Genomic DNA, 132952 nt, shown 5'->3' with positions numbered 1-132952 from the left:
AAAGACAGTAGCCATATTAAACCCCGAGTTCCTAAAGAGCAGTCTGTGGGGTTACCTATATTGTACCCCAATCGTGTGCCAGGAAAATGCTGATTCCTGGCCGCCCCTCGAGCCTTCCCAGTAGGAAACACCGGGAGAGCATGTCAATCTCCATTTCTCAAAACGCAGTAGGCCTGTACTCCCAGGATTTACTTGGTACCTGGAAGTTTGCACCTTCTGGCCACCTTCATCCATTTCACCCCTCCCCCCAGCGCTGTACTTTAATGGGTAACAAAAGACAGGCAGGGAGGGGCTGTAAAGCCCAAAGCCTCCATCTCTGCCCACACTCCCTCCCTGGACTTGAGGCCCGGTGGGAGCCTGCACAGCCATGGGCTCTGCAGGAATGCCAAGGCCAATGTGGGCGCCCGTACCCTTGGCAGTGGAGTGGGGCGTGTAGTTTATGAGCTGCCTGCACAATGCCTGCTGACTGCATATCAGCAATCGCGCACTCTTCTAAAAATAAAGTGGCTTGCTGAAGATGGAAAAATTATCTTAAGAAAAAATTTAAAAAAAAAAAAAGTTAGTGTCCTGTGCGCCCTGCCTTACCCAGGAGATCCCCTGGAGCCCCCTTTCCGTGCCTCCCTGGCCTGTCGCCGCCGAGCGACTTCCTTGCAGTTTCGGCCAAAGTTTACTCTGAGGTATTCAGGGCATCAGGGCGCTCCCCTCCGGGAGTGACCACCAGAGGTCCTCCGAGACCACCAGAGGTCCTCGAAGTTTGGGGTGACAAGGGCGCGACTCTCCGTGCTGCATGGGGTTCAGGCTGCAGAGGGGCTCCAGACGCGCGGGTGCTGAGCAGAACGCGAGGGCACAGCTGGTCCGCTGGGGTGCACACATGCGGTGAAATGGTGACCGGTTTTTATTTTATTTCTTTTATTAAAGATATTTTATTTATTTATTTGACAGAGATCACAAGTAGGCAGAGAGGCAGGCAGAGAGAGAGAGAGAGAGAGGAAGCAGGTTCCCTGCAGAGCAGAGAGCCCAATGCCGGACTCGATCCCCGTACCCTGAGGTCATGACCTGAGCCGTGGGCGGAGGCTTAACCCACTGAACCACCCAAGCGCCCCTTTATTTTATTTCTTATACAAATTGCAAGGTCAAGCGTTTCCCGCAGGACACCTGCATAAATCCATCCGTGCACACCCGAGTGTAGCGGAGGTAAACTTGCCCAACAGTTTTCTTTTGCCATAGCTACCAGAGAGCGAAGAAGGTGCCGGAGGGTCGTTTGGCCTTCGGGTTCAAAACTGCGCTTTCTCCAATCTGCCGGCTGGAAAGGTGGTTTGGGAAGTGCTGCACTGGGAACCCCGGGGGCTGGCTCCCTTCTCAATGCTAAGAGGGTTCCTCACATCTGAATGGCCAGGGCTACTGGCTAGAGATGCCCCACGGTTCCGGTGCCCCGGATGCAGCAGCGCTCCACCGCCCATGCGCACTGAGCCTGAAAGACCCGCGGATCCCCTTACCCAAGAATCCAACACTGCCACTGGATGCAATCAGCAAGAGGTTCTTTATTGTTACGCAGACGCCTGCGGGTGGTCAGCAGCTCCTGCTAGCTGAGCACACCTGGCTGGGGTGGTGCAGGATTTTTATAGACAGGTACAAACAAGTTTTGGGTGGGGCGCAACTGATTGGTTGACAGTTAAACTTTTGAAAAAGGCATACGTGGAGTTTGCTGATTGGCTCTAAGGACCCGCGCGCGCGAAGAGAGAGGCGGGAAGGGGGAACAAGCTGATTGGTTCTGAGGGCCCGCGCGTGGGAAGAGAGAGGCGGGAAAGGGGAACAAGAAGGGGGAAGGTAGGAATGCCATCATGGCGTCTCTATTATTTCTATAAGCCAAGCGGTTACAGAAGGGCAAAAGAGCGATTAATAAGCAATTAATAACCTAATTAATAACCTGGTCTATACCTAAAAGCCAGCGGTTTACAGAAAAGCAAACAAGCGGTTAGTTATCCTATCTATCTTCTAGGGGAGGGGTCTTTCATTCCCCCCTTTTTCTTTATCATGGATAGGGGGAGGGGTCTTTCAAGCCCACCCAGCTCAGCGTGGCAGCACACCGACTCTGGGAGCAGCGAGCTTCCCTGCAGCGCCAGGGTGGGTCGTCTCTGTGCCATCCTTTCCTTCCTTTTCCCCTCCCCCCACCGCTACCCACCCCTCTACCTTTCCCCCTCTTCCTGCCAAGGGCCAGGCTGATGTATGCTTCCCAGGGCGCCTGGGTGGCTCAGTTGATTAAGCATCTGCCTTCTGCTCAGTTCATGATCTCAGGGTCCTGGGATGGAGTCCCCCACCCAGAGTCCTGGGATGTAGTCCCCCTGTGGGGCTCCCTGCTCAGTGGGGATCCTGCTTCTCTCTCTCTCTCTCTCTCTCTGTCTCTGTCTCTGCAGCTCCTGCCGCTTGTGCTTTCTCTCATAAAATAAAATAAAATAAAATAAAATACAATCAAGTCAAATCAAATCAAATCAATTTAAGCTTCCCAGACAAGTTGTAAAGCGCACCATTTGCCAACATTGTGGTCAGTGACAGACAATATCAAACTTTTAAAGTTTTAGCAAATCTGACAGGTGAGGAGTAGGTTTTTCTTGTTATTTGCATTTCCTTGTCTCTCTATGGATTAACCATCTTAATGTTGCTGACAGCCAGCATTGAAGGCGGCTCCTATTCCATGTTCTGCTGTTGGGGCACCCTGGTTGTCCCTCCCCATTGCAGGAGGGTTTATCTGTGTGACCCTTAGCAGCACCAGGCAGAAGGGATGATGTATCTCTTCCAAGTAGAAGTAACAGAAGATTGCACTCTCCTGCCCACTTGTGCAGTCTTCCTCGGTCTCTTCCATCCTTGCTCTGGGGAGGCCAGCTATATGGGAGCAGACATAGTGGTGGTGGTGGGGGGGGAATTGTGGCCAGAACTGCCAGTGTCGCAGAGCGGCCCTGGAAGTGGATCCTGGAAGTGGACCCACACCCAGAGCCAGAACCCCATCACACCCATATCTGGGAGGCACAGACTCATTTAACCCATGCTTGCTCTTCATAGCCCCTTGTTATACACATGGCAACAGACAGCCAATAGGGCTTATTTGCTGGCTTATTTTTAGTAGGTTTTTACACACCTTGGATGTTAATAATTTATTGTATAAAATGAGAATATTTTCACAAATAATATTCTGCATCACTTGATGTTTTAACAATATGACATCTTTTGGGACATCTGGGAGGCTCCGTCGGTTAAGCTGCTGCCTTCGGCTCAGGTCATGATCCCAGTCAGGGTCCTGGGATTGAGTTCTGCATCCAGTTTCTTGCTCAGCGGGGATCCTGCTTCTCCCCTCTGCCTTCGGCTCCCCCTGCTTGTACTTTCTCTCCTTCTGACAAATAAAAAAATAAAATCTTAAAAAAAAACACAAAAACTTTATGGCACCTTTTGTCAAGTACAACGTTTAGAATCTAGGAAATGTGAAGCCGATTGGGGGTAAAGATTTCCAATTGAAGTAGGGAGAGAATGCTGTTAGCACTGAAGATCCCTGGAGGTGTGACAACTGACAGCTCTGAGACAAATTCCCCTGGTTTCAAGGAGTGTTTGCAACAAGTGCACATTAGCAGCTAGTCTGCCAGCCACACAGTGTGAGCTTCTGTGCACCGTCGACCTTCTTTGCAGCACAGTTTGCTCACTTGTCCACTGATGGTACCAAATAAGGTTCCTACAGGAATGAAACATCAGATCGATGTGCTCTACAGTGCAATACATAAACAGATGCACAGTGGTCTAGATTACAGCATGGTACCTCACACACAGTGTATGCATGACTGTGTGGGTATCACACCCCAGTTTAGAATGCTGTCTGCCATATGCACAGGACCACTGCCTACACAAAGCAGGTGTTGTGATGCATACTGTGATCATTTCCCGGGCTTCAGCATCCCTGTTGATAGAATGGAAGTGTTGAGCCTTCGTGATGCATGCCGGACAGGATGGCTGTGAGTGTGTGGTGTTAAATGTACATTAGGTCTTTGTCCTGTCTCCTGACATAGAATTTCTAGAGCCCTTGGAATTTATGGAGTGAGGTGGGTTAGAGGAGCATCTCTTGTTATTCTCAACAAGCCCCTTTTAAACACGCCTGAGTTTAAGCTAATGAGGTGAGTCTAGGAGGGGCCCCTGCATTGTCTTGGGGTGGGGGCTGGTTGGTAGACCAACCCATCATGTGATTTGGGCATTGGAAGCTTTAGCCCCATCCTCAGACCCCCTGGGAGGGGAGAGGACTGGAGATTGAGTTCCATCACCCATGCCCAATGATTGACTCATTCACGCATGTGTAATACCATCAAGTGAGGGGGTTTGGAGAACTTTCAGAAGGGCCAAGGCGGAGCCCTGGCAGGAGGATGTGGTGTCCAAAGAGGGTATGGAAGCTCTGTCCCTGCCCTAAATTAGTCTGTGTGCAGCTTCCATTGGGCCTTTACTGAGTTATATTCTTTATAACAAACTAGTAAAGTGCTTTTCTGAGTTTTGTGAGCCATTCTAGAAAGGCTTTCAACTCGAGGTGGGGAGTGGACGCGGAAACCCTTGAATGTAGGAGATGTCACGAGACATCCCAGTGACAATCTAATGAGATTGGCATCTGCGATGGGGGCTGTCTTGTGGGATGGAGCCCTGAGTCCATGAGATTTGACGCAGACTCCAGGTACTGTCAGAATTGAATTATAGGCCTCCAACCTGAGGTCCAGAGAACTGGGGAATTGGTGAATGAAAGTGAGGGGTTAAATTGGGTGTTGTTAGCAAGGACACACAGTCTTCCATGATGGTCTTGAAATTACTGAGAAAGAAGAAACTGAGTCTTTTTATCTTGTTTAAATCCTCTGTCTTGATTTATGCCAAGCCCTCTTTTTAGTTTTTATGTTTCTCCCTGTTTTTATTTTATTTATTTATATTAAAGATGTTATTTCTTTATTCGAAAGAGAGAGTGAAAGTGAATGAGTACAAGCGGGCAGTGGGGGCAGGCAGCAGCCAGAAGAAGAAGCAGACCCCCTGCTAATCCAGGGGCCCAACTCTGAGTTGAGCTCCATTCCAGGACTCTGGGATCATGACCTGAGCCAAAGGCGGATGCTTAACAGACTGAGTCACCCAGACACCCGTCATTTTTTATTTTTTTGAAAGTTTACCTCTTTCTTTATCTTTTAGTAATCTCTCCACATAACAGGGGGCTCAGATGCACCATCCTGAGATCCAGAGTTGCCTGTCTTTGCGAGGGAGCCAGCCAGAAGTCCCAAACTTGAGTCCTTTTAAACAAACATGTCAGTCAATGGATGCTGACCCTGTAGGTGTATTTGCAGCCCTTGTTGTCTCCTGGAAGACACAGAGACAGTAGCAGTCGTGTGTGACATGGAATGCAGACATGCCCTAATAGCTGGGAATAAAGGAAAGCTGAGAAATGGGGAGACAAGACCGTCTGAGCTGCTGAGTTGGCAGCCTTTTCCACGCCTCGCTTCCTCTGGGTCATTCCAGAAGAGTGGGCAGCCAAGGGTTAACCATGTGAGGTAGCCAGTGTGAGTGTGTTTTTGGTGGAGGTGAAAGCTCCAAGGCTCCGGAACGGGGATGGGGGTGGGGGTGGGTGACGGGGTCAGTGGGGCGGGGGTGGACCATGATTCCACCAGGCTGTCGGAGACATAGGCATGTTCAAATTGGTGATCTTGGGGCTGCCATAAACACCACAGTGTGCCCCTGAGCCTGTGACATGCTGCCCGTGAGGCCGTCCCCACGGTGAGCCTGGGAACGCTGCCGGGGAGGCCATCATCCATGTCTGTCTGTCTGCAAAGGAAGGCTGTCATGAGACCGTGTCAGCATCTCCTGGGTTGTGCAGTGTGGGGCCTTCTGCTGGGAATGGAGCTCAGCGTACGGAACTGCTTAGCCACAGTGTGGGTCAGACTCTTCTCTGGGAGGTGCCCCACCCTTACTCTCCGGTAGGAGTATTTGGGTGTGGGATGAGGGCCACAAGGATGACATATGGGAACATCAGTGCAGCTACTCTGCAAGCTCACAGGTGAAATCCTCAAGCCAGGCCTTGTCCTGCATCTGCTTCCCACGCGTCCACATGGGTGCCCAGAGCGTGTGCTGGGCAGTGCAGTGAGTGTTTCCAGTTGTCCTGGGGGCTGAGGAGCATCACCAGCGTTTAGTGAGGGGGAAGACAGGTTCTTCCTCAAGAGCTACATCGTAAAATCCCAGTATTGTCTGCTCCTAGCGCCTTGCACCCCTCATTGTGAACATGGGGTGGTGCAGGAAGAAGATACCAGGGTGGCGGTGTGTATGAATTTGCTGCATCGCCGTAACATAAACATAGAAATTTGTGTTTTCACCATTGTGGAGGCTGAAGTCTGAGATCACAGTGTGGGCAGGCCTAGCTTCTCCTGAGGCTTCACTCCTTGGCTTGTTGATGACCATTTTGGGCTCACATAGCTGTCCCTCTATGTGTGTGGGTGTCCTAGTCTCTTCATACGAGGACATCAATTGTATTGGATCAGGGCCAACTCAAATGACCTCAATTTAATTGTAATTACCTCTCCAAAGACCCTATGTCCAAGCGACCTCTCTGACACTGTTGGTGGAAATGAAAGCTGGTACAACCTCTCTGGAAATGGTATGATGTTCTTCAAAAAGTTAAAAATACTGCTACCCTAGGAACCAGCAATTGTATTACTGGGTGTTCACCCCAAAGATACAGATGTAGTGAGAAGAAGGAGCACCTGTACTCCAATGTTCATAGCAGCAATGACCACAATAGCCAAACTGTGGAAGGAGCCAAAATGCCCTTCAACAGATGAATGGCTAAAGAAGATGTGGTTCATATATATAATGGAATATTACTTAGCCATCAGAAAGGATAAATACCCATCATTTGCATCCACATGGATGGAACTGGAGGAGCTTATGCTGAGTATAGTAAGTCAAGCAGAGAAAGACAGTTATCATATGGTTTCAGTCATATGTGGAACATAAGGAATAGTATGGAGGACCACAGGGGAATGGATGGAAAACTGAATGGGAAGAAATCAGAGAGGGAGACAAATGATGAGAGACTCTGGACTCCAAGAACTAAACTGAGGGTTACAGAGGAGAAGGGGGTAGGGAGGGTAACCCAGTGATGGGTATTAAGGAGGGCAGGAGTTGTGATGAGCACTGTGTGTTACATGCAAATAATGAATCATTGAACACTACATAAAAAACTAATGATGCACTGTACTTTTTTAAAACAGATTTTATGTATTTGACAGAGAGATCATAAGAAGGCAGAGAGGCAGGTAGAGAGAGAGGGGGAAGCAGGCTCCCCTCTGAGCAGAGAGGCTGAAGTGGGGCTTGATCCCAGCACCCTGAGATCATGACCTGAGCCAAAGGCAGAGGCTTAACCCACTGGGCCACCCAGGAGCCCCTGATGCACTGTATTGTGGCTAGTTGAGCCTAATAAAAAAATACGATAATCCCCCCCAAAACAACCACAACAAAAAAACAAAGATCCTGTGTCCAAATATGGTCACATGTGGAGGTCCTGGGGATTAGGACTTCAACATAGGAATTTGGGAGGACGACCAGTGGATCTGAAACAGAGGAGATGGTATGAAAGCGTTGTATGTTCAAACAGCTGGGAGACATCACAGAGCCTCTCTAGACTATTTTCCGTTCCACTGTTGAAGGCAGGAAATCCCAGAGAGCTGAGAGAACCTGTGCTGTGGCTGAATGAAGCCCCATATGGTGTGTGAGTGAGTTTCGGTTGATCAGAGCACAAACACATGGGTATGGACAGTGCTGTCCTATCCCAGTGCAGTGGGCCCTATTGATTCTTGGAGCTGCTAAGGCATCTCAGAGTAAGCTGTTCATGGTTGGTGATCCCTTGAACTTCCAGGGACATGAGCATTTTCACTGACACACATGGGCGTGTGGAGTCTCGGAGGCATCACAGCAGATTTGTGGATGGCGGGGATGTTTGGGATGTGGAGGTGGGGTGTGCTGCCTGTCCTCCTGCAGATGTTGGGCAGCAACTTGGCTGGGGAGGGATGCTGATTGGCTTGGCCTTTGCAAGGCTGACTGGGAGCTGACTGGGAGCTGATTGGGAGCACCACTTGGAGAATGAGGGATCCCTTCCTGCAGAGACAAAGTAATATCGGATACTGCCCTCTGGCCTCGAGGTGTGCCCACCCTCCCCTCGCCCATAGGGCCCTGCACAGGGCAGGAGGACATGTGTGCAGAGCAGGAGTCTGAGCACTCCTGGCTGGTGAAGCACCTCTGGGCACTGGAGAGGCAGAGACTGATGCACTGGAACTAAGGACATCAACATCCAGCAGGAAAGCCAGACACAAACAAATGCAATGTGGGGTCCCAGCCACCATGTGCACAAATTGAGTGTCTGCAGGGGACGGAGATGTTCTCATCCCACCGACATGCCAGCTCAGGTTTCTAAAATGTTTTAATGTCCAGAGGGATTAATCTTTCCTCTTCATTCTTTCTTTGCAGCATTTTCTCTTTGCTCATAAAATCCTGTGTGTCCCCATCTCTCATGCACAGGACCTATTGACTATTGACCCTGGAGATTGACTTGGCAAAAGCAGTGGTTTTAGGGTCCTGAGTCCTGCTAGCCAAGGGGGGCTCACGTTTTCTCTAATCCCCTTCTATATTCCGTGTCTCTTCATATAGTATTGGCACATTTCTTTCTTCGTTTTTTCTTAACTTTATATTTAAAAAAATAACATGCTCATTTTAGACAAGTTGGAAAGTATAGAAAAATAGAACAGAACAGGAAAAAAAATCATTATTAAAAATGTCTTCCCAAAAGTTCATTTTTATTATAGTATTTGTAAACATTCCTCTAATGTCTTGTACAGCTTTTCAAATATTTGAGTTTATACTAGTTAATATAAATGCTTTCCTTTATGGTACAAAATAAGCATTCCCCTGTACACTTGGTCAATCTGAGTTTTATAGGCATTTTATTACTTAGATGTGCCATAAGTTTTAACCATTCACATTTTATTGGAATTTTAAGGTGTGTCCAGTTTTTTCACCATCATAAATAAAGCTGAAATGAACATACACATGAAGATACAAAATGCTTGCACATTTCTTTCTTTTTAAAGTTTTTAATTTATTTTAATCAATTTTTATTTTAATGAATTTCATCTCATTTATTTTTATTAATTTATTTTTAAAAATATTTTATTTATTTATTTGATAGAGAGTGAGCATGAGCAGGGTGAGGGGCAGAGGGAGAAACAGACTTCCCACTGAGCAGGGAGCCCAATGTAGGGTTTGATCCTGGGACTCAAGGATCATGAACTTAGCTGAAGACTGTCCCTCAACAGACTGAGCCACCCAGGTGCCCTCATTTATTTATTTTAGAGAGATAGAAAGAGAACATGTGCAAGCGGAGGTGGGGAGGGGCAGAGAGCGAGGGAGAACCTCAAGCAGACTCTCCGCTGAATGCAGAGATCGATGGGGGCTTGATCTCACCATCCATGAGATCACGACCTGAGCTGAAACCAAGAGTTGAGGCTTAACCGACTGAGCCACACAGGCGCCCCTTATGCACATCTTAAATACAGTTCACCTATTTGGTATTTATTCTTTTGTTTGCAGTTATAGATATACCTTTTACCTTTTTAACTTTGATTTGCTTATATACATGAAATGTACTGATTTCTGCAGGTTTGTGTTCAGCTGTAAATTCTAACTTTCCTGCTTCTTAAAAATTTCTGGGTTAATTCTCTAGAAAGAAAATTAGAGTTCCTCAGGAAACAATCACCTGGTCTGGAAAGAATGACAACTCGATATTTCTGTTTAGTTTTTACAGTGCCCATTTTTCTCTTACCTGACTGCAGGTCACCACCTCTGGACCAGGGTTAAAAATAATCTTGGGTAGACGTGTCCTGTTCCCACATGTAATTAGGATACTCCTTACTTTTTTCCATTCTGCATGAGGTTGACATTTGGGGGCATATTTGTTTTCTAGGACCGCCATAAGAAAGTGCTGCAAACTACATGACTTAACAGAAATTTATCGTCTATTCATTCTGAAGGCCAGACATCTGAAATAATGGTGTTGACAAGACCACATACTTGGACACCCAGGACAGAGCCCTTCTTTGCTTCTTCTAGATTCCAGTGTTTGCCAGCAACCCTTGGTGCCCCTTGGCCTGCAATTGTGTTCCTCTGCTGTCTGTCTGCATTCTCCCATAGCTATCCATGTGCCTGGGTCCTTCATCTAAGGACTAAGGGTCTACCCTATTCAAGCACAACCTCATGTTAACAAACTACTGCTGCAACTAACCAATTTCCAAACAAGGTCACCTTCTGTGAGTTAGGACGCCAACCTATCAATCCCATCCATAGCTAAGTGGTGGTAGATAACACTTATCATCATGGCATGTACTTGGTACTATGACTGTTACTTTAAGGAGTATTTATTTATTTATTCTTTATTCTTTTTTTTTTTAAAGATTTTATTTACTTATTGGACAGAGAGACACACAGTAAGAGAGAGAGAGTGGGAGAGGCCGAAGCAGGCTCCCTGCTGAGCAGAGAGCCCAATGCTGGGCTGAATCCCAGGACCCTGGGATCATGACCTGAGCTGAAAGCAGACACTTAACAACTGAGCTACCCAGGCACCCCAAAAAGTATTTAAAAATCAAAAATAGGTCAATAAAACAAATCAATAAAGATGTTGAATTTTATTAATGTATCATTAGCTTTCATGGAGATGACCATGTGATTGTTTTTGTGCTTTTTTGTCCTATTAATATTAATGAATGACATTAACCAGTTCCTTTCTTTTCCAGTGTTACCTAGGTGTCGTTGACACATGCACTATTTAAATTTAGGGTGGACAGCACAATGACTTCTATATCATGAGATGACTGTCAAGAACATCATCACATATAGATACAAAAGAGAAAACAGAATGTGTTTTTCCTTGGTGATGAAAACTTACACAAATTATTCTCTTAGTAACTCCAACCATATCATAGAGCTGTGTTAACTCTGGTCATCATGAGGGACGTCCCATCACTGGTACTTATTTATTGAATAGCGGGGAACCTGGAAGTTTGTACTTTGTCCCACCTTCATCCAGTTCTCCTACACCCCAGTCCTTGCCTCTGGTAACCACAAATCAGATCTCCTTCTGCATGATTTTTTTAATTGCACATATAAATGAGATTGTACAGTCCTAATTTTTTCTTTTTCTTTTTTTTTTTTTTAAAGATTTATTTATTTATTTGACAGAGATTACAAGTAGGCAGAGAGGCAGGCAGAGAGAGAGAGAGGAGGAAGCAGACTCTCTGCTCAGCAGACTCTCTGCTCAGCAGGGAGCCCGATGCGGGACTCGATCATGACCTGAGCCGAAGGCAGCGGCTTAACCCACTGAGCCACCCAGGCGCCCAGTCCTAATTTTTTCTATCTGACTTATTTCACTCAGCATAATCCCCTCAAGGTCCATCCACACTATTGCAAATGGCAGGATTTCCCTTTCTTAAAATGTCTGAATATATCACATTTTCTTTACCCACTCATGTATTGATGGACATTTAGGTTGTTTCCATGTCCTGACTACGGGGAATAATGCTGTGATGAACATGGGGGTGCAGACATCTTCAGCATGAATTTCATTTCCTTTTGATATATACCCAGAAGTGGAATTGCTAGCTCATGTGACAGCTCTATTTTAAATTTTTTGAGGAACTTCCCTTTTGTTTTCCCTCATGGGTGTACTAATTTACAATTCCACCAACACTCCACAAGATTAACCAATTTCTTAACACCGGAAAGTCTCTCTCTACTCACCCTGCCTTTTTTTTTTTTTTTTTTTTTTTTTGTCTTTTGTTGTGCTACCATATCCAGGGGTTTGCTGATGCTCAGAAACTTTGTGTTTGTACTCCTCATATCTGGATTAAAACTGGAAGAAAAGAGCAACTTCCTTGAGTCCTGGAGCAGAGAGCTCCAGCGGGAGTTGGAGCAAGGCAGAGGAGAAGGGCCTGAGAGGTAGGGAGAGGAGGAGGGAGACAGGCAGCACTCAGATTTGCAGCTCTCCCTCTTCATTCTGTGGGTCCCAGGACGGAGGCTGTCCTCCCTGCAACAACCTTTATGGGCTCCCTACTAATGGACTGAAGACAACATATCCTCAACTGCCTGGTTGGCCCTAGCTGCATGAGCCTAAACCACTAACCACTGTTAAATTAAAAAGAAAGACAGCAGGAGTGTTTTCCACCCTTGGAGTGCATCAGGATGTAGAGTTTCCATAGGGAAGAACTTTCAGTGCCCAAAGAGCAGCTCTTGTGTGCAGAGCCAAGCAGTGGGGAATGTGCTGGCACCAACAATTTGTGTCTACCACCCACAGCAATGCTGGAGCCCATCTTCTGCAATTCTCCTTTGGGTTCCGTGAAGAGAAAACCGGATATCTTTTTGAGGTGATTCATGCAACTTCTCTTTTCAGTCCAGTCATCCCGAACATATTCTCCAGAGTTTTCTATAAAGCTCTAACAATAATTTTGATTTTTAAAAAATAAATAAATAAAGAGATGACATGATAATGCATAGTAGAATCAGAGGATGTCAAGGCAGAAGAGAGAGGTTTGGGAGACACTCCAGATGTCTACCTATAGTCCTTAAAATGCAGTAGGGGAAACCTCCTGACCCTTGGCAGCCTTTCAGGGGGTCTGCGAGGTTCAAACTATTTTCATAATAGTATTCAGACATTTCTTTTTCACCCTCACAAGGGTGCAGTGGAATTTCAGTAGGCTCCACGACGTATGGTATTGCAACAGCCAGTATGCAGAAGCAGATGTGAGAATTCAGTTTTCCACTCAACCAGAGAAGTTCAGGAGATGTGCCAAAGGTAAAAGAAGGTCACTCCTCTCATGAGACATTTGTTTGTCAGGGGAAACAGTTATTTTTAAGAAAACTTAAGGTCACATGTTTTTATTATTATTTTAAAACAAATTAACAATTACAATTAGATTAACAATTACAATTGTCAATACAATTAGATTAACAATTACAATTGTTAAATTAACAATTACAATGAACAATTAGCATTTTCCTTCCTTTTGATTTATGACACCATAAGTATTGATAGATGGGATGCTCCCCCGGAAAGCCCTCTGGGATTCTCATTTTGGGGAGGGTAAAGGGTCCTTGAGGCCAAACATGTGGAGAACTGGGGCTTCAGCCTTTTTAACACAGAGCACACAAAGGTCTCCAACCTTGCCTGAGTCTGGGTTAAAGGGAGAGCATTAGATGGGATGGTTTCTAATGTCTCTTCACTTCTGTACAGTTGCAGGCTTGCACGAGCCTTTCTTGTGACTGGATGTCGATGAGGCGGGGGGGGGGGGTGCAGGAGGTGAGGAAGGCGCTGGTGCACGGAGGGGAGGGCCTGCTGGGATTGGGGCTCTGCACTGCCCGGCTCAGGGGTTCAGTGGGTACAGAGCAGGGATTTGATTTGAACAGGACTCCAGATCTGCAAGCACAGAGGAGCCCAGGAAGGGGCACGCGGGGGGGTGGATCACAGCCTGGACAGGGTGTGGAGAGGGTGTGCAGGAGTTCACTAGCTGTGCAGGTGTTCAGGAGGGTGCATGGAGCCTTTGGTCCATGTTCCCAGCAAAGGATGCACTGGCTGCTGCAGTCTCCTTGAAGGGAGCTCGGGGAAGGGGGTCGCTGGAGGGCTGCCTGGACAAGGAGTCACATCCTGTCCCATCTGGAAAAAGGGGCGCTCTCCGGGAGCTGCGTGGGAGACTTCTAGGATTCAGATTTCATGACTGGAGGCTTTTGCAAACAAAGGACGTTTTTCTCTCGCAAAAGTCCACGATAATCCCTGTATGCCAGACATACTCCCTCGCCTGGCCTCTCCCACCCCTGCAAGCAGCGACATTCACGTTCATTCAAAGGACATCTTCCACAGGCATCCCGTCCTCTCTCTGTGCCAGCTGTTCCCAGGCCTCCTGTGCTCTTTCCTCCCTGAGGAACCTTCTCCTTTTCCAGGCCTATGCATGCTCCTCCGTCCTTGCTTTGCTTGGGGGTGAGGGTGGGAGAGCACCTCTGACAGCCATGAGCAGTAGAGGGCAGCAGAAAGCAGCAGGTGAAGCTGGGGAGCATTCCCACCTGCCTGGAGCTCAGAAGGCAGGTGCTGGGACTGCAGGGGCCAGGCCAGGCCTGCTGAGATTCCCCAGCTAAGTAAGATGCAGCTGCGCTCAGGTCCTAGAAAGGAGAAGTGTCCCGGAGGCGGGCAGGACAAGTATTGCGAAAGCACAGTCAGGCCACTTCCATTTTTTTTTTCTTCCCCTACTTTTTTTTTTTTTTTTTTTTTGATTTGAGAATCCCAGCTCATTAAAAAAAGGGGAAGAAGGAGGAGAAGAAATGACAAAGCAGAGTTTCAAAACGGGTGTGTTTTCACTGGTTACCTGGAATGAACCTGCATTTACATGTATTCAAGGTCCCGTGCAATGATATTTTATTTCTAGGTGCCCAAAAAGACAGTGAGGGGGCTCTCTGGCAGGGTGCAGAATTTCAGGTCCTGTTTCTGAACACAGTAATCTCACTAGGGGACTCTAGCTGAGCTGGGGCGTTTTGTACAATTAGGAGCTTGAGCAACGGCTGTTCTTAAGGAATAAGAGATCATTCTGACACTTGTTATAGTGGAATGACTTCACAGGACTATTGTAACAGAGGTCTTGCAGGAGGGGAGAGAGATCCCTCTCAACATGAAATACAGTAGAGACAGCTGAGACGTAGAGACAGGCCAGGACAACAGGGAGGAGGTCTGTTGCTGAAGATTCTCCAGAAACCCAGCTAACATCATTCTTACTAAAGGCCAAGGGGCGGTGGGGGTGGGGGGGCTGCTGAGCCTTTCAGGGTGGGGGTGAGAAACCTGATGGGATCTGAGGGGGTGTAGGTGGGAGGACCTAGCAGAATTCTCCCTGAAGCTAGCGTGACTGTCAGAAGGCAGGATGAAGGCCAAAGGAACCTAAGTGAATTCTGGGCAAGGTGAGACTTCTGTCACTGGACAACATTACCTGAAACGCTGATTTTTTTTTTTTTAATCTCCTACTATACTTAGAAATACCTTCAGTAATATTGTGCTTTGAACGTGAGACTTGTAGAAATATGAAAAAAAAATTAGAATGTTGTACTGCAGGGACTATTAATGTAGGAAAGACATTAGGGTTTGAAGCCCATGGCCGAGAAAGAATTCTTGAGACATCTTTGGTGCAAAAAGGTGATTTTATTAAAGCATGGTGACAGGACCCATGGGCAGAAAGAGTTGCACTGGGGTCAGGAGGCGTGGCCCATTTTATTCTTTCCTACTTGGGAGGGGGTTAGGGAGAACGTGAGTCTCTAAAGAATTTTGGAAGTAAAGTTTCCAGGACCTTGAGAAGGCTAGCTGTTGTTGGGAAAATGTCACTTACAAGAGAAAAGCTTACAGATTTATTTAATTCTTATTTTATATGACATAGGAACCTTCATGAGGGAATAAAGTTGTGAAGAAGCAGTTAAGTCTGAACATTTTTATCATAGTTTCACGAAGAGTGGAAAGTCATGGAAAGACGTAATAGGACCATAAAAAGATATAAGATAAACTGCTTGTTATTTTAACAAGAAAAATGGGTTTATTCAGGAAGAGCAGAGGATTGAGGGTTTTATGACCTGCTTCAGGGAAGGTCAGAAAGGCCTTATTGCACCTGCCATTTCTTAATTCCTTCATCCTAAAATATTCCATTAAGGCAAGGCACCATATTTGGGGGCAGAGTGCCCTGAGCTCCATCAGAGGATCTTTACTGCTCTATCCAGCATGTAAGGGAGGCAAGAAAGAAACCCAGGTGATGAGGGAGCAGGAGGCTGGCTGAGAACAGAGCAGGGGCTGGCACCTTGCACCCCCTCTCTCCCACTCCCCTTGGTAATATGTGTGACATTTCACAGGCACCCCTGACTGCCCTAAAAGAAGAGCAAATGGTTATCTTGCAGAGATCACAGTCCTGCAAGGCAGGAGTCTCTCTTGGTTTACAAATGTCCTTGAGATTTACAACAAAGAAGTTGCCTTATCAATAGCCCAATTTCCAAAGACACATAACTCAGTTCCTCAAGCCCTAACGTCACCCTCCCCTCCATAAAAAACCAAAGGAGATGGAGGTAGAAGGAAAAGTAAATAAAGTTAAATTTCTTTTAAGACCTAAATCTCACTAACAAGGACGTTTGATAGCAGGAATGTAACATTCCACCAGGAGACTCCCAATTGTCTTTATGTTAGTGCCTCATTAGAGGGAAAGTGGCCTTGGCTTGATAGTAACCAGGCCTTCCATATCCTGACAGTCTTCTTTATCCCAATAGCCCTTCTGAACAACCCTTTGTCCTCACCTACCCAACTCCTGCGTATATAACCAACCACCCCTCACAACCCGGGGCAGCCGCATCTCTGCCTGCCCACGGGCCCTGTCCCCGTGCTCTAATAAATCACCTTTTGCACCAACGACGTCTCAAGAATTCTTTCTTTAGTCGTCGGCTCCGAACCTCCTCACCCCACCGAACCTGACTTAGGTTCTGGGACTTCATCACAGGGACCTCAGCATCCTATAGTCATGCTATCCCAAGACAGTCCACCTTCTTCTTTAGAACTTTCAGGTACTTCCTATGTCTTTTTATTGTGTTGTATCCAGGATTCTTCAGTTATGCAAAGGAGGACCTGGAATCGTATTACTTCATTTTCGTGGAGCCACAAGACTCTACCTCAGGTTTTAAAATAACCTGTTTATTAAAATATAAACCACTTCATTCTTTTTAGCAGCTCTGGAGCATTCCATAGTCTGGGTGTATCACATTTTATTTAAACTGTAGGAGAGCATTTATTGAAAATAATATCTGTAAACCCCATTGGGATTTCCATCACTCACATTCCTTTAGGAAAACCAACCCAAAGCAATCTACACATTCAATGCAATCCCTATCAAAATATCACCATCTTTCACAGAATTAAAATAATCCTAAAAACAATCTTGGGGAAAAAAAAAAATGCAAGCTGGAGGCAGCACAATTCCGGACTTCAAGCTGTATTAAAACACTTGTAGCGAGAAAACAAAACAAAACAAAACAAACAACAACAACAACAAAAAACTTGTAGTGATAAACACAGTATGGTACTGGCACAAAACCAGACACATAGATCCATGGAACAGAACAGAAAACCCAGAAAAAGACCCTCAACTCTGTGGTCAACTAATCTTCAACAAATCAGGAAAGAATATCCAATGGAAAAAAGACAGTTTTCTCAATAAAAGGTGCTGGGAAAATTGGACAGCTATGTATAGAAAAATGAAACTTGATCATTCTCTTACACCCAAAGATAAAATCTAAAGGGATGAAAAACTTCAATGTGAGACAGGAATCCATCAAAATCCTAGAGGACAACATACACAGCAACCTCTTCAACATTGGCTACAGTAACTTCTTTCAAGACATGTTTCCGAAGGTAAGGAAAACAAAAGCAAAAATGAACTTTTGGGACTTCATCAAGATCAAAAGCTTCTGCACAGCAAAAGAAACCGTCAACAAAACCAAGAAGCAACCCACAGGGGGCGCCTGGATGGCTCAGTGGTTTAAGCCTCTGCCTTCGGCTCGGGTCATGATCTCAGGGTCGTGGGATCAAGCCCCACATTGGGCTCTCTGCTCAGCAGGGAGCCTGCTTCCCCCTCTCTCTCTGCCTGCCTCTCTGCCTACTTGTGATCTCTCTCTGTCTATCAAATAAATAAATAAAAATCTTAAAAAAAAAAAAAAGAAGCAACCCACAGAATGGGAAAATATATTTGCAAATGACATATCCAAAATCTATAAAGAATTTCTCAAACTCAACACCCAAAAAATGGATAATCAACTCAAAAATGGGCAGAAGACATGAGCAGACATTTCTCCAAAGACATAAGAATTGTTAACAGACACATTAAAAATGTTCAACATCATTAGCCATCAGGGAAATACAAATAAAAACCACATTGAGATACCACCTTATACCAGTTAGAATGGTAAAAATTAATTTCAAAATATAAAAGGAAGCTCAGCTCCCCATCATTTTACGGTGTCTTCTCCTTTTGTTACAGATAGGCTTAAATTTGTTCTCTAGCAGGGTTGTTTGTTTGTTTGTTTTCCTCCTTTTCCAAAAAGTAGGCATGGCAATGGTATTTTTGAGGTTCTTATCTGTTTGAAAATGCTTTTCTTGAGTATTTGCTTCAATGAATTAGCTGCATCCACAATTCTCTTTTTCTTTAATTTAATTTTATTTGACCCTGAGGTTGAGTCACATGTTCCACCAACTGAAGTAGCTAGACCTCCTTGACTAATTTTTATAGATAAAATTTATTTATTGCTTTTGTGCTTTAACCTCTGTACCAGTTTTAAAGAGTTTAATCTTCTACTTTTATTATGTTTTTATTTGCCTGTGAATTTTTTCCCTTTATTAAATTTCATATACCTGATTTAGACTTTTTCTTTCCAAAGAATTCCCTTTAACATTTCTTGTAAGGCTGATTTAATGGTGATATGAATTCATTTAATTTTTGTTTGTCCTGAAAATTTTTGTTTCTTTTTCTTTTTTTTAAATTTGATTTTATTTTTTCAGTGTTCCAAGATTCATTGTTTATGCACCACATTCAGTGATCCATGCAATACGTGCCCTCCTTAATACCAACCACCAGGCTCTCCCAAACCCCTTCCCCTCTCCCCTCCAAAACCCTCAGTTTGTTTCTCAGAGTCCACAGCCTCTCTTGGGTACTTCTCACCTTCCGATTTCCACCCCCTTCACTTATCCTTTGCTTCTCCTAATGTCCTCCATGTTATTCCTTATGTTCCACAAGTGAAACCATATGATAATTGACTTTCTCTGCTTGGCTTATTTCATTCAGCATAATCTCCTCCTGTCTCATCCATTCAATGCAAAAGTTGGTATTCATCCTTTCTGGTGGCTGAATAATAGTCTATGGTATATACGGACCACATCTTCTTTATCTGTTCATCTGTTGAAGGGCATCTCAGCTCTTTGCACAGTTTGTCTATTGTGGACACTGCTGCTATGAACATTGGAGTGCATGTGCCCCTTCTTTTTTATTAATATAATGTAGTGTTTATTTCAGGGGTACATGTCTGTGAATCATCAGTCTTACACAATTCACAGCACTCACCATAGCACATACACTCCACAATGTCCATCACACAGCTAACCCATCCATCCCAACCCCCCTCCCCTCCAGCAACCCCTCAGTTTGTTTCCTGAGATTAAGAGTCCCTTATGGTTTGTCTCCCTCTCTGGTTTTGTCTTGTTTTATTTTCCCTCTTTTTCTCTATGATCCTCTCTCTTGTTTCTCAGATTCCTCCTATCAATGAGATCATATAATTGTCTTTCTCTGATTGACTTATTTTGCTTAGTGTAATACCCTCTAGTTCCATCCATGTCGTTGCAAATGGCAAGATTTCATTTCTTTGATGGCTGCATAATATTCCACTGCATGCACACGTGTGTATACCACACCTTTTTTTAAAAAAAAATTAATTATTTAATTGACTGAGAGAAACACAGGTAGAGAGGGAATACAAGTAGGGGAGAGGAAGAGGGAGAAGAAGGCTTCCTGCTGAGTCTGATATGGGGCTTGATCCCAGGACTCTGAACTGAAGAGCCAAAGGCAGATGCTTAATGATTGAGCCACCCAGGTGCCCCCCACAACTTTATCCATTCATCTGTTGACAAATATCTAGGGTCTTTCCATAGTTTAAGCCAAACTTTGCTTTAAGATTTCAATTAAATGATGCTGAGACTTTGATCAAGTCAGGGTAGCTTGGTTGGTATGCTTTACAGATGCTTTTATCAGTTCACTTTTGGCCATAGGAGTATTTCTCAGTCTCTGAAAGGCATGCCCAAATGTTGTACATCCCAAGTCATTTTTCCTTGAGATGCATTGTGCTTTTTAGCTGGTAGATTCAAGCATGCCTTCATTTTAGGAAAGCTTTATTTAAGTCTTTGATTTTCTTTTTCTTTTTTTCCTATTGCATTTGCTCTTGTCTTCAGGGATAAGCTTTATGTATATGTTGAATCCCCTTTTTCTTTACATCCTCACCAATACCATGTCTTGTTGATTTTATCCATTCTGATTGGTATGAGGTGGTATCTCATTGTGGTTTCACTTTGAATTTCCCTGATGATGAGTGATGTTGCATCTTTTCATGTTTCTGTTGGTTATCTGGATGTCTTTTAGAGAAAATGTTTATTCAGGTCCTCTGTCCCTTTTTATTCAGCTTATTTTAATTTTATTTACTTTTGGTTTTGAGTTTTACAACTTCTTTATATATTTAAATATTAGCCCCTTGGCAGATATACCATTTGCAAATACCTTCCCCATTAAGTACGTTGCCTTTTTTAATTTTGTGCAAAAGCTTTTCAATGACCATGTTCCTTTCTAGAGGGCCTAGGTGAAGAATTGTTTCCCTGTCTTTTCCAGCTTCCAGAGTCCCTCTCACATGGAATCACTATAAACTCTTCCCTCCCTCCCTTCCTCTTTTAAGGACCCTGTAATGACATTAAGCCCACCTGGACATCCCAGGGTCCTCTCCCTAACTTAAGGTCAATGATGACCATGCTTCATGCCCTCTGCTGCCTTAACTGCCCTGGGCCATACACTGTAACATGCTCATGGCTTATGAGAATCAGCGTGTGGACACAGGGTGAGAGCATTACTATGCCTACCGAATATCCACCCTATTGGAGTGTTCTTCACTATCTTCTATTGGCCAGATGCCTTTCCTCCTTCTGCTCCCCCCATCCCCAATTATGTTTACACAGTTTTCATGATGGTTTCCTTAAAAAAAAAAATCACATTTCTTTGAAATAATGGAGTTTTTCCTGGAGTAGCTGGAAATATTCCCGAGCATTTCGTGGCTATAATTTAGGGGTCTTTGAACATGGGTAGGAGAAAGTTGAATCTCAATTTTCTCTCACAAATGCAGGCAGTACAGCCCAGTAGCATCCATAAGTCATTTGCATTTGGTACCGTAGAAACTGGAGCCTTTCTCTGGTTGGTGTGAGTAATAGGAAGTGTCCTTGACTCGCGTCGTGCTTGAATGACAGAGGTTTTGGGTGACTTTATTGGAATTCTCAGTGACCAGTGTCAGCCTGTGTTAGGTTTTTACTGTCTTATACTTTCTCTCCACACTGGTGACCAGTACCTGCTATTGAAAATACATGTCCCTGCTTCATCGCCAAAGCCTGTGGAGCATAGGATCCAAGTATGTTTGGTGGTTTGCCTGTTCACCTAGACTTCTAGATTCCAAGGAGGGTAGGTCTGGAGTGACTCCTTCCCACCCATGCATGTCCCCCCCACCCAAAACCCTAGATTCCCTTTATTTCCCTGCAGATGTGCTCCCTCCCTGTGTCCTTCTGTTGCCAGCCCAGGCTCCATGGATCTAGGAGCCTCTCCTGCTTGTTGACGTTATCAAGTGGAGGTTCTTTCTCAGTCTCTCTTTCTTGTTGTCTTCAGTTGACTTCAGAGACGACACAGGGTTGAGGGCTTCCCCTCTGCCTTCTTTAACAGCTTGTCAGCTATTTGCATTATTATCTTTTTATATTTACTGAAGTCCCTTAGAACAAAGAGGTAGCACAGAACAGTGTGATGTAGGTATATCTTCCCACCCAGAGTCACCTCTCTTAGGGGGTGACCTGAGAGGCAAAATATGTGTGGTATCTATTTTCCTGTCTTTTCTCTATTCTTATATTCAAATGTTTTGTGTTCAATCCATCTTCAATTTATATAGGCATATCTTATAAAGTGAAGTATAATTGCTTACTTTTAGCTTTATGAATGTAAAAAAGTAGCATTTATACTAAAGCTCTTGTTTATTTTCTTCTGGGCTAAATGTTCACATTATCGTGCAATGATTGCCACTGTCCATCTCAAACTGGACCTTGTACCCCTCAACAACTCCCTCTGTCCTTCTCCTTAGTCCCTGTCAACCAGGATTGTTGTGGAGAACTAATAGGAAGAGGAGGCAACAAGCCATGGTTGGAACCCCCTGACCAGGGTCTCCAATGCTAATGTTCTTTGTAAAGAGTAATTCTACAGAAAGGCTTAATGACACAGGCAAAAAAATGGAAATGAACAACCTTGTAGAAATATGAGGCACAGGATTTTGAATGGAGGGCTTGCCTTTTGTAAAGTAAGAACTGAGAACTATTTGTCATGATCACCAGCCAAATATTCTTCAATCCATATCCCCGGTGTAGAGGTCTAAGAATTGGGGGTTCATACACCCATGGAAACCCACCTTTTCTGGGGAGGTGGTGGTTTCAGAGATGGAACACAGTGACAGCATTGGATGCCTTGACCAGGCTTCTTCCTACAAGAACTCATGGACTCAGTAATGAAAAATGACAGCTTTATTTCCCAATCCTGCCTTTGTATTTACACAGCACTGCCCCTGCCTGAACATCTCCTTTTCACCATGTGACTTGCTTTGGTTACCTGCATTTACAATGGAGTCTTTTTCAAGGAAAGCCTAGATACCTTGGGACCCCATGTCTCCTGTCCCTTCCCTTGTCCCTGGTAAAGGGAGGGTGTCCAGCTCTGGGGCTGCTCTCTGTCTTTGCTAGACCTCTTGGAGGTCTCCCTGCACTCACCTGGCTCCCCATCTTTCTCCCAGCTGCATCTGGCACCATGTCCTCATTGATCTCGGGTGCTCTGGGATTTCTGGTTGTTCCAGAATGCATGCTCCCTCCTTGAGTCTGGTCCATGGAGGGTTTTGTGCATACATCATGGCCTGGCACCTCACACACCATTTCTATATATATATATATATATATATATATTAAAGATTTTATTTATTTATTTGTCAGAAAGAGAGAGAGAGAGAGAAAGCACACAAGTAGATGGAGAGGCAGGTAGAGAGAGGGAGGGAAGCAGGCTCCCTGCCGAGCAGAGAGCCCGATGCGGGACTCGATCCCAGGACCCTGGGATCATTACCTGAGCTGAAGGCAGCGGCTTAACCCACTGAGCCACCCAAGCATCCCCCATTTCCTTTTTTTTGAAGAGGGACTTCTCTGAGAGGTGTGTGCTCTTTCTGAGCTACATTTGGGATAGTGAAGATTTTTTTTTTTAAATTTATTTTCAGATCCCCTCCACCTACTAGGAGCTTCTGTCAAACTCATCCTGGGAATTGCACCTCAGTTGTGTGGTTGGGCTCTGGGTCCTTACTCAGGGACTGTATTAGAGCTCTCCAGAGAAACAGCATCTGTAGGATGTGTACATTTATTTATGTATATATATGAATGTTGGTGTCACCCCCTGAAACTCATATGTTGAAACCTAATCCCCAATGAGATGACATTTGGAGGTGGGGCCTTTGGGACATCTTAGGTGACTAGAGTGTAGTTAGAGCTCTTGTGTAGGATATCAAGGAGAGCCCTCCCTCCTTCTTCATTGTGAGGACACAGAAGAGAGATGACCTAGAAGCTAGAAAGCTGACCCTCATTAGACACTGTATCTGCTTGTTCCTTTGTCTTGGACTACATGACTTCCAGAACTGTGTTAAATAAATGCTTATTTTTTTAGCCACCCATTTTATGGTCTGACATTTTTGTCATAGTATTCTGAATAGATGCAATATATATGTATATATTGCACATATATCTTATTTATATATTGATCTATATTTCCCTACAAATCATCTATCAATAAACCATCAGTCAATCAATCTATCTGTCATCTGTCAATCAATCTACCTATTTATCTATGGGTATTTTAAAGAATTATCTCATATGATTGTGGAAGCTGTCAAGTCCCAAACTGGCAGGGCAGGCTGGAGACCTAGGAAGAAATGACATTGAAGTTTTGAATCTGAAGGCAGCTTACAGGCAGAACTCCTTCTTCTTTGGAATATCACAGTCTTCTTTCTTAAGACTTTCAACTGGTTACACAACTTGATCTCATCTAAAAAAGTACTCTCACAGCAGCATCCAGACCAAATATCTGGGTACCATGGACTGGCTAACTTGACACATTAAATTACCCAGTGTAGGGACTCTTCCATTCTCCAATTCAGCCTCATGTTAAAATTTTCACCATAAGAGACTCTTAATCTCATGAAACAAACTGAGGGTTGCTGGGGGGTCCAGGGGGGTAGGGATGGGGTGGGTGGGTTATCAACATTGGGGAGGGTATGTGCTATGGTGAGTGCTGTGAAATGTGTAAGCCTAATGATTCACAGACCTGTACCCCTGCAGCAAGTAACACATTATATGTTAATAAAAAAATTTCATGTTCTTTGAAATTGTCCTTACATCACCTCATAGTCTTCCCTGTGCTGTAGTATGAGATGAAATTTGTTTCCTGAATTCATGAATGCTTATGCTACTAGGAGCTCAACAAAACTTTTCTCTCTCAAAAAGCCTGTATTTGCAGGGTCCACAGTCTGTCACAACTCATCTCCATCTCTCATTTCTCCCCCTTAAGGAGGGCATGTGTTGTGACCAGAGCTGGGTGTTTTATGTAACGAATGAATCATTGAATGCTACATCAGAAACTAATGATGTATTATACAGTGGCTAATTGAAAACACACACACACGCGCACACACACACACACAGCCTGTATTTGACCACAGAAGTTCTTTGTTCAAAGTCGTCATTCTAACTTGAAATTCAGAGCTGGCTGAGAACTTCTTATTTTTGACCATGTTGCCTCAGGGAAAATTATGGTGAGCAATTAGTAAAGGGATGCTAGTGGCCTATAGCAGGAGAATTCTTGAGAAATATTTCATAGTCCTAGGGCACAGACACCCATCTATCAGACAGTCACATTGTCAACAATATTACATCTGTACCACTAATTCTTAGCTCAAAGTCAGTTCCAGGGAAGTGGAAACTCAAAGAGAATAGTCAAATCTCAAAAATGGCATCTACTCCATATGTTGCCTTTGGATATAAGGAACAAAAAGAAATGCAAAATTGGCTTAAATATTGAGGCATATTATTGTTGGGTTTGTTGCATCAGTGGACATGTTCTGTGCATTCCTGGCTCTGCCATCCTTCTTGTTTTGTGCTCTCTCATAGCCACAAAATGGTCTCAGCTATTTCAGGCAGCATTTCATGCCAGATGTAAGCTCCTTTATTAATAAAGGAGCAAACATTATAAAAATTCTTTCATAGGAGCACAGACCTTTTCACCCCTGTGAAGTTCTGGTCTTCATAGGACTTACTCAATAGTTGACTCCCTAAAGAATCATTAGGAGAAGAAGATCCAATGATTACCTTGCGTAAATTGGAATACACTCCTGGAGTTGGAGGAAAGAGTTCACTTTTCTTGAGTCTTGTGGGGGAAAGGATGGACAATTCTGCAAAACTGGAGTCTTATTACCAAGGAAGAAGACAGACAATGGATGCTGGTCTGACCACCTAAAGGATTTGCTCCACTTCTGTGGAATTCTACCTTCATTTTAGAGTATAGTACATACTTAGACTTTTGTAGTTCAGGCTTTGACATGAAATAGAAAGCAGGAAAAAAAGGATTAGTACCTGCTGGGGCAGAGAAAAAAAGACCATGATTAGATAGTGGGCTTGTATACTGATGAAGGCTGGAAGAGAAGGGCAGTCCAGTTGTCCCTACCATCCTATATTGAGGTGACCAAAATTCCACCAACTTGATACATGGGTTAGGTAACATTATCTCTTTGTTTTTCTTTTTATATTACAAAATTATAAGGGCACCTGGGTGGCTTAGTTGGTTAAACATTTGCCTTCAGTTCAGGTCATGATCTCAGGGTCTTGGGATTGAACCCCATGTAGTCTCCCTCTGTGCTCTCTATCTCCCAAATAAATAAATGAATAAATAAATAAAATATTTAAAAAATAAGTTACAAAGCTATATATGCTTGTTGGAAAAAACAATTAATAAAGAAATGTACAAAATAATAGCATTTTTCTACTTTCTTTGAAGATTATTTATTTACTTGAGAGAGAAAGTTAGAGAGCATGAGCAGAGGGAAGAGGGGCAGAGGAAAAGGGGCAGAAGCCCTGAGGCAAAGCATGACTTAATCCCAGAATCCTGGGATCATGACCCGAGCTGAAGGCAGACACTTAATCAGCTGAGCCACCAAGGCACCCCACATTCCTTATTATTGTAGAAAATAAATATCCTCAGGAGCTTTCACTTCATATTTGCAGTTTCAAACATAGTTCTTCCAGATTTGTCTACATGTGTACTAGAAAATGCATATAAATATAAAAAAAAAAGAAAATAAGTAATATCATGCATACCTTCAACAAATTGCTTAGTGTCTCATAAAATATTCTGCAGGAGATTTTTTTATTTTTAATTTTTATTTTTTAAATAAACGGTATGTGCTTTGGTGAGTGCTGATTCACAGACCTGTACCCCTGGGGATAAAAATACATGTTTATAAAAAATTAAAAATAAAAAAAAAAAAGCACATACCCTTCCCAATGTCCACAACCCCACCCCCCTTCTCCCAACCCCCCTCCCCCCAGCAACCCTCAGTTTGTTTTGTGAGATTAAGAGTCACTAATGGTTTGTCTCCCTCCCAATCCCATCTTGTTTCATTGATTCTTCTCCTACCCCCTTAAGACCCCATGTTGCATCACCACTTCCTCATATCAGGGAGATCATATGATAGTTGTTTTTCTCCGCTTGACTTATTTCGGTAAGCATGATACGCTCTACTTCCATCCACATTGTTGCAATGGCAAGATTTCATTTCTTTTGATGGCTCCAGAGTATTTCATTGTGTATATATACCACATCTTCTTTATCCATTCATCTGTTGATGGACATCTAAGTTTTTTCCATAGTTTGGCTATTGTGGACATTGCTTCTATAAACATTTGGGTGCAGGTGCCCCTTTGGATCACTACATTTGTATCTTTAGGGTAAATACCCAGTAGTGCAGTTGCTGGATCATAGGGCAGTTCTATTTTCAACATTTTGAGGAACCTCCATGCTGTTTTCCAGAATGGTTGCACCAGCTTGCATTCCCACCCACAGTGTAGGAGGGTTCCCCTTTCTCCGCATCCTCGCCAGCATCTGTCATTTCCTGACTTGTTGATTTTAGCCATTCTGACTGGTGTGAGGTGATATCTCATTGTGGTTTTGATTTGTATTTCCCTGATGCCGAGTGATATGGAGCACTTTTTCATGTGTCTGTTCGCCATCTGGATGTCTTCTTTGCAGAAATGTCTGTTCATGTCCTCTGCTCATTTCTTGATTGGATTATTTGTTCTTTGGGTGTTGAGTTTGCTAAGTTCTTTATAGATTTTGGACACAGTCCAAACATCGTTTGCAAACATCTTCTCTCATTCTGTCAGTTGTCTTTTGATTTTGTTAACTGTTTCCTTTGCTGTGCAAAAGCTTTTGATCTCCATGAAATCCCAATAGTTCATTTTTGTCCTTGCTTCCTTTGCCTTTGGCGATGTTCCTAGGAAGATGTTGCTGCGGCTGAGGTCGAAGAGGTTGCTGCCCGTGTTCTCCTCAAGGATTTGGATGGATTCCTTTCGCACATTGAGGTCCTTCATCCATTTTGAGTCTATTTTTGTGTATGGTGTAAGGAAATGGTCCAATTTCATTTTTCTGCATGTGGCTGTCCAATTTTCCCAGCACCATTTATTGAAGAGACTGTCTTTTTTCCATTGGACATTCTTTCCTGCTTTGTCGAAGATTAGTTGGCCATAGAGTTGAGGTTCTATTTCTGGGCTCTCTATTCTGTTCCATTGGTCTATGTGTCTGTTTTTGTGCCAGTACCATACTGTCTTGATGAAGACAGCTTTGTAATAGAGCTTGATGTCCAGAATTGTGATGCCACCATCTTTGGCTTTCTTTTTCAATATCCCTTTGGCTATTCGAGGTCTTTTCTGGTTCCATATAAATTTTAGAATTATTTGTTCCATTTCTTTGAAAAAGATGGATGGTACTTTGCTAGGAATTGCATTAAATGTGTAGATTGCTTTAGGGAGCATAGACATTTTCACAATGTTTATTCTTCCAATCCAGGAGCATGGAAAGTTTTTCCATTTCTTTGTGTCTTCCTCAATTTCTTTAATGAGTACTTTATAGTTTTCTGAGTATAGATTCCTTGCCTCTTTGTTTAGGTTTATTCCTAGGTATTGTATGGTTTGGGGTGCATTTGTAAATGGGATTGACTCCTTAATTTCTCTTTCTTCTGTCTTGTTGTTGGTGTAGAGAAATGCAACTGATTTCTGTGCATTGATTTTATATCCTGACACTTTACTGAATTCCTGTACAAGTTCTAGCAGTTTTGGAGTGGAGTCTTTGGGGTTTTCCACATATAGTATCATATCATCTGCGAAGAGTGATAATTTGACTTCTTCTTTGCCGATTTGGATGCCTTTAATTTCCTTTTGTTGTCTGATTGCTGAGGCTAGGACTTCTAGTACTATGTTGAATAGCAGTGGTGATAATGGACATCCCTGCCGTGTTCCTGACCTTAGCGGAAAAGCTTTCGGTTTTTCTCCATTGAGAATGATATTTGCAGTGGGTTTTTCATAGATGGCTTTGATGATATTGAGGTATGTGCCCTCTATCCCTACACTTTAAAGAGTTTTGATCAGGAAGGGATTCTGCACTTTGTCAAATGCTTTTTCAGCATCTATTGAGAGTATCATATGGTTCTTGTGTTTTCTTTTATTGATGTATTGTATCACATTGACTGATTTGCGGATGTTGAACCAACCTTGCAGCCCTGGAATAAATCCCACTTGGTCGTGGTGAATAATCCTTTTAATTTACTGTTGAATCCTGTTGGCTAGTATTTTGGTGAGAATTTTCACATCTGTGTTCATCAAGGATATTGGTCTATAGCTCTCTTTTTTTGATGGGATCCTTGTATGGTTTTGGGATCAAGGTGATGCTGGCCTCATAAAATGAGTTTGGAAGTTTTCCTTCCATATCTATTTTTTGGAACAGTTTCAGGAGAATAGGCATTAGTTCTTCTTTAAATGTTTGGTAGAATTCCCCCGGGAAGCCGTCTGGCCCTGGGCTTTTGTTTGTTTGGAGATTTTTAATGACTGTTTCAATCTCCTTACTGGGTATGGGTCTGTTCAGGCTTTCTATTTCTTCCTGGTTCAGTTGTGGTAGTTTATATGTTTCTAGGAATTCATCCATTTCTTCCAGATTGTCAAATTTGTTGGTGTAGAGTTGCTCATAGTATGTTCTTATAATAGTTTGTATTTCTTTGGTGTTAGTTGTGATCTCTCCTCTTTCATTCATGATTTTATTTATTTGGGTCCTTTCTCTTTTCTTTTTGATAAGTCTGGCCAGTGGTTTATCAATTTTATTAATTTTTTTCAAAGAACCAGCTCCTAGTTTCGTTGATTTGTTCTATTGTTTTTTTGGTTTCTATTTTATTGATTTCTGCTCTGATCTTTATGATTTCTCTTCTCCTGCTGGTCTTAGGGTTTCTTTGTTGTTCTTTCTCCCGCTCCTTTAGGTGTAGCGTTAGGTTGTTTACCTGAGACCTTTCTTGTTTCTTGAGAAATGCTTGTACCACTATATATTTTCCTCTCAGGACTGCCTTTGCTGTGTCCCACAGATTTTGAACCGTTGTGCTTTCATTATCATTTGTTTCCATGAGTTTTTTCAATTCTTTAATTTCCTGGTTGACCCATTCATTCTTTAGAAGGATGCTGTTTAGTCTCCATGTATTTGGGTTCTTTCCAAACTTCCTCTTGCGATTGAGTTCTAGCTTCAGAGCATTGTGGTCTGAAAATATGCAGGGAATTATCCCAATCTTTTGATACCGGTTGAGTCCTGACTTAGGACCGAGGATGTGATCTATCTGGAGAATGTTCCATGTGCTCAAGAGAAGAATGTGTATTCCGTTGCTTTGGGATAAAGGGTTCTGAATATATCTGTGATGTCCATCTGGTCCAGTGTGTCATTTAAGGCCTTTATTTCCTTGTTGATCTTTTGCTTGGATGATCTGTCCATTTCAGTGAGGGGAGTGTTAAAGTCCCCTACTATTATTGTATTATTGTTGATGTGTGTCTTTGATTTTGTTATTAATTGGTTTATATAGTTGGCTGATCCCACGTTGGGGGCATAGGTATTTAAAATTGTTAGATCTTCTTGTTGGACAGACCCTTTGAGTAAAATATAGTGTCCTTCCTCATCTCTTATTATAGTCCTTGGCTCTAAATCTAATTGATCTGATATAAGGATTGCCACTCCTTTCTTCTGATGTCCATTAGCATGGTAAATTCTTTTCCACCCCCTCACTTTAAATCTGGAGGTGTCTTCAGGCTTAAAATGAGTTTCTTGTAGGCAACATATAGATGGGTTTTGTTTTTTTATCCATTCTGATACCCTGTGCCTTTTGATTGGGGCATTTAGCCCATTAACATTCAGGGTAACTATTGAGAGATATGAATTTAGTCCCATTGTATTGCCTGTAAGGTGACTGTTACTGTATATTGTCTCTATTCCTTACTGGTCTACCACTTGTAGGCTCTCTCTTTGCTTAGAGGACCCCTTTCAGTATTCCCTGTAGATCTGGTTTGGTGTTTGCAAATTCTTTCAGTTTTTGTTTGTCCTGGAAGCTTTTAATCTCTCCTTCTATTTTCAATGATAGCCTAGCTGGATATAGTCTTCTTGGCTGCATGTTTTTCTCGTTTAGTGCTCTGAAAATATCATGCCAGCTCTTTCTGGCCTGCCAGGTCTCTGTGGATAAGTCAGCTGCCAATCTAATATTTTTACCATTGTATGTTACAGACTTCTTTTCCCGGGCTGCTTTCAGGATTTTCTCTTTGTTACTAAGACTTGTAAATTTTACTATTAGGTGACGGGGTGTGGGCCTATTCTTATTGATTTTGTGGGGCATTCTCTGCACCTCCTGAATTTTGATGCTTGTTCCCTTTGCCATATTGGGGAAATTCTCCCCAATAATTCTCTCCAGTATACCTTCTGCTCCCCTCTCTCTTTCTTCTTTTTCTGGAATCCCAATTATTCTAATGTTGTTTCATCTTATGGTGTCACTTATCTCTCAAATTCTCCCCTTGTGGATCAGTAGCTGTTTGTCCCTCTTTTGCTCAGCTTCTTTATTCTCTGTCATTTGGTCTTCTATATTGCTAATTCTTTCTTCTGCCTCATTTATCCTAGCAGTGAGAGCCTCCATTTTTGATTGCACCTCATTAATAGCTTTTTTGATTTCAACTTGGTTAGATTTTAGTTTTTTTATTTCTCCAGAAAGGGCTTTTATATCTCCCGAGAGGGTTTCTCTAATACCTTCTATGCCTTTTTTGAGACCAGCTAGAACCTTGAGAATTGTCATTCTGAACTCTAGATCTGACATATTACCAATGTCTGTATTTATTATGTCCCTAGACTTCAGTACTGCCTCTTGTTCTTTTTTTTTTTTTTTTTTTTTTTTTGTGGTGAATTTTTCCACTTTGTCATTTTGTCCAGATAAGAGTATATGAAGGAGCAAGTAAAATACTAAAAGGGTGGCAACAACCCCAGTAAAATATGCTTTAAGCCAATCAGAAGAGATCCCAAATTGTGAGGGGGGAGAAAGGGGATAAAAAGAGGTTCTGAAAGAAAGAAAGAGGAAAAATAAAAAGAAAGAAAAGAATTAAAAAAAGATAATGAGTAAAGAAAAGTATAAAAAAGAAATATATATATATATATATATATATTAGATAAACTAGTTAAAAACGTTAAAAAAGAAAAGGGTAAAAGTTAAAAAAATTTTAGCAGAAGAAGAGAAAAAAAATGAAAAAGAAGAAAAATTTAAATTAACTGCAAGACTAAAGAATCATGGGAAGAAAGCCATGAGTTTCCTGCTTTGCTTTCTCCTCCTCTGGAATTCTGCTGCTCTCTTTGGTATTGAAACTGCACTCCTTGGTAGGTAAACTTGGTCTGTCTGGATTTCTTGTTGATCTTCTTGGGGAGGGGCCTGTTGTAGTGATTCTCAAGTGTCTTTGCCCCAGGCGGAATTGTACCGCCCTTACCAGTGGCCAGGTTGAGTAATCTGCTCGGGTTTGCTTTCAGGAGCTTTTGTTCCCTGAGCACTTTCCTTAGAGCTCCAGAGGATGGGAATACAAATGGCGGCCTCCTGGTCCCCAGCCTGGAGGAGCCAAAAGCCCGGGGCCCCACTCCTCAGTGAGCCTTCAGAGAACAGTGCCCAGTAACTCCCGTCTGCCTGACCTCCGGCAGTGCTCCAAGCTCACCGAGCCTGTGACCGGTTCCAGGTAACCCCAAGCTCTGTCTCTGTAGCCAGCTTCCCTGTTCTAATACCTGTAAGCTCTGCAACACTCAGACACCCCTGATCCTTCTGTGACCCTGCGGGACCTGAGGCCACGCTGACCCCGTGTGGGCTTCACCCCGGTTTAGCCTCTGGAGTGATGTCCCTCAGAGGAACAGACTTTTAAAAGTACTGATTTTGTGCTCCGTTGCTCCGCCGCTTGTCGGGAGCCAGCCCCTCCCCCCGGGTCTATCTTCCCGTCGCTTTGGATTCACTTCTCCGCCAGTCCTACCTTTCAGAAAGTGGTTGTTTTTCTGTTTCTAGAATTGCTGTTCTTCTTCTCTTCGATCTGCTGATGGATTTGTAGGTGTTTGCAATCTTTAGATAAGCTATCTAGCTGATCTCCTGCTAGCTGAAGTATTCTCAACCTGCTACTTCTCTGCCATCTTGACTCCCCTCTCTGGAATCAGTAATTAAAAACCTCCCAAGAAACAAAACCCCAGGACCAGATGGATTCACAGGGGAATTCTACCAAGCATTCAAAGAAAAATTAATACCTATTCTCAAATTATTCCAAAAAATAGAAAAGGAAAGACAACTTTCAAATGCATTCTATGAGACCAGCATTTCCCTGAGATATAAAACAAAAACTCTACTAATAAAACAGAAGTACAAGCTAATATCCCTGATGAACATGGATGCAAAAATTTCTAATAAAACACTAGAAAATTGAATCCAATGGTACATTAAAAGAATCATTCACCATGATACAGTGGAATTTATTTCTGGGCTGCAACGATGATTTCTTATCACAAATCAATCAATGTGATACACCAAAGCAATAAGAGAAAGGATAAGGACTATAACATCTATTCATGATTAAAACCCTCAATAAAGTAAGTTGAGAGGGAATGTACCTCAACATAGTAAAAGCCACATATGAAAAACCCACAGCTAACATCATCTTCAATGGAGAAAAACTGAGAGCTTCTCCCCTGAGGTTAGGAACATAACAGGGATGCCCATTCCCACTGTTGTTCAACATAGTCCTAGAAGTCCTAGCTTCAGCAATCAGACAAGAAAAAGAAATAAAAGACATCCAAATTGGCAAAGAAGTCAAACTCTCACTCTTCAAATATGACATGATATTCTATGTAGAAAACATGGAAGACTCCAGCAAAACACAGTAGGAACTGATACACAAATTCATAAAGTCACAGAATAAAAAAATTAGTGTAAAAGAATGTTGCATTTCTACACACCAATAATGAAGTAAAAGAACAAGAAACCTAGGAATCGATCCCATTTCCATTTATACCAAAAGCAATAACATATCTTGGAATAAACCTGACCAAAGAGGTAAAATATCTGTAGTCCAAAAACTATGAAACGATTATGAAAAAAATTGAAGGTAAAACAAAGAAATGGGAAAATACTCAATGCTTATGGATCAGAAGAACAAAAATTGTTAAAATGTCTATACTACCAAAAGCAAGCTACACATTCAATCTACACATACCGATAGCAATCCCTATTGACATACCACCAATTTTTGGTCAGAGCTAGAAAAAACAATCCTAAAATTAATATGGAACCAAAAAAGACCCCCAATAGGGTGCCTGGGTAGCTCAGTGGGTTAAGCTGCTGCCTTCGGCTCAGGTCATGATCTCAGGGTCCTGGGATCGAGGCCCGCATCAGGCTCTCTGCTCAGTAGGGAGCCTGCTTCCCTCTCTCTCTCTCTCTGCCTGCCTCTCTGTCTACTTGTGATCTCTCTGTCAAATAAATAAATAAAATCTTAAAAAAAAAAAGACCCCCAATAGCCAAAGTAATCTTGAAAAAGAAAAGCACAGCTGGAGGTATCACAAATGCCAGACTTCAAGCTATATTACAAAGCTGTGATCAACAAGACATCATGGTATTGGCACAAAAACAGACACATAGATCAATGGAACAGAATAGATATCCCAGAAACAAACCCTCATCTCTATAGTCAAATAAACTTCAACAAATCAGGAAAGAATATCCAATGGAAAAAAAGACAGTCTCTTCAATAAATGATGCTGGGAAAGCTGGACAGTCACACGCAGAAGAATGAAACTGGATTATTCTCTTACACCATACACAAAAATAGACTAAAAACAGATGAAAGACCAAAATGTGAGACAGAAATCCATCAAAATCCTAGAGGAGAACACAGGCGGCAATCTCTTAGACCTCAGGTGCAGCAACTTCTTACTAGATATATCTCCACAAAACAAAAATGAACTATTGAGACTTCGTCAATATAAAAACTTTCACACAGGGGAATAAATAGTCCACAAAACTAAAAGGCAACCTATGGAATGCAAGAAAATATTTGCAAATGACATGACAGATAAAGGGGATGTATCCAAAACCTATAGAGAGCTTATCAAACTGAATACCCAAACCACAAATAATCTAATTAAAGCATAGGCAGAAACATGAATAGGCATTTCTCCAAAGAAGACATACAGATGGCCAATAAACTCATGAAAACATGCTCAACATCACTCAGCAACAGAGAAATACAGATCAAAACCCCAATGTGATACCACCTCACACCAGTCCGAATGGCTAAAATTAACAACTCAGGAAACAATAGATGTTGCAAGGATGTAGGGAAAGGGGAATCCTCTTACACTGTTGCTGGGAATGCAAACTGGTGCAGCTATTCTAGAGAACAGTATTGCAGTTCCTCAGAAAGTTAAAAATAGAGTTACCCAATGACCCAGCAATTGCACTACTAGGTATTTATCCAAAGGATACAGAAGTACTGATTCAAAGGGGCACCTGAACCCCAATGTTTACAGCAGCAATATCCACAGTAGTCAAACTATGGAAAGAGCCCAGAAGTCCATGGACAGATGAACAGATAAAGATGTGGTTCAGGGGGTAACTGGGTGGCTCAGTCTTTTAAGTATCAGCCTTTGGCTCAGGTCATGATCCTGGGGTCCTAGGATATATAACCTTGCATCAGGCTCCCCTCCCATTCGGGAACGTGCTTCTCTCTCTCCACCTTGATTATCCTCTTTCTCACTATCTCTCTGTCTCTCAAATAGATAAACAAAATCTTAAAAAAAAAAAAGAAAAAAAAAGATGTGGTTCATATACATAATGGAACATTACTTGGCTATCAAAAGGAATGACATTTTGTCATTTGCAATGATCTGGATGGAACTAGAGAGTATTATGTTAAGTGAAATAAGTCAGAGAAAGACAAATACCATATGACTTCACTCGTATGTTGAACTGTAGAATCACTATATTGTACACCTGAATATTTCACTATACGTTAGCTAACTAAAATTTAAATAAAACCTTAAAACTAGGGGTGCCTGGGTGGCTCAGTGGGTTGAGCCACTGCCTTCAGCTCAGGTCATGATCCCAGGGTCCTGGGATCAAGTCCCGCATCGGGCTCTCTGCTCAGCAGGGAGCCTGCTTCCTCCTCTCTCTCTGCCTGCCTCTCTGCCTACTTGTGATCTCTCTCTGTCAAATAAATAAATAAAATCTTAAAAAAAAAAAATAAAAAAATAAAACCTTAAAACTAAAAAAAAAAAAAAAAAACTTTAGAAAAGTGGGGAAAAATGAAGTTGAATCACTGGAGGGCTAACAGACAGAAAGTAACAGCCACCCTGTAGACTGAGAGAATTTCTCTTCCAGGAAGCCAGTGAGTGTACTTCTTGCAACCCATATGGGAGAAATAAAACTGTGTCCCCTGCCCACCCAGAGGGGATAATTGATGTGGCATGGTGTTCCCAGGGTAGGTGGAGGGAGCAGGGATCAGGGAGGAGGGTAAGGATTTGGGGTGTTCTGCTCTGTTACTATTGCTTTGGGTTTTCCAAAATGATCCTGACTTTCAATATTTGGGTCTTTGTCCCCAGGTCTGGTGTGTGAATTTTTGGATCAGAAAAATCTGTGTGATTTCCTGGCTCTGCTCCCATCTGCTGAACAAGGGCTTGTCCTGGTCTTGAGGACTACGATGTAGGGAGGGCAAAGTATATCTGTGCTGGCCATATTGCTTTTCCCCTCACATTTGGTAGGCTGCTGTCCCTGTGGCTTACATTGGTCATTGGTTTCTCAGAGTGGGTTTACTTTTGTTTTCTTTTAGCTTCCTGTAGTTCGTTCAGTGAGAAAGAATTTGTGGCCACTTTGGGTTCTCCTTACAGTGTGAGCTTCGAGTGTTAAATAGGTTCTCCACTCTGTTTTTCAAGGAGGTATGAATACAAATGAAGAAGAAAGTATGTTTTACTTTTGTGGCTGATCATCCTTGCTTATTATTCATGTTGACTTTTCTATTCCCACATTTGAAAGGGGAAAGGGCATGGACCAGCCAATAGGGATAGAAGGAAATGAGGTTAAGCATTGTGAAGGCTGGAGATCATGTCTTTTCTTCCTCAGATTCCCAATGACTAATGTCCCTAAGTAATTGCAATTAGTCAAACTGCACCAATTTTCAAATGATTTCTTTAATTTCACAAGTTCCCTACAAACCTGTTACAGTGGCTTAAACAAGTACAACACAACTGTTTCTGGCAAGGGGGCAGAGGGACTGGAGTCCTCATGCATGGTTGGTGGTGGAACCACTTTGGAAGATAGTTTGACAGTTCTTAGCATTTAAACACAGTCTTCTCATACAATCCAGCCATTCCACTCCTAGATATCTACACAAGGGGAATGAAAGCATACACACAAATCTGCATGTGAGTGTTTATAGTGGCTTTATTAACATTTGCCGAAAATGAGACACAACCCACATGTGCTTGTGTGGAAAATAGACAAACACACTGTGGTTTGTGCACACCATGGAATCCATCTTAGCAGCAAAGGAGGATGGAGATGCAGCAGCAGGAATGAGGTTCATGGGCATCACAAGGAATGGAAGGACCTGGCCACAAAAGGCTACATGCCATTGGATTCTGTGTCTGTGACACTCTGGAAACTAGGTCCCCATGGATGCCTGGGTCTGTGGGTGGAAGAGGGAGGAGTAGAGGTTGGGGGATGTTGGAAGTGGTTTTTGTTGTTTGTTTTTGTTTTTGTTTTGTTTTTGTTTTTTGCTTTCATCTATAAAAGGCAATTATTCTGAGAATCTAAAATCTGAACAAAGAATGTTGAATTTTTTAGAAAAAAGCCTACTCAGGATTTTGTTGTTTCTTCCTAATACATTAACAAATGTAATAATAAGGAGGAAAGAAAAATCTTTTAAAACAGTATTGCTCCAATTTGTCTTCAGTATAGGATTTAAAATATTTCTATTATATTGAGGTAAAAGCTCAATTTTTTTTTCAGTGTTCCAAGAATCATTGTTTATGCACCACACCCAGTGCTCTATGCAATACATGCCCCCCTTAATACCAACCACCAGTCTCACCCAATCCCATGTTCCCCTCCCCTCCAAAACCCTTAGTTTGGTTCTCAGAGTCCACAGTCCCTCATGGTTTTTCTCCCCTACGATTTCCCCCAGTTCACTTCTCCTCTCCTTCTCCCAGTGTCCTCCATGTTATTCCTTATGCTCCACAGGCAATTGAAATCATATGATAGTTGACTTTCTCTGCTTGACTTATTTCACTCAGCATAATCTCCTCCAGTCCCGTCCATGTTGATACAAAAGTTGGGTATTCATCCTTTCTGATGGAGGCATAATACTCCATAGTGTATATGGACCACATCTTCCTTATCCATTTGTCCATTGAAGGGCATCTTGGTTCTTTCCACAGTGTGGTGACCGTGGCCATTGCTGCTTTAAACATTGGGGTACAGATGGCCCTTCTTTTCACTACATCTGTATCTTTGGGGTAAATACCCAGTAGTGCAATTGTGGGGTCATAGGGAAGCTCTATTTTTAATTTCTTGAGGAATCTCCACACTGTTTCCAAAGTGGCTGCACCAACTTGCATTCCCACCAGCAGTGGAAGAGGGTTGCCCTTTTTCCACATCTTCTCCAACACACATTGTTTCCTGTCTTGCTAATTTTGGCCATTCTAACTGGTGTAAGGTGGTATGTCAATGTGGCTTTGATTTGAATCTCCCTGATGGCTAATGGTGATAAACATTTTTTCATATGTCTGATAGCCATTTGTATGTCTTCACTGGAGAAGTGTCTGTTTATATCTTCTGCCCAGTTTTTGACATGATTATATGTTTTGTGTGTGTTGAGTTTAAGGAAACCAGTGAGAATGAAGACACATTGTTCCAAAACCATGGGATACAGCAAAAGCAGTCCTAAAGGGTAAATACATAGACATCCAAGCCTCACTCACAAAAATTGAAAAATCCAGAGTACAACAGCTCTCTTTACCCCTCAGAGAACTGAAAAAATCAACTAATTAAGCCAACCCCATGCACAAGAAGGAAAATAAGATTAGAGTGGAGATCAATGAGATAGAAACCAGAGATACAGTAGAACACATCAACAAAACTAGAAGCTGGTTTTTTGAAAGAATCAATAAGATTGATAAACCACTGGTCAAACTAATCCAAAAGGAAAAAGGGAGGACCTAAATTAATAAGATTAGGAATGAAAGGGGAGAGATCATGACTAACTTCAAGGAAACAGAAACAATCATCAGACATTATTATCAATAGTTATATGCCAGTAAGTTAAGCAACCTAGAAGAAATGGATGCATTTCTGGAAAGCTCTAAGACTGAGACAGGAAGAATCTGACAAACTGAATAGACCAATATCTAGTAACAAGATTGAAGCAGTGATCAAAAACCTCCCCGAAAAACAAGAGCCCAGGACCTGACAGATTCCCTGGGGAATTCTACCAAGCATTCAAAGAAGAAATAATACCTATTCTCCCGAAGCTGTTTCAAAAAATAGAAACAGAAGGAAAAGCTTCTAGACCTTTTTTTTTTTTTTTTTTAAATGAAGCCAGCATCACTCTGATCTCCAAATCAGGCAAAGACCCCATCAAAAAGGAGAATTTTAGACCATCATCCCTGATGAATATGGATGCCAAGATTCTCAACAAGATCCTATCAAATGGGATCCAACAGCACCTCAAAAAGATTGAAGGTTTCTTTTAGATCTACTTTGAAGAAGTGGGGTCTATTAACTGATTAATTTATTTCTTACTCATATGAGTAATGCTTGGTAACAAAATAAAATTCAAATAGTACAGAAAGATAGAAAACAAAAGGGAAAGGCTGTCTTGTCCTAAAAGAAAAAAAATTAAATTCCATGTTTTCTGGTTCAGCGTGATTGTCTGTGTCACTGTCCTGACCATATGAAGTGCTTGCTACTCCTCAGATCGGTAAAGCTTGGCATTCAGGTCTGTTCTTCTGCCCTTTCCATAGTAGGAGTAGGTATCTCTCTTTCTTCTCTCAGGACATTCTGCACACAATTGTATAACAATTGCTACTACCAGTAGCAGGACTTAATCACTGACTCCAGATTCACTGAATCAGGTTGTGCTCATTTAGTCATTTGTTCAATCCCTAGGATAACTCTCTGCCTTCAGTGCCATCAGCACAGAGACAAAACCATTTTCCAGCACCCCTCCTCTGGACATGGATTCGTGTCCCTCTCACTCAAGGGTTCTGCCTTGGCTTGGGGAGCTGAGCACCTGTCCTCCACTATGCTCTATGAAACACATGACAGTGGCACACTCTGGTCCTGCAGCCACCATGAGTGCTGGGAAACATGGTCTGGGTGCTTCTCTGACCCCAGATCTTCCTGGGCCTACCAAGGTGCTTTTCAGGCTTGCAGTCATGCCTGGCACACACCAGGTGCTCTTTAAGTGTTTGTAGACAAGTGAGTTAGTCAGGGAGCAAAGTTTGTGTCTGTCCAAAGGAATTGAAATCAGGCTCTCGGAGAGAGGCTTACACTCCCAGGTCCATTATAGCATTACTCACAATAGTTAGATATGGAAACAATCTAAGTGTCCATAAACGGAAGAATGGATGAATATGGTGTGGGTATATATATATATATATATACATATCACACAGCATGGATATTATTCAGCCATGAAAGAAAAGGAAATCCTGGTGTTTGCAACAACATGGATAGACCTTGAGGGCATTATGCAAGGTGACATAGTCATACAGAGAAAGACAAATACAGTATGATGTCACATATATGTGGAATGTGAATTAGTCAAAATTATAGAAACAGAGAGTGGAATAGTAGTGGTCATGGGCTGGGGAAGGGAGGACTGGGGAAGTATCGGTCAGTGTAACCAAGTTTCTGTGATGCAAGATGTCCGGGTCTTGGAGATCTGCGCAGCACAGTGCCCATAACTGATCATTCTGTGATGTGCACTAAATATTTACTAAAAGGTAGATCTTGTATTAAGTGTTCTTACCATACACACAAAAAAGTAATGATAAAATAACAACAATAATACAAGGATATTAGGAAACTTTGGGAGGAGATAAATGTGGTCTGGTGGAGGTGATGTTTTCACAAGCATATTCTCACTTCAGTAAGGTGGTTACAGACAGTGACAGGTGATGTGGAGAGCCTACTGCCTGCCAACGGCTTCCATCTGATGGCTTGAGGGCTGGTCAGGCTTTTTTTTTTTTTTTTTTTAACTTTTAATTTTTTATTTTTTATAAACATATATTTTTAGTCCCCAGGGGTACAGGTCTGTGAATCACCAGGTTTACACACTTCACAGCACTCACCAAAGCACATACCCTCCCCAATGTCCATAATCCCACCCCCTTCTCCCAAACCCCCTCTCCCCAGCAACCCTCAGTTTGTTTTGTGAGATTAAGAGTCACTTATGGTTTGTCTCCCTCCCAATCCCATCTTGTTTCATTGATTCTTCTCGTACCCACTTAAGCCCCCATGTTGCATCACCACTTCCTCATATCAGGCTTTTGATCCTGTACTTGCCAGCCCTGGCAGAATCCTCTATCCCACTCAGAACCTTCCCATGGCTGCTGGAGACCCAGAGGGAACATCCCTACCCCAATGGCCACTGAGGACAGTGCAGACATCTCTGACTACAGCCAGAAATAAGAACACTATTCATTTGGTTTGGAAAATCCAGCTATATAAGTAACTGTTAGTCTCTGGCTTTGTCTGTGATGCAAGCTTGTTCACTCCATGCTGAGGCCACATCCTTCCTTCTCCTGCTGGGCTGTGACCATTATAAATGCATCAAGTTTCCTCTTGGGCTGTTTCTGAGGCTGTCGTCTGGGTGAGTCCAGTTCTGTGGAGCTGCATGGCTGGAAAGGTCTGGGGAGAAATGAGGAGGGGATGTTGAGGGCCAGAGTTGTCTTGGTTAATACACTAAGGATTTCTTCTGACCACTTCCAAGTCTGCCCTTCAGCAATGATTCTGGAAATTCCTTTTATGTTTCTCATTATTGGGCTCTGTGCATGTATGCAAGTGTGTATGTGTGTAGGGGCAGAGGGTGAGGGAAGTAGTGTACAGCTTATACCCACAACTGCATCAGATTTGCCAAGCACGCCCCCCACCCCCCGCCAAGGAGTGGATGTGTATGAGGAAATAAATGTCTTGGACACCAAGGGACACAGGAGGTAAAAGGATAGAGTGCATGAGACTTAGGGATAGGGGTCACAGAGGAGAGGTAGAGTCCTGGTGTGGGTGGAAAGACTGATGGAGGGGTACCTGGGAAGGTCTGTAAAACTGATGAATCTATCTGGACATGCCCCACCTCCCTTTCAAATGCGTAAGGAATGGACTTGGTGGTTGTGTGGAGCCAAAAGTGAGAGGCAAGATGAAGATACAAAGAGAGGTGAGCATGCTTCAGTTTTCTTGCACACTCGCTGTGGTCACACTAAATTCCCATATGCACTGTTCCACAGCTCCATAGGCCCTCTATCTCCTGTTAACATCATTTATGGCTTTGGGTTGGTGTGCTTTCCCAAATTCAGTAATGTGAGGGGATTGATCCCAAACAAAGACAAAGTATTTATTAATCCAAAATATGGGAGACATAGACCAGAGAAAGACACAGTAGCTGACCTCTGCTCTTTGTGAACCCTAAGTCTATGTAGTAAAACAGATCATGAACTCTGTAACAAGATGCTGTGTGTGGTAAATGCTGTGAAAGTGTTTTTTTTTTTTTGCCTTTTAACCATCTTTGATCTTGATTGTTGGTATCTGACTAAGGAACCTAGGTAAGTAGTGGATGATAGAGTCACACACATTTTCATGCTGTGAAAGTAGTATTTAGGGACATAAGTTCAGAAATCAGTGAACCTGATCTAAATTCTGGTTTTGAACCACCCCCCCTTTTGTTTTGAAACTCTGGGCAACTCACTTAATTTCTCCTAAGACTCAGTTCCTCTTCCATAAAGTGGGTCTAGGCCTATGTACTACCTCCCAGGGCTTTGCAAGAGTTAAGAAAACACATTAGTGCAGGGTCCTGCCCATGAGAGGTTCTCAGTAACCATGAGTTCTAACAATGACTATGATTGTGAATGTTGCCAGGAGACCTCAAGGAGGTGTTATGTGTTTATCATTCCCCCTATGCATCCCAAATGTCATCTCATTTGTTTTTATCTATCAATAGATGGATGGAAGTGCAGTCGAAGACCATTCCCTTCTCTGTGCATGTCCATCTTCTCCTTTCTCTGTCTAGCCACGTGCTGCTCTATTACAATTATACTTACTCACTTCCTGGGTCAAAACAGAAACAGGGAACCAGAGCCTTTCAGTTGGAAGGAATAGAAAAGGCATATTTTCCATTCTGTCATTTTATAGATGAAGAAACAGAAGCTGAGGAAGAGTTTGTCCTAGAACATAGTCCAGGAAACAGTAAGAACAAAGTTCTCCCCGTGGTATGTTGAGGGGACATTGTGAAGCGGTTTGGGCATATAGTACTGTGGACATGATTGCTTTTGTAGGTTTAACTACTGTTTCTCTCCATAGGGACACCATTTTTCCATGGATCAGGACACACCCCTGAGTCAAGCCAACAGGAAAACGTTGTGGTGGGTATTTGGGTCACTTTTCAAAACTAAAGATGGCATCTAATTAAAGTTCAGTGTTTATATATATATATATATATATATATATTTTTTTTTTTTTCCTTTGTATTGTGGGTTTTTCATGGTTTAGTTCTTTCTAAAGAGGATAGACTTTATTGAAGACTCTCCTTGCATGTGCACTGTTTTCACCATCCAGCTTCCTTGTGTGAATCTCTACACAAGGACCCTGAGAAAAGCCACAGATGAACATGACTAGTGTCCGTTGCAAGCTGGCCCGTTACCTGGAGGATCTGGAGGACGCAGACTTTAAGAAGTTCAAAATGCACTTACAAGACTATCCTTCTCAGAAAGGGTGCCGACCACTCCCTCGGAGTCAGACAGAGAAAGCCGACCACATGGATCTGGCCACTCTGATGATTGACTTCAATGGTGAGGAGAAGGCATGGGCCATGGCAGTGTGGATTTTTGCTGCAATCAACAGGAGAGACCTTTATGAGAAAGCTAAGAGGGATGCACCAGAATGGGGTGAGTGGAAGGAAGACAGCATATTTTTAAAATCATAATAAAATTCATATAACATAAAATTACCTTTTTAAGCCATTTCTCAGCATACGTTTCAGCAGTTTTAAGCACATTCCTGTTGTGCAATCAATCTCTACAACTTTTCTTCATCTTGCAACACCCTGTGCCCATTAAACAACAATTCCTCTTTTCCCCTCCCCTCAGACCCTGGAACCACCACCTTCTGTCTCTATGAATTTAACTACTCTTGGTACTTATAAACTGCATGATAAAGTATTTGTCTGTTTGTATCTGGCTTACTTTATGTAGTATAAAGTCCTCGAGCCCCTTCCATGTTGTCACATATGACATGATTTCAGTCCTTTTTAAGGTAGAATAATATCCTGTGGTATGCGTATACCACATTTTGTTCATTTATTTATCCATCAGTGGACATTTAGATTGCTTCTAGTTTATTGTGAATAATGATGCTAGGAACATGAAGGTACAAACCTCTTTGAGACCCTGCTTTCAGTTCTTTTGATTATATGTTCAGAAGTAGAATTGTTGTATTATATAGTGACTCTAGGTTTCATTTTTTGAGGAACCATCATAATGTTTTTTATAGTGGCTGCCCCATTTTGCACTTCCATCAACAGGGTACAAGGGTTCTAATTTTTCGTCATCATCACCAATGTTTATTTTATTTTATTTTTGTTTTGATACTAGTTATTCTAATGGGTGTGAGGTGATATCTCCTTGTGGTTTTGGTTTGCATTTCCCTATTGACTACTGATACTGAATGACTTTTCATGTGCTTGTTCACCATTTGTTTATCTTTGGAGAAATGTCTATTCAACTTTTTCCCATATATTTTAATTGGGTTATTTTTTTGTTGTTGTTGACTTATAAGGGTTCTTTATATATCCTGGATACTAACACTATCAGATATATGATTTGCAATGTTTTCTCCCATTCCATGGATTACGATTTCATCTGTTGATGGTATTTTTTGATGCAATGAAGTTAGTATATTTGTTTTTCGATAATTCCTTTTACCATCTTGGCTTTATCCTCTGTTTTCTTCTCATGATAGTGCTATGAGAAGTTGGAGGAAAACGGTTTTCTTTTTTCTAGTTTCTTTAAAAATGAAACTAGAATGAAATGAAATGAAATTTTCTTTAAAAATGAAAGTCAGGGCTCACCTACCCCTAGGACTATGGAGATGCTAGGAGTGAAGTTTTTATTCTTTTGGCTTGGTGTTCAGATCATGGGAAGAGCACAAGCAAGGGCTCAGAGGAATCTAGAAAATCACAGGATGGTGATGTTGAACTAGTTGAAAAGAGGAATAAAAATGGAAAAGCAGATTAGGAGAAGCATGGTGAGTGGAGCAGCAATATGGGTGAAATGAGGGAGAGACACATGACATGGAGGCATGAAGCACGGGTGCACGGTAGGTGGATGTTATAAACAAATTGCATATAATAACACAATTATGATTGTGTCAGTGCTTATATACTAACTAACCAAATTTAAGTTACAGAAGTGAGTTTACTAAGCAGTTTTTACGGATTTTCATCATTCCTCATAAAAACACCACAAAACTGGCATTTTACCTTTTTTTTTTTTTTTGTAGTCTGTACACACCCAGGGCTTGAACTTACAATCTCTAGATCAAGAGTTTCATGGCCTACCAACTATACCAGCCAGCAACCTTCAGGCTGCACTTTCGAAAGAACTTTCAATTTCATTACTAAACGAAGTACACCAGTCACGAAAAGACAAATGCAGTATGATTCTGTTTGTAATAGGTACTAGAGTAGATAAATTTATAGACAAGAAGTGGTTGCCAAGGGCTGCCGAGTAGGGACTGGGGAATTTTTAATGGCTATAGAATTTCAGTTTTGCAAACAAAAGATAATTCTGGAGCTCAACCAGCCACGTAAAGTGAGCCTGAAAGAGGTTTTGGTTGCTTGTGGCTCTCTTTCAGTCAGAGCCAAGGCCTGGGTTCAATGTTGGGTGTGTCTTTGGCTGGAATCTGGCTCTTAACCACTAGGCTATTTTGGCTTCTGTAACTGGGCTATGAGATGGAAGAATTATACCTAGTAAGAAGTTTGTTTGTCTTTTGCTGGGGAGGACCAGATTATAGGGTAAGGCTTTAGATAAGAATTAAGTCATGATTTTGGCATGAGTTAATGTTTAGATTTTGTTTTGTAATTGGGGTCACCAATAGCTTTTGCATTCAGACTGAGTAGACGCCTACCAGGAATCCTTTATGTTGATATTGGGTTCATCTCCCAAATATTTCCCCTGGTGCTTAGCACTCATTCTTTTGTACCTCAGTTTCTTCAGTGAAGTGCCTCCTCTTTAGGATGTGTAATTTAGTGACTGCTTAGATCTATGATTCTTTTTTTAAAGATTTATTTATTTATTTATTTGACAGAGAGAGAGATCACAAGTAGGCAGAGAGGCAGGCAGAGAGAGAGAGAGGAGGAAGCAGGCTCCCTGCCGAGCAGAGAGCCCAATGCGGGACTCGATCCCAGGACCCTGAGATCATGACCCGAGCCGAAGGCAGCGGCTCCACCCACTGAGCCACCCAGGCGCCCCCCAGATCTATGATTCTTAACTGTAGATGCATTTTGGAGCTTTCAAAATATAATAGTGCATGTGCACCCGAATGTTTATAGTAGCAATGTCCACAATAGCCAAACTATGGAAAGAACCTAGATGTCCATCAACAGATGAATAGATAAATAAGTGGTAGTATGTATATATATATATATATATATATATATATATATATATATATACATGCATATACACGATGGAATACTATGCAGCCATCAAAAGAAATGAAATCTTGCCATTTACGACGACATGGATGGAACTAGAGGTTATTATGCTTAGCGTAATAAGTCAATCAGAGAAAGACAACTGTCATATGATCTCCCTGATATGAGGAAGTGGAGATGCAACATGGGGGGTTGGGGGGAAGGAAAAGAATAAATGAAACAAGATGGGATTGGGAGGGAGACAAACCATAAGTGACTCTTAATCTCACAAAACAAACTGAGGGTTGCTGGGGGAAGGGAGGTCGGGAGAGGGTGGTTGGATTATGGACATTGGGGAGGGTATGTGCCATGGTGAGTGCTGTGAAGTGTGTAAACCTGGCGATTCACAGACCTGTACCCCTGGGGATAAAAATACATTATATGTCTATAAAAAAAATAAAAAATATATAATGGTGTTGGTCACACCTTGGATAGACTGAAAAATATTTACTGGGGGTAGAGCTTTTTAAAAGCTTCCTAGGTGAATTTCAAGTCAGTAAGGATTATGAACCACTGAGTTAAACAAACCTGCTTGACAATTCTGTCTTGAAGACTCAGAATGTGTGTATGATTAATCCAGGCATTTGGGGGCAGGGGAGGAGGAGAATCCTGCTGGCCCATAACCATTTTGGGCATATTTAGATATTTAGTGTGGGGATGGCCTCAAAACCAGGGCACCAAGGGAAGTTTGCCAAAAACAAAGGATAGGAGAAACCTTGCCTATCTCATGTGTTTGCTGATTGATTTCTGAGCCTGGGAGAGATCCTGAGACTGGATACTGTGGGCACACAATGCTAACTGGGTAAGTGATAGTGACATCCATTGCTTTGAAATTAGGAGTGCACAAATGCCACAAACTGGATGTTAAACTGTACACCTGTCATCTGAAGTTCAAAGCTATGTTTTTGTTTGCAAGATGTCTGGGATAGTGACTTTGAGCTGTGCCAGGTGTTGAGTACTGGGTCTCAATTACATCATCTTATTCAGGAGTCCTGATTTTTAACTTTGTATTTCTTTTTTTTTTTTTTTTTTTGTTCTTCCAGATAATGTACATGTGGTATGCCAGGAAGAAAGCCTTGAAGAAGAGTGGATGGGTTTATTGGGGTACCTAACCAGAATCTCTATTTGTAAAAAAAGGAAAGGTAAGCAATGAGGGTAGTGCTTCCTATTGCATTTGGAAACCCAGTTTTGGAAGCTGAGAAGCTTGATCATTCTAAATGTTACTTCTCCTTGGTGAGCAAAGGCCCATTTCAGGAAATCCACTAGAGCTGAAAAACAGATCAGTGTTCACATGGCTCCTTGTAGTCCCAGAACCAAGTGGAGGTGATTGAGTGTCTCAGGTTCTAAAAGGTATGGGCTGCAGACTACCTAAAGGAATAAAACTGAATAAGAGGAAAAAAAAAAAAACAAATAAGAAGGATTTTCTGGCAAGTGACAGTACCTATGGCACTTTGCTGTTCTCCTGCTCAACTGTGTATAGGAAATTTTGACATCCTAGAGTTTCTCGGGCTGTCCATACCCACAGTGAAGAGAATGTGTATCTCCCTTTCCTTAGCTCTGGTCATCACTCCCTCTGGACCACAGATCCTTGTTGATAGCTAATGTATGCTTGGACTTCTCCCAAATACTACCTTTCTGTCTTTACCCCAGATTACTGTAAGAAGTACAAAAAACACGTGAGGAGCAGATTCCAATGTATTAAAGACAGGAATGCCCGTCTAGGTGAGAGTGTGAACCTCAACAAACGCTACACCAGGCTGCGTCTTGTCAAAGAACACCAGAGCCAGCAGGAGAGGGAGCATGAACTCCTGGCCATTGGCAGGACCTCAGCCAGGATGCTGGACAGCCCTGTGAGTTCCCTGAATATGGAATTGCTGTTTGAGCCTGATGACCAACACTCAGAGCCTGTTCACACGGTGGTATTCCAGGGAGCGGCAGGCATTGGGAAAACAATACTGGCCAGGAAGATCATGTTGGATTGGGCATCAGAGAAAATTTACCAGGACAGGTTTGACTATTTGTTTTATATACACTGTCGGGAGGTAAGCCTCGGGACACGGAGGAGCCTGGGGGACCTGATTGTCAGCTGTTGCCCTGACCCAAATCCACCCATATGTAAGATTGTGAGCAAGCCTTCCAGGATTCTTTTCCTCATGGATGGCTTCGATGAGCTGCAGGGTGCCTTTGATGAGCACACAGAGACTCTATGCACAAACTGGCAGAAGGTGGAGCGGGGAGACATTCTCCTGAGCAGCCTCATCAGAAAGAGGCTCCTTCCTGAGGCCTCTTTACTCATCACCACAAGACCTGTGGCTCTGGAGAAACTGCAGCATTTGCTGGACCGTCCCCGTCATGTGGAGATCCTGGGTTTCTCAGAGGCCAAAAGAAAGGAATATTTCTTTAAGTATTTTTCAGATGAGCAACAAGCCACAGAGGCCTTCAGGCTGATTCAGGAGAATGAGGTCCTCTTCACCATGTGCTTTATCCCCTTGGTCTGCTGGATTGTATGCACTGGGTTAAAGCAGCAGATGGACAGTGGCAAGAGTCTTGCCCAGACATCCAAGACCACCACTGCTGTGTATGTCTTCTTCCTCTCCAGTTTGTTGCAGTCTCATGGAGAGAACCAGAAACACCAAGTCTCTGCCAACATCCGGGGTCTCTGCTCACTGGCTGCAGATGGAATCTGGAATCAGAAAATCCTGTTTGAAGAGTGTGACCTTAGGAACCATGGCCTTCAGAGGGCCGATGTGTCTGCTTTCTTGAGGATGAACCTATTCCAAAAAGAAGTGGACTGTGAGAAATTCTACAGCTTCATTCACATGACTTTCCAGGAGTTCTTTGCTGCCATGTACTACCTGCTGGAAGAGGAGGAACAGGGAGAGTTGAGGAACCTGCCATGGAGAAGTTCCAAGCTTCCCAACCGAGACGTGACTGTCCTTCTTGAAAACTACGGCAAATTTGAAAAGGGATATCTGATCTTTGTTGTCCGTTTCCTCTTTGGCCTTGTAAACCAGGAGAGAACCTCCTACTTGGAGAAAAAACTGAGTTGCAAGATCTCTCAGCACATCAGGCTGGAACTGCTAAAATGGATTAAAGAGAAAGCCAAGGCCAAGAATCTCCAAATCCAGCCCAGCCAGCTGGAATTGTTCTACTGTTTGTATGAGATGCAAGAGGAGGATTTTGTACAAAAAGCCATGGGCCATTTCCCCAAAATTGAGATCAGTCTCTCCACCAGAATGGACCATGTGGTTTCTTCCTTTTGTATTGAGAACTGCCACAGCGTGGAATCACTTTCCCTGAGGCTGCTTCATAACTCCTCAAAGGAGGAGGAGGAGGAAGAGGAGGAAGAAGGGGAAATGCAGCTCTCTGAGGTGGATCACTGTGTCCGCCTAGATCCTCATGCTGCCTGTACTCACCGGTAAGGTGATTTGCCTTCAGGTAGGTATTAGAATGGTAGGGCTGTCCTCCGCCATCTAGCCACCTTTCTCTGGGCATTTGTTCTTTCTGCCTGCTTCGTAACTGTCTTTACAATATGGTTGCCACAGCTCCATAATAATACCACCACCCCCCATTTCTACCAGACTCCTTCAGTGGCAGAGATGGACAAGTAGAGGAGAGGGAGGTGGATAAATGGATGAGGAGAAAAGCCAATGAAGAAAATAAGCAAGTGTTTGGTAGATGCCAACTCAGCGCAAGGTATTATGTGGGTTACAGAGTTGAATAAAAATGTAAACTCAAAATGCTTGCAGTCGACTTGGGGCTCTACTGCATAGTATTCAGTTAACACACAAGGAGCCAAACAACCCCAGTGACTGTCCCAGGAACACAGAGGACAGAAAGCCTTTAGTTCTGGGTGCTGGGGGGAGGTTTATCAGAGGAGTAAGTTTTGAGCCTGCCTTGAAGGACTGGTAGGATGTGGGTGAGTGCAGGAGAAGTTAAAGGGATTCTAGCAGTAGAGTCTGGTGTCTGAGGAACAATGTACATAGGAGACTATGCCAAGGGACATGGCTTCATTGGAACAGATATAATGAGGGAAAATTGAGGGACATAGGCCTGGGAAGGAGAGGGTGTTTTTAAGCTCCTACACTGTGTTTACAACCAGGAAGTCATCAACAGCTCCCTCTTTGGGGTCTGTTCAGTAATGTAGGAGATCAGAGGCGAGTTGCTATGTTGGGACAGCAATGCAGTTCAGTTACCTGACCTCTGAAGTCCCTGCTCAGGAACTGCCACAGCTACGGTGGGAGGGTGGATAGTCTATGAAAGCTTGGGTTTAGCCTGCACAGAAAGCACTTGATACAGGATAAAATTAAGGAGAAAGGGGACTGGCCTTTCCACCAAGAATAATAAATTTTCAGCTCCTTCTTTCATCCTTGGCATCACTAGCAGGATGACCTTTTAATTTATCATTTGGTCATCCAGGACCTCCTGCTGGGGCTTCAGTGGTGATGAAGACCCAGGCCTTGCTCATAGCAACTTAAGGTTCAATTGTGGGGATATCTGGGAAAAAAGGACAGACAGTGGAGAGGATGGGCTATGGCAAGAACACATATAGAATGCACCAGAAACACATGGTGGGAAGCCCTTGAACAGCTGGACTCTGACACATGGAGTATGAGAAACCTGAGTGTGGGCAAGGGGCAGCTCAAACAGAGGGAACAGTGGGTTCAGAGGGCAGAGGCTGGGGAAACAATTATGTCCCTATGATGGGAAATGATTCAGAAAACCTAGAGAGGGTGAGAGAAAGGTAATGAGGGAAGGAAGCACATCTGTCTCTTAGGGCCCTAAAAACTATGTTGGAAAGAAACCTGATCAAGATTACAGAGCTATAAAGAAGGCTGGGAGAGACTTGAATTAAAACTCCTGATGAAAAGCCTGATGCCCATTTGATTGGGTGACAGTTACCTTCTTCTGAGGGCAGGAGCTTGCTTTGTGTGTTCCAGAACCTTCTGAAGGCCAGCAGCATGGATATCCCACCCCATGCTGTCAAAAGTGCAGAATTGCAGGCACAATCTTAGACACACAGAGCCAGAATCTGTATTCTAACAAGGACTGCATGTTGGAACCATGTGGAAGTCTTAAAACTATTGATATACTTGGTCCTGCCTCAGAGATTCTGACTTTAGTCCTATGGTGTGGCCTGGCTCTCTTTTGAGAACATTGGTGATGCTATTATGCAGCCAATGTGAGATCTGAGATCTGGATCTCACAGTGTAGTCTCTGGATTACTTAACAGAAAACAAGGCCTTGGGCAGGACAGCTGTCTGATGACAGAGGAGGAGAAAGACATCTGAGGGAGGTACTGGAGGGTGTGCCAAGGCAGCCAGTCACAGACTCATGCTGTTTCCATAATAAGGTATGCAGGACAGTCTTACCATGGCCCCCTGGTCTTTGTCATTCCTTAGTAGGCAATTTTTGGTTCTGTGAGTCAGTTCTTAATCCTTGGGGAGTCTTTGAACTGGGGCCAGACACTCCTGATTTTCTTTTCTTTCTTCCTTCCCTACAATTTCAGGTTGGTGAATTGTTATGTCACTCTCAGCCTTTGGCAGGGGCTTTTCTCAGTCCTAAGCACTAACTCACTGAACCTCACTGAACTGAACCTCAGTGACAATGCTCTGGGGGACCCAGGGGTACAGGTGTTATGTGAAATGCTCCAGCGACCCGGCTGTAATATTCGGAGACTGTGGTAAGAAACTGTGTGTGTGTGTTTGTGTGTGCACGCATATCTGTGAGTGACACAGAGAGCAGAGTGGAGGAAGACCTCAGGGTCCAGATCAATGGTTTGTTAATTTTCTAGGGCTGCTGTAACAAAGTACCAGAGAAAAAGAAGCTTGAACAATAGAAATTCATATTCTCATAGTCCTGGAGTCTGGAAGTCCAAGCTGAAGGTGTCAGCAGGATTGGTTTCTCCTGAGTCTCTCTTTTTGGCTTGTAGATGGTGGTCTTCTCCCTAAGTCTTCATGTGGTCTCTGTGTTCGTGTCTGATTTCCTAAAGGATACCAGTTATGTTGGATTGGGGCCTGTCCTCATGACTTCATTTAAGGGTCTAAAACCTGATCTCCAAATATAGTCACAATTCTGAAATCCTAGGGATTATGATTTTTTTTTTGGGGGGTGGACACAGTTCAGCCCATAACAAGTAGGAAAGTAAAATGGATTGGAGGTCACTTGTTTAGAAAGCTTCAAATAGGGAAGAATGATGGGGAACTGAAAGTAAGCCATTTCTTGGCGATAGGACAAAAAGTGCATGGCCTTCAATATCTTCTGTTTCCTCACTGGCCCTCATCACGGCTGAGAATTGGAGAGTTTCATCATATACAATGTCTACCTGGGCTGGACCCCATCAAAACATTTCATATAGGTTGAAATGTCACAGAGAATCTCTTTCAGCTTTCTTAATAAAGAGTGCTTGCTCTGGACTCATACTGTAAATCAGACTCACATTCCCCAAGACAATACATGAGTGTCTGGGCCATCCTACAAACACTCTTCCATCACACATCTGCATTTTTTATGAGCTACATAGCCAGCACTAAAGCCCATCCCTCCAGAGTGTTTTCATACATCCCTTTCTTGATCATTATACCCACCCTAACACCAACTTTATCAATTTTATCTCCTATACAAACCAGTAGCCCAGGCCCAGTAACCATGACTGTTTGCCATGATATTGCAATACAATTCAAGATCATGGGACAGAATTTGTGTTCATCTTTCCACTGTCCCTACAATGTCTGGACAAGTGTCTTAGCACACATCAGTGCTCAAAAATACATACTGAGTGACTACTGACTGGTTTTCCCACATCCACCCTTACCACCTTCCTATTCTCCATATAGCACCATCCTATTCTCCATACAGAAGTCAGAGGGTTATTTAGAAAATTTTACTTTAATTATGTCATTCCCTTGCTTGAATGCTTTCTCTTTGTTCTTTTGATAAATTACAAATCCTCCTCTTGCCTTCAAGGCTCTGGCTGGTTTGGGCTCCTTGCCTTCTTCATCCCATGCCAGTCTTCCCACTATCCTGCTGGGTGCCCCTGTGTGATTCCATAGAGTGAGACACACATAGAGAGACATGGGTGATGATGAGATATTTTGCAAGTAAATAGAGGTTTAGTCATGCATTCAGCTCTAGTTGGTGTGAAGATAGGGGTATAAAGGAAGATGTTAACAGGCTTTAGGATGATGAAGTATTCATCTGGAAAGAACCAACATTCTTAGTCCTCTGACACAGGCACTCCTAGTTGTTGTTGATGATGGTGATAACGGTGTCTTTGTGTGTGTCTGTGTGTGTGTTGGGGGGAGTTGTAAATCAAATCAAGAAACAGAGCTTCCTGCTATTTTGGTGTAGGTGGAGGGCTGGAATTTAATCATTAAACAGAACAATGGAGACAAGATTGACAAAGAAGTAGATAAGTTAAAAACCCCAGAGAGATCAGTGTCCACCTGAGGGATTTTTGCAGTGAAGAACATGTGATACAGAGGTGGGACACAGATTTACCTCCTTTTTCATTTATAAAACAGGGACATGCCTGTATATATTGTAGAGCTGACCATTATTTATGGAGGGAGTTCACTGACATACTCAGTGGTTGTGGTCTCAGGCTATGAGTTCATAAGCCTGGGAACTAACTTCACAATAAGTCTCAGCCTGCATGTGGGAGTTCTGGTAAGATCATACTCTCACCTAACTTCTTTCCTTAAAATTTTCCCTTTGTAACATGAGACCACAAATCGCCCCAGTTGGTGCTGAAAACTGGCATAGACCAGAAGGCAGTGTCAGAGAAGCAGCCTTGTTCTGATGCTTTCTGCTTCTCTACTTGGCATGAAGGTTGGGGCGGTGTTGCCTTTCCCATCACTGCTGCTTCAACATCTCCTCAGTCCTGAGCAGCAACCAGAAGCTGATGGAATTGGATCTGAGCCACAACACCCTGGGAGACTTTGGAATTAGACTTCTTTGTGTGGGGCTGAGGCATCTATTCTGCAATCTGAAGAAGCTTTGGTGAGTCTGAGCTATTTTCCTTCAGGTAACATGAGCTGTGGCTTCCGGGATCTATTATGCACTACAGTTTTAGCATGAGAATAGACTTTACTGCTCAGAAGATTTCCAGGTGTTTATCAGTAATTCATTCAGTTAGTGTTTGTTGTGGGAAGAGCCATATACTAAGTCTTAGAAATGAACTTAAGTAATCCAACAAATCATGCTCACTTTTAAGGTATTTACAGTCAAGCTGAGAAAATACAACCAGCTCCAGGAGAGTTTTGGGACTTTATGACAAGCTCTTGGTCTCCACACAAAACAGAAAAGAGGTGTTAACACACTTGATCTTTTATGAAGCCCTTCACTAAATGTTTCTGGGAGACTTGATTTTTGAATAAGAGAAAGCACTTGAAAATGGTAGGGCCATTAGGATGGCTATTATAAACAAACAAAACAAAACAAAAGATAAGTGTAGGCGAGGAGAAATTGGAACCATCATAATTGCTGGTGGGAATGTAAAATAGTATAGCTGGTATGTTAGTTCCTCAAAGTGGACATAGAATTACCGTATGATCCAGCAATTTCACTTCCAGGTATATAAAAAGCAGTGTAATCAGGGATCCAAACCTGTATTTGTACACTTGTGTCCATAGCAGCATTATTCACAATAGCCATAAAGTAGAAACAACTCAAATACCCATGGAATAATGAATGGATTAAACATGTGGTAAGGGGGTGGGGTTGGGGGTAGAAGAATGTGGTAGGTATATGCATACAGCCTTCAGGAGAATTCAGACACATGCTGCAACATGGATGCATCTTGAAAACATTATACTAATTAAAATAAGCCATACACAAAAGGGCAGAAATGTGTGATTCCACTTACAGGAATGACCTAAAATAATCAAATTCATACAGGCAAAAAATAGAATAGTGGGTCCTGGGGGTTGGGGGAGAGAGGAGTGAGGAGTTAGTGTTCAGTATGTACTAAGTTGCAGTTTGGAAAGATGAAAACCTTCTGGAGATGGATGGTGGTCACAGTTATACAACAATGAGAAGGTAACTTAAATGCTACTGAATTGTACACTTAAGGATTACAATGGTAATTTTTATGTTATGTATATTTTACCACAATAAAAAAAAGTATAGGGAGCTGATAAGATGGAGTATTGGCATGGGCTTGGAAGGTGTTTACTTGCTATTACACCAAACAAAAGGAAATAAATAGTTAATATACAGTTTGGACACTCTTCCTGTGTGTGGAAAGGACTAGAAACAGCATTGGAGCAAGTGCTTCCATGACTCACAGACAGTGAGGTGAGAGAAATGTCTGACATTCTGCCATCTTTATGGAAGGTTGGTCAGTTGCTGTCTCACATCAGCATGTTGTGAGGACCTTGCATCCGTCCTGAGCACCAACCAGTCCCTGACCAGACTCTACTTGGGGGAAAATGCCTTGGGAGATGCAGGAGTTGGAATTCTATGTGAAAAAGCAAAGCATCCACAATGTAAGCTGCAGAAACTGGGGTAAGTCTTCATTGGTATCTCAGTAGAAATCAGCTTCTCTTCACGATGTATTGCTTGGGAAACATGGATGAGGGTCGTTCTATAGTAGGATGATCAGACAGAGTTGAGGGTAGAGAATGGAGGAGACAGTATATGAAGTCGTTGGAATACTAGATACTACTTTCTACTAGTAAGTTATTTATGACTATAGAACTGAAAGAAACCTTAGGGATTGCTCAGCTCAATCCCCCACTGAGGGAAACCATTGTTTCTCAGACATTCACATGGATAGTTACTGGTTTCATGTGTGGACTCTTCCAAGCACACCAGCCATTGCTGCACATGCGGCCATTGCAGTAAGAGAGAGTTCTTATTTCTACATAACACCTTTGGTTTCTGTGTGTTGGTCCTTGCTCTGCTACGCAGGACTCTGCTGAGAGATATTGATCTCAGTTCCCAAGAGACAATACTCACATTCTAGGCCTTCTCCTCTCTTGCCTGGACATCTCTAAATTCTCAAGAAGGATATAGCTTCACGCCTTCACCTACATAGTCATGTTGTCCTAGGGAAGGGCTGTTCTCTTCGTGTCCCTATTTGAAGTACATTGCCCAGACCTGAACCTGATACTCCTAGAGATGTATGGTGAAATTTTCACCTCCTGTGGCAGGGCCCTGTAACTGTCACAGAGGGAGCCTCTGATTTTCTTGTGTTTCTGGCAGTCACATCAGATCACAAGTTCAAATTGGAATTCTGTAGTAAATAATAATGTGAAATTCTGGTGTGTTTTCTAACATTAACACCCAAATCTCTGCAGACTTCCAACTAGGTGCCATACAAGTCAATTCAGTTTTGACACTATCTACTCAGAGGTAGTGCGGACCCCACAGGTTAAGAACCTAGTCCTACATGTTCCCACACTGGCAATATCAGATATCATCGCAAGTAGTGGCACAAGTTACTTGCACTTCTTTCTTTATGACCTGGGGGTTTTTACACCCCCCTCCTCAGGTTTTAAAGTTTGCTAGGACCCCTCACAGAAATCAGGGAAACACAACTTACAGTTACATTTATTATAAAAGATATTATAAAAAATACATATAAACAGTGATACAGGGTGAAGTTGAGAAGGGTCCGGAGCACAGGGACACTTGTCCCCATGTATTTGGGGCATTTCACCCTCCCAGCAACGGATGCATTCACCAACCTATAAGGTCCCCAAACCTCATTGTTTAAGAGATTTTATAGAGTTTGATCAGCCTTCCTCCTTTCTGCCTCCTCAGGGTTGGTGGATGGGTTGAAAGTTCCACCTCACCAACTGCGTGATCATTCTGGTGACCAGCCCCATCCCAAGGCTATCTGTGGGACCCACCTTCAGTCACCTCATTACTACAAACTTACCTGTGATCAGAAAGGGCTCCTTTGAATAGGAAAAGAGGCTGCTTCACTTAGGACATTTCAAGGGTTTTAGAAGCTCTGTGCAGAAACTGGGGACAAAGACTAAATGTATTTCTCATTATGACACACAAAATATCTACTGATAATCATGTACTTAAACATGTATCATGGCTTTTCCATGATCATTTTACATGGATTATCTCAGCTGACCTCATAAAAATTATGCCAAGTAGATATTAGTGTCTCTAACTCAAATAGGAACAAATGAGGCCAAGAGAGCTTAAGACCTTTTCCCAAGGACACTTGGATAGAAGGCAGTGGAACCCATGAAGATACAGCCCAGTGTAACCCCCTGCCTGTTGCCTTAACACTAGTGCAATACTGAGTCATGAGTCTTGCTGTCAGGTTTTCTATGGGGCATTTACATCCCTGTCTGGGCCTCACAATCTTATCTTTTTTTGGACAGATTGCTTAGGCATTTTTGAATTGTGATTCTGTCAATGTTATCTCTACCTACAACAAGCAAACTGTAAATGTCTTCATTGACATTACTGATATGAATACCAACCATATCAGCACCAAGACAAATATAACAGAAAGGGTCTTTAATGAGGAATAATACATTAATTCATCATTACAACCTGCATAGGTTCACAACACTCTGATATCCTTCTATCTGTCCCATCAACCCATCCTCAGATATCACCACATCTCTTTCCTTGGAAAGCCCTGTCTTCAACGTCTCCATATCCTCTCCTTCTTACTCTACCTCAGCAGTTTGGCTTCTGCTACTCCATATTTGTTCAACAGACATATTTTGGCTCCTTTATTTCTGGGCATGCTGGAGGCTCACTTGTAGTTGCTGACAGTGGCAGTGAGTAAGACAGACCAAGAGTCATTTTTCACAAATATTGGTAGAACAGGCAACAGACACTAGACAATAGACAAACAATATACAGTACATGCAAGTGACATAATAAAACTGGAGTTGACAGTAAAAGTTTGCTTTCTTGTCCAAGTGTTTCTCAAATGCCTCTTGAGTGACGTGGGATCAAGTACTTAGTGAAGTGAAAGTATGAGTGGTGAAGGAGTCAGGGAAAAACAAACAAACAAACAAATGAAAAACAAAACCCAAGGGAAAAATAGAAGGAAGAGGTCCAGAACATAGACTCTCAGTTGGTCCTCAGTGATCCTGGTTCTGACGTATACATCCTTCCCAGTCTCTATTTTCATTGACATCTGTTGCCTTTAATTCTCCTCATTTTCCTGAAACTATTCTCTTATTTTGGGGGAATTGCTCATTCTTTCCTGTGAATTCTAAAACTTCTCCTTCTCTGGGTCCTGCATTGACTTCTCATCCTGTGGTCTGGGGAATTTCACCACTGGTTTTCTTTTTTACTGATGTTTGTACACTCTCTGGGAACTTTTATATGCCACTTAGCCTCAAAAACAATGTGTACAGAGGTGGCTCTGAAAAATGGTCTTAAACCCAGGTATTGTTCATTAACTTTTCTTTTTTAATAGATTTTCATACCTTAGAGCAGTTTTAGATTCACTGAGGATTGAGGGGAAGGTACTGAGATTTCCTATATGCCTTCTGCCCCCTTACGTGCATAGTCTCCCTGTTATCAACATCGGTGACCAAAGTGGTACATTTATTACAGTTAAAGACTTAATGGCATATCATTATCACACAAAGTGCACAGTTTATATCAGAATTCACTCTCAGTTATGTACATCATATGAGTTTGGGCAAGTGTATAATGACATGTATCTACTACTGTAGTATCACAGAAAGTAGTTTCATTGTCCCCAAATCTTTTGTGTTTGGACTATTCATCCATCCCTTTTGCTAATTCCAACAAACAACTGTTTTTTGTTTTTTAATTGAAGAAGAGTTAACATAAAATGTTATATTAATTTTAGGTGTACCACAAAGTGATTTGGCAATTCTATACATTATGCTATGCTTACCATGATAAATACAGTCACCATCTGTCAGCATGCAAAGTTACTACAATTTTATTGACTATATTCTCTATGCTGTACTTTTTGTCCTCATCACTAATTTATTTTATAACCACAAGTTATCCCCTTCACCTATTTTGCTTTCTCATTTGTTTCCATCTCCATTTGTCTCCAATTTGTTCATGGAACCACCAGTTTGTTCCCTGTATTTATGATTCTGTCTCTGTTTTTTGTTGATTTCTTGTTTTGTTTTGTTTTTTAGATTCCATATATATATCATGTGATATATTAAATAGGATCATTTTCTCAATTTCTCTTTCTGTTCCATTATTAGTGTATAGAAATGCAACCAATTTCTGTATATTAATTTTGTATCCTGCAACTTTACTGAATTCATTTATCAGTTCAAATAGTTTTTTTGTTGTATTCTTTAGGGTCTATAGTATCATGTGATTGGCAAATAATGAAAATCTTTCTTTTTCCTTACCACTTTGGATTCCTTTTTTTTTTTTTCTTGTCTGATTCCTGCAGCTAGGACTTCCAGTAACATGTTGAATAACAGTGGTGGGAGTGGCAATCTTTTCTTATTTCTGGTCTTAGAGGAATCCTCAGTTTTTCACAATTGAATATGATGATAGCTGTGAGTTTTTCCACATATGACCTTCATTATGTTGAAATATATTCCTTCTGAACCCACTTTGTTGGGAGGTTTTATTATGAATGGATGTTGTATTTTTTCATATGATTTTTCTACATGTATTGAGATGATCATATAACCTTTCTCTTATTAATGTGATGTATCACATTGATTGTTTTGTAAATATTGAAGCACTCTTGCATCCCTGATAAATCCTACTTGACCATGATGAGTGATTTTTTAGTGTATTGTTGAATATTTTGTTGAGAATTTTTTCATTTAGCTTCATCAGGGATATTGGCCCGTAGTTCTCTCTCTCTCTTTCTTTTTCTTTTCTTTTCTTTTCTTTTGTGTGTGTGTGTGTGTGTGTCTTTGTCTGGTTTTGGTATTGGAGTAATGCTGGAGTCAGGGAATGAATTTGGAAGTTTCCTTCCTCTTCTATTGTTTGGAATAGTTTGAGAGGAATAGGTAATACTCTTTTTTAAATATTTGATAGAATTCACCTGTAAAACCATCTGGCCCTGACTTTTATTTGTTGGTAATTATATTTGATTACTGATAACATTTCATTAATTGGTCTGTTCAAATTTTCTATTTCTTTCTGATTCAATTTTGAAAAATTATGTTTCTAAGAATTTATCTACTTCTTATAGGTTGTCCAGTTTGTTGGCATATACGTTTTCATAAAATTCTCTTATATTCATTTGTACTTCTGTGGTGTCTGTTGTTATTTCTCCTTCATTTCTATTTTCATGTATCTGGGTCTCCTTTCTCTCTTAATGAGTCTGGCTAAGGGTTTTTAATTTTGTTTATAGTTTCAGAGAACCAGCTCCTGGTTTCATTGATCTTTTGCACTGTTTCTTTAGTCTCTATTTAATTTATTTATGTTCTAGTCTAGAACATTTTTTCTTGTTTCTTCAGGCAGGCTTGTATTGCTATTAAGTTTTCTCTTAGAATAGGTTTTGCTGCATCCCAAAGATTTCGGATTGCTCTGTTATCGATTTGTCTCCATGGTTTTAAAAATTTCCTCTTTGATTTTTTGGTTGACCCATTCATTGTTTTGGAGAATGTTGTTTAACCTCCATGTATTAGTGTTCCTCACAGATTGTTTCTTGTAATTCATTTCTGGTTTTTTACTGTTGTGGTCAGAAAAGATGCTTGATATAACTTCAAACTTCTTAAATTTATTGAGATTTGTCTTGTGGAGAATATTTATATGCACTTGAAAAGAATGTGTATTCTGCTGTTTCTGGGTGGAATGTTCTGTATATATCTGTTAGGTCCATCTGGTCCAATGCGTTATTCAAAGCCACTGTTTTCTCATTGACCTTCTGTGTGGATGATCTGTCCATTGGTGTAATTGGAGTGTTAAAATCACCTAATCACCTATTGTAATTGTATTACTGTCATTTTCTCCTTCTATGCCTGTTAATAACTGATTTATTTATAGGTATTCCTATGTTGGGTGCATAGATATTGACAATTGTTATAACCTCTTATTGGATTTTCCCATTACCATTATACAGTGCCTTTCTTTTTCCCTTTTTTTAATTACAATCTTTGCTTTATTTTTATTTTTTTTTTTTAAGATTTTATTTGACAAAGATCACAAGCAGGCAGAGAGGCTGGCAGAGAGAGAGGAAGGGAAACAGACTCCCTGTTGAGCAGAGAGCCCATTGCAGGGCTGAATCCCAGGACCCTAAGATCATGACCTGAGCCGAAGGCAGAGGCTTTAACCTACTGAGCCACCCAGGCACCCCACAATCTTTGCTTTAAAGTTTGTTTTGTTAGAGACAAGTATTACCACTTTGACTTTTTTTTTCTTTTCTATTTGTATAGTATATTTTCCAATCCTTTCACTTTTAGTCCGTTTTTGTCTTTTTTTTAAAGATTTTTTTTAAGATTTCATTTTTTTATTTGACAGACAGAAATCACAAGTAGGCAGAGAGGCAGGCAAGGAGAGAGGAGAAAACAGGATCCCCGAAGAGCAGAGAGCCCAATGTGGGGCTCGATCCCAGGACCACCAAGGTACCCCTTTTTTCTAAAGATTTTATTTATTTATTTGATAGAGCGAGCACAGTGAGAGAGGGAACAGAAGCAGGGGGAGTGGGAGAGGGAGAAGCAGACTCCCCGCTGAGCAGGGATCCTGATGCGGGGTTCAATTCCAGGACCCTGGGATCACGACCTGAGCTGAAGGCAGATGCTTAATGACTGAGCTACCCAGGTGCCCAAGTCTGTTTTTGTCTTTAAGTTTGTAGTAAATTTCTTGCAGGGAACATGTAGATGGATCTATTTCTTTCTTTTTTTTTTTTAATTTATTCAGTCAGCCTATGTGTTTTGATTGGAGTACTTAGTCCATTTACATTTAAATTGGTTATTAATAAGCATGCATTTATTTCCATTTGGTTAATTGTTTTCTGGTTGCTTTTGTAGTTCATTTCTTGTCCTCTTGTTTTCTTCCCTTGTGATTTGTGTAGATTAAGTTCCAGTGTTATGTGTAGATTAAGTTAAAAATTTTGGGGGTAGGTATTTATTATAGGTTTTTGATTTGTAGTTACCATGAGGTTCATATATAGCATCTTAGGCATTTATCAGTCTATATTAAGTTAATGGTTGCTTGAGTTTGAACACATTCTAAAAACACTAAATTTTTACTCCCTTTCCATGTTTTATGTATATGATGTCATATTTTATCTCCTTTTTTAGTTTGCGTATCACCTGACTGATATTTGTAAATATAATTGATTTTATTACCTTCTTGTTTTAACCTTCATACTAACTTTATAAGTGATTAGTCTACTACCTTTACTGAATGTTTGTTATTATCGATTTTTTTTCTTTTATAATTTTCTTACTTCTAGTTATGGCTTTTTCTTTACATTGAAAGCTTTTTCTTACATTTCTTCCTTTCGCATTTCTTGTAAGGTTGATGTAGTGGTAATGAACCCCTTTAACTTTTTTTTCATCTGGGAAATACTGTCTCTCTCTTCCTATTCTGAATGATAATCTTGCCAGGTAGGATATTCTTGATTGCAGACTTTTTCCTTCCAACATTTTGAATATATCATACCACTATCTTCTGGCCTGAAATTCTTTTGCTGAAAATTAAAAAAAAAATTCTATCATTACTTTTTTTGTCATTTAAATTGTTATGCATTCTTGTGTAAACCTCTTTAGGTTTATCTTGTTAGGAACTCTGTGCTTGCTGGACCTGGATGTCTATTTCTGTCCCAAGATTAGAGAATTTTTCAGCTATTATTTCTTCAAGTATGTTATTGCTCTTCTCCTTCTGGGATCCCTAGAATGTAAATGTTATGCTTGATGATGTTGGTAAAGTACTTTAATCTATTGTAATTTTTTCTTTTCTTTTTTCTTCTCATTGTTCAACTTGGTTGGTTTCCATTACTTTGTCTTCCAGATTTTTGATCCATTACTCTGTATCCTTAAATCTGCTGTTGATTCCCTCTGGTGTATATTTTATTTCAGCTATTGAATTCTTTATATCTGGCTTGTTCTTTTTTATATTTTCTATCTTTTTGTTGAGGTTCTCTCTGAGTTCATCTACTCTTTTCTCAAGTCCTTTATCTTTATGACTGTTACTTTGAATTCTTTACCAGGCATATTGGTTTTCTGTGTTTTATTTAGTTCTTTTGCTGTAAATTTGTCTTGTTTTTTTCCATTTGGGACATATTTATCTTCCTCCTCTTTTTGTATGACTCTCTGTATTTGCTTCTTTGTATTAAGGAAGTTATCTACATCTCCTGGTCTTGGAAGTAGTGACCTTGTGTAGAAAAGATTCTTTGATTCCTTATGGTGCAATGCTCCTGGTTAACAGAATCAAGAATTCCAGGCGTGCTCTTCTATGTGGACTTCATACACCTTCTTGTGCCTACTGTAGGTGCAGTGGATGGGGTTTAGTTCCTGCTTTGTTGAGGAGCCTTCTGAGGCTGCTACAGGCTTATAGGTAGGTGGGGTCAACAATCAGGCTAGTTTTCTGGACTTAGCCTCTCTGCTACAGATGTGAGTACATGGAAAGGCAAGGCAATATTCCTGTGCAGCCAGCTTAAAGGCTTAGTTGCTGAAGCTGGTGTGTGGGGTTATCTTCCTATCTCTAAAGGACAAGAGTCACCTTGGAGTGGTGCAGGTCCCTGCTGGGGTGGCTTGCTGGTTTTGGTGGGGCAGCCATTTTGGGTGGACACTTGTTGAGGTGGGTGGTTTGGATATGATGGGTCTGCAGGGGAATACAGAGAAGGGCATGCAATGTTAGTAAGGTAGGTGGAGAATGTTAGTGCTGGCTTTGGCTAGTTTCCAGCTATCTAGGTGAGGAAGGAAAAGAGAAATGGTACCAACTAACACTTTTACTCTCAGAAAAATCTTCTGAAGACTACTGCCCCTCCAGAAGGTGATCTTAGATAAGAAAACAAATCACTTTTGGGGCACCTGGGTGGCTCAGTGAGTTAAAGCCTCTGCCTTCGGCTCAGGTCATGATCTCAGGGTCCTGGGATCAAGCCCTGCATTGGGCTTTCTGCTCAGCAGGGAGCCTGTTTCTCTCTCACTCTCTGCCTGCCTCTCTGCCTACTTGTGATCGGTCTGTCAAATAAACAAATAAAATCTTAAAAAAAAAAAAAAGAAGATAAATCATTTTCACATATACCCCAGGCACGTAAAAAAATATTAATTAATTAATTAATTAAAAAGGGGATGAAGGGCAAAGGACAAAGAATCTCAAACAGGCTCCCCACTGAACAAGGATCCTGACACAGATCTCAGTCTCACAACCCTGAGACCATGACCTGAACCAAAAATCTACTGAACCACCGAGGCTCTTCCCCTCTGACTAGGCACTTTTCAGTTGTGTGTTGTGTTTTGGGCTATATTATCTTTTATGTTGTTGTTTTTAAAAATATTTTTAACTTGGCGCACCTGGGTAGCGCAGTCCAGTAAGTATCAGACAGTAAGTGTCTGACTCTTGATCTCTAGTCATGTCATGATCTCATGGGTTATGGGATTGAGTCCTGCTTTGGGCTTCCTGCTCAGCAGGGAGTCTGCTTGGGGTTCTTTCTCTCCCCCTCCATCTTCTCCTTCTTCCACTGTTTCTCTCTCTTTCTCAAATAAACAAATAAATAAATAGTTTTAATTTTTTAAAAAAAATTACTCTCTGTACCCAACATGGGGCTTAAATTCATGAATCTATCAAGAATCCCACACTCTTCTGACTGAGCCAGCAAGGATTACATTTTTTGTTGTCCTCTGGCTCTCCTAAATTTTAGTCTGCTGATTTTTAAAGTGCCCAGAGTTAAGTCCTGCTTATTTTCAAAGCTAGATGTTATGGTGAATTTTCTTCACAGTTTGAGTCCCTCATGCTTGTATTGTCCATCTCACTTGTGGTTAGACTTGCCAGGCATTTTGTTCTTAACTGGGCCTCCATGACTTCTGTTTCCATGTGGCCTTCTCTCTGTGGAATATCTTTTCCACCAGTTTTCCAATTATTTTCAGAGTTTTAGTTCTAGAGATGTAGCTCTTGGTGTGTCCATGGGTCAAGGTGAACTCAGGATCCTCTTATACCACCATCTTTTAAAAAAGTTTTAATTTAAATTTCAGTTAGTTAACATACAATGTACCATTAGTTACAGATGTATAATACAGTGATTCAGCACTTCCATACAACAGTCAGTGCTCATCACAAGAAGTGTTCTTAATCCCTATCACCATTTCACTCATCCCCTCACCCACTTCCCCTCTGGTAACCATCAGTATTTCTCTATAGTTAGAAGTCTGTTTCTTGGTTTGTTTCTTTTTCCCTTTGCTCATTTGTCTTGTTTCTTAAGTTTCACACATGAGGGATGCCTGGGTGGCTCAGTCGGTTTAAGTGTCTACCTTCAGCTCAGGTCACAATCCCAGGGTTCTGAAATCAAGTTCCACATTGGGCTCCTTGCTCAGCAGAAAGCCTACTTCTCCCTCTGCCTACAGCTCCCCCTGCTTGTGCTCACTCTCTCTGACAAATAAATAAATAAAATTAAAAAAAAAAATTTCTACACATGAGTGATACTCTATGGTATTTGCTTTTCTCTAATTGACTTACTTTGCTTAACATAATACTCTTTCACTCCATCTATGTCATTGCAAATGGCAAGGTTTACTCTTTTTTTATGGTTGAATAACATTCCATTACACACACACACACACACACACACACACACACACACACACACACATCTTGTTTATCCATACATCATTCTGTGGACATTTGGGCTCTTTCCATCATTTGACTATTGTAGATAATGCTGCCATAAACATCAGGATGCATGTGTCCCTTCAAATTAATGTTCTTGTGTCCTTTGGGCAAATATCTAGCAGTGCAATTGCTGGATCTTAGAGTAGTTATATTTTCCACTTTTGGGGGAACCTCCATACTATTTTCTGAAGTGGCTGTACCAGTTTACATATCCACCAGCAGTGTAAGAGGGTTCCCCATTCTCCATATCCTTATCAACACTTATTTCTTGTGTTGATTTGAATCATTGTGACAGGTGTGGGGTGATGTCTCATTGTAGTTTTGATTTGTATTTTCCTGATGCTGAGTGATGTTGAAAATATTTTCATGTGTCTGTTGGTCATCTGTATATCTTCTTAGAAAAAATGTTTATTCATGTCTTCTGCCCCTATTTTAAGTGGATTGTTTGGTTTTTGGGTGTTAAGTTTGAGTTCTTTGTAGATTTTGCCTACTAATCCTTTATCAGATATGCTATTTGTAAATATCTTCTCTAACTCAGTAGGATGTCTTTAGTTTGTTGATTATTTCTTTTGCTGTGCAGAGATTTTTATCTTGATGAAGTCCCAATAGTTTATTTTTGCTTTTGTTTCCCCTGCCTCAGGAGACATATCTAGAAAGAAGTTGCTATGGCTGACCAAAGAGGTTATTGCCAGTCTTCTCTTCTAGGACTTTTTATGGTTTCAGGTTTTAGGTCTTTTATCCATTTTGAATTTATTTTTGTGTAAGGTGTGATAAAGTGGTCCAGTTTCATTCTTCTGCATGATGTTGTCCAGTTTTCCCAACACAATTTTTCCAATAGATATTCTTTACTGCTTTGTTGAAGATTAGTTGACCACATAGTTATAGGTTCATTTCTGGGTTTTCTATTCTGTTCCATTGATATATGTGCCAGTTCTGTGCTGTTTTGATTACAGCTTTGTAATATAACTCGAAGTCCACAATTGTGATGTGTCCAGCTTTGCTTTTCTTTTTCAAGTATTCTTTGGTTATTCAGGATCTTTTGTTACTCCACATAAACAATCTTTTTTTGTGTGTTTTTTGATGCCTGATTTGTGACCTAATGTGTGATCTCTTCTGGAGAATATCTTATCTGCACTTGAAAGGCATGTGTATTGTGCTGTTTGAGGATGTAATGTCTGAATATATTTGTTAAGTCCATCTGGTCTAGTGTGTCATTCAAAGCCATTGTTTCCTTGGTGATCTTCTGCAGATGATCTGTCTGCAGATGAATTTCTACAGATTTTCTGTAGATGATCTGTCCATTGTTGTGAGTGAGGTGTTAAAGTCCCATATCATTAAGGCACCACTTAACATTATATTTTGAAAATCTAATTACAATATATCTTGGTGTTGACTTGCTTCTCTTGATTTTGATGGGAGTTTTCGGTGTCTGCTGGATCTGGATATTTGTTTTCTTCCCCAGATTATAGAAGTTTTCAGCTGTAATTTTCTCAAATTAATTTTCTGTCCCATTTTCTCTCTCTTCTTCCAGGATTCCTAAAATACAAATGTTATTATGATTGATAGCAGCCACTGAGTCCCTAAGTCTTTTCTCATGATCCATAATTCTTTCTCTCTTTTGTTCAGCTTTATTATTTTCCATTATCTTGTCTTATATGCCACTAATTCCTTCTTCCACTTCTTCCAGTTTGCTGTTCATTGCATCAAGTCTGTTTCCAGTCTCGTTTATTGTGTTCTTCATCTCTGATTCTTTTTAACTTTTATCTCTGTGGTAAGGGTCTCATTGTGGTATTTTGTCTCTGTGGTAAGGGTCTTCTTTCTCAAGCCCAGTCAGTAACCTTATGCTGGTTGCTTTAAATTCTCTACCACACATTACCCATAACTGTTTCAATTAGATCTCTGGCCATCCCTTATCTTGTTCTTTCATTTGGGATAAATTCTTCCATCTTGGCGTTGTGTCAAGGAGAGATCATATAGTGTCAAGGTTCTGGTGCCTCAGGGAGTATCTCTGGTGTGTGTTGCATGCACTGTGCTGTTGTGTTCTGGCTGCTCTATCTTTCAGGCCAGTCATCTGAAGAAGCACTCTTTTCCTGCTGTGGGCAGTGTTTGGTCCCTGACTTGCATGTGGTAAGTTTTAATGTGGTATGTTCTTGTCTGCTTATAAAATGAAACCTGATACCACTTCCATGAGATCAGGGGACCCTATAGAACTCTCTGGTCAGTTGATGTGGTGGGGGCTGTGCTATGTGTGGTCTTCTGTGGGGAGGGCCCCACCATGCTGAAAGTGAAGCAAACTTTGCTGAGAAGGGCAGAGTCTCCAGAGCATAGGTGTGCGGGGCTTGGTGTAAGCAGGTTAGGCAGCCAATGTGGGTTCTGCCTTGCTTTCTGCAGGTGATTTCTGTTTATGCTGAGGGATGGAGGAAGGAAATGGCACTAGCTACTTCCTTTGTTCCTGTAGAGGGTCTCCTTGAATGCTTCCTTGAGTGGGAAAGTGTTCCAGGAAGAGGGAATAATTGTCCCACTGTGTGCCCCAGGCATTTTCAAATTACTCTTTCAATGTTATCTGCTGTAGGAGTAGGGTAGCACCCTCTAGGCTGTATCCCAGCCAAGCCTGCTGACTTTTAAAATCCAAGCTTTAAGCCCTGCTGGTTTTCAAGAACTCACAAAATTCAGTCTTTCTCACTTTCCCAGCCAATGCCTTTGGTGAATTTTTCTCCTTGAACTTCCCCTATGTGCTTGCTCTCCTCTCTTTCACCCGTCTCTGTTACCATGGGTCCCATCCCACCAGACACCCATAATTCATTTCTCCCTCAAACCACGTCTCTGACCTTCCTATCTTCTTCTTCAGTGTGCTCTCTTATGTCCCTTTAGTTGTATAGTGTGCTCTGTCAGTCTTCAGGTCAGTTTCTGGAGGTTTTTAAGATGATTTGTTAGATATCTAATTGTGTTCATGGAAGAGATGAACCTAGGGTCCTCCTACTCTGCAGCCATCTTTTGAATTTTTCCTACTCCATCATCTTACTGAACCTCTTGTGTTCAAGTTTTGATATGTATGAATTAGGGGGCATACACATCTGTGTGAAGGTTTTTGCATGGAAATAAGTTTTCAGCTCCTCAGGATAAATATCAAGGAGAGATATTGCTGCATTATATAATTAAAGGATGTTTAGTTTTGTAAGAAATCTCAAACGGGCCTTCTAAAGATGGTGTGTACCATTCTGCATCCCAAACACCATGAATGAGCACTTGTGTTGCTTCATATCCTCACCAGCAATTGGCATTGTCAGTTTCCATCATGGCAATTTTAATATTTATGTGGTCATATTTTGTTTTTCTTTTTGTTTTAGTTTGCATTTCTTTGATGACTTATGACATTGAGTGTCTTTTCATAAACTTATTAGTCATTTGTGTGTATTTTTTGATAAGGTGTCTGTTATAGTCTTTGGCACATTTTAAATCAGGTGTTTTATGTTCTTTGTATATTCCAAATAGCAGTCCTTTATCAAAAATGTCTTTGGAGATATTTTTTCCCAGTATGGCTTGTCTTTTTATTCTTTTGATGGTATCTTACAGAAAATAATTTTAATTTTAATAAAGTTCAACTTACTGATTCTTGTTCCCTGTTTCTTGCCTTTGGTATTGTATCTAAAAACTCATTGTCAAGCACAGGTGATCTAGGTTCCCTCCTGTTATCTTATAAGAGTTTTATAATTTTGTGTTTTTTACATTTAGATCTGTTTTGCATCAATTAAATTTTTTTACATACATACATGAAATACATTAAGATCAGTGTCAAGAGACATTTTTATTTTTTATTTTTTTTCACGTGGATGTCCAGTTGTTCCTGCACCATTTTTTGAAAAGATTAACTTTGGTCCATTGTTTCTTTGTCAAAGATCAACTGATGATGTTTATGTGGGTCTATTTTTGAGCTTTCTATTCTGCTCTGTCTGTTAATTTGGCAGTACCACATTGTCTTCATTAGTGTTGCTTTATAGCAACTCTTGGAGTTCAGTAATGTCAGTCCTCTGAATTTGTTCTATTCCTTCAATACCGTGTAGGTTGTTCTGGTTTTTTTGTCCACCCATATAGACTTCAGAGTCAATTTGTCAGTATCTTAAAAACATTTTCTGGGATTTTGTTGGAATTGCATCAAATCTATAGATAAAATTGGGCAGAACTGACATCTTGACAACACTGAGTCTTCTAACTATGAGCATGCACTGTCTGTTCATTTATTTGTTTTTTCTTTGATTTCTTTCATCAGAATTTTGTAGTTTTTCTCATACGGATCTTGTACATATTTTGTGATATATGTCAGCATATATTTCATTCTAAGAGTTTTTTAGTAAATTCTTTCAGATTTTTTATGTAAAAGATCATGCCATTTCCAAACGGTTTCATTTGTTCCTTTCTAATCTGTATATTTCTTTGTGTTTTACCTTTTGTTGTCATATTGCATTAGATAGGACTTCCATTAGGTGAATTAAAAGAATTAAAGAATGGGAGCATCCTTGTCTTTTTCTGATTTAAGTGGGAAATCTTTGAGTTCCTTTCCACTATATATGCTGCTGCAGTAGATTTTTTTTGTAGATATTCTTTGTTAAATTGAGGAAGTTCCCCTTTATTTTTAATTGGCTGAATACTTTGATCATGAATGAGTATTGGAATTTTGTCAAAAACTCTTCCTGCATCTATTGATATCATCATGTGATTTCTCTTCTATAGTCTTTTGATGTGATGTGTTATATTAATTTATTTTATTTTATTATTTTTAAAAAGATTTTATTTATTTATTTGATAGACTGAGATCACAAATAGGCAGAGAGGCAGGCAGAGAGAGAGGGGAAAGCAGGCTCTCTGCAAAGCAGAGAGCCCAGTGCAGGGCTCGATCCCAGGACCCTGGGATCATGACCTGAGCTAAAGGCAGAGGCTTTAACCCACTGAGCCACCCAGGTGCCCCTTAATTTATTTTTAAATGTTAAGTAACTTTCAAAGGTAGATTCAGCTTTGTGTACTGGGAATAAATCCTATATGGTTGTGGCATATAATTCTCTTTATACATTGTTGGATTCAATTTGGTGATATTTTGTTGAGATTTTTGAACTTATGGTTATAGGAAATATATGTAATTTTTTTCTTGTAATATCTTTGTCTGGTTTTGATATTAAGTTAATATTGGCCTTATAGAATGAATTTGAGAGTATTCCTTTTACTCTTTTCTTTTCAGAGAGATGTAGATAATTGACAAAATTTCTTCCTTAAATATTTGCTAGAATTAACCAGTGAAACAGTCTGGGTCAGGTGCTTATGTGTGTGTGTTTGTATGTGTTCAAATTGATTAATTATTGATTCAATTGCTTTAATAGATAAAAAGCCTATTCAGATTGTGTATTTCTTCTTGAGTGAGTTTGGCAGATTGTATTCTTTAATCATTGGTCCATTTAACCTAGCTTATTAACTCTGTAGGCATGACATATTTATAGGATTCTTTTATTTTTATTTATTTATTTATTTATTTTTATTTCTTTTCAGCGTAACAGTATTTATTGTTTTTGCACCACACCCAGTGCTCCAGATTGTTTTTCAGAGTCCATAATCTCTCATGGTTCACCTCCCCTTCCAATTTCCCTCAACTCCGTTCTCTCCATCTCCCCATGTCCTCCATGCTATTTGTTATGCACCACAAATAAGTGAAACCATGTAATAATTGACTCTTGCTGCTTGACTTATTTCACTCAGCATAATCTCTTCCAGTCCCATCCATGTTGCCACAAAAGTTAGGTATTCATCCTTTCTGATGGAGGCATAATACTCCATAGTGTATATGGACCACATCTTCTTTATCCATTCATCCATTGAAGGGCATCTTGGTTCTTTCCACAGTTTGGCAACCGTTCCACCCACCTATCTTAATACACTCAAAATAAATTGGTTTTCTAGGTCTGCTGTAACCAACATCCACAAAAGAGTGGTTAACAAGAGTCATTTATTTTCCTTTAGCTTTATTGAGATTCAGTTGACACCCAGCACTGTATAATTTAAGGTCTAAAGCATAATGACTTGATGTACATATAGTGTAAAAATCATCACAATAAGTCTAGTTAACATCCGTCAACTCGTTTAGTTACAAAAATATGTTTTTTTCCCTGTAATGAGAACATTTAAGATTTACTTTCTTATCAACTTTGAAGTATTCCATACAGCAGTATTAACTATAGTCATTATGTTATGTAATGTCCCCAGTACTTATTTATAACTAGAAGTTTATCCCTTTGACCACCTTCATCCAGTTCCCCCACTCCCTTCCCCACATCTCTGATAATCACAAATCTGATATCTTTTTCTGTAAGTGTGGTTTCAGTTTTTAATATTTTAAATTTCATGTATAAGTGAGATCATAATATTTGTTTTTCTCTGACTTGTGTCATTCAGTATAGCGTTCCCCAATGTCCACCCATCTTGTAGTAAATGACAGAATTTATTTCTTTTTTATGGTTGAACAGTATTCAATTGTATACACAATCATATCTTATTTACCCATTCATATGCAGATGGACAGTTAGGTTGTTTCCTTGTTTTGGCTATTGTATATAATGCTGCAATGAACATGGGGTGCAGATATCTTTCATATACTGATCTTATTTCTTTTAGATAAGTACTCAAATGAGAAATTGGTAGGACATGATAGTTGTATTCTTAATTTTTTGACATCCACACTGGTTTCCACTGATCTTACCAATTTGAATTCCCACCAACATTTCATGAGATTTATTCCACATCCTCCCAGGATTATTATTATTGTTATCTCTTGTCTCTATAATGATAGTCATTTTGGCAGGTGTGAGGTAGCAATCTCTTGGTATTTTTTATTTGCATTTTGCTGATGATTAGTGATGTTTATATATTTATTGATGTTTATCCACTTTGGATATTAGCCCTTTATCTGATATATCATTTGCAATTTTTCCCCCATTTTTAAGTTGCCTTTTCATTTTGTTGATCATTTCCCATACTGTGCAGAAGATTTTTAGACTGGTGAAATTCTCCATGTTTTTTGTTTGTTTGTTCTGTTTGTTTATTTTATTGCTTGTGTTTCAGGTGTCATATTAAAAAGAGATCATTCTTAAGACTTATGTCAAAGAGATTTTTCCCTGTATTTTCCTCCATAAGTTTTTATGGTTTCAGGTCTTATTTTAAATCATTCGTTCATTTTGAGTAATTTTGTGAATGGTGTAAAATAGGGGTCTAGTTTTATTTTGTTTTACATGTGAATATTCAGTTTTCTCAGTACCATTTATTGAGGAAATTGTCTTTTCTCTACTGAGTAATGTTAGCTTCCTTATCTAAGTAACTAAGTATCTAAATAAGTAACTAATACTTTAAGTATTAGTTAACCATATTCACATGGCTTTATTTCTGTGTTCTTGATTCTGTTCCATTGATATATGTGTCTGTTTTTATGTCAGTACTATACTGTTTTGATTACTATAGCTTTATAATGCCATTTGAAATCAGGAAGTGTGATGCCTATAGCTGCATTCTTCTCTTTCATGACTACTCTAGCTATTTGGGAGATTTTTGTGCTTCATACAAATTTTAGAATTTTCTTTTTTCCCACTTAAAAATGCCACTGGAGTCTTGATATAGATTGTATTGAATCTATAGATGGCTTTGGATAGAATGGACATTTTAACAATATTAATTATTTTTTTAATATGGTTACTTTTTAAAGATGATTGATTGATTGATTGATTGAGAGAGCATGAGAGGGAAGGGCTGAGGAAGAGGGAGAGTAAGAGTATCTCAATCTTACTTCACACTAACTGTAGAGCCCAACACAGAGCTCGATCTGAACCAAAACCAGGAGTTAAAACACTTAATTGAGTGCACCACCCAGGTGCCCCAATAATATTAATTCTAATCCATGAACCAGGGTATCTCTACATTTATTAGTCTCATCTTCAATTTTGTAGATTTTAGTAGAGATCTCTCCATTCCTTGGTTAAACTTATTCCTAAATAGTTTACTGTTTTTGATGTTATTGAAAATGAGATACTTTTAAAAATTTCATTTTCAGATAATTCATTATAGAAATAGTACTAATTTTTGTATATTAATGTTGTATCCCGCAGCTTTACTGAATCCATTGATTAGATTTTTTAAAAAGAATTACCTACTTATTTATTTGATAGAGAGAGAAATCAGAAATAGGCAGAGAGCCAGGTAGAGAGAGAGAAGGGGAAGCAGGCTCCCTGCTGGGCAAAGAGCTCAATGCGGGCCTAGATTCCAGGACCCTGAGACTATGACCTGAGCCAAAGGCAGAGGCTTAACCCACTGAGCCACCGAGGTGCAGGCTGTAACTGTTTTTTGGTTGAGTCTTTTGGATTTTCTATCTATAAAATCAAGTCAATTGTAAAAGTCATATTTACTTCTCCTTTCCAATTCTGAGGACTTTTATTTCTTTTTGTTTCCTGCTGGCTCTGGCCAGGATTTCCCAGACTATGTTGAATAGGAGTGCAGGGAATGGGTACTCTTGTTTTGTTCCTGACCATAGAGAAAAAACTTTCAACCTTTCACCATTGACCAAGATGTTAGCTCTGTGCTCATCATATATTGTTTTTATTATGTTGTGGTACATTCCTTCTATGCTTAATTTGCTAAAAGTTTTAATAATGAATGGATGTTGAGTTTTATTAAATGTCTATTCCGCTTCTATTAAGAGGATCAAATATATTTTCTTCCTGTTCTTTCTTTTTAGACTTATTTTTTTAAATTTCTTTTTTTAAATTTAAATTTCTTTTTAAAATTCTTTTCAAAATTTCTAGAATGCACTCTTTATGCACCCCACCCAATGCTCCATGCAATACGTGCTCTCCATAATACCCACCACTGGATCAAATGAATTTTATCTTTCATTTTATTACTGTTACTTATTACATTCATTGATTTTCATATGTGGAAACCATCTTGGAATCTTAGGGATAAATTCCACTTGACATAATTAATCTTTTACATGTGCTGCCCAATTCTGTTTACTATTATTTTGTTGAAAATTTTTGCTCTATATTCATGAGGAACATGGACCTCCGGTTTTCTTGTAGTGTCTGGTTTGTTAACATCAGGGTAATGTTAGTTTCAAAAATGACTTTGAGAGTATTCCTTTCTCTGAATTTTTTGGGGAAAGTTTGAGGTGGCTTACTATTAATTCTTTAAGTGTTGATGAAATTCACCATTGAAGCCATCTGTTCCTGACTCTTTCTTTGTGGGGAAATTTTTGATTATTGGTTCAATCTCCTTTCTAGTAGTTGTTCTGCTCACATTATTTCTTCTTTGTTCAGTTTTGATAAGTTGTATGTTTCTAAGAATTTTTCCGTTTCTTCTGGGTTGTCCAGTTTGTTGGTTATAGTTGTTGTTCTTCCTTTTTTTCTTTTTTTTGAATTTTTAAATTTAAATTCTGGTTAGTTAACAATAGTGTAATATAGGTTTAAGGAGTAGAATTCAGTGATTCATCACTTACATCAACACCCAGTGCTCATCAAAACAAGGACCCTCCTTAACACTCATCACCAATTTAGCCCATCCCCACCCACCACCCTCCATCAACCCTTAGTTTGTTTTCTATAGTTAAGAATCTCTTGTGATTTGCATCCCTTTCTCTTTTCCCCCTCCCCTTATGTTCATCTATATTGTTTTGTAAATTCCACATGTGAGTGAGATCATACAGTACTTGTCTTTCTGTGACTGACTTATTTCACTTAGCATGATACACTCTAGCTCCATCCACATCATTGCAAATGATAAGATTTCATTCTTTTTGATGGCTGAGCAATAGTCCATTGTGTGTGTGTGTGTGTGTGTGTGTGTGTGTGTGTGTGTGTACGTATATATGTATACCCCACATCTTTATCCATTCATCAGTCATTGTATATTTGGGCTCTTCCCATAGTTTGGCAATTGTTGATAATGTTGTTATGAACATCAGGGTGCATGTGCCCCCTTCAAATCCGTATTTTTTTTTTTTTTTTAGTGTCTCCAAAGCATAGAGCTAAGGGCCATCTAACATTCTTTTATTTTTTTAAATATTTTATTTGTTTATTTATCAGGGAGCACAAACAGTGGGAGGATCAGGCAGAAGGAAAAGCAGGCTCCCTATGAGCAAGGAGCCCAATGTGGAACACGGTTCTGAGATCATGACCCAAGCCAAAGGCAGATGCTTAACTGACTGAACCTGTCCCCAAATCTGTATTTTTATATCTTTTGGGTAAATGCCTAGAAGTACAATTGTGGGGTTGTAAGGTAGTTTTATTTTTAACTTTTTGAGGAATCTCCATACTACTTTCCAGAGTGGCTACACCAGTTTACATTCCTATCAACAGCATAAGAGGGCTTACCTTTCTCCACATCCTTGCCAACATCTGTTGATTCCTGTGCTTTTTAGCCATTCTGACAGGTGTGAGGTGCTCTCATCATGGTTTTGATTTGTAGTTCCCTGAAGGTGGGAAATACTGAACATCTATATCATGAGTCTATTGGTGATCTGGATGTCTTCTTTGGAAAAATGTCTATTCATGTCTTCTGCCCATTTTTTAACTGGGTTATTTGTATTTGGGTATTGAGTTTGATATGTTCTTTATAGATTTTGGATACCAACTCTTTATCAGATGTCATTTTCAAATCTTCTCCCATTCTGAACATTGACTTTTAGGTTTTTTTGACTGTTTCCTCACTCTTCAGAAGGTTTTTAACTAGATGAAGTGCCAATGGTTAATTTTTGTCTTTGTTTCCCTCACCTCTAGAGACATGTCTAGCAAGAAGTTCCTGCAGCTGAGGTCAAATAAATTGCTTCATTTTTTCCTTTCTAGGATTTTGGTGGTTTCTTTTCTCACATTGAGGTCTTTCATCTATTTTGAGTTTATCTTTGTGTATGGTGTAAGAGAATGGTCCAGTTTCATTCATCTATGTGTGGCCATCCAATTTTCCCAGCACTGTTTGTTGAAGAGACCATCTTTCTCCATTGCATGCTCTTTCCTGTTTTGTTGAAGATTAGTTAACCATAAAGATGAGGGTCAATTTCTGGGTTCTCCATTCTGTTCCATGAATCTATGCGTCTGTTTTTGTGTGAGTATCTTACTGTCTTGTTGACTACAACTTTGTAATATATCTTGAGGTCTAGAATTGTGATGCTTTCAAGTTTTCTTTTCAGGATTGCTTTGGCTATTCGGCCTCTTTTCTGGTTCCATGCAAATTTTAGAATTGTTTGTTCTAGCTCTCTGAAGAATGCTGGTGTTATTTTGATAGGGGGTTGCTTTAAGTATGTAGATTGCTTTGGGTAGTATAGACATTTTAGCAATGTTTATTCTTCCAGTCTACTAGATGGATTTTTACCCCCATTTCTTTGTGTCCTCTTCAATTTCTTTTGTAAGTATTCTATAGTTTTCAGATCTTTTACCTCTTCGATTAGGATTATTCCTAGGTATCTCATTGTTTTTGGTGCAATTATAAATGGGATCAATTCCTTTTTCTTTTTCTGCTACTTCGTTATTGGTATATAGAAATGCAACAGACTTGTGTACACTGATTTTGTGTACAGTGACTTTACTAAATTTGTGTATCAAGTCTAGCAATATTTTTGTGGAGTCTTTTTTATTATATCTTCTTAAATTTATCAGGAATTTATTACCATGCTGACATATACAGATCTACAGATTTAGGCATAATATTACATAGTATACATTACAGTAATTTATTTAGGTTCTTACCAAATGATAAACTTTTGGATGACCTTTTCCTTTTTTATTATTATAAGTAACTATGAAAAAATATATTTATATATATAAATTTTATTTATGTGTGGATATTTCTTTTGAGATGGAAACCTATAAACATAATTAATGAAGTCATCCTTTACGGCATTTTATATTTTGTTAGGTATGGCCACATGTCCTGAATTTTAGGCCTTTATTTTTGGTTGCATTTTGCACTCCCCCCTCCCATATTACATAAGTGCCTCATAGTGAGCAATTGCAAAATTCTTTAATTCTTATAACTTACTCTTCACCGTCATCCTTTGTCCCCTTCTTGCCCTTTCTTTACTGCCTTGTTGAATACTGGGATTTTCCAGAAGGCTGATTAGCCAGTAAACAGAGGAAAAACCTAGATTATCTTTCCTTTCAGTTCCCTTTACCTGCTTCTTTCTTTTTCAAAACACCAGAGGAGTTTTCTAAAATGCAGACTTGATAATATCACACTTTTTCTCAAAAAAATTTCAAAAGGGGACACCTGGGTGACTCAGTTGTTAAGTGTCTGCCTTTGGCTCAGGTCATGATCCCAGGGTCCTGGGACTGAGCCTTGCATTGGGCTCCGGGCTCAGCATGGAGCCTGCTTCTTCCTCTCCCACTCCCCCTGCTTGTATTTCTTTAGCTGCCTATGTCATATAAATTAAACAAAAACAAACAAAAACAAAGAAAACAAACAAACTTCATAAGTTCTTTGAAGTCAAAGTGTAGTTGCTGTGTGTTAGCATAGTATACAAAATTGTCCCTGATCAGCTTTAGATCATTGCTTCTGCCACATCCTTCACTCCATTCTGAGTCATATTTAGTAAGCTTTTAGTTCTAAGAATGTGACCTATTTTACCCTTCCTTCCTTTGCTTACCACTTTCTTTTTGCCTAGTATGCAAATTATTCACCCATCATCATAGTCTATCTAGGAAATTCCTCCTTATTTTTCAAGTAATTTCACAGCTTTTCCATTTAAAAATAAGGACAAAAATGATACCTAAATCTTGGTTTTGTTGTAATTCTATGAGACAATCCCATTTTAAGTCATTATTTCAGCCAAATATTATTATTGTGTAGAAATGAAACAGACTTGTTGCATTTTTATTCCTTAATTTTCTTTCTGACACATTTTTATAACATAAGCATATATTAGTGATTAAAAAAAACCACAATCATTTAACAATATAGTATATGGCAAGATATCTTTACTCAGTGAATGTAGAACTGAGTCAAATGGATTGATTGAGACCAAGATGTGTGATGTTGGTTATATCCCTCTAATCAACTGGATTGCTGGGTAGAACTCATTTGATTGCCTAAACATTTCATTATGCACTCCATGCACCCACCACTCAGTCTCAATAGTAATTAACATTTTGATAATTGAGATGTGATTTATATTTAACAAAACCACCTTGTGCTACCATTTCGTGCACTGCTAGTCAAACACCTGTTCATAATTCCTTCTAGTCATTTTCTGGAAATGATGGCAAAGCTTGTCATTTTGTAGCTTACAAAATAATTTTTCCTTTCCTTTTGGATGGGTATCTTCAGTTTTCTGGAATGGTCTTCATCTTTGCTGTTCTTTGTCTTCATCTTGTCTGTTCAGGCTGCTGTAACAAAAACACCATGGTCTGGGTGACTCAAACAACAAACATGACTCACAGTTCTGGAGGCTGGAGGCCCAATATCAAGGTGCCTGTAGATCATTTCCTTCCTGGCTTTCAAATAGCCACCTTATTGTTGTGTCTTCACATGACAATAGTGGCAAGGGAACTCTTTGGGGTCTGTTTTATCAGGGCACTAATTCCATCATGAAGACTCCACCCTGATGATGTAATTACTTCTTAAAGTCTGCACTCTTACCATCACAATGAAGGTTAAGATTTCAACATATGATTTCAATATGACACAAACATTTGGCTTGTAATAGCTAATAATCTTGCACATTAATTAAGGACCATCTGATGAAATTATTCTCAGCTGGAAATAAAGTTCTTACTAGAAGCCTTGTCCTGTTTTTTGTTTGTTTTGTTTGTTTGTTTATTTGTTGTTTTTTTTTAAAATTCATCCATCTTGGGATTTATTCCCCTCTTTGTCTTGCATATTCAGGTTTTTTTTTTTTTTTTTTAAATTACGATTCATCCCTGACTGCCAAGATGGAAGCCAGTAAGTAGATAAATACTTCTGTTTTCTTTTGACTACCTGCTGGTGCTACTTTCTATGTTTCTATTTTTCCTGATTCTAAAACATCTTGGAACTTATGAACATGTTATTGTTAAGAATTCCTTCAGGAAGGAATGTGACTGCATGAGATGTTGTTAAGTCAAGGTTTTGTTGAAGGCCTAGCATAAGTGGCTTTCTGTGTACTGTATACCCACCTCTGAGCTTCTGTGCTAGAGGGATGCAGCTCTCTCCTAAAACCCTCATGTTCTGTTGGGTGAGAGAATATATTCAATTTGACCCAAATGCAGCACACCAAATTTCTTAGTCCCACTGAGTGTAATAAAAATCTAGAGCTCTAAACTCTGAGAGTCCCCTACCAGTGCAGAAGGAAGGGTGATACGGATAGAAGGGCCACAGAAGAGGGATGGCCCTATAAGGCTTAAATTCATGTCTCTTCCCACTAAACACTTGCTCTTTCAACTTAAGAGAAACATAGGATTCGGTAAACCTGATTTCTAGTCTGCAAAAGACACATAATAGTTACAGCTGCACTGCTGCCTTACTCAGTTAATGTGAGAATCCAATAAGGCAACTCTTTGCAATGTTGTTGGAATTATCAGTGAAGGATAATTTGGGATGTATTTCTGGTAGGTGTGGTGGTAAAGAGCATGCATGGCAGAGGTAATATGTGTAAGAAGGGAGAAGAATGTATAAGATGGAAGAAGAATATGTAAGAAATCTGAATCCGTTTGCTTTTTCTGTCTGTTCCACCAATCCCAGGAGAGCAGCCACTGTGACTATTATTTGTCTCTCTTATGGGTTCAGAGACAGAGAGTCATGCTTTCCTCAGACTATATCCAAGAGGCTGGGTCCTGACCTTGAAGGAGAAGGATGCAGCTTTTTAAAAAAAATTTTTTTTTAAGATTTAATTTATTTGAGAGAAAGAGGGAGAGAGAGAGAGAGAGAGAGAGAGAGAACACCAGTTTGGAGTGGGGGGCAGAGAGAGGGAGAAGCAGACTCTCCACTGAGCCTGACATGGGGCTTGATCACAGGACACTGGGACAACAATCTGAGCCAAAGGCAGATGCTTCACCAACTGAGCCACCCAAGTGCCCTAAGGATGCACTTTTTAGATGAGATGAGATTCCTGTGCTAAGATAGCTTTGCAGTGTTCAAGAAAGGCTGAACATTGAGGCCTCATTTCCTTGTTCCTTCTCCAGGTTGATGAATTCTGGCCTTACATCAGGTTGTTGTCCAGCTTTGTCATCAGTGCTCAGCACTAACCAGAAGCTCACACACCTTTACCTACGGGGCAATTCTCTTGGAGACACGGGAGTTAAGCTACTCTGTGAGGGCCTCTTGCACCCCAACTGTAAGCTTCAGATATTGGAGTAAGTCCCTTAGCTAATTATAATGATGGGGATGCATAATGGCTAAGGTGGGGGGAATGATGGTGGGATGATTTTTATCTGAGAAGTGATGGTGATCTCCTAAGATTTGGCTTATTGCAGGATCATGGGACTGGGAGGAGTTCTATTTCTTGGTGGTATAAAGATAAAAACTGGATTTCATCACAAAAGAATGGGGCAATATGGCACTTGTGTTTAAGGGAAATTTGGAGAGAGCCATAGAATTTTGGAAAAATCAGTTCAAAAACGATTACTGATTGGATCTGCACAATCCAGGAGACTGGAAAAAATGCCTTCATCTGAAAAAGGGCACAGACACATAAAATTGTTCCAAATTCATTAATCCTGTGCTTTTTGTGCATTTGAAACATTGCAGGCTGAGATCTGGGGGGTCTAGGAGGATAGTTAAGGGGACATTTTCCTTAAATCACCATCTTTCTTGCAGATTAGATGGCTGTAGCCTCACCTCACACTGTTGCTGGGATCTTTCCACACTTCTGACCTCCAATAGGAGTCTGCGGGAATTGAGCCTGGGCAGTAATGACCTGGGTGATCTAGGGGTCATGCTGCTCTGTGAAGTGTTAAAACAGCAGGGCTGCCTCCTAAAAAGCCTGAAGTAAGTATGCTTTGAACATATTTATATGGCAGTGTTCAGAGTACTAAGGACAAGTTGATGAGTTATCAAAACCCAGGATGTCTTCATTTGTATTCAAAGAGTGAGGTTGGGTCTGTGTCTATTGTTGCAGACTTTTTTATGATTCACAAACCACATATTTAACTTCATCCAGACAGTTAGAATAATTAAGGTTCAGTTGGGTGTCAAAAGAGTTTCCATTTATATTCCTGAAAGAAATCCAAGTCCCAGTGAAAGTAGCCAAATAAAATTATATGACCCTGAAAGGGACCAAAGGTACTTCGTAGACCTAGAGCAGTCCATGGTTCCTCTTAATTGCAAAGGTCTTTGCACAGTGGGGGTATTCTTAGAATTTGAAAATGAGAAAAGAAAGTTCCAGAAATGTCAAGATAGAAATTCCATAAGCCAGTTTATGTGCATTGTGTTGTGTTTCATTACTGGTGATACCACTGGTATTCATTACCTCTCCAGTAAGAGCTTCCTAGTGAGTCCTGTACCTTTGTCAACCCTGATAATCACGTTCTTGCCAGAAGAACTTTCCCTCACTTGGCTTTAGGGGCCACACCTTCTCCACACTGGATTTTTTTCTCCTTCATTTGCTATTTCTGCTCAGTCTCCTTTTGTGGATTCTCTTTATCATCCTGACCTGCACATGCTGAAACACCAGGACTCAATCATTGAGCTATTTTTTTTTTTTCTTTATACTTTATCCCATGTTGATATCATCCAGTGTTCTGGCTTTACCATATATATGCTGTGCCAGCCAATTTATACCTGCATGAATTCTATGTCAAAATGTTAGTCTGACCTTTCCATTTTATGTCTAATAAATGTGCTAAACTTTACATGTTCAAATCCAAACCTATATTGGCCCCTCTTCTGCCTCTTCCTTATCTCAAGTCAATGGTTACTCAGTGAGAATTGCTCAAGCCAAACACAAACAAAACAATGCCACAAAAACAACAAAAAACCCCATCACTCTAGGTCAACTTTCTTATATGCACATTAGCTCATTGGCATGTCCTGTTTGTTCTGCTTCCATATCATGCCAGCTTCATGACTCCTACCCTAGTTCAAGCCACTGTCCCCCTTGTCTGAATTGTTCCAATGGCACCTTCCAGGCTACTCTGCATCTATTAGTATCCTGACCATGGCAGATGGAGGGTGCAGCTAAAACAGGAGCAAGTGATTATATCATTCCTACCCATGTGCTCTAGTGACTCCCTATCACATTGAAAGTAACATCCACAAATCCATGGAAATGCCTAAGGCCTCCTTTGATCCCCCTCTGCTCTTTCTGCAAATTCATTGTCTCCTAATCCATGTTCCTTCTGCTCCACACACACTGATTTTGCAGTTTTCCAAAAATATGGTCACCTCCATAACTTGGCATTTCCTGTTCCCTCTGCCTGAACCTCTCTCCCCTTTGATATCCATGTGTCTTGTTCCCATGTATCCTTAAATTCTCTGCTTCAAGGTCTTCTTCTGTGTCTGTCTCTGACCATCCTACTGAAAATAACAGTCCAGCATATTCCCCCCTTTTCTGCTTATTTTCCTCCACAGTGTGATCACCATCATACATACCTGCTACATCACTTTCTTGCTTATTTGTTATCTATATCTTACTCAAATAATATAAATTCTATTAGTCCTGGGCTTCTGTTCTAGTTCATGACCTCAAGGCTGAGAACCAGTTGGAATGCAGGCTCAAATAAACAGAAGTGTGCATCCTTATGTAGAGATAGTGGAACACAGGTACTGCAGGAAAAGCCAACATTCTAAGAGTGAAGAGAAATAGAACGAAAAAGGGAAGGGTAGGCCAGGATGAAGCTGAGAAAATGCTGTATCTGAAGTCACTGACCTAGCCCTGAGGGACACTCTGCAGATGAGGGATAGGCTTCAAACTGACTAAGGAACCTCTGGATACAATCAACCTGTCTCATTAGCTCAGGGTGCCTTAAACAACAGATATTTATTGCTCACAGTTTTGAATATGGGAAGTCTAAGATCACAGTGCCAACCAATTCAGGTTCTGCTGAGAGTTTTCTTCCAGGCTTGCAGATGGCTGTCTTTTACCCATGTACTTATGTGGAAGAGAGAGACAGAGACAGAGACACTGTGTGCCCTCACATCTCTTACCTTAGGGGAATGATCTCATTGTGATGACCCACTCCCATGACCTCATATAACCTTAACTATATCTTAAATGTCCCATTTCAAATACCATCATATGAGGGATTAGGGCTTCTGTATAGGAATTTTGAAGAATCACAAACATTCAATCCATAACACAACCAAATAAAGATTGGTAAAAATGGTGCAGGACAAATGGTGTGATTTCTTAGCTAAGTTGCAAGGGAAACAAGAAAAAAAGAGACAAGAGGGAAGAAATTATATATCAAAGAAGACTTGAGAGGCATACAAAACAGTTGCAATGTGGGAGCTTTACTTGGCTCCTGATTAAATGAACCTAATATAAAAAATGTATCAGCTAATCGAGGAAATTTAAATGCTGACTGGACATATATTGATATTAAGAGATCAGTGTTAACTTTTTAAGTGTGATATTGGCATTGGTGGTTGTGTTTCTAAAAACCTTCATTTAGTGTCACATAGTGCAACATTTATAGATGCAAGCAATGCTGTTTGTAATAATCCATTGGGTGGGTGATAGATGAAACAAGATTGACCATGAGTTATTTTTTTTTATTATTATTATTTTTTTTAATTTAATTTTTTATTTTTTATAAACATATATTTTTATCCCCAGGGGTACAGGTGACCATGAGTTATTTTTTTAATGTATTTTTAAAAAAGATTTTATTTACTTATTTGAGAGACAAAGATTGAGAGAGAGCAAGAGCATGAGCAGGGGAGGAGGGTAGAGGGAGAATGAGAAGCAGACCCCTCACTGAGCAGGGAGCCTGATGACATGGTAGTCAATTCCAGGACCTTGGGATCATAACCTGAGCTGAAGGCAGATGCTTAACTGACTGAACTCCCCAGGCGTCCCTGGCAATGGGTTATTAATTGTCAAATTTGGGTAATAGGCATAGGGATTAACTCATTCTCTCTAAATTAACATGTTTAAATATTTCCAAACTTGAAGGTTAAAAATATAACATAAAAACAATAGGCATGAAGTGTAGCATTGGAGAGCTTAGAAGTATGTTAGGTTAAGGAAAGTAAGGAGATGAGTTTTTAAGGCAAAACTCTGAGAGTGCTCTCTGAAGAATATAACACAAGGCTGTGAATTTGTTCTTACAGGTTATGTGAAATGTATTTCAATTATGATACAAAATGTGCATTAGAAACACTTCAAGAAGAAAAGCCGGAGTTGACCATTGTCTTTGAGCCCTTTTGGTAGTGATAGATGCCGGCTACCAGATGCAAGCATTTTGGCTCCCTGTCATCCAGGTGTGGAGAAGTGAGAATGAGCACTCCCCCAACCAAGGTGAAGACCATCACTCCACGACTCCTCTGGTCCAGGGTGGGACAGCGAAATCTTGCCGATGGTGTGTTTTACAAGAGAAGCATCTCCTTTCCCCTGGCTTGAAGACACCAGGACAATGAAATCATCCAAATGAGGTGGTTCTCATTATAGAACCTTAGAGGATATGTTCCTGTTGGTGACCTCATATAACTAACTCATGTAATAAAGCACTTTTTCTGTTTTTCTCTTCTTACTCTCTCTAAATCTCCTTTCCCTCATACCCTTTTTACCCATCTTTGTTCTGTTTACCTTCACCCATATCATCATTATCACACACTCCTATCTTTCTGACTATAACAGAACTAGTAAACTATATGCTATGTTGCAGTTTTGTAGCAGCAACTTATTTATTTTTAATTTTTGTAACAGTTATATTTTCTAATAAAATAATTCATGTTTATTGTAGCTGGTTGAAAAGTGAGAAAATTTAAAACCTTTTTGTATTTATTGATTTAAATAGTGTTTCCCTTAATTAATTAATTTTATTTTAAAATTATTATTATTATGTGCAATGATAGTACATCATTAGTTTTTAATGAACAACGATTCATTAGTTGCATATAACACACAGTGCTCATCACAACATGTGCCCTCCTTAATACCCATCATCCAGCTGCCCCATCCCCCATGTCCTCCCTTCTTTAACTCTCAGTTAGTTTCCTGGAGTCGAGTCTTTCATAGTTTGTCTCCCTCTCTGATTTCTTCCAATTCAGTTTTCCCTTCCTTCTCCTGTGCTTTTACTTAGTTTCCACATATGAGTGAAACCATCTGATAACTGTCTTTCTCTGCTTGACTTATTTCACTTAGCATAATTTCCTCCAGTTCTGTCCATGTTGATGTTAATGCTGGGTATTCATCCTTTCTGATGGCTGAGTAATACTCCATTGTATATATGAACCACATCTTCTTTATCCATTCATCTGTTGAAGGGCATCTTGTTTCCTCCCACAATTTGGGTATTGTGGACATTGCTGCTATGAATATTTGGATGTATGTACCCATTCTTTTCACTACATCTTTATCTTTTGGGTAAATACCTAGCAGTGTAATTACTGCATCCTAAGGTAATTCTATTATTAATAACCTGAAAAAACCTCCATACTGTTTTCCAGAGTGGCTGTACCAGCTTGCATTCTACCAACAGTGTAAGAGAGTTACCCTTTCTCTACATCCTCACCCACACTTGTTTCCTGTCTTTTTAATTTTTGCCATTTTTTTTTTGCCTTTGTGCCCTTTTTTTTTTTTAAATTTTTTATTTTTTATAAACATATATTTTTTATAAACATATATTTTTATCCCCAGGTCTGTGAATCACCAGGTTTACACACTTCACAGCACTCACCAAATCACATACCCTCCCCAATGTCCATAATCCCACCCCCTTCTCCCCAACCCCCTCCCCCCGGCAACCCTCAGTTTGTTTTGTGAGATTAAGAGTCACTTATGGTTTGTCTCCCTCCCAATCCCATCTTGTTTCATTTATTCTTCTACCCACTTAAGCCTCCATGTTGCATCACCACTTCCTCATATCAGGGAGATCATATGATAGTTGTCTTTCTCTGCTTGACTTATTTCGCTAAGCATGATACGCTCTAGTTCCATCCACGTTGTTGCAAATGGCAAGATTTCATTTCTTTTGATGGCTGCATAGTATTCCATTGTGTATATATACCACATCTTCTTGATCCATTCTAATGGGAGTAAGGTAATATCTCATTGTGGTTTTGATTTGTATTTCCCTGATGGCTAGTGATGTTGAACATTTTTTCATTTGTTTGTTAGCCATTTGTATGTCTTCTTTTTGGAGATATGTCTATTCAACTCTTCTGCCCATTTATCCATTTATTGACTGGATTATTTATTTTTTGTGTGTTGAGTTTGAGAAGTTCTTTATAGATCTGGATACCAGTCTTTTATCCATAATATCATTTGCAATTATTTTTCCCATTCTGTGGATTGCCTCTTTGTTTTGTTGACTATTTCTTTTGATGTGCAAAAGCTTTTTATCTTGATGAAGTCCTAATAGTTCATTTTTGCTTTTGTTTCCCTTGCCTTTATACATGTGTCTTGAAAGAGATCACTGTGACCAATGTTGAAGAGGTTACTTCTTATGTTCTCCTTTAGGACTTAGATTCCTTTCTCATATTGAGGTCTTTCAACCATTTAGAGTTTACCTTTGTGTATGGTGTAAGTGAATGGTCCAAACTCATTCTTCTGCATGTGGCTGTTCAATTTTCCCAGCACCATTTATTGAAGAGCCTGTCTTTTTTTCCATTGGGTATTCTTTCCTGCTTTGTCAAAGATTAGTTGACCATAGTGATGAGGGTCCATTTCTGGGGTCTCTATTATGTTCCACTGATCTATGTGTCTGTTTGTGTACTGATATCATGCTTTCTTGATGATCACAGCTTTGTAATATAGCTTGGAGTCAAGCACTGTAATGCCTGTAGCTTTGGTTTTCTTTTTCAACAATCCCTGGTAAATTTGGGGTCTTTTCTGGTTCCATATAAATTTCAGGATTGTTTATTCTAGCTCTGCAAAAAATGCCAGTGACATTTTGATAGGGATTTCACTGTACGTGTAGATTGTTCTTGGCAGCATAGACATTTAACAATGTTATTCTTCGAACCCAGTTTCAGTTTTTTTAGTTTGTATATTTCCAGGAAGGCATCCATTTCTTCCAGATTGCTTAATTTGTTCACATATAGTTGCTGGTAATAATTTCTAATAATTGTTTCAATTCCTTGCTGTTAGTCATGATGTCTCCCCTTTCATTCATGATTTTATTAATTTGGGTCCTTTTTTTTTTTCTTTTTTCCTGGATAAGTTTGGCCGGTGGTTTATTGATCTTATTCTTTCGTGGAACTAGCTTCTAGTTTCATTGATCTGTCTTACTGTTTTTTTCTGGTTTCTATTTCATTGAACTCTGCTCTAATCTTTATTATTTCTCTTCTCCTGCTTGTCTTAGGTTTTGTTTGCTGTTCTTTCTCTTTTAGGTGTGGGGTTAGCTTGTGCCTTTGGGATTTTTCTACTTTATTGAGAGAGGGCTGGATGGCTATGTATTTCCCCTTAGGTCCACCTTTGCAGTATCCCATAGGTTTTGGACTGATGTGTTTTCATTCTCATTAGTTTCCATGAATTGTTTAAGTTCTTCTTTGATTCCTTGGTTGACCCATTCATTCTTTAGCATGATGCTCTTTAACTTCCAAATATTTGAATTTCTTCCAAATTTTTTCTTGTGATTGAGTTCAAGTTTCAAAACATTGTGGTCTGATAATATGCAGGGAATAATCACAATCTTTTGGTATCAGTTGAGACCTGATTTGTGACCCAGTATGTGGTCTATTCTGGAGAAAATTCCATGTGCACTGGAGAAGAATGAATATTCTTTTATTTTAGGGTGGAATTTTTGTATATATCTATGAAGTCCTTCTGGTCCAATGTGTCAATCAAAGCTCTTGTTTCTTTGTTGATCTGCTTAGATGATGTATCTGTTTTTGTGAGTGGAGTGTTTAGGTCTCCTACTATTAATGTATTACTATCAACGTGATTCTTTTTTTGGTTAACAGTTGACTAGTTGGCTACTCCCATGTTGGGGAATAGATATTTATAATTTTTAGATCTTCTTGTTGGAAAGACCCTTTCAGTATGATACAGTGTCCCTCCGCATCTCTTACTACAGTCTTTGGTTTAAAATCTAATTGTCTGATATGAGAATTACTACACCAGCTTTCTTTTGAGGTCCATTGGCCTGATAAATGGTTCTCCATCCCCCTACTTTCAATCTGGAAGTGTCTTTAGGTTCAAAATAAGTCTCTTGTAGACTATGTAGGGATGGGTCCTGTTTTTTTACCCAATTTGCAATCCTGTGTCATTTCATGGGGGCATTTAGGCCATTCATGTTGAGGGTAACTATCGACAGATAAGAATTTAGTGCCATCATATTGCCTGTAAAATCCCTATTTTTATAGATTATCTCTCTAAATTTCTGGTCCATATTACCTTTGGGATCTTTCTTCTTTTATAAAATCTCCCTTGATATTTCTTGCAGGACTGGCTTGGTGGCCATATATTCTTTCAGTTTCCGCCCATTCTGGAAACTCTTTATCTCTCCATCCATTCTGGATGACAGCCTTGCTGAATACAGTATTTTTGGCTGCATGTTCTTCTCATTTAGTACCCTGAATATGTCTTGTCAGCCCTTACTGGCTTTCCAGGTTTCTGTAGACATGTCTGATGTTATTCTGATGACCCTCCCTCCATATGTAAGAAATATATTTCCAAAGCTGCTCTCAGGACAGATTACATGGCTCTAAGATGTGAAACTTTCATTATTATATGTCAGTGTTGCTTTATTTTTATCGATTTTAATTATTTTACTGATCTTGAGAGGGGTCCTCTCTGCCTTTTGGACACAATCACTTCTTTCCTACCCCAAGTTAAGTAAGTTCTCAGCTATGATTTGATCAAATATATCTTCTAGTCCTCTCTTTCTCTCCACCCCCTCAGTGATCCCAAGAATTCTGACATTGGAGCATTTCATGGCATCATTGATCTCTCTAAGTCTGTTCTCATGGGCTTCTAGCTGTTTATCGCTATCCTCCTCAGCTTCCTTCCTTTCTATCAGCTTAGATTCTAGAATACCAATTTGTTCTGCCTCATTTACCCTGGTTGTTGGAGTATCCAGTTTAGACTGTATTCTATTCATAGCATTTTAAAGTTTGGCCTATTAGACCACATTTCTGCCCTCAGAGATTCTATATTATTGCTAATGCTTTTTTTTTAAAGGATTTTATTTATTTATTTGACACAGAGAGATCACAAGTAGGCAGAGAGGCAGACAGAGAGAGAGAGAGAGGAGGAAGTAGGCTCCCTGCTGAGTAAAGCGCCTGATGTGGAATTCAATCCCAGGACCCTGAGATCATGACCTGAGCCAAAGGCAGAGGCTTAACCCAGTGAGCCACCCAGGCGCACCAGGTTGCTAATGCTTTTATGAGGCCTAACTATTGACTTCATAATTGCTACCTTGAAGTCTATCTCTGATATCTTGCTTATATTCATATCTAGTAGTTCTGTGTCAGAGACCATTTTCTCTGGTTCTTTTCTTTGTTGGGAGTTCTTCCTCTTAGTCATTCTGTTGAGAAATGGTTGAAGGAATGTACAGAGTCCAAAATATCAACCATGACCCAAGCAAAATGCACCCCCACAAAAATCCAAAGTAGTCTAAAGCTACCACAGATACACCATTAAAGCAGATGATCTGAAACAATACAAAAAAAACAAAGATAAAAGAGAGAAAAAAAGAGAGGGGACAGGGAGAGAGATGATAACCTCGCCGAGTGGACACAGCAGGGTGATTTGCCTGTTTTTGCTTCATTTTTGGTCTCTGTGTTAGAAGACACTATATCCCAACATTGCAAAAAAACAGAACTTGCACATATATCAAGATAAAATTGAATAGAGTGAAAAATGGGCCACAAGGTAGGAGGTGTAGAGAAATGAATCCAAGGAGTATGTTTGGGGTATAAGTCTATTATATATATATATGAAAACAAAAGTTAAAAAGTGACTTAATACATAGTTTGGGAAATAAAAATCTATTTGAAATGACAGCAGGGTCAAAAAAAGAAAATAAGAAAAAAAAAACTAATAAAGAAATATAACATTTTAGCCTAAAGTATAATCAAGTTTGAAGGGAACACCTGGAGCTCCTTATATTATTTCCCCCTGGCACTGGAGTTTTACAGTGCTCTGGGAAATAAGCTTAAAAGCTATTCATCTGTTCTTCTAGTCGGTCTTCTTAGGGAAAGGCCTGTTGCTTGGCTTCTCAGGTGTCTTAGCCTAGGTGGAGTTGCCCCACTTCTTGTCAGGGGGATGAACTTAATGTGAGCTGGTTGGCTGTATGGCTTTTGTTCCCTGGTATCTTTCTGCTTCTCTCTAGATGGTTAGAGCAAATGTGGCCATGCAGGAATCTCCAGCACAGAGTTTCAGTGTCCTGGTCCATGCCCCTTAACAAATCATCCAGGCTTTTGTTCCCTGGTATCTTTCTGCTTCTCTCTAGATGGTTAGAGCAAATGTGGCCATGCAGGAATCTCCAGCACAGAGTTTCAGTGTCCTGGTCCATGCCCCTTAACAAATCATCCTGTATCCACCTCTGCTTGTACCAAACTCCATAGACTCACACATCTTCTGTGGGAGGGCATGTTGTGTTGATTATCAAATAACTTTTCCCCAGATTGAATTGCTGCATCCTTGTCTGGAGGCCTGGCTAAGTAATCTGCTCTTGTTTGCTCTATGTGGCTTTTGTTCCCTGAAGTCTTTCTGTGCAGGTTTAGAGGATAAGAATGAGAATGGCAACCTCACAACTTCTGGGCCTGGAGCTGAAAGCTTGGGGCCCCACTCCTCAGTGAGCCCTCTGAGAAAAGTAGTCAATCACTCCTGTCTGCCTGGTCTCTGGCCACAATCTGTGCTCACCTAGCCTGTGACCGAGCATTTCTATCTCAGGGACGTGACCCTGTTTTGAGTTTCCAAACCCAGAAGCATCTTGTGGTGTGCTACTCACTATTACTCCTACAGGAGGAAGGGGGCTCTCCCTGGTTCTGCCACTTGTTGGGCCCCTGCTCCAGGAGTAGGGGCCAACAGTGCTGCAGATCACAGTCATGCCTGAGCTGAAATCCCACTCCTGGGCTCATTTTTTGGGCTGGCTTCCCCATTCTGATACTAGGGATCACTGCTGCACAAGATTTCCTGTGACCCTGAGAATCTGGGGACCACACTGTCCCAGCAAGTGTTCTACCTCCTGCTTGGCTGCCTGAGGGATGACCATCAGAGAAGCAGACTCCTAAAAGTTCTGATTTTGTGCTCCTCTGCTCTGTCATTTTCTAGAAGCTGGCTGATGGAGGTTGCCTCCCCCTGGAGTTTATCTTCCCATATATCGCCTTGGATTCACTTTTCTGCACCTCCTACCTTATGGAAAATGATCGCTTGTCTTTTTGTATTTGTAGCTATTCTTTTCTCCAATCTCCAGCTGAGTATGCAGGTGTTCAGAATGATTTGATAGCTATCTAGCTGAATTCCTGGGGCCAGAAGAAATTAATGTTTCCTACTTCACCATCTTGGACTCCTCTTTCCCTTAATTTTAAAAGAAGGTGACTAGAAATCTTTTTACTTTAAACTACTGAATATAAATTAAATTGCTTTATGCATTAAAAAATCTCTTTGGCAAATGATTCACTTGTAATAAATGGGGGAAAAAATCATCTTAACCCTAACTCTGCTGGTTAAAATTTCAGCTCTGATAGGACAAGAAGTTAAAAATCATGCAAAAGAAGGTTTTAGAATAGATGGAACCTATACTCATAAATGAATGCATAATGTAGAAAATGCCTTTTGCTTCTGCACAGCAAAGGAAATAGTCAACAAAACAAAGAGGCAACCCATGGAATGGGAGAAGATACTTGCAAATGTACAGTACAGACAAAGGCTGATATCCAGGATCTATAAAGAACTTCTCAAACTCAACACACACAAAACAGATACTCATGTCAAAAAATGGGCAGAAGATATGAAAAGACACTTCTCCGATCAAGACATACAAATGGCTATCAGACACATGAAAAAATGTTCATCATCACTAGCCATCAGGGAGATTCAAATTAACCACATTGAGATACCACCTTACACTAGTTAGAATGGCCAAAATTAGCAAGACAGGAAACAACATGTGTTGGGAGGATGTGGAGAAAGGGGAACCCTCTTACACTGTTGGTGGGAATGCAAGTTGGTGCAGCCTCTTTGGAGAACAGTGTGGAGATTCCTCAAGAAATTAAAAATAGAGCTTCCCTATGACCCCACAATTGCACTACTGGGCATTTACCCCACAAATACAGATGTAGTGAAAAGAAGGGCCATCTGTACCCCAATGTTTATAGCAGCAATGGCCATAGTCGCCAAACTGTGGAAAGAGCCAAGATGCCCTTCAATGGACAAATGCATAAGGAAAATGTGGTCCATATACACTATGTATGGAGTATTATGCCTCCATCAGAAAAGATGAATACCCAACTTTTGTAGCAACATGGACGGGACTGGAAGAGATTATGCTGGTTGAAATAAGTCAAGCAGAGAGAGAGTCAATTATCATATGGTTTCTCTTATTTGTGGAGCATAATAAATAACATGGAGGACATAGGGAGATGGAGAGGAGAAGGGAGTTGAGGGAAATTGGAAGGGGAGGTGAACCATGAGAGACTATGGACTCTGAAAAACAATCTGAGGCGTTTTAAGTGGTGGGGGGGGGTGGGAGGTTGGGGTACCAGGTAGTGGGTATTATGGAGGGAATGGATTGCATGGAACACTGGGAGTGGTGAAAAAAATAATGAATACTGCTATGCTGAAAATAAATAAATTTAATTAAAAAAATTAAAAATAGAGCTTCCCTATGACATTGCAATTGCACTACTGTGTATTTACCCCAAAGGTACAGATGTAGTGAAAAGAAGGGCCATCTGTACCCCAATGTTTATAGCAGCAATGGCCACAGTGGCCAAACTCTGGAAAGAACCAAGATGCCCTTCAACGGTTGAATGGATAAGGAAGATGTGGTCCATATACACTATGGAGTATTATGCCTCCATCAGAAAGGATGAATACCCAACTTTTGTAGCAACATGGATGGGACTGGAAGAGATTATGCTGGTTGAGATAAGTCAAGCAGAGAGAGAGTCAATTATTATATGGTTTCTCTTATTTGTGGAGCATAATAAATAACATGGAGGACATAGGGAGATGGAGAGGAGAAGGGAGTTGAGGGAAATTGGAAGGGGAAGTGAACCATGAGAGACTATGGACCTGAAAAAAAACCTGAGGGTTTTGAAGGGGTGAGGGGTGGGAGGTTGGGGGAGCCAGGTGATGGGTATTATGGAGGGCACGTTTTGCATGGAGCATTGGGTGTGGTACAAAAACAATGAATTCTGTTACGTTGAAAAGAAATTAAAAAAAAAAAAGAAAAACAGCATTTTACAAAATTTAATGAAGCATATTATGTCTTTGCAGTCTTTTAAATTACAGACTCCTTTTTATAATTAAACTTTTTCTTATAAATTTAAAAAATGCCTTTTGCCTTCAATTATAAGAGCTTATCTTGGATTTATCTGATCTGAGGAGCAGTTCATCTGCCATACTTCATATTGATTAATTTCTCCTCTACACATGGGACAACCCTTGAACCACATGGGATTTTTCAGGATGGAAACACTGCTTCCTCTGTTAAATTAGTGATCCAGACTTCTGCTGCTCAAGCATGGCCTGTGGACTGTTGATATAAGGAACTTGTGCAATAATGTAAGTCAATCACATTACAAAATATGCTTTTTAGATAAGCTTTTTTTTTTCTTGGTAAGATTATATCAATAAAGGAAGAAGTATGTGATTTATATTCTGTTGCAAACTTTTTTCTTGTCTAGGACTAGCACTTGGAAGTAACTCAGATGTAGGTTTTTATTTTTCACATGTTGGTGAAGGGAACTATTGCATACTGTCTCTCTGCTATATACACCTTGACATGCTGAGTAAAATGTAATTAAAGCACATTTAATCTGGAAAGAGAAAAACTTCTGGGCACCATGAACTTACAACTGAATTAAGAGTTTACCTGTCAATCATCAGAGGAATATCTGAACAAATAAAGATGCCACAGTGTGACTATTAATTTGGAAAAATCCATGAGGCTTTCTTTACCAGTAAAACTAAAAAATGAGTAGTTTCTGGATAGAAGATTTACATACAAACATCAACAGCATGCAATTGTAAAACAAATAACTTTTCTCAACTATCATAGTCAAGACTGGATAAGGTATGAAGCAAATGGATGCAAAACTCTAAAAAAAGTATAAGTGAAGAGCAGGATACTTACACAGTTGGAAAGCATCTCTCCACAGTTGGGTAATCAGTTGCAAAAAAATAGTAACTGTATAAAGAACAGAAATTAGATAGTGGTCTGACCATCTAATAAAAAATATTGGGGGGTTGGGATGCCTGGGTGGCTCAGTGGGTTGAAGCCTCTGCCTTCAGCTCAGGTCATGATTCCAGGGTCCTGGGATTGAGCCCAGCATCAGGCTTCCTGCTCAGCAGGGAGCCTGCTTCCTCCTCTCTCTCTGTCTGCCTCTGCCTACTTGTGATCTCTGATGGTCAAATAAATAAATAAATCTTAAAAAAAAAAATCAGGTACCTGAAGTAAATCTATCAAAAACTGTATAAAAATTATACAAAAAAGAACTAAATAAATGGAGAACTATTTATGGATGACAAGGTTCCAAAATTTCAGTACCGCAACAATGCAAGTTCTCTCCCCTTGCCCCCCACTTTCCACCAACGAACAAAAATTTAGTGCAATTGCTATTAACATACTAACAGGGATTTTAATAGATTTGAGCCAGATGATTTTGAAAATGTATATGAAAAATAGATGGAGAGAGGATTGAGGGGAATTTTGGCAACATAGGAGGATTTTCTGTACTAGATATTAAGGTGTTAAAATTGGTCTATGCAGTAGAGGCAGGATAGAGTTCATGTGCTGCCACTGGAATGCATGAAAATGTCATCTGTGACATTGAAAATGATGAAGAAAGGAACCTGGTTGGGACAAATAGCCATAAACATGGGAAAACTGCTGCTCATATCATACAAATAATTTCCCTATGTAGGAAAGACACAGTTTATTTTTTTTCAATAATGTTGATATTATTTATTTATTTATTATTATTATTATTATTTTGGTTTGTCTCCCTCCCTTTTTTTTTTTTTACTTTTAATTTTTTATTTTTTATAAACATATATTTTTATCCCCAGCGGTACAGGTCTGTGAATCACCAGCGTTACACACTTCACAGCACTCACCAAAGCACATACCCTCCCCAATGTCCATAATCCCACCCCCTTCTCCCAAAACCCCTCCCCCCAGCAACCCTCAGTTTGTTTTGTGAGATTAAGAGTCAAAATGTTGAAAATAGAACTGCCCTATGACCCAGCAATTGCACTATTGGGTATTTACCCTAAAGATACAAACGTAGTGATCCAAAGGGGCATGTGCACCCGAATGTTTATAGCAGCAATGTCCACAATAGCCAAACTATGGAAAGAACCTAGATGTCCATCAACAGATGAATGGATCAAGAAGATGTGGTATATATACACAATGGAATACTATACAGCCATCAAAAGAAATGAAATCTTGCCATTCGCGACAACATGGATGGAACTAGAGCGTATCATGCTTAGCGAAATAAGTCAAGCAGCGAAAGACAACTATCATATGATCTCCCTGATATGAGGAAGTGGTGATGCAACATGGGGGCTTAAGTGGGTATGAGAAGAATCAATGAAACAAGATGGGATTGGGAGGGAGACAAACTATTTATTTTATTTTTTATTTCATGTTTTTATTTAAATTCCTGTTAGTTAAAATATAGTGTAATATTAGTTTCATGAGTAGAATTTAGTGATTCATTGCTTACATATAACATCCAGTGCTCATCACAAGTTCCCTCCCTGATACCCATCACCCATTTAGCCCATCACCCCCCACTTCTCTCCCTCCATCAACCCTCAGTGTTCTCCATAGTTAATAGTCTGTTCCATGGTTTGCCTCTCTCTTTCTCCTCCCTATGTTCACCTGTTTCTTTTCTTAAATTCCACATGAGTAAAATCACATGTTATTTATCTTTTTCTGACTGACTTGTTTGACTACCTTCATCCACATCATTACGAATTGCAAGATTTCATCCTTTCTGAAGGCTGAGTAATATTCCATTATATATATACTATATCTTTTTTTTAAATTTATTTTTTATTTATTTTCAGCATAACAGTATTCATTATTTTTGCACCACACCCAGTGCTCCATGCAATCCATGCCCTCTATAATACACACTATATACTATATCTTTATCCATTCATTTGTCCATGGACATCTGGGCTTTTCCCACAGTTTGGCTATTGCGGACATTGCCACTACAAACATTGGGGTGCAAGTGTCCCTTTGGATCACAATGTTTCTATCCTTTGGGTAAATACCCAGTAGGGCAATTGCTGGGTCCTGGGGTAGCTCTATTTTTAATGTCCTGGGGAACCTCTGTACTATTTTCCAGAGTGGATGCACCAGCTTGCCTTCCCACCAACAGTATAAGAGTGTTCCCCTTTCTCCACATCCTCACCAACACTTGTTGTTTCCTGAGTTGTTAATCTTAGCTTTTCTGAGTGGTGTGAGGTGGTATCTCTTTTTGATCTGTATGATCTGTATTTCCCTAATGAGTGAGGTTGAGCATCTTTTTATGTGTGTTAGACATTTGTATGTGGTGTGTGGTGGTATCTCTTTATGATCTGTATGATCTGTATTTCCCTGATGAGTGAGGCTGAGCATCTTTTTATGTGTGTTAGACATTTGTATGTCTTCTTTGGAGAAATGTCTTCTGCCCATTTCTTAACTGGATTATTTGGGGGGGTTAAGTTTAATAACTTCTTTACAGATTTTAGATAGTAATCCTTTATCAGATATGTGATTTGAAAATACCTTTCTACGTTGTCTTTGGGTTCTGTTGATTGTTTCTTTCACTGTGTAGAGGCTTTTTATTTTGATGAAGTCCCAATAGTTCATTTTTGCTTTTCTTTCTCTTGCCTTCAGTGACACCTCTAATATAGATGTTGCTATGGGTGATGTCAAAGAGGTTGCTGCCATTTTGATGGATTCTTCTAAAAGTAGATCTAAATGTAGAGTAGTCTGACTATAGTTAATTATGCTGTATTGCACTCTTGAAATTTGTTAAGAAGGTAGATCTTAAGTGTTCTCATCACTCACACACACACACACACAAATGCACAGATTAAAAGGGTGACTATGTGAAATGATGGATATGTTAAATATCTTGTTGGTGGTAGTGATTGCACAATGCATACTTGTTTCAAAAGATTACATTATATACCGTATATAAACCTGGATTAAAAAAGCCAACAAATTTCATTGCATGTCATGTAAGCATATTGACATTGAACATTAACTTAACAGAATGGAATTACCATAAAAGCATATTGTTTCCATGGGTGTTGGGGGGGATAAAGGCATAAACCATTTAGAAGAAAATAGGGCAAAATATCTAAGATATAAGTTGAATGAATTTCTTGGAATAGACTTAAAATGCACACAGTATAAAAAAAAAACTTAGTAAATTAAACTACACTAAAAAGTAAAATTTTTGAATATTGTAAAGTTAACATTATAGCCCCAGCTTAAGACTTTTTGTGCTGGGCTCTGGTCCACATTTCCTTCCAGCCATCATTATGCCCACACATACCACAAACTGCAGGAGATATAATCTGACAGCATGGCACATCAGTGGGCCGCCTGTGATTCTTCATAGAGTTTCTGTGACACTGCTTAGGACACATGCAGAACCACTCCCTTTTGCTCAATCTGTCAATACAACAAAATGAATGCCTGTGGAGCTGCCTTTGACCAACACTGGTGGGGGCCCCATGAAGATTTCCACCCATTTTCTTTTTCTTTTTAAAAAATATTTATTTATTTGACAGAGAGAGAGATAATGAGAGAAGGAACACAAGCAGGGGCAGAGGGAGAGGGAGAAAGAGGCTACCCACTGAGCAGGGAGCCCAATTCAAGGCTTGATCCCAGGACCCTGGAATCCTGATTTGATCTGAAGGCAGATGCTTAATGACTGAGTCACCCAGGCCCCCCTTCACCCCTTTTCTGAGATGCATTCTACAAGTCTTTCAGAAGGTCCGCTGGGACTGAGCCTCTGTATCTAGCTGTAGATGCCAGTTCATTAGACTTCCCTTGTATTTGTTTCCTTTTCTTATGGGGTATAGTGTGTCCCCTGCCCCCACCCCCCGGACTTTTCAATTCAGAGGTTAAAATCCTCACCCCCGGTACCTCAGAGGGTGACTTTACTTGGAAATAAAGCTGTTGCAGATGTCATTAGTTAAGATGGGAACACAGGGAGTGTGGTGAGTCCTAATTTATATATAAGATGAGATGGGAAGAGTGGAATTTGGACACAGAAATGCATGCAGGGAAAACACCAGGTGAGGATGAATGATGACAGAGATGTACCAGCCATGCAATATTGGGGATTTCCCACAGACCACTTGAAGCCAGGAGAGAGACATGGGACAGATTCTTTCTTATAACCCTGAGAGGACCCAAATCTTCTGGCATACCACAGTCAGATTCCTACCCTCCAGAATTGTGGGATGATACATGTCTATTGTTTAGATTATGCTGTTTGTGGCAGCCCCAGCAAATACGTACAGTCCGTAACAGCAAAATGTACAGTTGGGTTACAATGGTACCATTCAGTCCCAGAATCAAGGCATTCAACTGAAGATTTCCTAGTAACCAAACTTTGAAGAAATACCTGTAGTAAAGGAGGAGGTCCACTGTACACTAGTATGTCCTCATCTTAATTAGCTGCAATGCTAATTGCTAACAACTGCAATGTTGTTTTTCTAAATAAGGTCATATTCTGAGGTTGTAGGGATTGGGAGTTCAGTATATGAATTCTGGGAAACACGGTTCAACTCATAAATGTGATCTCTCCCCAAATTCATGTTCTCACCTGTAAAATTATTCACTGTCTCTCCAAATCCCCTGAAGTCTTAACTCACTTCAGCACCCAATTTCATCTGAACAGCATCTAAATCAGATATAGGTGAGACTTGAGGGATGATTCTTCCTTTCCAGCTGTGAACCCATGAAGCCAGACCTCTTGCCATGTGCTTTCCAGATACAGTGGTGGGGCAGCATAAGATAGACACTCTCATTCCAAGGGAGAGAAATCAGAAGAGCAACAGGTGCATTGGTCCCAAGTGAGTATGCAACTTGATGGCAGATTTCATTAGATTTGAAGGCTTGAGAATAATCCTCTTTGGCTGTCCTCTGCCCTCCTTGTCTACACCCTGGGACTGAGGAAAAGACAGCCCCACCTCTGAGACTCTACACTCTGGGTCCTGATGCCAGTGACAGCCTTGTTAAACGCGGACCACCTCTGGGATTATTCTTTCCTTTTCTTGAAAAATAATATATATTTCCAGATATATAGCTCAGTTTTCCCTTTTTCTGCCAGTGGAATCTTACATTAACAGCCTTCCTTCATTTCATTCTGTATCTGCCTCCTTACTTTTCCAAGCTGTCAGTGTTTCTGCTGATAGAACATTCACAGAAATTTTGTTCATTTCCTGTGCAATCATAGGGGTCCAAACTGTCAAAGAGGGTCCTTTATAGACCTGTCCCATATAACCACATTTCTATTCCTGGTGTTAGTTGGGTGGATCACCTGGGTAGTGTCACTGTTGGATTGTGAAAGTGATTATACACACACACACACACAGGTGCACATATATATATACACACATGTGCATATATATATATACACATATATATAAAATCAACAACTTAAATAGTAAGTTACTATGTAAATATTTACTATTTATCTTTAGTCAAACAGTTATAGTGAGATGTCTTAATGTTCTAGTAGTTTGTCTAGTGGGTTCATCTAGTGATCTACTCATTTTTCCTATATAAATAATGCTTTTAAATAATACCAAGGCTGTCTCTTCTTTACTCATCCTCCTACATCTTATTCTTCCTTCTTGGTTTGTTACATTATATAGTTTTTAATGTGGGAAACAAAGGCAGAAGAAAAATTATTAAATTTCCTTACTATCTACAACCCATTGACAAGTCCTTCAAACAGGTAGAGTGATATTTCTCTAGGGATCCAAATCCCTCGATGTTGCTACTTTGTTAAGGGCAACTGGCAATCTTAGCCAGACCCCCCACGATCCTCAAAGTTTACTTTAACATATGAAAATTCTTTTGGAAATTTCCTTAATCTCTACCCCCTAGATACATGTTAGCAATCATCCCCCAAGCATATGGCTCACCACTATACATCTGAAGGGTTTCATGACTAAGGTTTTATTAGATGGTAATAAGTGACTTTTCTCAACAATAGCTAGCCCCTCAAGGTCCTGACAACCTTGCTTCTAAATTCCTTAGAGACTTATGCTCTCCCTAACCACTCCCAACTTGAAAGCCATTCCTCATGACCCTGGTGCAGCTCTTTCTGCCCACAGGTCCTGTCTTCGTGCTTTAATAAAATCATCTTTTTATACCAAAGTCATCTCAAGAATCCTTTCTTGGTCATCCTCTTTGAACTCTAATGTCTTCTCCTATATCAGTTTTTGCTACTTGGAGTAGTGGCGATATTTCTGTTATGCTCCATGGTTTAAAAGGAACTGACCTAAGATTCACAATTCTTGGTTTCTTTTAGAGTAAAATGGTGTTTACAGGTTACAATCAGGACTGTAAGTTCGGGGTTACTACTGGGTTATTTTTATAAATAAACAAATAAGTCAGTACTTGAAAGTGATATTTCTTGTTCCAAAGTAAGATTAAAGGATTTTTATTTAATTTCTTGGCATTTTATCTTTATTTTATATAAAAAATCTAGGTTCCTAAGCATATTAACCTCATTATAGATTTACTTTATCCTATCATCGATGTATCTGTGTATCTATCACCTATCAACCAACTGTATAAATAACTGTGAAATCAAGATACAGAGATTCAGGATTTCTTTTTTTTTTTTTTTTGTATGTGTGTGTTATGTTAGTCACCATACAATAATACATTAGTTTTTTTCTAATTAAATTTTATTTTTTTAATGTTCCAAAATTCATTGTTTATGTACCACACCCAGTGCTCCATGCAATATGTGCCCTCCTTAATACCCACCCCAGGCTCACCCATCTCCCCCAGCCCCCTCCCTTCTAAAACCCTCAATTTGTTTCTTGGATCTTCATGGTTGTTTTTGTCTGAAAACAGGTTATACAGCAACAGTATGGTTTGACAGCTCATTAAAACTAAATCTCGGTAGAGACTGCACCATTTTATGCTTAGATTGAAACCTGGTCTGACTCTTCTCCTCTGTAGTTGAATTGTTTTTCTGATAAGATGCATTTAGATTCTACTTCTTTTAAAAATATATTTTATTTATTTATTTGACAGAGATCACAAGTAGCTAGAGAAGCAGGCAGAGAGAGAGGTTGAAGCAGGCTCCCTGATGAGCAGAGAGCCTGAAGCAGGGCTCGATCCCAGGACATTGGGATCATGACCCTAGCCGAAGGCAGAGGCTTCAACCCACTGAGCCACCCTAGATTCTACTTTTTTATCTTTGAAGCTAAGTAACTTCATTAGGCACTTCTCTTTCAATACTGCATGTTCTATTTCTTTTTGGCCTTTTAATCTTCAGATTCAATTCTCTTTTATTTCAGGAACATGCTATGTTTTAATAATTTCCAGGTGCATCTGTTTTGCTGTGTTTTCGTTAGTGATAATAATTTTGTGTAAAAGGACAGTCATAGTCTTCTATGCCTGTCATCGTTTTCTATATGCATGACTTAATTTATCTTTGCAGCTTAGTTTTCTGTAATTTTCTTCTATTTTCACCAGAAGACATATTTTTAAAGATTTTATTTATTTATTTGAAAGAAAGAGAGAGTGTGCATGAGTGCAGTGGAGGAGCAGAGGAAGAAGGGGAAGCAGACTCGCTGCTGAGTAGCCCCCTCCCCCACTCCCACCTGGGACTGGATCTCAGGACCTGAGATCATGACCTGAGTCCAAAGGCAGAGCTTAACCAACTAAGCCATCCAGGCATCCCTTCAGCAGTAAATACTTTGCTTGCTCTTCCTCCAAAGTATTTTGTGGTGGTGCTAGAGAGGTCTGTAGACCTTTGAACTCCCAGGATTTGATCAGACCCTGTTGGCACCTTTGTCAATCACATCGCCACAATGCGTGTTTGTGTCATGTTTCCCACTAAGAGTTGCAGGGCTTAGAAGTCAGTGGGATGAGGGCACTCCCCTCTCCCCTCTCTCCTTTCTATCTCACCTCCAGCCAGAGGAATGTCTGATTCCAACCTCTAGGAGCTACCCCAATTTCCCTGTTGTTGTAGATGTGGACTGCATCACACAGAGAGAGCCACACATCACACACAGCTGCATACCACACCCTCAAGATTGTCATTGCCATGGCCCATCCTGGGGTCAAGATAGTGATCTCTGGACTGACCACACAGGCCAGTACCTCCTCACTATTCATTGACTGTGTGACCATGGGAGCCCCTTTATTTCTGTGTCTGAGTCCTCATCTGTAACATGACAAAGATCATCACATCTGCTTCACACATAATTGGTGTGTGAGGAAGAAATGAGTTAATATCTGTAAAGCACTTAGAATAATGTCTGTCATGCAAAAGGTACCATTAAGTCTCTTTCAGCTTTAAGTGTGTCTGAGAAATGAGGACTATCCTATTATTGGGATAAGACTGCAGGTTCTCATCATGTTCTTCATCTCCATAATAATGGAGCACTGTGTGACAATGGGTGACAGCTGTGCATGAGGGTGGGATCTCTGTGCCTGACTCGGGGTAGACAGATATTTGTGGCTATGAGTGTGATTGGACAACCATGCCTGTTTTCAGTCCTGTTTCTTTACTTATTCCTGCTTAGAATTCTCTTAATGGACATGTGCATTCTAACCTTTGAGGAGCTATTATCTTCCCTTCCTCAATAGCTGTCTGTTCAGAATATATACTTGAACTGTGCTGTGTTCTCTATGGCTCTGTGTTATGGACTGAATTGTATCCCCCCACCCCTAAATTCCTATGTTGAAACCCCAACCCCCAGTACCTCAAAAAGGTGACTGTATTTAAAGATAGAGACTTCAAAAAGAGACTTCAAAAAAGATATTAAGTTAAAGCACACTCATTAGGCTAGGTTGTAATTCAGTCTGATTGGGTCCTTACAAGAGTAGGTTAGGACACATACATGCGAAGAGGGAAAACCATACGCATACACAAGGAGAAGACAGTTATCCACAGGCCAAGGAGAGAGACCTGAAGAGAAATCTTCCCTGCTGACATGTTTATTTTGGACTTCGTAGCCTCTAAAACAGTGGCAACATAACTTTCTGTCATTTAAGCTGTCCATTAAGCTGATGGTGGTATTTGTTATGGCAGCCCTAGCAAACTAGTATGCTCTAAATGCTCTAATGCAGAGTTAGTGCAGAAAATCCATGCCTTTTCGCACCAATAAAAGGGTCTAAATTACTTATCAACAGCCAAATGATCATAGGTCCAGGTAAATGCATTCAAAGATCAAATAAGTGATAATGAAATTTCAGCATCAAACATATAAAGTGAAAAACTGGGGTTCGAAGAATCAAGTAAAATTTGAAAACTTTCTTCCATTTCCTCAAGGAAGACTTCACTTAGATGAGATCTAAGGTTGAACATAAAACAGAGTTGTGTCCCCGGAGTGTGGAATGGCAGAAGAGAAAAGTTACAAAAGAAATCGATGAGCTGTTTAAGAAGAAAGAAAGAAAAAGGAAGTGGGCAGAGGAAAAAGTGGGATGAAGAATGCAAAAGGAAGGGCACCAAATAATTCTGCTCATGAAGATTATAGACCAATAGAAATGTATGTGTTCCATTACTGAAGTGGTTTGGTACTCCTCAAGCCTCTTGAGATAAATGAGCAGTTCCCAGGACTGGAGCTGATGAAGCATGGAGAATGATTCAGTAGGCCCTGAGGCCATGCCAAGTGTTTGAATAACAAATTCTAACAAGGGGGAATCCCTTTCTGAGTGATCATACATGGAGCTGTGCCTCCCATGCTGTTCTGCTCATGTATATCATCTATGAACAGGATAAAACACAGATTCAGGCTTGGTGGGTTTGGCTTTGAACCTGGGATTCTGCATTTATATCATGCTCCAGGTGATGCTGATGCTGTTTATCCCACACTGGAGCAGGGAGGCTACAGGTCCAGAGACACATGCATTTGTCTGGGAAGCAGGGACAGGTCAGCTGAGCTGTACTCAGACAAGTATATGGTTCTCTTTTATTGCAGGATAGAGAGGACTGCATTAGCAGGTTATGATTTTGTTGACTTCTTTATTTATATCAACATTTAACTAAAAACAATCTGGTGGAATGTCTTCTCTGAAGATGGATCAAATTTTCCAACTGAAACCTTGCATATTGCATATAAAACAAGTATCAGGAAGCATCTCAAAGAAGAGAGAAGAAGCCAGCCGGGGGTCTCCAGACACAAGGAATGACACTGTGGTGAGGTCCCTGGCTTCAGTTTCCTTGTTTATTATTCATTCCTCTCCCCCAGTCTTGGAGCTCATGAAGCTCTTTTCAACAAATGATGCTGGAGTAATTGGATATTCACATGCTGAATAAGCAAATAAACCTCTGCCCAACTTTACATTTTGTGTAGAAATCAACAAAAATGGGATGCACAGCTGCCTTTGTCAGTGGAACATGAACTCTTGTTTTTGGGGTTGTACATTCAAGCCCCGTGCTGGATATAGGGATTACCTAAAAATAAAATGAAAAACCACAAAAATTCAAGAAACAACATAGGAGAAAGTTTCTATAGCTTGGACCTACAGCATGGAGAGATTTTAGAGATGACACTAAATGCATGATCCATAAAAGGAAAACTTGGTAAACTGGATTTCATTAATATTTAAAATGTTTGGGGGCTCCTGGGTAGCTCAGTCAATTGGGTGTTCCACTCTTCATTTCATCTCAGGTTATGATCTCATTGGTTCAAATGAGATCATACCCTGAGTTGGGCTCACTCAGTGCAGAGTCTGCTTGAAGATTCTCTCTCTCTGCCCCTGTCCCCACTAACCCTCTCTCTAGGATAAATAAATAAATCTTTAAACAAATTTTAGTGGTGGCTGGGTGGCTCAGTGTGCTAAGCATCTGCCTTTGGCTCAGGTAATGATCTCAGGTTCCTGGGATCAAGTCCCTCATCAAGCTCTTTATTCAGCTTGCTTCTGCCTCTCACTCTGTCCCTGTGCTCTCTCTCTCTCAAATAAATAAATGAAATCTTAAAAAAAATTAAAATGTTTGCTGTGTGAAAGTCTTTGTTAAAATGATGGTAAAAACAACAACAACCACAACAACAACAAGCTACAGATAAGGATCAGGTATTTCCAAACCATATGTCTGACAAGAAACTTTCCTGTAGAATATACAAGGAAATCTCAAATTTAACAACAGAAAACAATTAGAAAACAAGCAAAAGATAAGATTTATTGAGGACGATTCACTGATGAAAGATGAAGAATGTTCATCTTTATAGTCATTAGAGAAATTAAAATGAAAATCAGTGAGATATTCTTAGGCATCTATCAGAATTGGGTAAAATTAAAACAACAACAACAGCAACAACACCAAATGCTTGAGAGAATGCAGAGAAACTGGATTGCTCCTATGTTTTTTTGTGGGAAAAGTAAGTTTTACAGCTGCTAAGCTTATGGCAGTTTCTTACAACGTTAGACACGTGCTTTCTATATGATTCAGCAATTGTACTCTTCTGCATTTGTCCAAGAGAAACACAATTCTAACGATCACACAAATCCTGTTCCTAAATGTTCATAGCAGCTTTATTCTGATAGCCCCAACCTGGAGACAGCTCAGAATCCTTCAATGGGTGAATTAGATGAACTGAAGCATCGATACCCTCAAATACTCTTTGGCAATTAAAAGGAAATACAACAACAACAACAAAAAAACTATTGATACACACAACAACAGATACAGTTCCAGAGAATTCTGCTGAATGAAAAATGTCAGTCTTAATAGGCTACTTTTTATGTAGTTACATTTGTATAAAATTCTCAAGTTGGCCAAAATGTAGAAACATAGCATAGATGGGTTGATGCCAGGATTTAAACAGGTGTGATTGGGGTGGGAGAGAAGCAGGTGTGGCTTTCAAAGACAGTGAGAAGGATGCTTGTGTGTGGGGAAATACTCCCTATTTTCTGTTTATCAATGTCAGTATGCTTGTTACATTGTAGTACAGTTTTGCAAGATGTTACCATGGTGGGCACTGGGTAATGGGTCTGTGGGATATCTATTAATTCTTACAGTTGCATATGCATCTACAATTACCTCAAAATACAAAGTTTCATTTAAAATAAAAACAGTGTAACAGGCACAGTAAGGATGTCTTTATAGCCATAAGATTGTAAGTTTTGAGATTATTATTTTCTTTAGGGTATTTCAAGAATGTAAACTCCTATATTTGTTTCTTATCTTTATTCTGCTCACACATGGAGCTTTTGCTTAACAGAAAGTGATGTGTGGGAATTATACCGAGCATAATCTGTAAGATAACCAGGGCTGTACCTTCCTCTTGATTAGATTTGTATTCTGGATTGCTTTCATGGTGTCAAGAGTTATGAGACATGAAGCCTGTGGTTTACAGCTCTGAACCCACACTTGTATCACCCAGCTTCATGGTGAGGGTGATGCTGGGAGTGTGCATGCCATATTTCTGCTTCGCTTGCTCATTTCTTATGAGACTTCAGATAAGCAGGTGGGCTGTGAGCAGGCTGATGTTGGGAAGGAGACGTGTTCTTCCCTCTTTGTTTTTTGTTTGGTTTCTTTCCTGTTCATTTCATCTATAGGGGCAGTGTATTAGGGAAAAAACAGTTGAATGAAGATTCTCCACTAGGTGGTAACAAAACCAGTGTTTCCTCAATGACATTAACCCCAGCCAGTAATGCTTTTGTCTCAGAAGTAGGAAGTCTGAAAACTTACGCTCCCTTTACTCTGGGCCTTAAGTTTGAAAAATTCCTATTCTTTCTTTGTGTTCCTCTAGTGGTAGAGGGTGCTTCCTTTTGCATTTTCCTTCCTTCAATATCTAGTTAATTCCTCATAATAAATGCTCTCTTTTTGTTTTTATAGTGAGAGTGGTATCTACTTCCTGACAAGTCCCAGTGTTACTCCAGCATCTCTGTTTAAAGATAACAGACTCTTGGGGCGCCTGGGTGGCTCAGTGGGTTAAGCCGCTGCCTTTGGCTCAGGTCATGATCTCAGGGTCCTAAGATCGAGCCCCGCATTGGGCTCTCTGCTCAGCGGGGGGCCTGCTTCCTCCTCTCTCTCTGCCTGCATCTCTGCCTGCTTGTCATCTCTCTCTGTCAAATAAATAAATAAAATCTTAAAAAAAAATTAAAAAAAAAATAACAGACTCAGGGGCACCTGCATGGCTTAGTTGGTTAAGCCTCTGCCTTCAGCTCAGGTCATGATCTCAGAGTCCTGGGATCCAGCCCCGCATTGGGCTTTCCGCTCAGCAGGGAACCTGCGTTTCCCTCCCTCTCTGCCTACTTGTGATCTCTCTCTCTCTTTCTCTGTTAAATAAATAAATAAATAAATAAATAAATCTTAAAAAAAAAAAAAAGGTAACAGTGTCAGGTACATCAAATGTACATTTCATTAGTCCACTGTACAATGAGGCTAATGTCCCCTCCACTAGAGGTGATAGTTCAGAGTTCTCATGCATGAAAATCACACATTTGAGCAAAGGAAGCTGATCTCCCTCTGAGTCTGAGCCCTTTCCTCACTCTTCACTGGCCATTCTGTCTTTCCATAAGAGCCTCTTGAAAGCTCCCTTTATGTCCTTGTTCCTCAAAGTGTAGATGAGAGGGTTGAGAGTGGGAGTTACCACAGTGTAGAAAAGAGTTAGGAACTTGCCTCCCTTCCGGGATAAGTGACTCCGGGGTCGGATGTAGACAGCAGTGACACTGCAGTAGAAGAGAAAGACGACGGCCAGGTGGGAAGAGCAGGTGCTGAAGGCCTTGGTTCTGCCCTCCTGGGACTGGATGGCCAGTACTGCCTGGGCGATGTTCTCGTAGGAGACAAGGATAAGCAGAAGAGGCCCCATCAAGAAGATGGCACCAATCACTGAAATCTGGAGCTCATTGACATGTGTGTCTCCGCAGGCCAGACGGATCAGTGCAGGGACCTCACAGACAAAGTCATCAACCTGGTGGTGGTGGCAAAAGGGGAGTTTCATGGTGGTAGGAGACTGTACCAAGGTGCCAAAAATTCCACTTGCCCAGACCAGGAATGCCAGCTTGTGACACAGGCTTGGGCACATGATTACTGCATAGTGCAGGGGTCGACACACTGCCACATAAGCGATCAAAGGCCATGACCAGCAGCAGGACACACTGTGCAGCTCCGAGTCCCAAGAAGATGTAAAGCTGGACTTCACATCCCAGGTAGCTGATGGTCTTGTCTGAGCCCCAGAAATTGACCAGTATCTGGGGGATGCAGCTGGTGGTAAAGCAGAGGTCCAGGATGGAGAGGTGGGCGAGGAAGAAGTACATGGGGGTGTGCAGGTGAGGGTCTAGGTGAGACAGGAGTATGATGGTGGTGTTGCCCATGAGGGTTACTGTGTAAAAGACAGACACAACTACAAATAGGGTCATTCCTAGCCTGGGGTTATCTGAGAATCCCAAGAGGATGAAGTCATCTGGGATAGTGCCACTGGCATTTCTATACAGAGCCCACCTGGAACTGCAAGGAGCAACCCATCAATTAGAATACCATCTACAAGAGGTAGAGAAAAGCGATTTTTTATTTCAGAAAATTGCCCTTTCTTCATTAATATTTTCTCTAAGCTTCTACTGACTTTTATCTCTATCCCTTTTTGGACATTTTCATGTTAATTTCTTCGAACCTGGCCTGTTCTAGCAAACTTTTAGAACATGAGATTGTGGTAGGTTATATTTAAAACTAACTGTTAGCACTATGAGTAACTTATGCCAGCAAACTGGACAGCTAGATAAAATGGAAAAAAACTCTAGAAACATGCAAACTGCCAAAACTGAATCAGGAAGACATAGAAAACCTGAATAGACCAATTAATTGCTATTATAGAGAGTGAATCAGTAATTAAAAAATCTCCCATAAAAGAAAAGCCTAGAACTAGATGTCTTCACTGATAAATTTTACCAAACATTTATAAAATAAATGACAAAAAAACCTCAAACTTTTCCCAAAAAAATCAGAGGAAGGAGCACTCCAAGGCATTTATCCAAGGCAGCATTACCATAATACAAACTCCAGATAAAGACACCACCAGAAAAGAGAATGACAGACCAATACCATGTTGAATATAGATGCAAAAATTCTCAGCAAAATGATAGCACATTGAATTCAGCAGCAAATTAAAAGGATCATGTCCCATAATCAAGCAGAGTTTATCCCTGGGATCCAATGGTGGTTTAATATGTGCAAATCAATCAATGTGATACAACATATTAATACAATAAAAGGAAAACTTATATGATCATTTCATTACCAATGGAATAAGTATTTGACAAAATTCAGTATCTGTTAATGATGAAAACCTCTTTTTTTTAAAAATTCCGAGAATAGTTGACAATGTTACATTAGTTTCAGATGTACAACATAGTCAGTCAACAAGTTGATACATTATGCTGTGCTCATCACAAGTGTAACCACCATCTGTCCCCATATATCACTACTACAATATCATTGACCATATTCCCTATGCTGTGTCTTTTATGTCCATGACTTATTCATTCCATAATGGAAAGCCTGTGTCTTCCACTCCGTGTCACCCATTTTTCCCATCCCCTTACACTCCTCCCTTCTAGCAACTTATAGGTCTGATTCCATGTTTTTATTTATTTATTCCTTTTTCTTCTTTAGATTCCACATATTGGATGATGTGAGTGAAATCATATGGTAGTTGTCTTTCTCAGTCTGACTTATTACACTTAGCATGGTACACTCTAGGTCCATCAGTGTTGTCACAAATGACGCTATCTCATCCTTTTTCACATTTGCATAATATTCCATTGTATATATATCACATCTTCATTATCCATTCATTTATCAACCAACACTGGGTCTCTTCTGTATCTTGGCTAATCTAAAGAATGCTGCAATAAAAATAGGGGTGCACATATCTCTTTGAATTAGTGTTTTTCTTTTCTTTGGGTAAATACTCAGTGGCAGAATTACTGGATTGTAGGGAAGCTCTATTTTTTACTTTTTGAGGAAACTCTCTCTGTCTTGCTTTTGGTTATACCAATTTGCATTCTGACCGTACTTTATGACGGTTCCTTTTTCTCCACATCCTCATCAAAACTTGCTATTTCTTGTGTTTCTGATTTTACTCATTCTGATAGGTGTGATGTCATATCTCATTATGATTATGATTTGCATTTCCTTGATGATTAGGGGTGTTGAGCATCTTTTCATGTGTTTATTGGCCATTTGCATGTCTTCACTGGAAAAAAAAAATCTATTCATGTTTTCTGCCCATGAATGGACAATTGATGAATAGATATCAGATTCTGTTGTTTTGTTGTTGTTTTGATTTGATGTTTTGGTTTTTGGTGCTGACTTTTATAAGTTTTTTGTATATTTTGGATGTAAACCCTTTATTGCATATACATATATTGCATATACATATATTGCATATACATATAATGAATACTTTTGACAAATTAGGTATACAGGGAATGTGGCTTGCCATAATAAAGGTTATCTATGACAAGCCCACAGCTAACACCATACTCAATTTTGAAAGGCTGAGTTGAGAGCTTTTTCTCTAAGATCAACAATAAGAAAAAAGGATACTATCTCATTGCACTTATTCAACAAAGTATTGAAAATTCTAGCCAGATTAATCAGGAAAGAAAAGGAAACAAAAGCCATAAGAATTGTAAAGGAAGAAGTAAAATGTTCCTATTTGCAGATGACATGACTTTATATAAAGAAAATCACAAAAACTCCACCAAAAAACTAATATATTCAGTAAAGTTTCAGGGTACAAAGTTAACCAACAGAAACCAGTAATATTTCTATACACTAGTGATAAATTATCTGGAAAAAGACTGATTCTATTTACAATATCACCAAAACAATAAAATACTTAAGAAAAAAACAAAGAAAGTGAAAAACTTCTACTCCAAAAATTATTACACACTGATAAGAGTGTAAGAAACAAATAAATGGAAAGGTACCTTGTGTTTGTGAATTAGAAGAACTAATATTCTTATAATGTCAATACTACCAAAAAGCCAAGTATAGATTCAATGTAGTCCTGCAAGAATTCAATGGCATTTTTACAGAAGTAGAGAAATCAATTATTTATTTGTTTATTTATTTATTTATTTGACAGGCAGAGATCACAAGTAGGCAGAGAGGCAGGTGGGGGCAGGGGACAGGCTCCCTGCTGAGCAGAAAGCCAGATGCAGGACTCGATCCCAGGACCCTGAGATCATGACCTGAGCTGAAGGCAGTAGCTTAACCCATTGAGCCACCCAGGCACCCCGGAAAAATCAATTTTAAAATTTATTTGGAAACACGAATGACTCTGAATTGCCCAAACAATTTTGAAGAAGAATAGAGCAAGAGACATTATACTTCCTGATTTGAAGCTATACTATAAAGCCACAGTAATCAAAACAGTATTATAGGGCACCTGGGTGGCTCAGTGGGTTAAGCACCTGCCTTTGGCTCAGGTCATGATCTCAGGGTCCTGGGATCAAGTCCCATACCAGGCTCTCTGCTCAGCGGGGGGCCTGCTTCCCTTCCTCTCTATCTGCCTGCCTCTGTCTACTTGTGTTCTCTGTCTGTCAAATAAATAAATAAAATATTAAAAAAAAACAAAAAGCAGTATTATATTAATGCAAAAACAGGTAAGTACATCAAAGGAATGTAATAGAGAACCCAGAAAATAAACCCATGCATATATAGTAAACTAATATAAACCCATGCATATATAGTAAACTAATATTTGATGAGGGAGCCCAAAAACTAACACGCAAGTAACAGTTTCTTCAACAAATCATGCTGGGAAGATTGGATATTTTCAGGTAATAGTATGAAACTATAGACTCCTATCTTTTATCACTGACAAAAGTTAACTCAAATTGGATTAAAAAATTCAATGTAAGATCTGAAACCATAAAACACCTAAAAGGAAAAAAAATAGAAAAAAATTCCTTGACATAGTTTTTTTTTTTTTTTTTTTTTTTTAATTTTTTATTTTTTATAAACATATATTTTTTATATACATATATTTTTATCCCCAGGTCTGTGAATCACCAGGTTTACACACTTCACAGCACTCACCAAATCACATACCCTCCCCAATGTCCATAATCCCACCCCCTTCTCCCCAACCCCCTCCCCCCGGCAACCCTCAGTTTGTTTTGTGAGATTAAGAGTCACTTATGGTTTGTCTCCCTCCCAATCCCATCTTGTTTCATTTATTCTTCTACCCACTTAAGCCTCCATGTTGCATCACCACTTCCTCATATCAGGGAGATCATATGATAGTTGTCTTTCTCTGCTTGACTTATTTCGCTAAGCATGATACGCTCTAGTTCCATCCATGTTGTTGCAAATGGCAAGATTTCATTTCTTTTGATGGCTGCATAGTATTCCATTGTGTATATATACCACATCTTCTTGATCCATTCATCTGTTGATGGACATCTAGGTTCTTTCCATAGTTTGGCTATTGTGGACATTGCTGCTATAAACATTCGGGTGCATGTGTCCCTTTGGATCACTACATTTGTATCTTTAGGGTAAATACCCAATAGTGCAATTGCTGGGTCATAGGGCAGTTCTATTTTCAACATTTTGAGGAACCTCCATGCTGTTTTCCAGAGTGGCTGCACCAGCTTGCATTCCCACCAACAGTGTAGGAGGGTTCCCCTTTCTCCGCATCCTCGCCAGCATCTGTCATTTCCTGACTTGTTGATTTTAGCCATTCTGACTGGTGTGAGGTGATATCTCATTGTGGTTTTGATTTGTATTTCCCTGATGCCGAGTGATATGGAGCACTTTTTCATGTGTCTGTTCGCCATCTGGATGTCTTCTTTGCAGAAATGTCTGTTCATGTCTTCTGCCCATTTCTTGATTGGATTATTTGTTCTTTGGGTGTTGAGTTTGCTAAGTTCTTTATAGATTCTGGACACTAGTCCTTTATCTGATATGTCGTTTGCAAATATCTTCTCCCATTCTGTCAGTTGTCTTTTGATTTTGTTAACTGTTTCCTTTGCTGTGCAAAAGCTTTTGATCTTGATGAAATCCCAGTAGTTCATTTTTTCCCTTGCTTCCCTTGCCTTTTGCGTTGTTCCTAGGAAGATGTTGCTGCGGCAGAGGTCGAAGAGGTTGCTGCCCGTGTTCTCCTCAAGGATTTTGATGGATTCCTTTCGTACATTGAGGTCCTTCATCCATTTTGAGTCTATTTTTGTGTGTGGTGTAAGGAAATGGTCCAATTTCATTTTTCTGCATGTGGCTGTCCAATTTTCCCAGCACCATTTATTGAAAAGGCTGTCTTTTTTCCATTGGACATTCTTTCCTGCTTTGTCGAAGATTAGTTGACCATAGAGTTGAGGGTCTATTTCTGGGCTCTCTATTCTGTTCCATTGATCTATGTGTCTGTTTTTGTGCCAGTACCATGCTGTCTTGATGATGACAGCTTTGTAATAGAGCTTGAAGTCCGGAATTGTGATGCCACCAACGTTGGCTTTCTTTTTCAATATCCCTTTGGCTATTCGAGGTCTTTTCTGGTTCCATATAAATTTTAGAATTATTTGTTCCATTTCTTTGAAAAAGATGGATGGTACTTTGATAGGAATTGCATTAAATGTGTAGATTGCTTTAGGTAGCATAGACATTTTCACAATATTTATTCTTCCAATCCAGGAGCATGGAACATTTTTCCATTTCTTTGTGTCTTCCTCAATTTCTTTCATGAGTACTTTATAGTTTTCTGAGTATAGATTCTGTGTCTCTTTGGTTAGGTTTATTCCTAGGTATCTTATGGTTTTGGATGCAATTGTAAATGGGATTGACTCCTTAATATCTCTTTCTTCTGTCTTGCTGTTGGTGTAGAGAAATGCAACTGATTTCTGTGCATTGATTTTATATCCTGACACTTTACTGAATTCCTGTATAAGTTCTAGCAGTTTTGGAGTGGAGTCTTTGGGGTTTTCCACATATAGTATCATATCATCTGCGAAGAGTGATAATTTGACTTCTTCTTTGCCGATTTGGATGCCTTTAATTTCCTTTTGTTGTCTGATTGCTGAGGCTAGGACCTCTAGTACGATGTTGAATAGCAGTGGTGATAATGGACATCCCTGCCGTGTTCCTGACCTTAGCGGAAAAGCTTTCAGTTTTTCTCCATTGAGAATGATATTTGCGGTGGGTTTTTCATAGATGGCTTTGATGATATTGAGGTATGTGCCCTCTATCCCTACACTTTGAAGAGTTTTGATCAGGAAGGGATGTTGTACTTTGTCAAATGCTTTTTCAGCATCTATTGAGAGTATCATATGGTTCTTGTTCTTACTTTTATTGATGTGTTGTATCACATTGACTGATTTGCGGATGTTGAACCAACCTTGCAGCCCTGGAATAAATCCCACTTGGTCGTGGTGAATAATCTTTTTAATGTACTGTTGAATCCGATTGGCTAGTATTTTGTTGAGTATTTTCGCATCTGTGTTCATCAAGGATATCGGTCTATAGCTCTCTTTTTTGGTGGGATCCTTGTCTGGTTTTGGGATCAAGGTGATGCTGGCCTCATAAAATGAGTTTGGAAGTTTTCCTTCCATTTCTATTTTTTGGAACAGTTTCAGGAGAATAGGAATTAGTTCTTCTTTAAATGTTTGGTAGAATTCCCCCGGGGAGCCGTCTGGCCCTGGGCTTTTGTTTGTTTGGAGATTTTTAATGACTGTTTCAATCTCCTTACTGGTTATGGGTCTGTTCAGGCTTTCTATTTCTTCATGGTTCAGTTGTGGTAGTTTATATGTTTCTAGGAATGCATCCATTTCTTCCAGATTGGTAAATTTATTGCCGTAGAGTTGCTCATAGTATGTTCTTATAATAGTTTGTATTTCCTTGGTGTTAGTTGTGATCTCTCCTCTTTCATTCATGATTTTATTTATTTGGGTCCTTTCTCTTTTCTTTTTGATAAGTCGGGCCAGGGGTTTATCAATTTTATTAATTCTTTCAAAGAACCAGCTCCTAGTTTCGTTGATTTGTTCTATTGTTTTTTTGGTTTCTATTTCATTGATTTCTGCTCTGATCTTTATGATTTCTCTTCTCCTGCTGGGCTTAGGGTTTCTTTCTTGTTCTTTCTCCAGCTCCTTTAGGTGTAGGGTTAGGTTGTGTACCTGAGACCTTTCTTGTTTCTTGAGAAAGGCTTGTACCGCTATATATTTTCCTCTCAGGACTGCCTTTGTTGTGTCCCACAGATTTTGAACCGTTGTATTTTCATTATCATTTGTTTCCATGATTTTTTTCAATTCTTCTTTAATTTCCCGGTTGACCCATTCATTCTTTAGAAGGATACTGTTTAGTCTCCATGTATTTGGGTTCTTTCCAAACTTCCTTTTGTGGTTGAGTTCTAGCTTTAGAGCATTGTGGTCTGAAAATATGCAGGGAATGATCCCAATCTTTTGATACCGGTTGAGTCCTGATTTAGGACCGAGGATGTGATCTATTCTGGAGAATGTTCCATGTGCACTAGAGAAGAATGTGTATTCTGTTGCTTTGGGATGAAATATTCTGAATATATCTGTGATGTCCATCTGGTCCAGTGTGTCATTTAAGGCCTTTATTTCCTTGCTGATCTTTTGCTTGGATGACCTGTCCATTTCAGTGAGGGGAATATTAAAGTCCCCTACTATTATTGTATTGTTGTTTATGTGTTTCTTTGATTTTGTTATTAATTGGTTTATATAGTTGGCTGCTCCCACGTTGGGGGCATAGATATTTAAAATTGTTAAATCTTCTTGTTGGACAGACCCTTTGAGTATGATATAGTGTCCTTCCTCATCTCTTATTACAGTCTTTGGCTTAAAATCTAATTGATCTGATATAAGGATTGCCACTCCTGCTTTCTTCTGATGTCCATTAGCATGGTAAATTCTTTTCCACCCCCTCACTTTAAATCTGGAGGTGTCTTCGGGCTTAAAATGTGTTTCTTGGAGGCAACATATAGATGGGTTTTGTTTTTTTATCCATTCTGATACCCTGTGTCTTTTGACAGGGGCATTTAGCCCATTCACATTCAGGGTAACTATTGAGAGATATGAATTTAGTGCCATTGTATTGCCTGTAAGGTGACTGTTACTGTATATGGTCTCTGTTCCTTTCTGATCTACCACTTGTAGGCTCTCTCTTTGCTTAGAGGACCCCTTTCAATATTTCCTGTAGAGCTGGTTTGGTATTTGCAAATTCTTTCAGTTGTTGTTTGTCCTGGAAGCTTTTAATCTCTCCTTCTATTTTCAATGATAGCCTAGCTGGATATAGTATTCTTGGCTGCATGTTTTTCTCGTTTAGTGCTCTGAAAATATCATGCCAGCTCTTTCTGGCCTGCCAGGTCTCTGTGGATAAGTCAGCTGCCAATCTAATATTTTTACCATTGTATGTTACAGACTTCTTTTCCCGGGCTGCTTTCAGGATTTTCTCTTTGTCATTGAGACTTGTAAATTTTACTATTATGTGACGGGGTGTGGGCCTATTCTTATTTATTTTGAGGGGCATTCTCTGAACCTCCTGAATTTTGATGCTTGTTCCCTTTGCCATATTGGGGAAATTCTCCCCAATAATTCTCTCCAGTATACCTTCTGTTCCCCTCTCACTTTCTTCTTCTTCTGGAATCCCAATTATTCTAATGTTGTTTTGTCTTATGGTGTCACTTATTTCTCGAATTCTCCCCTCGTGGTCCAGTAGCTGTTTGTCCCTCTTTTGATCAGCTTCTTTATTCTCTGTCATTTGGTCTTCTATATCACTAATTCTTTCTTCTGCCTCATTTATCCTAGCAGTGAGAGCCTCCATTTTTGATTGCACCTCATTAATAGCTTTTTTGATTTCAACTTGGTTAGATTTTAGTTCTTTTATTTCTCCAGAAAGGGCTTTTATATCTCTCGAGAGGGTTTCTCTAATATCTTCCATGCCTTTTTCGAGCCCGGCTAGAACCTTGAGAATTGTCATTCTGAACTCTAGATCTGACATATTACCGATGTCTGTATTGATTAGGTCCCTAGCCTTCGGTACTGCCTCTTGTTCTTTTTTTTGTGGTGAATTTTTACGTCTTGTCATTTTGTCCAGATAAGAGTAAATGAAGGGGCAAGTAAAATACTAAAAGGGTGGCAACAACCCCAGGAAAATATGCTTTAGCCAAATTAGAAGAGATCCAAAATCGTGAGTGGGGAGAAAGGGGATAAAAAGAGGTTCAAAAAGGAAGAAAGAAAAAAGAAAAAAAAAAAAAAAAAGAAAAGAATTTTTTTTAAAAAAGAAAACACCTAAGAAAAATGTAAAAAAAAATATATATATATTAGATAAACTAGTAAAAAATCGTTAAAAAAGAAAAAGGTAACAGTTAAAAAAAAAAAAAATTTTACCCGAAGGCGAGAAAAAAAAAAAATGAAAAAGAAAAAATTAAATTAACTGCAAGACTAAAAAAAATCACAGGAAAAAAGCCATGAGTTCCGTGCTTGGCTTTCTCCTCCTCTGGAATTCTGCTGCTCTCCTTGGTATTGAAACCGCACTCCTTGGTAGGTGAACTTGGTCTCGGCTGGATTTCTTGTTGATCTTCTGGGGGAGGGGCCTGTTGTAGTGATTCTCAAGTGTCTTTGCCCCAGGCGGAATTACACCGCCCTTACCCGGGGCCGGGGTGAGCAATCCGCTCGGGTTTGCTTTCAGGAGCTTTTGTTCCCTGAGCGCTTTCCGTAGAGTTCCAGAGGACGGGAATACAAATGGCGGCCTCCTGGTCTCCGGCCCGGAGGAGCCGAGAGCCCAGGGCCCCACTCCTCAGTGCGCCCTCAGAGAACAGCGCCCAGTTACTCCCGTCTGCCTGACCTCCGGCCGCGCTCCGAGCTCACCGAGCCTGCGACCGTTTCAAGGTAACACGGAGCTGCGAGCTTACTGTCGGCTCTGTCTCTGTAGCCGGCTTTCCCGTTCCAATACCCGCAAGCTCTGCGACACTCAGACACCCCCGATCCTTCTGTGACCCTGCGGGACCTGAGGCCACGCTGACCCCGCGTGGGCTTCGCCCCGGTTTAGCCTCTGGAGCGATGTCCCTCAGCGGAACAGACTTTTAAAAGTCCTGATTTTGTGCGCGGTTGCTCCGCCGCTTGCCGGGAGCCGGCCCCTCCCCCCGGGGTCTATCTTCCCGTCGCTTTGGATTCACTTCTCCGCCGGTCCTACCTTTCAGAAAGTGGTTGTTTTTCTGTTTCCAGAATTGCTGTTCTTCTTCTCTTCGATCTGCCGATGGATTTTCAGGTGTTTACAATCTTTAGACAAGCTATCTAGCTGATCTCCGGCTAGCTGAAGCAGTCTCAGCTTGCTACTTCTCCGCCATCTTGACTCCTCCCCCTAGTTTTTGTTTTTTAAATATAACACATAAAGCACAAGAGACATAAAAAATAAATAAGTGAGCACACACCAAACCAAAATGCTTTTGCACAGTAAAATAAATCACAAAAGGAAAAGGCAACCTATGGAATGGGAGAAAATATTTGCAAATCCTATATCTGATAAGGGGTAAATATCCAGAATATATAAAGAACTCATACAACCCAACACACACACACACACACACACACACACATGCACATGCACTTAACTAAAAGGTGATAAAAGGACCGGAATAGATTTTTTTTTTCCAACAAAGATATACAAAAGGCCAACAGGTACAAGAAAAGAAGCTCAACCTCAGTATAGAGACACACAAATCAAAACCCCAATAAGAGATCTCATTATTGTTGAAATAATCATTACAAAAAAGACAAAGGATAAAATATATTAGTATGGGTGTGAAGAAAAGTGACCTTTGTTTATTGTTGGTGAGCTTGTAAACTGGTATAGCCACTGTGGAAAACTATATAGGATCTTGAAAAAATAAAAAATATTCCTACTATATGATGTAGTAATTTCACTTCTGGGAATTTGTCCAAAGAAAATGGAACAATAACTCTAGAAGATATTTGCTCCTCCATTTGCATACTAGCACTGCATACAATAGCCAAGACATGGAAACAACCTAAGGGTACATTGGCAGATGACTGGATAACAAATTTGTTATATAAGCCATAATTAGATACATGAAAATTATAAGTAAAAAGATATGAAATATGGCACATATACATAAAATATGGAGGAAGTAAAAAAGAAAGAATTAAGAAGGTATGTTTGAACTTGAATGACCATCAACTTAATATAGAATGTTATATTCTTAAGATGATATATATGAACATGATGGTAGTCACAAACCTCAAAGTCATCCTAAATAGACAAACAAATAAAAGGAAAGATCCAAATATAACACTTCAGAAACTCATCAGTTATAGTGAAAAAGAGCAGCAGCAGAAGAAAAGAACAGAGAAAAACTACAAAACAATGAGAAAGCAATGAACAAATGGCAATACATACATACCTATCAATACTTACTTTAGAAGCAAATGACCTAAATGTATCAATCAAAAGACACAGGGTGGTAGAATGAGTTAAAAAAAAGGGGGGGGGTACCCCAAAGTGAGCTGATTACCTACCAAAGAACTCCAATCACCCATGAAATCAGCCTGAGATCAGAATTATACACATCTGGATCTCTACAGGGGCAGAAGACGCCAGGGGGCAGGTAAAGTGGAATGGGAATGGCAGACTGATATTGGAAGATAAACAAAAGGGGGAGGGACCCAACAGAGGCGACCTGTTGGAAAGTAATACCCCAATAGGAGCGAGAGTGCCCGGCGTCTGGGGACCAGCATTAACTCCGAGACTGGTTGAAAGCACTCCAAAAGAGCAAAGGATCACGGGGGGGGGGGGGGGGATTGTGGGAATAGGGGCGACTAGGGACAGGGGCTTAAGTCCCCGGTCCCAGGACAACCTCCCCCGGCGCTGAGGCAGAGAGAATGCGGCAGAGAAACCAGCTCTTGGTCCCTAAGCCGCCAGCATGCCCGAGAATGCATGGGTTCTAGTTCCTGTGAGGGGATGGGAGCCACGCTGGTTGGCAGAGTGCAGGAGCTCTACCACAAAGCTTGAGATACGTGAACACGTCCCTCATGCTCCCCTGAGTTACAAAGGCCCAGCTGGCGCTCTTTGACCCACGCCATTGTTTCAAAGTGTAAGCCATGCGCCCCAAACTCTCCCCTGACAGAGGTGCGCAAAAGCCCAGCCTAGTGCTTGCGGACCAGCGCCCCATTCTCAGTGCCCAAGACGCGCTGCCTCTGAAAGAGGTGCGCACAAGCTAGGCACTCCCAGCCCAGGCCAGCGGCAAAGTCTCAGTGTGCGATTGCTGCTTGGAATCTCTCTGGCGGTCTGGGGCTCGCAGACAGCCGCCACGGCCTTGGCTTTGGGTACAAGCAAAAGATCCTGCACCCCCAGGGTCTGCAACTTGGAACCTGCTCTGCCAGCGGCCAAGGGGGAATTTATTTAGGCTCTGCACCCAGACTGAGGCTTCTATCTGAGAGGGAGAACAGGGTGCGGTTTGTTTTCCTCTAAAACTACAAAAACCATCAAAGGCGGTCAAGGTGAGAGAAAAAAAAAAATTGAACAAGCATAAAAACCACCAGAGAACAAAAGCCTGTAAAAAACGAGTTTTCTCAGAGCCCACTTCCTTGAGGGGGGCGGAGGACTTAACTCAGGAAACATCATTGACTGACAATCCACGTGGCAGGCCCCTTCCCCAGAAAACAAACCAAGAAAGAAAAAAAAAAAAAAGAGAGAGAGAGAAAAAAAAAAAAAAAGGACTACAGAGAACAACCACTACTTCATAGGAAAACTTGTATTCTTCACTCGTTCCCACTATTCCGGTTCATTTTTTTTTTTTTAACACATAGATAATTTTTTTTTAACCTATTTACCATCACAGCGAGTTGTACAGTACATCAAATTCCATAATACCTTTCTAACCTGAACTTTTTGATACATACACCTATGTTTTTCTTTTGCATTTTTATTTTTTGAATTTCTTTTTTTAAATTTTAGTTTAGTCTAGTTTATTCCTTTTTATTTTTATCCTATAATATTCATATAGAGTTAAACTTCAAAGTAATCCCCTTTCCCCAATCAATACTACCCCTATAGGTAAACCAATTTTTAATCCCCTTTATCTTAGGAAAGTTGAGTCCTTTAACAAAGATATCAAGATACATCCAGGAAGAATCAAAACAACCTTACTCGTACACACTGAGAATTTATAAGAACTCTCCCATGTTCTTCCACCAGTGTTTCTGTGTTTTTTTGTGTTTGTCCTGATAGCATATAAATTTTACACTTGGGGTTATTTTTGACGAGGTTCTTTCTTTATTTGCATATATATATATTTTTTCTATTGTATCTTTTTATCTCTTTTTGTTTGTCTACTTCATAAATCTTACCTTGGGGCTCATCTGGGCTGAACATTCTTTTTCATCTTCCCTTTCTTTCCTGTCTCTCTCTCTCTTTCTCTCTTTTTTTTCTTCTTTTCTTTTCTTTTTTTTTTTCCTTTTCTCTTGTCTCTCGTTAGGTGGGGAATCCTGATTGCTCAGAAGTGTTCCAGGGTGCACCTTGACTGCACCACAGTTGATACTTCCAGCTACATCTGTTCAGTCATCTCCCACCAAAATGACTAGGAGGAAGAATGCCCAACAGAAGAAAAATACAGAGGATGGACCTTCTGCAACAGAGCTAATGGCTATAAACATAGACAATATGTTGGAAAGAGAATTCAGGCTAACAATTATCCAGGCAATAGCTAAGTTGGAGAAAGCCATGGATGACCAAACAGAATTGATTAGGGCCGAACTGAAAGAGACCAGACAGGTGTTCACAATGTTAGGGCGGAGCTTAAAGCTACCAGGGAGGAGGCTCACAATGCTCTCAATGAGTTCCAATCTAATCTAAACTCTCTCAAAGCTAGGGTAACTGAGACAGAAGATAGAATTAGTGATCTGGAGGACAAACAGATAGAGAGAAAGGATCAGGAGGAAGCCTGGAACAAACAGCTTAGAAACCACGAAAACAGAATCAGGGAAATAAATGATTCCACGAAGCGTTCCAACATCAGAATTATTGGAATCCCTGAAGGGGAGTAGAAAGAAAGAAGTCTAGAAGATATAGTGGAACAAGTCTTTCAAGAAAATTTTCCCAATCTCGGGAATGGAACCAGCGTTCATGTACTAGAGGCTGAACGGTCTCCACCCAAGATTATACATTCCCAAATAACATCACGACACCTGATAGTCAAATTGAGGAATTATAATTGTAAGTATAATCTCGTGAAAGCCTCCAGGGCAAAGAGGCTCCTTACTTACAGAGGGAAGCCCATCAGAACAACATCAGACCTGTCCACAGAAACCTGGCAAGCCAGAAGAGGCTGGGAAGATATATTCAGGGCACTAAATGAGAAGAACATGCAGCCAAGAATATTTTATCCAGCAAGACTGACATTCAAAATGGATGGAGAGATAAAGAGTTTCCAAGACCAGCAAGGCTTAAAAGACTATGCAACCACCAAGCTGACACTGCAGGAAATATTAAGGGGGGTTCTATAAAAGAGAAAAATCCCAAGAATAGCACTGAACAGAAATATAGACACATTCTACAGAAAGAAAGACTTCAAAGGTAACTCAATGTCAATAAAAACGTATCTATCAATAATCACTCTCAATGTGAATGGCCTAAATGCACCTATAAAATGGCACAGGGTAGCAGATTGCATAAAATGACAGGACCCATAGATATGTTGTCTACAAGAGACCCATTTTGAACCTAAAGATACACGCAGACTGAAAGAGAAGGGATGGAGAAGCATCTTTCATGCCAATGGGCCTTAAAGAAGGTTGGGGTAGCGATTCTCATATCAGATAAATTAGACTTCAAACTAAAGACTGTAGTCAGAGATACAGAAGGACACTACATAATCCTTAAAGGGACTATCCACCAAGATGATCTAACAATTGTAAATATCTATGCTCCCTATATGGGAGCAGCCAGTTACTTAAGAAAACTGTTAATCAAGATAAAGAGTCATTTTGGTATGAATACACTAATCATAGGAGATCTTAACATGCCTCTCTCAGAATTAGACAGATCATCGAAGCAGAAAATCAATAAAGAAACAAGAGCATTGAATGACACATTGGACCAGATGGACCTCATAGATATATACAGAACATTCCACGCTAAAACAATAGAATACTCGTTCTTCTCAAGTGCACATGGAACCTTCTCCAGAATAGACCACATACTGGGTCCCAAATCAGGACACAACTGACCAAAAGACTAAGATTATTCCCTGCATATTCTCAGATCACAATGCTTTGAAACTGGATCTCGATCACAAGGAAAATTTCAGAAGGAACTCAAACACCTGGAAGCTAAAAACCACCTTGCTTAAGAATGCTTGGATTAACCAGTAGATCAAAGAAGAACTGAAACAATTCATGGAAACCAATGAGAATGAAGATACGTTGGTCCAAAACCTATGGGATACAGCAAAGGCAGTCCTAAGGGGGAAACACATAGCCATCCAAGCCTCCCTCAAAAAAATTGGAAAAATCCAGAACACACCAGCTGTCTCTATACCTTAAAGAACTGGAGAATCAACAACAAATCAAACCAACTCCACACATAAAAAAGGAACTCATCAAGATTAGAGCTGAGATCAATGAGGTAGAAACCAGAGATACAGTAGAACGTATCAATGAAACTAGAAGCTGTTTTTTTGAAAGAATCAATAAGATCGATAAAACATTGGCCACACTAATCCCCCCAAAAAGAGAGAAAGCCCAAATTCATAAAATTATGAATGAAAAGGGAGAGATCACAACTAAAACCAAGGAAGTAGAAATAATCATCAGAAGTTATTATCAACAGTTATATGCCAATAAGCTTAGCAACCTAGATGAAATGGATGCATTCCTGGAAAAATATAAACTACCAAAATTGAACCAGGAAGAAATCGACAACCTGAATAGACTGATATCTAATAACGAGATTGAAGCAGTGATCAAAAACCTCCCCAAAATAAGAGCCCAGGACCTGACGGATTCCCTGGGGGAATTCTACCAAATCTTCAAAGAAGAAATAACACCCATTCTCCTGAAGCTGTTTCAAAAAATTGAAGCAGAAGGAAAACTTCCAGACTCTTTCTATGAAGCCAGAATTACCCTGATCCCCAAACTAGGCAAAGACCCTACCAAAAAGGAGAATTTTAGACCAATATCACTGATGAATATGGATGCTACGATTCTCAACAAGATCCTAGCAAACAGGATCCAATAGCACATTAAAAAGATTATCCACCATGATCAGGTGGGATTCATCCCTGGGCTACAAGGATGGTTCAACATTTGCAAATCAATTAATGTGATACAACAAATTAATAGGAGATGAGAGAAGAACCACATGGTCCTCTCAATTGATGCAGAAAAAGCATTTGACAAAATCCAGCATCCGTTCATGATTAAAACACTTCAAAGTACAGGGATAGAGGGAACATTTCAGAACCTCATCAAGACTATCTATGAAAGACCCACAGCAAATATCATCCTCAATGGGAAAAAGCTTGCAGCCTTCCCATTGAGATCAGGAACAGGACAAGGATGCCCATTTTCACGACTCTTGTTCAACATAGTATTAGAAGTCCTAGCAACAGCAATCAGAGAACAAAGGGAAATAAAAGGTATCCAAATTGGTAATGAAGAAGTCAAACTCTCTCTCTTCACAAATGACATGATTCTTTATATGTAAAACCCAAGAGACTCCACCCCCAAACTACTAGAACTCACATACAGCAATTCAGCAACGTGGCAGGATACAAAGTCAATGTGCAGAAATCAGTGGCTTTCTTATACACTAACAATGAAAATACCGAAAGGGAAATTAGAGAATTAATTCCATTTACTATAGCACCAAGAACCATAAGATACCTGGGAATATACCTAACCAAAGAGGTAAAGGATCTGTACTCGAGGAACTACACAACACTCATGAAAGAAATTGAAGAAGACACAAATAAATGGAAGACCATTCCATGCTCCTGGATGGGAAGAATAAACATTGTTAAAATGTCTACACTGCCTAGAGCAATATATACTTTTAATGCCATTCCGATAAAAATTCCACCACTATTCTTCAAAGAGCTGGAGCAAATAATCCAAAAATTTGTATGGAATCAGAAGAGACCCTGAATCACTAAGGAAATGTTGAAAAACAAAAATAAAGCTGGGGGCATCACTTTACCCGATTTCAAGCTTTAACAAAGCTGTGATCACCAAGACAGCATGGTAGTGGCATAAAAACAGACACATAGACCAGTGGAACAGAGTAGAGAGCCCAGATATGGACCCTCAACTCTATGGTCAATTAATCTTCGATGAAACAGGAAAAAATATACAGTGGAAAAAAGACAGTCTCTTTAATAAATGGTGCTGGGAAAACTGGACAGCTATATGTAGAAGATTGAAACTCGACCATTCTCTTATACCGTACACAAAGATAAACTCAAAATGGATGAAAGACCGAGACAGGAATCCATCAGAATCCTAGAGGAGAACATAGGCAGTAATCTCTTCAATATCAGCCACAGCAACTTCTTTCAATATATGTCTCCAAAGGCAAAGGAAACAAAAGCGAAATTAAACTTTCGGGACTTCATCAAAATCAAAAGCTTCTGAACAGCAAAGGAAACAGTCAACAAAACAAAGAGGCAACCCATGGAATGGGAGAAGATATTTGCAAATGAGAGTACAGACAAAAGTATAGATCCTGATATCCAGGATCTATAATGAACACCTCAGACTCAACACACACGAAACAGGCAAACATATCAAAAAATGGGCAGAAGATATGAACAGACACTTCTCCAATCAAGACATACAAATGGCTATCAGACACATGAAAAAAATGTTCATCATCACTAGCCCTCAGGGAGACTCAATTAAAACCACATTGAGATATCACCTTGCACCAGTTAGAATGGCCAAAATTAACAAAACAGAAAACAACATGTGTTGGAGAGGATATGGAGAAAAGGGAACCCTCTTCCACTGTTCGTGGGAATGCAAGTTGGTGCAGTCTCTTTGGAGAACAGTGTGGAGATTCCTCAAGAAATTAAAAATAGAGCTTCCCTATGACCCTGCAATTGCTCTCCTGGGTATTTACCCCAGGGATACAGATGTCGTGAAAAGAAGGGCCATCTGTACCCCAATGTTTATAGCAGCAATGGCCACGGTCGCCAAACTATGGAAAGAACCAAGATGTCCTTCAACGGATGAATGGATAAGGGAGATGTGGTCCATATACACTATGGAGTATTATGCCTCCATCAGAAAGGATGAATATCCAACTTTTGTAGCAACATGTATGGCTCTGGAAGAGATTATGCTGAGTAAAATAAGTCAAGCAGAGAGAGTCAATTATCATATGGTTTCACTTATTTGTGGAGCATAACAAATATCATGGAGGACAAGGGGTGTTAGAGAGAAGAAAGGGGTTGTGGTAAATTGGAAGGGGAGGTGAATCATGAGAGACTATGGACTCTGAAAAACAATCTGAGGTGTTTGAAGTGGCGGGGGGGTGGGAGTTTGGGGTACAAGGTGGTGGGTATTATAGAGGGCTCAGATTGCATAGAGCACTGGGGGTGGTGAAAAAATAATGAATACTGTTTTTCTGAAAATAAATAAATTGAAAAAATAAAAAACAACAACAAAAATGAATAAATAAATGAATAAATAAATAAAATCTTAAAAAAAAAAAAAGTATGCTGCCTGCAAGAGTCTCATCTTAGACCTAAAGACACATATAGACTAAAAGGCAAGAGAAAGAAAGATATTTAGTATGCTAATGGAAGCAAGACAACAGCAGCAACAACAAATGGGATAGTAATGCTCATATTAGGCAAAATAGACTTTGAATAAAAGACTGTGACAAGAGACAAAGAAAGTCATTACATAATGATAAAGGGATCAAACAAAAGGGTATAACAATTATAAATATCTATGCACCCCAAAAAGGAGCACCTAAATTTATAAAGCAAATATTAATGGAAATAGAGAAATGGATAGCAATACAATAATAGTAAAGACTTTCACACAGCCCTTTCATCAATAGATAGATTATCAATGCAGAAAATCAGTAAGGATATAGTATAAATTTGAATAATGTATTAGGCTAGATGGGCATAACACATGCATAGAGAACATTCTATCAAACAAAATAAAAAACACATCCTTTTCAAGTACATCTAGAACATGCTCCAGAATAGATCATATATTAGGCCACAAAACAAGTCTCAATAAATTAAAGAATATTGAAATCATACCATGCATCTTTTCTGACTACAATAGTAAAAAACTAGAAATAAATCATAATGAAAACAAAACTGGAAAAAAGCAAAAACATGTGGAGTCTAAATAAAAAGATACTAAACAACCAGTTTGTCAACACAGCAATCAAAGAAAAAATTTAAAAAATACATAGAGACAAATGAAGTAAAAAGACAATGATCCAAACTCTTCAGAACACAGAAAAGCAGTTCTAAGAAAAAAACATAGTGGTATTGGCGTACCTCAAGAAACAAGAAAAAAGTTCAAATAAACAATTTCAGACCTTATAGCTAAAGAAACTGAAAAAAGAACAAGTAAAGCCCAAGGTAAGTAGAAGAAAGGAAATAAAGATTAGACTAGAAATAAGTGACACAGAGACTAAAAACAATAGAAAAAAATAAATGAAACCAAAAGCTGGTTCTTTGAAAAGATCAGCAAAACTGATAAACCTTTAGCCAGACTCATTAATGAAGAAAGGAAGAAGGAAAGAAAGAGAAAGAAAGAAGTGAGAAAGGACTCAAATAAATAAAAGCAGAAATGAAGGAGGAGAAATAACGACTGAGAACAGAGAAATACAAAGAATTATAAAAGAATACCATGAAAAATGATATGCCAACAAATTGGACAACCTAAAAAAAAAAAAAAAAAAAAAAGAATAAATCCTAGAAACATGCAATCTTCCAGATCAGGAAGAAATAGAAAATCTGAACAGACCAATGACTGTTAACAAAATTGAATTGTTAATCAAAAAACTACCAAAAAATAAAAGTCCAGAATCAGATGGCTTCACAGCTGAATTTTATTAAAAATGTAAATAAGAGTTAATACTTTTCTCAAATGTAGAAGCTTCCAAATTGAGGCCAGCATAACCCTGATACTAAAATCAGACACATTCCACAAAGAAAACTACATACCAATATCCTTGAAAAACATAGAGGGAAAATCCTCAAAAAATATATTATCAAATCAAATCCAACAATACATTAGAAGGATCATTCACCATGATCAAAGTGGGATTTATTTCAGGGATGCAAGAATTGTTCAATATTCACATCATACATCACATCAACAAAACAAAAGATAAAAATCATGTGACTATCTCAATAGATGCAGAGAAATTATTTGCAAAATCCAACGTCCATTCATAATGAAAACTCTCAACAAAGTGGGTTTAGAGGTAACATAAGTCAATATAATTATTGCCATATATGAAAACATCTATAACTACCATCATAGTGCTGAAAAACTAACAGCTTTTCCCCTAAGGTCAGGAAAAAAAACAAGGATGCTCCTTCTCATGACTTTTATTCAACAGTATTGGAAATCCTAGCTACAGAAATCAGAAAAGATAAAGACATAGAGGCATCCATATTGGTAAAGAAGGAGTTAAATAATCATTCTTTGCAGATGACATAATACTATACATAAAAATCCTAAGACTCCGCCAAAAACTGCCAGGAGTAATAAATGAATTCAGTAAAAGTATAGGATATAAAGTTAACATAAAGAAACAAATTGCATTTCTACACATTAATAATGAAGTCGCAGAAACAGAAATTAAGAAAATATTTCCATTTATAATTGTACCAAAAATAATAAAATACCTAAGAATAAACTTAGCCAAGGAGGTGAAAGGCTGTACTCTCAAACTATAAAGAAATTGATGAAAGGATTTGAAGATGGCACAAACAAAATAATATCCCATGATTGTGATTTAGAAGAATTAATATTGTTAAAATGCCCATAATACTCAAAGTAATCTACACATTTAGTGCACTCCCTATCAAATGATCAACAGAAGGGTGTCTGGGTGACTCAGTGGGTTGGACCACTGCCTTCACCTCAGGTCATGATCTCAGGGTCCTGGGGTAAGCCCTGCATCAGCATGGAGCTCTCTGTTTAGCGGGGAGCCTGCTCCACCCCACACCCCCGCCCTGCCTCTCTGCCTACTTGTGAATTCTCTGTTAAATAAATAAATAAAATCTTAAAAAAAAAAAAAGACCAACAGCAATTTTCACAAAACTAGAAGAAATAATCCTAAAATTTGTATGGAACCAGAAAGGACCTTGTACAGCCAAAGTGATCTTAGGAAGGAAAAAAATAAATAAATAAAGCTGGAGATACTGCAATTCCAAATTTCAAGATATAATATAAGGCTATGGTAATAAAATCAGTATTTACTGGCACAAAATAGATTCAAATAACAATGGAACGGAATAGAAAGCCCAGAAATAAACTCCAACTTTCATAATCAATTAATCTATGACAGAGGAGGCAAGAATATACAAAGTCAATCTCTTTAGCAAATGGTGTTGGGATGAGATAACTACATGCAATGCAATGAAACTGGACCATTTCTTATACCATACACAAAAATAAACTTAAAATGGATTAAAGACCTAAAAGTAACACCTGAAACCATAAAAATACTAGATGAGAGCACACACATTAATTTCTCTGACATTGGACATAACAACATTTTTCTACATATGTCTCCCGAGGGACAGGAAACAAAAGCGCAAATAAACTCTTGGGACTTCCTCAAAATTAAAAGTTTCTGTACAGTAAAGGAAACAATCAACAAAATTAAAAGGTAACCTACTAATTGTGAATATTTGCAAGTGACATATTCAATAAAGGGTTAATATCCAAAATATTTAAAGAATTTATACCACTCAACATCAAACAAACAATTCAATACAATTAAAAAAGGGGCAGAAGTTTGGTGCAGCCACTTTGAAAAACAGTCTGGAGATTCCTTAGGAAATTAAAAGTAACACTACCCTATGACCCTGCAATTGTACTACTGGGTTTTTACCCCAAAGATACAGATGTAGGGAAAAGAAGGGCCATCTGTACCCCAATGTTCATAGCAGCAATGACCACAGTCGCCAGACTGTGGAAAGAGCCAAGATGCCCTTCGACAGGTGAATGGATAAAGAAGATATGCTCCATGTATACAATAGAGTATGCCTCTATCAGAAAGGATGAATACCCAATTTTTGTTATCAACATGGACAGGACTGGAGGAGATTATGCTGAGTGAAATAAGTCAAGCAAAGAGAGTCAATCATCATATGGTTTCACTTACTTGTGGAGCATAAGAAATAACATGGAGGACATTGGGTAATGGAGAGGAGAAATGAGTTGGGGGAAATCAGAGGGGGAGACAAACCATAAGAGACTGTGGACTCTGAGAAACAAACCGAGGGTATTGGAGGGCAGGGGGTGAGATGTTGGGAGAGCCTGGTTGTGGGTGTTGTGGAGGGCAAAGAGCACTGGGTGTGGTGCATAAACAGTGAATATTGGAACACTGAAAAAATAAAATTAAATTAATAAAAGGGGGGGCAGAAAAAGTGAATGGCCATTTTCCCAAAAAGACATATAAATGATCACAGACACGTGAAAAGATGCTCAAAATCACTTATTGTCAGGGAAATACAGATCCTAACCACAATGAGAGATCATTTCACATCTGTCAGAATGGCTAAAATCAACAACACAAGAGATAACAAATGTTGGCAAGGATGTGGAGAAAAAGTAACCTTTGTCATACAGTGTTGGTCCATATGTAAATTGATACAGCCACTGTGGAAAACAAGAAGGAGTTTCCACCAAAAGTTAAAAATAGAAGTACCATATGACCCAATAATTCCACTACTGAGTATTTATCAAAAAACAAAACAAAACAAAATAACAAAAACACTAATTTGAAAAGATACATGCATCTCTAAATTTATTGCAGCATTATTTACAATAGCCAAGATATGGATGCAATCTGTGTCCATTGATAGATGAATGGATAAGGAAGATGTGTGTGTGTGTGTGTGTGTGTGTGTAAAATGGAATATTATGCAGACATTAAAGAAAAGACTGCCATTTGTAACAACATGGATGATCCTAAAGGGTATTATGCTAAGTGAAATAAATCAAACTGAGAAGGACAAGT

The 132952-nt window shown here is 40.0% G+C and overlaps 2 protein-coding genes across 11 annotated transcripts; one reads left to right on the top strand and one right to left on the bottom strand.

The window, feature by feature from the left end:
• The first annotated feature begins 41322 nt into the window (after positions 1–41322).
• Positions 41323–119948, top strand: NLRP3 (NLR family pyrin domain containing 3). Of its 10 annotated transcripts, none has more exons than XM_059176031.1 (11): positions 41323–41449; positions 43150–43211; positions 43405–43733; positions 47584–47682; positions 48191–49958; positions 52050–52223; positions 54371–54541; positions 55877–56047; positions 81433–81603; positions 82067–82237; positions 85523–86153. In XM_059176031.1, exons 3-11 carry the CDS (start codon positions 43451–43453, stop codon positions 85620–85622), a joined length of 3108 nt encoding a protein of 1035 aa, XP_059032014.1. In that variant the 5' UTR covers positions 41323–41449; positions 43150–43211; positions 43405–43450; the 3' UTR covers positions 85623–86153. The 10 variants fall into 10 exon arrangements, with proteins under 10 accessions (XP_059032014.1, XP_059032017.1, XP_059032015.1 ...); XM_059176034.1 differs by having other exon boundaries at positions 41324–41449; positions 43556–43733; XM_059176032.1 differs by lacking the exon at positions 41323–41449 and adding an exon at positions 42917–43035.
• On the bottom strand, positions 109239–110145 carry LOC131832695 (olfactory receptor 2H2-like). The gene is given in 2 exon segments (XM_059176041.1): positions 109239–109817; positions 109819–110145. Coding segments are annotated over 2 exon segments (873 nt in total). The 5' UTR covers positions 110113–110145.
• Positions 119949–132952: the final 13004 nt, after the last annotated feature.

Source organism: Mustela lutreola, chromosome 5 (genome assembly GCF_030435805.1).
Source record: "Mustela lutreola isolate mMusLut2 chromosome 5, mMusLut2.pri, whole genome shotgun sequence".
Lineage (NCBI taxonomy): Eukaryota > Metazoa > Chordata > Mammalia > Carnivora > Mustelidae > Mustela > Mustela lutreola.
The sequence above is the reverse complement of the archived record's forward strand: the minus strand, read 5'-3'. Positions and strand labels throughout refer to the sequence as shown.

Bases quoted from the DNA above. Each gene is read 5' to 3' on its own strand.
- NLRP3 (XM_059176031.1), top strand. From the start codon at position 43,451: ATGAACATGACTAGTGTCCGTTGCAAGCTGGCCCGTTACCTGGAGGAT. The intron at 49,959-52,049 runs GTAAGGTGATTT...CTACAATTTCAG, and splicing joins CATGCTGCCTGTACTCACCG to GTTGGTGAATTGTTATGTCA. The intron at 52,224-54,370 runs GTAAGAAACTGT...CTTGGCATGAAG, and splicing joins TGTAATATTCGGAGACTGTG to GTTGGGGCGGTGTTGCCTTT.